The 144,179-nt window shown below is 40.8% G+C and overlaps 1 protein-coding gene across 2 annotated transcripts; it reads left to right on the top strand.

Annotated features, from left to right (window-relative positions):
- The first annotated feature begins 1,339 nt into the window (after positions 1-1,339).
- On the top strand, positions 1,340-119,765 carry SATB2 (SATB homeobox 2). 2 transcript variants are annotated; one of them, XM_081167009.1, is made up of 11 exons: positions 1,340-1,465; positions 2,571-2,798; positions 27,944-28,120; positions 48,396-48,522; positions 49,214-49,337; positions 55,924-56,026; positions 62,521-62,993; positions 78,869-79,081; positions 84,263-84,418; positions 99,969-100,166; positions 118,120-119,765. In XM_081167009.1, the coding sequence occupies exons 2-11, from the start codon at positions 2,630-2,632 to the stop codon at positions 118,573-118,575; spliced, it is 2,196 nt and encodes a 731-aa protein (XP_081023135.1). In that variant the 5' UTR covers positions 1,340-1,465; positions 2,571-2,629; the 3' UTR covers positions 118,576-119,765. The 2 variants fall into 2 exon arrangements, with proteins under 2 accessions (XP_081023135.1, XP_081023136.1); XM_081167010.1 differs by lacking the exon at positions 78,869-79,081.
- The last annotated feature ends 24,414 nt before the right edge of the window (positions 119,766-144,179 follow it).

Consider the following 144,179-nt stretch of genomic DNA (forward strand, 5'->3'; position numbering starts at 1 on the left):
ACCCTCTCCCGCGTTTCCCTTCCGCCTCCTCGGGTGTCCCGGGCGGCGGCGGCGGCGGCCGCTGCTCTCCTCTCCTCGCTCCCTTCTGCCGGCCCAGCAGTCAACCCCCCCTCTCCCCCCCCCACTCCACCATTTCACACGCCTCTCCTCCCTCCAACCCGGCCCCCTTTCCCTCCGCGTTACTTCCCTCGCTCCTTCTTCTCTCCTCCCCACCATTCCCGCCTCTCCCCGCCCGCCTGTCCCTCCCCGCCCGGCGCCTTAAGTTTGCTCTTCTTCTGCCTCGCCCGTGTGCTTGCGCGAACCGCCGCGTGTCTCCCATTTATTATATATTTATTGGGCTTTAATTTCCTGCCAGGCGAGCCTCTCTCTCTCTCTCTCTCTGTCCTCCGCCTGCATGCATGCATGCAAAACGGCGGTGCTGGCGGCCGGAGCAGCAGCAGCAGCAGCAGCAGCAGCAGCAATCGCAATTTGCAACCCCCCCTTTTTTTTGCCAAGAGGAAGGGCTCTATCCTGCCCCTAAGTTAACGTGGGGAGACTATTTTTAGGGAAGAGAGGAGGAGGAAGGAGAGGAGGGGGGGGGGAGAAAAGAAAAGTAGGAGGGGAAGAAGAAGAAGGGAGGAAGCTGAGCTGTTATTTTGGATTCCAAGAGGAGGGAAGGAGGAAGGAGGGAGGGGAAGGCATCGCCATCAGAACCACACCAACCCTAAAGTGGGGCGGGTGGGGGGGGGACAAAAAAACAAACAAACCCCAAAGCGAGGAAGGACAACCCCAGAAAAGGACTCACTTTGCTTGATGACTCAACGCAACTAATAATCATTTGTCTCCTCTCTGGCGAATCCCTCGTGTTGTTGCTGTTGCTGCTGCTGCTGCTGCTCTCCCTGCCTGGCGGAGGGAGAGATTGAAAGTGACACATCGGGCGCTGCTTGCCTGCTCGGCGGCCACCAGAGCACCGGCTCCTGCTGCCTCTTCTTCTCCTGCTCGTTCGGGATAGCGTCTCTCTCTCTCTCCCCTCTTTAGAGGCAGCCTCTCCACCCCTTTTTTTCTCCCCCTCCCCTCTTTGATTTCTCTCCCCCCACCACCTTTTTTTTTTTTTTTTTTTTGCTGAAGGTGAGAGAAATTAGTGTTTCCCTCCCTCTACTTCCTCGTCGATCCCAGGGCTCTCTCTCGCGTCTTCTTTCGCATTCACAACCACCTCGGGTGCCCTTTCGGGAAGAGCTCTTTCCTCCAAGCACCCAAAGCCCACTCTGGCGCAAGACGGCGAGGCATCCTGACCTGGGAGCGCAAGCCTCTCCCCCCCCAAAAAACCATCGGGACTGGAGGTGGCGGTGGGTTGGGGGAGACGAAATAGACGAGGAGAGAATAATAACGTGCAGAGAAGAACCCAGAAAACTTTCCACCCTGGATTCTCTACTTTTGATCCATGGACAGAGCCCAACTCAGCCAAGTTACGGACAGACTATAAGCAGTAAGTACTCCAGGAAAGCTCTCCGATGTTCACGGCGGTGGTCCTGAAAGGTTTCTCTTAAGCAGCTAGATCGAAGCAAACAAAATAATTTACGGATGTCTCTCGCTGTGACGGAGGTGCTTTTGGCTGAAATGTTGCTATTCTATATTACGCTCCCATTTGTTTGTTTCTGCGTGACCCCGCAAACTGCTCTAGCCGTGGCTTTTCTCTCTCTTTTTTTGGTTTTTGCTGCGCTACGTTGTGTAATCAAGCTTGAAAACTCAATCTGCTTGAGATAGCAGTTCGGCACAAAATATCGAACCGACCTGCCAATGCACATTCTAGCAAAGGGGAAATCCCGGAGGATGCAGGGATTTTTCCACCCTCCCTGCCGATCAAATTTGTACTTTAATGTTCCTTTGCCTAAGAATAAACAAAACAAAGCGGGAAAGAAGCGGCAAAGAATAGACTTAAGGCATCGATTTCTAAGTGTGTTTAAAAGCAGAGAGGAAGATGCCTGGCACGCAGTATTTTTTAAAAAAATGCTTTTTAAAAATTAAGTTTGGAAGTGGGGTTACATTTTTAAGTGTCCTTAGGTGCCTGCCATTCCTTCCTAGTTCTCCCGGTACAGGACCCATTTTTAAATGTATTACTAGGTACCTAATTGAACCTCTTTACTGGTTCACTTACCATCTGAAATGCATTAGTCTATTGGATACAGTGTACTGCATACTCGCTTCTAAATACATTTGTTTGCCCAAGTCCCTTGCTTTTCTAAATTGCACTCGACCCCAAAGACGAAAACCGTAGCCTGTAAATAGCTTCGGTACTAGCAATAGCTTGGTTTATAAAGCTGAAGTTGAATGAATGATCAACTTCCGTGACCCTTCCTTGTTAGCTGCCGGCTCGCGAGCAGCAGCAGCATCGGAAGCGCGTTCACAAGTCAGGTGCAAAAGCGAAGCCTTCTGGCTAAGGTCCTCCATGCTTATGCAGATCGTTTTAATTCTGGCTTGAAGTGCTCTTCCTTTTTTAATGTATATGTGATTAATTGATACATTCAGTTTGGATGCTTCTGAAGTGGTACTGCTCATTTCTTTTCTCCCTCTTCTCCTCTCTTTCTTTCTAGGTCCTTGCTCATTTTATTGTGATCTGCCTGTGGGAACATTGTCTCCAACTCAAAGTAGTATGGACCGGAGAAGTGAGAGTCCCTGTCTAAGGGATAGCCCAGACAGAGGGAGCGGCAGCCCTGATGTCAAAGGTCCTCCCCCTGTGAAGGTGGCCAGACTTGAACAGAATGGCAGCCCTATGGGAGCCCGAGGGAGGCCCAATGGCTCTGTCACCAAATCAGTGGGAGGTAACAAACCTAGTTGAACTAATGTATACATAACAGGCTGACGGCTGTGTTACAATGGCACAGGGTGTCAGGGTTCAGGTTGGTGAAGCTTGAGTGTCTCTTGGTGTAGGGTTACAGGAAGAAAGTCAGTGGCAGACTGCTAATGTCCCTCTTGCTTCTTTCATCAGTAACCAACAGCCTCATTATGGTTAAACAGGAAAGTGGTTTATACAGAAGGTGGCATATTTTGGGCATGCTGCCACTGTGTATGAGGTGTTAGCTGGTTATGTCACTGTTAGAGTTCTTAGCTTTTCCTGGAAAGCTTAAAGGTGTTCCGTTCTCTGCCCCTGTGTTAGAAGGACATATAAAATGTTTTGGGGTTTTTTGTTTGGCTTTTGTTCTGGGTTGCTTTCTAAATTGTGGCTTTTTTGCACTGTTACTGTATTTGGATCATGGGACAAAGATATTAGTTCTTTAACTCAATTAAAAAGGATCTTAATTATATCCCTAGTATTTTACAGTTTAACTGGAAGCTAATTTAGAATATTTTATAAAAGTTTTGGAATTGTAAAGTTAAGCTTATCTTGCTTGTATCTCAGAAAGCGGGTTGGGTTTTTTTTTAGTCTTGTAATGGGGAAAATCTAGTCATTTTCATAGCTAAGAATGCATGGAGAAAAAGAATTTGTTCTTCAAAATTTTATGAATGGCTTGTTTCTAAATAGGAGTACCGGTAAATTGCTATACTATACACCTTATGAGTCTAGTTTATTTGCCGTACTGTTACTGTACCTATTACTAGTCTAGCTTATTTGAGATTTATGGAATCTAGTAGAGTAGCTTAATGATGTTCTAGGGTTGTGATCCCAACACGCTTACTTGGAAGAAAACTTTCCATAGCAATCAGTAGAATATAATACCAAGTAAATGTACAAGATAATAACTTTAAAGAATACTCTCCGAAACAAAATGGGATATTTTTTTCCTTTTATGGACAGTTGCTAGAATTATTTTTTAAATGCACTGATAGAGTTGTTGGACAGTGTATATATCATTTTTTCTAGATACTCATTCTTCCATGTTCTGTGGTATGATTTCAGTGTCTCAAGTAGATGACTTAAAATCCCAAACATGCAGCTGCTTAAAGATCTTTAGTTCTGAATGTCATGATTTCTCACTTCTTTTACCTTATATTTGGACCCAGATATAAGTGCAGGATCTAATATTTCTGCACAGTTTCTAAAGAAGAAAAAATACATATAAAACAGGTTGTTCTGGAAAATATGTAACATATTATAATGCTTATGGTCAAAAATCTTATTGCATAGGAAGAAATGCAAGAAAATACAGCATAATACCACTGCACTGCTTTTAACAAAACATTTCTTGCTCAGCGGGATTAGTAATTGCCAAAGATTGTTAAGAAGCTGTAGGTTGAGGTTATCTTCTTCCCCTAAGTTAGTTATCTGTATATTCTAAGATAATCTTGTGTAAAGACAGCTAAGAGTTTAGACAGAGCTTAGAGAGTTGGTGAATGAACCTTTTTCTCACTGTTGCTCTTATTGATTTGTTCTTAGAGGCAAAAAAGAAAAGAAAAAGTGTTAAATTAAATATTATGCTAGAAAGAAAGTGTAAAAAGTAATAATGGAGTACTTGTGGATTTGCTGCTGACTAAATCTTTCTGTAAATATTTCGAGATATGCCCTGCAGTAGCTGGGGGCTATTTGAAGCATTATTGCTTTTTAAGAAAGGGTTTGCGGGTTTGCTTTAATGTCTTTTGGGTTTCTAATCTACACTGAGGTGTGTGTGGGAGGCTTATTTTTAAATTTTGGCCTATGTATGTTTCCAAATTGCTTCAGTGCTTTGCCACAAGAAGGTCACAACAGTTTGATATCACAAACTGTTCAAACTGCAGACATTCAGTCAAGTGTGATGGTGGATAGAGGATTTTATTCAGTTTTACATGAAGACTTTCATTCCTCAAGGCCAGCTCCTAAGGGGTCACCTTTTTATGAACTGCTGATACATTTTTTCCTGTTAACTTCTTGTTTCATAAAGTTTCTTTTTGTCCTTGCACTTGTTGGCTAGTGTTCCATTTTTAAGTAAGAATGAAAAAATGTTTGATTTCTCAACTCAGCAATACATATTTTTTTAAAGTAGTTTTAAGTCCTACTATCGTGATAGGGCAATGTTTGTTTTAAATTGATCATCATTTTATATTAAAATATTTTAGGATAACTAGCACAACTGTCTCATGAATGGCTTTTTGCTACAGCCGTTTCTAAAACTGTTTTAGAAAAAAGTGACCACAATTTTCAGTACAAATCACAATGTGGCTTTAAAAGCTGTATTGCAGTGGTATGAAAGTTGTACCTTTACTGTAACTGTAACACTCAAATATGATTTTTATAGAGGTGAAAATAGTTATACCAGAAAGGAAAACTTAGGCCATATGTAAAAATCTCTGGCCTATGAAAGTTAGTTAACAAGATACTATCTAGTTACGTTAATATTCAACATCTATGGTGGGTTTGATATTTAATGAAAAGCTGAGGAAAGTTCCTGAATTTCACATCAGTTGCTTTAAAAATAGCATGACTATAGAACCTTAGTTCTCTTGTTTCTCTTTGCGGGGGGGGGGGAGTAGATAATACATGGATTATCACTATGTTCTATTTGATTAAATAATGAGTTAACAGATCTGAAGACATGGCCAAGTGATGAACTTATATTGGTAGACTTACTATTTTTAGATTTCCTTATTCTTTATAATGATATCTCTAAGTAAAGGCAAAAACTCGCAACGATACGCAATTGCACTTCACTGTTTTTTTGGGAGGGGAAGGCATGGTAAAAGAGATTTTACGGGAAGTTGTTCTGCAACTAGTGGCATAATAGCTGTTCTAGAGTGAAACATTTTTTGACATTGGGAAGAGAGATAAAAGTCTTGAAAAATCCTAAACAAATGTTAAGCAGGGCGTGGTAGAAGTAAGTTTCCCTGGGGACTTAAAAACCTTTTACTATTTACAGTGTTAATTTTAGTTGAAGTAGTCAGGGTTAACTTTTTTTGCCTTAGGTATTCTAGCACTTCCTGCAGTTACCTAAGTAGTCTGTTTTAAACATCTATGTAATAAAACAGAAGTGCTATGATACTCATGATTGGCAGTTTTTATAGTGAGACTGTGGGAGAAAAAGGCGAATATCTCTTTAAAACACATATGACGCCTGGGAGAGAGGTTAAAGCAAGCAAGAGCTCTGTGGTGTTGACAGCTTTATATCCCTGCTGGGTAACATTCACTTACTAGAATTGGCGTCCCCTCTCAGTTAGTAATTCGCTCCATAAGGATTTTGAAAAAGGATGATTAATGGCCAGGAAACTCAGATTTGTAAAAATCCTGATTAAAATGTACTGTATCTGTGTTCACGATTTTTCAATTCTCATGTGCATTTACATTTTATTACTCTTTAAGAGATGGAAAATCAGTCTGAAGAACTCAAGTAAAAACTGTGCTTAATAATTAAGGCTATGATCCTAATTTTACTGATTTAGAAGTGTTAAAATCAGTGGGGGTTGCTTTAAACAAATCTTCTATTTTGTCCTTTGATGAAATAAACTGAAATATAGAATCCACTAGCGCCACATGCTAAAATCTAGTATAATAGTAGGATATTTCACCTATACCAATTGATTCCTATAGTGGTGGTAGAAGCTTGAAGTGCATCTTTTTTACGATGTTAATACTGATTCAAAAACTATTAGAAATTTACCTAAATAGAAGTCGAGGGGCGGCAGCGGCGTGTTTAACAAAGTTATATTTTAATATTTTATTGGAAGATCAACCTTTTGTGCTATTTCTCAGTGGGCTATATAAAATAAATGATATCCTATACAGTTTAAATGTTAAGAGAAATACGCATATTTTGATACAGCTGTTTTGATTATAAAATATTCAGTTTCTGTCTTTTTGGAAGTTAAATATAGGTACACTTCTTAATCTGGTTCAGTGTTTATCAGATAAATGATAATTATGTTTTAAAAAGCTAGCAGAATATTATAGAGCTAGGCCTTAATTGGGGTTAACTCAGAATAAAAGGCCCATTGCATTCAGTGGGAGTTACTTCAAGAGAAGTTTGAACATGGTTGCAGTGTTAGATACTGTGTCATTGGATTCAGTGTTTCTTACATCCAAGCAGAATTACAGCCTTTGTTTTCAGGCCTAGCATACTACTGTTGACAGCAGTAACATATAAGTAATTACTACTACTAGTAGAACCAGGTGTAGGAGTATGTTGTGACCCTTTATTACTGTTGACAAATATAATGATGGGAAATCAAGGTTAATGTTTGAAGCATTCAGATAGGACACATTGATGAGAGCATTGATATAAGTTGTCATCTGAATATTGTGTGTGACAACTGTTAATGTGATTTACTGGTAGAGAATAATACTTTGTATTTCATTACTGTTCCTTCTATTCATTGTAACTGTGTGAGAGGTATATTGCATTTCCTTGATTACGAAAGCTAGTTCAAATGACAAAGACAGGTTTACTCTTGCACAAATTTGGATTACACAATTTTTATATAATATAACATGTTGGATAATACACATTTTTTTTAAAAAATAGTTCATGCTAACATTTTTAAAAGTATTGATTCATATATATATGTGTGTGTGTGTGTTACAAAACTAAACCCTCTAAAGTAAAATTTGAGGAACAGTATTGCTCTTTAGATAGTATAATGAGTTTTATACTTTTTTACATCCGTCTTTGTCTTTTAAACATGAACATTGCATACACTTGGAGTCACCTAGTATGCCATCTCCTTTCTCCCAGTGAGAGAATAGTCTTCTGTGATTTCTGTATTAAGAGCAAATCTGTAGTTGATTTGGTTTCAAAATATTTGCAGCTCAGCATCCACAAAAATATAAAATATCATCCAGTGAGGAGTCATCTAGGATCATTTTGGAACATTTTACTTGAAATGTTCTTCATAAAGTTGTAACCATAAGAGATTTGAAACATCAGTATTAGCTCTAAGTCTTTTATGCATGTTTGTTTATACTTTGGAAAAATTGGATCAGATGCTTACTTGGAAGTAAATCCCAGTGATTTCAACAGAATGCATGACTGTTAATGTTTTGAGAAACACAGTCATGTTTTGGATTTAGGTGCAAAGTAAATTGTCTAGTCAGGCTTTACATTGCCTGTATCTGCATGTGCATTAAATTCACTTGATTAGAAGTGTAGCTGAGTTGATTGGGAGAAGCATGCTTAGGATCAAGACCATTATAATATTTTTCCAAACTTCTCTGTTGATCAGGGCCCATTAGCTCCTTTATTTCTGTTAATATAGCATTAATATAGACCATATTTCCCTAGAAAGTGAGCAGACCTGTAGGCTTTTTTTTTTTTGATAGCTGTAGGATGAGGAGTAAGGAGTCCAAGTCTACTTATTTGAAATAACAAAACAGTATGATTCATTTCCAATTAAATGTGTTTTGGACGGGCCAATATTCTTATGTTTTATACATGCATTCTGATGCTAACATCTATTTACTAGAAACCAAGTTTAAATGATTTCTTAGTTAGTACATAGCACTGGGGCTCTAGTGTCAGCAGAAGTACATGGAGTAGACTAACTCTGTGCCTTCCACTCTTGTACTAAATGTTGATATATGATGTGGTGTTTTTTTTAAAAAAATTAATCTATTAGTAGCTTATCTGCTGAAAAGTGGTTATGGTCAATGTAGCCTATCTGTGTGTACAATATAGCATACAAAATGTAACATTTTCTACAATGCACATTAACTGGTGATAGTGGAATACATTGTATCACCTGTGCAAGAAATGTATTTCAACAATGCTTTATAAATCTTGATGTTAATTTTTTACACTGAAACTGTGCACTTAGAAGTTGGAGAAAAAAGTGGTGCTTTGTAAGAGGTATACTGTACAATATTTTGACAGACTTATATTCTGTAGGACTTCAGAGCTGGGCAAAGTGCGACAGTTAATGACAATCTAATGTAGAATGTATGCTGATATAATTCTGAGCTAATTTATTGTTACTAAAGCAAGCCACAGAAAAAACCCCTGACGGTAGTATAGTAAGCATGAAAGTGCAACAATGAAACAATGCATCATCATTATTGTTAATGAAATTCATTTTCTCTTTGGGAATAACGGAAAATTATGTGGAATAAGTGAAAATTAGGAAAGCATTAGGCCATTATAACCCAAGACATTAAGCAGACTAATCTAGTTCCATATCATATAACGTTGGGTAACTTATACGGGTTATTTACTGGGTTCTTTTCAGTAACGGTCAACAGCATTTTAAGATTAAAATACCATCTTTTAGGGTACTAGGGCTCAGCTCCTGCCTGTCTAATGGGGCTTCACAATCCAAGATAGTGCTCAGCTGACACAATGTGTGTATGTGACAGCACCCTCTGAAAGAGAAAGTGCTCATTTGGCAACACAGAATATTAACTTTGAACTATAGTGTGTGCTTAGCTGCCCCCCCAATAAATGATGAATCAATCCTATGTTAATTGATTCCTACTGTATAAACTCCTCAGAAACAGATGCACTTTCATATGAAGACATTCTATAAGTGAAACTGTTTTAAGAGCTAAAGCCACAACTGACAAACATTTGAGAAACTGAAGATTTCAGAGAAATGTACTTAATTATCTCTCCCGTGCTGCATTTTCCCACCATATTTAAGCTGAGCATTCATCAGGGAGTATTAAGCATTGATCTTGTGTTTGTGAAGAATAAGTTTCAGTTAATTTGGAGTGCAGAAAAAAAGGATCAGCATTGTGCAAGGCTTTCTCTATTATCGTATCTTTTTAAAGATTAGCACTAATATTTTCTTTTAGAGCCTTCATTATGTCCATTGTATTAACAATATCAATTCAAAAATTAGTATAGTTATGTCAATTTTACAACAGTATTGGGGAAATAAGTTCAGTAGGCTTTCTATTCTCTAAACTTACTTTGATTGCTTTGAACATATTGTCTCTGCTTGTTCATAGCAATGCATGAGTTGTCCAACAAATTGATTCCCCAAGTGATATAATATTTACCTTGTACCAAATAATTCCCCCCTCACTCTATAACTTTTAATTTTTAAAAGTGTTTGATGCAAAAATATTTAAGATTAAAAATTAATTTTGCTAATGAGACAAGTAGAGGATATTTCTAGAGGTGCTCTGCTCTTTGGGGATTTAACACAACTGTCTTACTGTAATGTCAATAATTTAATGAAAATCTGTGCAGTCTTAGACACAAAAGCCTTAGAATTTAAGGACTGTTTTACATGTAATGGGTTATGGAACTGAATGAGTTTACCACATGTTTTAGTGAGTAAAATGTAAAGTGCAAGACAGCTTTGTGTGTGTGTGTGTGTGTGTGTGTGTGTGTGTGTGTACACACACATGTGCATGTTCTGTGCAGAGCTACAATTAGCATTGCGTTTTAGTGGTAGTGAAACTAATGCAGGCATTTTTCAAGTTATGGCATTCACTGGAAAAATGCAGTAAACTGGTTTGTGTACTGCTGTGAGATGCAAACCATTTATTGGTGGATGTTTGATGCAGTTAGAATTGTTTACATGTCTCAAATAATAATAATAATAATAATAATAATAATAATAATAATAATAATAATAATAATAATAATAATAATATATTTATACCCTGCCCATCTGGCTGGGTTTCCCCAGCCACTCTGGGCGGCTTTCAGCAGAATATTAAAATACAATAGTCTATTAAACATTAAAAGCTTCCCTAAACAGGGCTGCCTTCAGATGTCTTCTAAAAGTCTGGTAGTTGTTTGTCTCTTTGACATCTGGTGGGAGGGCGTTCCACAGGGCGGGCATCACTACCGAGAAGGCCCTCTGCCTGGTTCCCTGTAACTTGGCTTCTCACAGCATGGGAACCGCCAGAAGGCCCTCGGCACTGGACCTCAGTGTCCGGGCAGAACGATGGGGGTGGAGACGCTCCTTCAGGTATACTGGACTGAGGCCTTTTAGGGCTTTAAAAAATATTATTATTAAAAAATGAATTGGACCGTTTCCCCAAGTTTTAGGTTGTTAACGATTGCTGTGCTGTTAGAAATTAATAATTCTATGTGTGTTCAGGAGGACTAGAAATATACTTGCTATCATATGACCTGCTTCTTTGCAGTTTATGAGCAGTCATTTGTGCCTTTCAGTGGTTATTACTGAAACTGTGGTCAAATGTTCCTATGTTGTATCTAGAGATAGCAGGATTATGCATACTATAATATCTGCAAATCTGTGCAAATCTGTGCAAAATAGAATTTCAGTTAAAGATGAAACATACAAAAGGAGTCTTAGGGTGGTATCCAATAATGCACTGCCGTTAGTACAATAATTCCCACTCATGCAACACAAATTCCCTTCCCTCTCCACTTCCCATGTACCCCTCCCAAATTTGGTACAAATTTAGGGAGTGCACACAGCGGGGGAGTTTTGTTGCATAGACGAAAGTCCTTTTGCTAACAGAAGCAAGTTGCTGCATTCTACTCCTTTAATAATGTCTGGTTGACACAATACATGATTGTATTGTGTATACATTGTATACATGATACAATGATGCCAGATGTGAATCAGGTAGTTATGGATATGGAAGACATTCAATTTTCCAGCAGTTTTTCTAACTGGTTTACTGCCCTGTTCCCATATTAGCCTGGTTTGCATATAATGCTAAACCATGGTTTAGAGTCATATCCATAAGCAGGAAGGAACCTTGCTCTTGCACAGTTCCTCGCTTCCTGCCTCCTGTTCAACTGCAAGAAGAACTTAACAGGTATTTAGTTCCAACTTTCAATTTATCCTGACTTGTGTCATATGTACCAGAGATTGTGGTTTAAAACAAACTCTTGTTAGTTAAACAAGCCAGCTTCAAACCTCATAGTTCCAAGTTGGTTTGTTTTGATGCTGACCAGAATTTGTTTTAAACCATGAACGTTGGTTCCTCTGATATGACAAGCTAGGATTAGTGGAAAGTGAAACTAAACTCTGTTAAAGTCTTCTCCCAACCACAAGGGAGAAAGAGGGAAGAAACCATTTGAGCCTGAGACTTTCCTTAAGTTCCTTCCTGATTATGCATGTGGTGCCAAGCTGTGGTCATTATGTTGATCCATGCGAATGTGCACCCATGGGCAGTCTGTGTACATGGAGAACAAATGTATTCTGCATAGTAAAATTGGAGATGTATGTAGACTTGAAAATAAACTTGAGTCCTAGGAAATAAGTTTAAGATCATAACCTAAAATCGTATAGGTGGAAGTTCCATTTAAAACAATGGAAATAGGTTCCCACATCACATTTTTAAAGATACAAGGTGTCATTGTTAACTGGCTAATCTTTACTTGTTACATGACACTGTTTCTTTGGTAAACAAAGAAACTTTATTTCAATAACTTGATTTGCAGTTTTTCATAACATGTAATAGTGTTGGGCCTAGAAGCTACTTAAGTTTATCTCTAAGATATGTGGTTTAGGCTGCAAACCTATTCACATTTACGTAGGTGTAAGACACATTGAAATTAGTGTGGCATTAGTTCTGAGTTTATGTGGGTAGGATTGCACTGTTAGTTGGACTAATATGAGCAACATAATAATAGTATTGTGAGAAAATTTTATTTTTTGTTTAGCGTATTTATCTGTCAGTAGGTTTCTGGGTTTTTCTTTCATTCCATGTAAAGGTGTTTAGGAGTATGTTTAGGATCTTCCTTTTAAAAGATAAATATTGCTGATGCAGTCATATTACAAATGAAGCATGCCCTTTGAATAACCTATATTTTAAAATGGAAAATAAAATCATATTTTTATGTGATGTGCCTTTTCATTATTTATATGTTACAACTGAATATGCATATCTCTTAGATTTGCTATTTTGTATTTTATTGGCTATTAAGGAATAAAAATCTCACTTATGAGTTATGCATTACTTTGCAGTAAAAGGTGCCTTTCATAATGTCTTTTCCCAACTTACAAATAACTTTTTTGCCATAATACTCACATGCTAGCAGAGCAACATGATAGATGTCTCCTTAAGTGTCGTAGTAAAAGAAAATGACTTGAATTTTGAGGCTGTGGATAGTTTATGTTGTTTTGGACCAATTTCCCAAGCAGTGATCGAAAACAGATTACAATAACAATTATACAGTCAGAAGATGCAATATCCATTTCTGTTTTAATTGGGTGAAAGAATAATAAAAACATCATTAAGAAAAATGAGATGGACCTGTCACATAGTCTACCAATTTTTAGACTTTGAGAAAATACAGAGTAACTGAACTGGTGTTTAGTTTACTTCATCTTGTTAGCTAAAATCTGTATTTATGGTGGAAAATATGCGACTTGTGCTCACAGACATGGACAAGTTTTTACTAACTGCTGTTATTAAGATTTTAAAGTAGAGGTGAAATAATTGGGCTTATGCCTTTTAAATTCAGTGAGAGGAAGCACTTCCTGTTGCCAGTAATTCCACCTCCCCTTTGTTCATTACAACTTGATTCGTTTGTCATCTGTCAGCTTTATGAAATGGAAGGAATATCTGAGTGGTGGAGACAGTGAAGTTTTCTTCCCAAAATGTGTCTTGGATCCTAACTTTTGTTCCATGAATGGAAAATAATTCACATTCATGGAACAGGGCTATTCTGCCTTACCCATCCCTCCGCAGGCCCCAGGTCCCTGAAAATATGCTCCTGGTTGTTGGATGGTGCAGGATTTGGTGTAGCAAGCTACAGATGGATGGAGAGTTCATAAAAACTTATCCTTATTACACAAACAGAGGAGCAACTAGGATGTAAACCATCGTACACTTTTCTCAGCTCTTTGTCCTAATTCATGCAGCTACTTTTTGTGCTCAATCTCCCCACCCCACCACTGCAACCTTTCTCTCCACGAATGTACAGTGTGAAAGCTGTTGTCTGAGTGGCCTCAGTTCCCAGTTTAGTGGCCTCAGTTCCCAGTTTAGTATGGTATTGCAAACTCTTGAAGTACTGAAGCTGGGCCTGCCTGTCGTGTAGCATTCAGCTGACCTCTTCACCAGTGGCCACCTGCATTTTTCCTCTGTGGGGATAGAAGAAAAGCTCTCAGAGTGGTGACTATAAACAAGTCCTGCATCTAGATCAACTGAATTAATAATTAGAGATAAAGTAAGGTCCCTGGCAAACTGTAAGCTTTGGTATGATGAAGTTATTTGCAAACTTCCCAGTACAGTGGGTGTGCTTGCTTATTTCAGAGCTTTCCAAATTTTTCATCTTGGTGAAACATTTTTTAGACACGCATCATTTCATAACATAGTAATTCAGTTTTACTAGCAAACCGGAGGTTAAACTAACCCTTTTCCAGCTCCAGAAGGAGCATGGGGAGCATTCGCGCAACACACCTACACAGTGCAGCCGACAGACAAACGTGTCTCGACAAACAGTTTGGAAAGCTTTGGCTTATTTGTTTGTTGAACTCTGTAAGCCCTTAAAACTGACATGATCCTCCCCAGTCTCTTAAAAATAGTATTTGCCAAACTGTACATCAGAAAATTGTAATACGTGCAATATTCAATTATGATACAATAATTTACCAATATCATACAGCGTAACAAAAGTGTTGTGGTGGAAATAAATGGTGATTATTTCTGATAAAATAGGGAAAATGAAAGATATTGGAGCTACCTTATTACTAACAGATTCTATTAATACCACATAAGGATGTAGTATATCGTCTACTTTATTGTACTTCGTTATTCTAATACAAAATAAAAAGGCTCAGTTTCTCTATAAATGTACAACTTGTTGCCTGCTTTCTCTGACTTTTGTTGTGCTTTACTTTGGACATGCATACTGTATCCCAAATTCTTATAAACTATTAATCAATATCAGATCAACAGTGTTTGCTTTTCTCCTAAGAGATTGCCATACATGTTGCTTTTGAGAGATGAGTCTTTTATATTCCAATTCTATCTCTTTTGAAATTGCAAGAGGATCATTTGGAATGTTATATCCAGTAGTATTTTGGATATCTGTTATTGCCAAATTTCAATGTATTAGTTAAAAAATGTAAAAAAATGCTCTCAAAGCCCTAGAGTGTCAACATTTATCACTGACATTTGGGGATATTGTGCTTAATTGTGTTGGTGTAAATGCTAACTAAATAACAATGTGTGGAAATTCCCCTGAAAGTTTATAAGCATTATCCCAGATCCATTTTCAGATTTCCTGTTGCATTTCTTTTGCAAGATCCATTTTGTTTGATCTGAATTTATTGTTGGTTCCAAATTAGCTTGAATTTTACCCATACAACCTAATGCATTGTTTGATTGCCCAGAATTATTATTTAAAGCTCCTTGCAGTCTCACAACTAACCATATATTACTAGTGATTGCGTAATTATGTATTTGACTTGGGAGATATTGAAAGGTGAGGTATATGCTGATTTCTTCCTGAATTGACTTTTAAGTGTTCCTGCCGCTTAGAAAAATGGTGCCATGAGAGGGCAAGATTAGGAAGAAAGGAGCCTTCCCATTTGGATGTTTAGACTGCAGAATATACGGTGGCTCAGAATATGATTTAGTGTAGCATTCCTTGGTTCCTAAGATGGCAGAGTATAGAACCATATTTTACTTGTGATGTAAAATGAGGCCTTTCAGACTACCAATTTCCTTGTACAGTAATCCAAGATCTTTATAGCACAGTTCAGGTGGAGACTAGGCAGAAATAAAAGCAGGTTGTATAGTAGGAAGGTGATCTCATGGAACATTTATCCTTACATTTCAGGCTAGGAGCTTCTGGAGTCTAGAAACAGAATTGTTAGTGTATTGTGCAGATGATTCAAATCATAATGCCAGTACTTTGTGAGCAAACTAGTCACAGTAAATTTGAGGTTATTTCTACAAGCAACAGCATTATGCACACAGCAGCAAATTGATTTTCTTAATATTCATGTACATATCATAGTTTGCAATATGTATGTTTCTGTTTATTCAGCTTGCATAGAACTGAAAGGTAATAATACTTCAAATTCTTTGATGAAAAGTTAACTAATAAACCTTTGTTTGCAAATTCAAGGACTCTCAAAAGTTAAATGAACATGGTGTGAAATGAATGTTATTAACATCTGTTACTGCAAGACCATTCTACCTATAGGGAAAATAGGGTAATAGTCTTGGAAATTGATTATAGTAGCTGCCATATAATGTTTGGCTGCTTTTTTGCATTTTGGGTAAGTAGACATAGAGTATAGTGAATGATAAGCAAATACAGAGATGTATGTTTGAAGTAAAAAGTTTTTAAATATAAATTCTTCAGGATCACCCTTGGCACCATCAACATGCGGGGCTAAGACTCACATTGTTAAAGTATGCAGATAGGTAGCCGTGTTGGTCTGCCATAGTTAAAATAAAAAAAAATTCCTTCCAGTAGCACCTTAAAGACCAACTAAGTTAGTTCTTGGTATGAGCTTTCGTGTGCATCTGTGTATCTGAAGAAGTGTGCATGCACACGAAAGCTCATACCAAGAACTAACTTAGTTGGTCTTTAAGGTGCTACTGGAAGGAATTTTTTTATTGTTAAAGTATACAAGAGTGCCCCTGAATGTGGATTTATTTTTTATATGCATTGGACTCGATAAACTTCTGTGCACCTGGAGGCTTCCTCCCTTCTTTTCCTGTTCTTGATGCCTTCCCATGTTTCCCTTTTTCTCTGTTAGGTAAATATAACCTAGTTTACATATGTATAACTGAATTGTGCCAACGCAGCCATAAGCTTGGGAGCAATGGTGAGAGGAGAGCAGGAAGAAATAAAACATTATTTTCCAACCTCGGGCCAGACCCTGGTAACCATACAGTTCAGATGGCTTAGAAGCAACTCAAGGGACAAAGCAAAATAATTAGTATTTGGAATATATTAATAGGGTCGGTTTATATGTAATAACAAAACCGCTTTGAGATTTTTTATTTAAAATATAAGGTGGTATAGAAATGAAATGGGGGGGGGGGAAATCGTAGTATGGCATTAAGTGATCAAGCTCTATGCTTGTGTGCTTCTTTCTTCCCTTGGATAGCTTGCCCAACTTTGGATGTAATGGCAGACTCTGGTTTGACACTAAATTGGAACTGAGGGAGAAAATTGGAGTATGTAAAGAGAGAAGGGGACACATGTGCTAAGGCCAATGATGTGGGTTTTCTGGGAATTTTTGGATAGAGAAAAATCCCAGAAAACCTTTCTTTTCAAATTAATATAATTAATGTAATTTGCACCATAAGTTTTTTAGTTTGCATCAGAATTTTTTCTGATGCCCTAGAGCATGAACTAATTTAGCATGTTTATTTTACTTCTATTCAGTAAACAAAGCTAAAAACTTTGAAACGGCCAAGCTTGCCTATGCTTTATTTGAAGTTGGCACCCATTGATTGTTACTAATGAATTTATAAAACAGAATAAAGCACTGGATAGTTGCCATATGTCCTCTTTTTCCTGGACACCTCCTCTTTTTCAGGATTAAAATTTCTGTCAGGGAGGATTTTTAAAATTTGGCAGAATGTCCAGGTTTTTTTATTTGTTTATTTGTTTTTTGTTTACAACAACCCAATAATTTTTTAAAATAGAAACAATTTTAAAAGCCCCGTGTGTCATGCTCCCACCCTTTGTTTTTCATGAATGGAATGGGAGCACTCTGCAGCATGTCTGCACCCTTCTTCCTAGGGCCAATGGGGAACAGCGGCTGTAGGCCAGTGTTGTGGTCACATGGGCGTTTGTAATTGCGGCACCCATGGCTCTACTCTGGCAGGCTCGTTAAAGTTAAGAACATTGCTACTAACAATATAGCACAGTTCCTATAGCCTACATATAGTAGGGGTATTTAAAATGAGAGTCATCATAGCAATCCGTTGTTAAATGTAGAAGTCTGTAAATATGTTCTCTTTCTTCAAAGTATAGCAACCCTAGCACTGGAAAATCTTCCACTCCACATTTCTGTCTATAGCCTAATGATCAAGCTCTGCAGCCATCAAGTTATGACTGTACCAACATGCTCCAAATCATGCTTTATTGTTGCATTTAAAATGGCCCACAGTGCTCTAAATTAAGAGTGCTTCCCTTCATCACTTCACTTACATTTCCTTCTCATGAGCTATATGCCTTCATTGGGTTCTATTTTACTGCTGGGTGCTCTGTCATCATTGGTCAAATACAATCAAGTATTTAAAGCAGGAGTGTTTTTAGAAGTCCTTAATTGTTTTTAAATATGTTTTTATTTTATTTTTACTTGTACTGTTACCACCATGTTTTGCCATTGTGTGCTCTTTTGGGAAGAAAGACAGGATAGAAGTTTAATGAAATACCCTTAGTTTTGGAGCCTGAACAATCCCCCTCAGTTAAATTTTCTGCCTCCCATCCCAATTTTGGTGGCAGTGAGAAAAAGTTATTTTAAAAAGTAGACATAGTGGTAGGGTGTGCTAATCTCAGGGCTCTAATACCGTTGTAAATCTCTCCCTCCCTCAGATTGATTGAGTAAATTGCCCCCTTAGCTGATTTGCACAGGATTGTGTCCCTGTGTGTATGTTTACCTGTGTGTGTGTGTGTGTTTGTGTGTGACCATTCCCACCCCTTGCATGTGGCACCCAGAGGGTTGGTCAAAAACTGATGTTGCTCTTAGACTAAAAAAGGTTAGCCACCCCTGATTGAAATCACCATTTAAAAATAATTATTATAAAGGATATGAGTTGCAAAACCAAATAAAGTTGATTGTTTTGGAACAACAATGAAATCAAATTTCTGTATTTTTGTAATCAACCATTATTTACATTTTTTGTAGCAAATAGATCTTGGTTTTTATTAGAATGGTAGGAGATACTTAAACAGCTGCAATTTTATTTCAACTGAAATTCAGCTAACAAAGCACACAACATCCATAAAAGGCTTCAGTTTTTAAATGTGATGGTGTCTTAAGGCATAGAGCAGAGGGTGCCTGCTCCTAAACAAAGTGTGTATACATGTATACATACCCAGATTCATGCGGTTATGGAAAGCAGGGGGCCCATAATCTTGCCTTTGCTGAAGTCATATGATGTTAAAAATAAATAATTAGGCACCAATGATATGAGAGCATTGTGACCTCATGGATTATTTACACAAGATAAAATACCACCAAACTACAGTATATCATGAGCAACACTCTTGGACTTGGGTTAGCAGGCCCCCATAGAAGACAAGGATGAAAAGAATGTGTGTGGGGTGTTGTGTGTGAATTGTGGGACCTGGGTTGGTGAAGAGGGGAATTTCCATTTCAGTTGCTTTGGAAGGAGGAGCAGGGATGCTGGCTCTCTCTCTGACCTTCCTGCGGAGTTGAGAGGGCTTTGATCAGCGGAGTGGGGAGGCTGTTGCAGTCCTGTTGCCTGGAACCAGGTGTCACCTTTGCAGATGGGAGCAGACACACCCACTCTGGTGGAGTGCGCCCTTGAAAACTCAACATTCCCACAAGGCAAGAGAGCCTGCAAACGTGTCATACCTTGTCTTTAAAACCTTGGCAGGAGGGATGGGGAAACTTGGTGGGCCATCTTTGTCATTTCCCTGCAGTTTTGAGCTTTCTGCCTTCCTCCTGAGTGCACTGTGTCTGCTGCTGAGCTTGTGCCATCACTTGCCTGAATAAAGATCTATTTGTTTTGATCTTTCAGGTAAAACACCTGTGTCTGGATTTGTTGGGTGGCAGCCACGACGTAGTATGTGGTGTGGTGTAGCCAGTGTGGTGTAGTGGTTAAGAGCGGTAGTCACATAATCTGGGGAACCGGGTTCGCGTCTCCGCTCCTCCACATGCAGCTGCTGGGTGATCTTGGGGTAGTCACACTTCTCTGAAGTCTCTCAGCCCCACTCACCTCACAGAGTGTTTGTTGTGGGGGAGGAAGGGAAAGGAGAATGTTAGCCGCTTTGAGACTCCTGAAGGGGAGTGAAAGGCGGGGTATCAAATCCAAACTCTTCTTCTTCTTCTCTTCTTCTTCTTCTATTTGCCTGAGCAGTTTGGTAGTTCAGTCCCCCAGATTGTCTACTTGTTGTTGGACTACAGCTCCTGTCCTCTCTGACCACTGGCCATGCTGGCTGGAGATGATGGGAATTTTAGTCCAACAATACCTGGAGTACCAAAGAAAAATCCGCTAATAATAATAATTCACTAAACTTGCTTTTTAAAATCAACAGGGTTTTCTAGTCTCTTAAGATGTGAATACAGTAGTTTCTTCACTTTTCTTCCTTTTGGAAAAAGCTTTTACTGTAAACTTACATATGATGACATCCTAATATTTCAGTACAAGGTCTATTTGTAGTTGCACTTTTAAGACATTGTAACGTGACCATTAAAATTAATTGTGGGTGGAATCTGGCATAGAAATTGGCATTTAAAAATTATAGCTGTGCAGGGAATTCTCTTTAATTCTCTCACCCTGAACCATTTTTTTAAAATGCCATGGGCATCAAAAGCACTAGTATGTATTAAATAGGTGGTTTTATAAAAACATCTAAGGTACTAGTTCTAAAATGGCGTCACTCTTTTGAAGTGAAATATTAGTATATTTTCCATTAGTTCATGTTATTATATATAGTAGTGTGGGATATTTGTAAAACAACAAATGAAATGGCTAAGTTGTATTAAGAAATAACTAAGTTATGTTATGTTTTGTTTTTTAATATGCATTTTTTTCAGAGCCATAGCCTGCCTTTAACATAAATGGAAAAGTTGGGTTTGACAGGGTCCCCCCCCCCTTCCTGGTAAGGAATTACATCTTCAGAGGAAAATAAAGATAGTAGCAATATGTATGCTATCTTTTCTTTAAAATGATGTATTTTATCCAAAGTTGTCGCTCAGCTGATTGTAAGGCTTCTGTTAGCAGATTGGGGTGGCATGCAATTTTTAGCAATTTCCTCTGCCCCCAGATTCTGTTTTAGAGCATCTTGCAACCCTCTGGAGTTGGTGAGGGAAGTATGGAGGGCTGCAGGTGGGAGACGTATTGCTGAATATTGCTTCCATCTCTGTTCCGCTGATGGAAGTCATACTATCAACTGAGTGGAACCATTGGATATACTGTACAGTATTTTCCTCTCTCTCTCTCTCTCTCTCTCTCTCTCTCTCTCTCTCTCTGTGTGTGTGTGTGTGTGTGAGAGAGAGAGAGAGAGAGAGAGAGAGAGGATGGGTGAGGGGAAGGAAGAGAGTGAGCTAGTAACTGTAACAAGATTTGTTGCACTAGTCATGTGGAAAAAATCATGAGTGTGTGTTTTCTCAGATACTGAAGTATGTGTTGGACAGTACAGTATCTGAAAGAGCAGCAACTTTTCAGTTTGTGAACCATTTGTCTATGAGCTTGCTTTTTTAAAAGAGCTATGGCTTGTCTGTGAGGCTGATTAGCTTGAATCAGCTGAACATTGCTGTTGCTTTTGATCAGGGATGAAATAATTAGGAAAACTGAGACTATCATTTACAGTGTTGTCATTTTCTTACTATGCAGTGCTATGCATCTGTCTACTTGTGGTGGACAATGCAACTGTGACCATGAGGCAATATCTCTTCTCCATTTGGCTCTTAGAGGTTCTTTGCTTTTATCTTGGTGGTAGAAAATACATGAATGTTAATAATAATAGAAGATAAGAATTAATCATTTTCACTGATTTTTTTTTCTTTATCCTAGGAAATAGTGTTTTTTCACTAACAAGTGCCATCATATTGTGTTACCTTTTATTGTCCATTTTGCTTTGGTACTTACTGAGTTGTTTTGTGTTTTTCTTTACTTTTACACTACAGAAAAAAAACCAAAGGGAGAAAAAGCAAATCCCGTTGGATAAATGAGCTTTACTCCCAGGTTTATAGGACTGCAATATCAGGCTACTGGACAAAATGAGTTATTACTTGCATTGGATTTTGGCTGCTTCTCATAACTACGCATACACTAAAGATACTAGAAAGAAAAATATTCCCCCCATTTCAGTTACCTTAAAGTTACAATTGTAGACTCACTTATTTGGGAATAAGTCCCACTAAATGAATTGTGGCTTAATTCTGAGTAAACATGTACAGAATTGCACTGAAAGTGTATTTTTTTTTTTAAAAAAGAGTAAAACCTGAATGTAGCCAACTACATTAATGTCTGTATTTCTCATCTCTTCCAACTAAAGCCAAGGCCTCTTCTGTCAAACCCATTGGACTCTGTGGATACAACACCTAGACACATAGGATTACATTGCTCAGTCATTTCTCCATCTTCACCTCTGGCCTATATGTATTCAGCAAGAATGACAGGCTCTAAGGGTGTATTGAGAAGTTTCTATATGCCCTCTATTGCCCCCTCCAGCCCTCTTATCTACTTAGTGCAGGTTATTCAGTTCTTTTACCCTCTCTGATTCTGGTTTAGACACCAGACGACTATATTTCCCCCCCAGAAACCAGGAATATCAGCATTTCCTGAGATGCGGAGCCTGTTGTATCCCCTTTATTCCTATGCTCTCCCAATCTACCTTTGGCTTGTGCTTATCTTTTTGTGTTGGCTTTTATAGACAGAAGAGTCTATAGCATTTGTTTCAACTTGAAACTTGTTCAAATAATATGACAACCATATTAATTTGCCAATTGATAAATAACTTGTTTCTATTACAGATTGTTGACCCAAATAATTTTGTAATATATGGTTGTTGTGTTGTGCAGTCCTATCCATGACTACTCAGAAGTATGCTGTGTTGAGTTCAGTGGGACTAATGTGGGATGGTACCCCTAATGTCATGTGTCAAAAGTGGACCAGCATTGCAGTGGACTGCCAGTACAATCTCTGGCTGTTTATTTCTAGAGCAAAGGGTAGCTGTGATTTAATGGAAAACACATGATTTTGACCTTCAGAATTCCTATGAGAAAAATGATAAGGAATGATAACTTAATCAATAGATCACAGGAGTGGGTGTCTGGCCCCTTCATGGGGAATTTTGTGGGTGCTCGGGCACTCAGAACTTCAGGGAGTTGGCACCTATGATAGATCAGGAAAGCTTTTGGGCAAGCATTTAAGGAAGCCACACTGGTGATGGTGGTGGTGGTGTTAGTTGAGGCATGTTCAGGTTCTGCTCCTATTCCAAACTGAGACCCTGTTACAAATTCTTGTTGTTAACATCTCTTCTCTTTAGGCAAACATTTGCACTGCTGTGTATTTGTCTTAAATTTATCATATATTGGTATTAAACATAATTTTAGAAATGGGTATGTGTGTGTGTCTGTGTGTGTGTGTGTGTGTGTGTGTGTGTGCGCAGTCAGGACCTCCAGTCAGGACCTCTTCAACCTTCTCCTGAAACCATACACTTGGGATTAGCATTCAAACTAGGTAGCAGCCCTTCCTGAGGTCTATTTCTCCCAACCTGATTTGAGAAGGCAAAGCAGTAGGGTAGCAGTCACCCCCAGATCAGTGAAAGACCCCTGCCAGACATTCAACCAACCCAGATCCTGCCTCAGGATCCTACCATTTCCTCCTCCATCCCTGAAGGACTGTGCCTCCTCCCTGCTAGGAGCCACAGAAAACAACGGACCTAAGTGTAACTTCTATAGTTATAAGCTTTTCTCTTGTGGTTCTGATAAATGTCCATACATTTAAATGTAAATGTGCAGAACTATAAAGGTAAAGTTAAAGGGAGCCCTGACCGTTAAGTCCAGTTGCGGACGACTCTGGGGTTGTGGTGCGCATCTCGCTTTACTGGCCGAGGGAGCCGGCATTTGTCCGCAGACAGTTTTTCCAGGTCATGTGGCCAGCATGACTAAGCCACTTCTGGTGAAACCAGAGCAGCACACAGAAATGCAGTTTACCTTCCCGCCGGTACCTATTTATCTACTTGCACTTTGACGCGCTTTCGAACTGCTAGGTTGGCAGGAGGTACAGAACTATAGGGTTCAACATAATAACAGCAAAATTTTCTGTTACAAAAATGTGAAATGGGCATCAGCTCCTGGGGATGGAGCCCTTTTGGCCCCCTGAATATTTTTGGTGTGGGGGCCACCCCTATGTCCAAAAACTGTGGAGGTGAAGTGTGGCGCCAGCCAAGCACAGTGTGGCCCCAGTGGCTGGCTCCTCCTCCTCCTCCTCCTCCTGAAGAGGAGAAGGAGAGTGGAAGTGGCCTTCTACTGGTAGTGCCAGGAGGAGGTGTAGGAGTCATGTGCCCCCCCCGTTCAGCTCCTCCCCAAGCTCCTCCCAATGTCCTGATGTCAGGTGTGCAACACTGACTCCCTCCCAATGGCCCTCACAAGGTGGTGCCTCTGATGTGAAAAGTTTGCTGGATCTGAAGTACTGTAGAGCTTGGACAATCCAGTTCATTTGAGTGGCCATTAGAGTACTGCTGAATTAGGAAGCTGGGACAGGCTTTGTACTGAGAACCAATTCTTTTTATCTAGTTTCTAGACTCTTTCCCAGATGTAACTGGGTACAAGGTAACATCCTGATGATGAGTCTGAGCAAATGTAGTCAGTGCTCATTTAATGTTTGGAATTCCATTTTTATGGTCTGGATATTCTGAATATAATTGTTAAACTGTGATTAAATAGCAATGGAAATGGAAGCTTTTGATCTTCTCACAACTGCACCAGAGGAGAGGGGGTAGATAGCACATGAGCCCAAGACTCATACTGCAGTAACCAGTAATTTTCACTTTTTGTGCAAAGGGGATGTAGACTAGAACATAGTAAATATATAACAAACTATATTTAATCAGGTACAGTAAAGTTTTGAGACACAAAAAGAAAAAGCAAGTGGAATTTAAAGTTTGTTCAGAAGCAAGTTTCACTGAGCTTAGTGAGATGTATTCTAAGTAAATCTGCAAAGCTTAATCATTTTTTTTTTTTTGTATGCATGATGAATGTCAATGTTCAGGCACTATGTTGATGACATGCTACTGATACCATGTTTCTTCTAATCTGCTTTGTTGAATTTATTATAAAGGGAAAGGGTTGATACTAGTAACACTTGGAGAGCACAACTACATAGAATTACTCAATAAGATCATGCCAATGTTAAGCATATTTAAGTTCTGTTGATTTTAGTGGGAGAGCTAGAGATAGGCTTAACTTTCTCTCCTGTTGTCCTCTGTTAAAAGCTAACTTTGGCTGGATTACATCCTCATATGTAAAATTTGGCCTTTTTTATAATAGGAAAAGGGACCACAGAGCCTCTAGGGCTTGCCGATCAGAAGGTCGGTGGTTCGAATCCTCACAATGGGGTGAGCTCCCATTGCTCGGTCGCTGCTCCTGCCAACCTAGCAGTTCGAAAGCACGTCAAAGTGCAAGTAGATAAATAGGTACCGCTCCGGCGGGAAAGTAAATGGCGTTTCTGTGCACTGCTCTGGTTCGCCAGAAGCGGCTTAGTTATGCAGACCACATGACCCCGAAGCTGTACACCGGCTCCCTTGGCCAATAAAGCGAGATGAGCGCCGCAACCGCAGAGTCGTCCCCGACTGGACCTAATGGTCAGGGGTCCCTTTACCTTTACTATAATAGGAAAATATTTGTTTTCTAGATAAATTACTTTTCCTTCCCCTGTTTTTTAAACTTTTTTCCTGGATGTGGGAGGGCTAACAAAAAATATTTACTACATCATTATATGATCCCAATTTTTAATAATCTTGATGGGCTTCACTTGCTGTAATACTGCACTATTAGAATGAACCAAGCTTTTGTATGGGAGTAAGTGACACTTGTTAGAGTGCAAAACGTATTTATTTTGAAATAGATTTTAATCTGGCAAGAAATAATTATGTTGTTGCCTACTTTCATCTGCTGATTTTCATACTGAATTAGGACAGCAGGCAACCTCTCATGCCATAGGGCTAAAGCTGGGAGTACAAATATGATATATTGCAATGACCGAACAAAGGAGCGTTGCCTAATTAATTGCTCTTCTTGTGAGGTTCTCGAATCAGCATTGTGAGCATCTCCATTCCAAATGAAGGTAGCATCTCATGGATCAATATTTTTCACTGGCCATTTTACTAGCATGAAGCTACAGTATATCTTCATGCAACAGAAGTAAGGGAACAATTGACCAAGCTTTATAATGCATGGCAGGAAATTTCTTGTTTAGAAACTGACCAGTGTTTGTGATAAACCACCGCAAGCTCAGATGGGGGGAAAGTGGAATGAAACACTGACCCAGTCTTTCCCAGATCTGTGGGGGGATGAGAAGAGCGGGGAAAGTGTGTAAGCCCGAGGCTTTACTTCATTTTGTTCCAGCACATGTAAGTTGTGCTGCCATTGTGTTATGTGTTCAGCCCATTCTCTGTTTACCTCCTTTTTTCTGCCTATCCCCCCTTCATTTGCTCTGTTATCCAACTCTCTTTACATGCTAGAGTGCTTTCTTTCTTTCCCCATCCCTTTTTTCAGTACACCTTTTCTAGTCATCTTGTTCTGTGTGTTCTCCACTATTTCTGCTTCTTCTCTCTAAGTTTGGTGGCAGCACTACACAAGACTTGCTCTCTCAGATGTACCTCAGTGCCTGAGATACATGTGGGTTGTGCAGCATAGTTGACTGCAACAAACTGGAAAAAACTGGTGCCAACTTCAGGAGGAGCCATTGAATGCAGTGAGAGGAGAAGCAATGCAAATATAGTGATGCAGACATTCTTATATTTCCAGGTTTTTATGGGCTTGGGAGAGCTTATATATTTCTAGAAAGAGGTGGGAAAGAACAGCAAACCATGGGTAGTTGGAATTCCTTAGGAGGCAGCAAATGTCAAAGAGGAGACTGCAGTTGGCCGTGCACCTTATGCTGTGCAGGCCTGTGCTCAAGGCTGGGAGATCGCTTAACAAAATAACCTCTGGTGGGTTCCTTCTGATCCTGGCGAGCTCCTGGCTGTGTAGTTACTTGGTGACAGCAAGAATAGACAACCATTTAAATTCCCTACAAGTGCTTTATTGGGGTTAATGTGGGAAATTTTAAAATATCTGTTTGCTGTAGCTGCTGCCAGACACAGATGCCCTGGGGTGACACAAGTTCTGACTGGCCCTGGGTACCAGTTGCTAATTCCTGTGTTAAGGCATTGGAAAGCCTGAGCTCATGTCCTGTTTCAGGAATATATTTTGTGGGTATTTTTAGCTAACTCAGTTTTAATTCCCTATATGTAAAATAGGAAAATTAGTGGTGTATATAATTGGATTGTTCTGAAGATGAGTTTTTCAGGATTGAAAAGCACTTTTACACAATTAAAAACTATAGACATGATGAATAATATACTTGATTTATGGTAAACTGGACCTAGGAAGTTAGTGGTTAGAGCAAAGTGATAATGATTACAGTATAATGTGCTTGATGATTTATTTGAAACAACTCAATGACATAATCTCCTTCTGAAGACCTTTTCATAATCTATTTATTAATCTTTAATAAATGTTGAAGGATTTTTGTGTGTGCTTTGTTAGCAAAGAGAGAAAAAGAACTATTTCAAGTAGTTCACAGTTATTCTGTGGTGGTGACTCCTATAAGCTTGGCCTTGTGTACTTGAAAAACCACCTGGTTCCCTATAAGCCTACTTGACTGTTCAGACCCTCTTGGAAGGTGCTCCTCAGAGTGTCTCTGTCTTTTTGAAGGTGGCAATGTAGTCTTCTCAGTTGTTGTACCTTTGTATCTTTGGAGCTTCCCGCCCCTATTGGTTTGTCAAGTGCCCATCCTAGCTGCTTCTAACCAACACTTTAAAACATTTCTATTCTTTCTAGATTTTAATGAAATTTGATCTTACGGCTGTTTGAACTGATTTCTTGTTTATTGTTCTGCTTTTGTATAATTTTAATAGATATGTATAAAAATGTTTTTAGCTGCCTTGGGAGTCCTTGACTGAGAGGTGGAATAAGACTATTTCAATTTGGTGATGAACACTAGCTTAGATTGCTTTTTTAAATGGTTAGACAAATCCATAGATATTAGGTCTGCTAGCTAAGTGGAAATTCCACTGTTAAGAGGCAGTGCACTTCTGAAACCTCGGTGCTTCTGGGTGTACAGCAAGGGAGGGCTGTTCCTTTAGGACTTGCTTGTAGGCCTCCCAAAGGCATCTAGGATTCTGGATTACCTGGAGTTTTGGTCTGATCCAATAGCTATGATCTTTAATTGTGGATTCAACCATCTTTTCCCCTCCAGGTTTGATGATTCCTGTCTTTTGTGTGGTGGAGCAGCTGGACACTTCTCTCGAATATGATAATCGAGAAGAACATGCAGAGTTTGTTCTGGTTCGCAAAGATGTGCTTTTTAGTCAGCTGGTGGAGACAGCACTCCTGGCTCTCGGATATTCTCACAGCTCTGCTGCTCAGGCACAAGGTACTGCATAAAAGTATTTGATTGTTTAGTCACTAGCATGCAGTAAGTTCTTCCATAGTCTCGGGATGTATTCTAAAGGCAAATAAGGAAGCTAATAGTAAACCTTAAACCTGCTTACATTACATGGAGGAAATCCCATTGAACAAAAGCCACTTTGCCCCTTTTTGCTGCTGTGCCAAGCTCAGCTATGCCAGCATTTGGCTTAGTTTGTCATCCTAACCCAGGCTCATGGTTAAGCTCCCTGCAATCTAACCATGAGCTGTTAACCAACGTTTGTTCTTGGGTACAACATGTGGTTAGTTTGGAGAGGGCATCACCATGGGTCCAGGCTAAGCCAAATCTTGGCTTAGCTGGGGGTGGCAGCAAAAAGGACTGGAATGAGTAAAGTCACTGTGAGTGGCTCTTCAGGAGCCCACACATGCACGCTAAGCCAAAGTTTGGCTTTATATGATATGCAGACCAAGCCATTAGCAGATGTTCCTGATAAATATAAAGACTTTATAACAACAATAATTTCTTCCTCCAATAGAAATTTTATAGCTAATTGTTTCCTAACAATTAGTGAGACAAATTAAGGTAATTTGCTTCAGTTGTCTGGTTAGATTTTGATTATAAAAATGCTAGATTTGAGAGACCTTTCTATGAAGGAAAAAATGATTAAAAAACAAAGCCTAACTTTTAAACTTACAGTACAGAACTGAATATATTAATTGTTGTAACAGATAAATGTTTTGAACCTTATGTGTTATGCAGCTTGACGTGCCTTTTGTTTTCAGCATATGGGTTTACCTGGAGAGAAGCTGAACATTCTCTTACAGTTTTAGATGTCTTCTCTCTCTCTCTCTCTCTCTCTCTCTCTCTCTCTCTCTCTCTCTCTGTCTCTCTCTCTCTGATCTGTCACCCAGTTAAAGAAATCTTGGTTGTTCACATGAGCTTTAGTTGATTACTCATTAAATTTACATAAATTGAATGAGTGAAAACAATGACAAGAAGCATACTTAGTTTTTAGACGATGTATAGATGTATATGTGTATTATAGCCGGCATTGCCTTCTATGAGTGAGAAAAGAGAAAATGTTTATTTTAATCTGTAGCTTTAGAAGTACTTTAATATATATTTTAAAAGTCTGCTACCCAATTTATTCACAGTACCTTTTTTGTAGACCATAGGTACTGTTTATTCAGTTAATCTAAATGATTAATCATTTAACAGTACAATCCTTTACATGTATATTTAGCGGTAAGTCCCATTTTGTCCAACGGGACTTACTCTACTTTTTAGGATTGCAGCTGAAATGTTGAAGCCCTAACCAGCATCACCCCACCCTAAAAAGAGGAAGTTGCTGAAATTATTTATCTCTGCATTTTAGTAGATTCTTTATAAAGGAGTGGAATGATACTTCTTGAGTCAAGAAAAACCATTGGTCTTTGCTTTTTTTTGATAAATAATTTGGATGGTTTGCACAGTTATACTAATTTAAGGCTGTGATTCTAAGCATGTTTACTTGCAAATTAATTTCACTTAATTCAGTAGGCATTCTTGCTTAGCAAAGCTGGTTAGAATTGGACCACAAGTGGTTTTTAAATACTTTTGGGGCACAAACTAGTATTTTCATTATTTACTTTAAAAATGCCCCTGACAAATTTGGATATATTCTGTAAGAGTTTCAGTTGTCAATAAAATCTAGGTATCCTAGAACATGGACTACTAATAAAACAGAATTTTGAATGATTTTAAAAAATCAAAGCAGTGTGATAAAGAATATGAATCATCACCAGCTTTATGAGCGAGCTTAAGGGTCTAACTGGAAATAAAGCGTATGTGTAGTAATAGTCTAGCAATGTTGCACTCAGTTACCAAACATAAAAAAGCAAGAAAAGTGTTTTAAAATAACCACTTCATGCCATTTTAAGGACATTTCTTTTTGAATATAAAGGTCACTATATCCCACTGCTTCTGTCATGCTGAACCAGCTTCCTCTTTGACAGCACTATCCATCTTGGTTAACACAGTTGCTTAACATGTTGTGAGCTAACATGTGGAACATTCTGAATTAAGCAGCCAAGGCATCATTCTTGGCATCTACAAAGGGAAGGAGATCCCAGGAAAGGGTGCTTTATGGAGGCATGCAGCTTCATTCACTGACCCACACACTTGCTGAGCATTTCACTAGGGGAAGTATATGGGAACTCATGTGGAGGAAGAGAGATTGACTCAAATAGGCTACTGCCTGTTTCATCCTTAGGAAACAGTAGCTAGGCTAACAGGTTAAACATTTATTTTCTTGGCTTGCATATTTTGTATCTGTCATGGTCCAGAGATTGCTCTGTGTTAATCCAGATGCTTCTACGCACATTGGAGTAACTTAGAAAAAAATACTTGGAGGTAAGGCTAAGTGCTGCATTTTATTCTGGGGCCTACCACATCACACTTTTAAACACATTTTACTTCTAGGCATCCTCTGTGAAGCATCTGTGCAGTCAACTGCTGTGAGTTTCTGCAGAATTTGCTTACCATATAAGCTGACTTTCCAACCCACCATCTATCTGCAAATTGACTGTATGCTATTTTTTCCATGGACAAATGCCTTTCGAAATTTCAGTACCTTTTTTTGAATGAGGTGTGGAGTTGAGAGAATAGAAACTCAGGTGATATGACTGAGCTGCTGGGTTAAGAAGGGAAGATATTTCAGTTTTGATACTTGGTTTGTGGTCATAGGCAAACTGCTTGTCTCAGTCTTTCCCAGAAGGCAGTTTCTGGTAGGCTGGTGCCAAACATCTCTCTGGGAAGTTTACAAGCAGAAGATGAGGTCAACAATATTCCCATGTTGATTTTCACCAATATCTGGTATTTATGAGTGTATTGGGGAAAGGTTCTCAATAACTGAGTTTATGTTTGTGTCCGTCCTTGGCGTCTCTAGATGGGGGTGGGCAAGACTTTAGTCTGAAATTCTGGAGTGCCCCTGCCAGTCAAGATAGACAGTACTGAATGAGATGGACCAATGGTATGACACAGTATAAGGCTTTTCCTATATTCCTACATTGCCTCTGAGCTATCACCACTGACAGGAAATGTCTCCATTGACAGTTTAGATGTCTCAATAGACAGAATTTGAATGGTGCAGGGGAGAGGATCCAATAGTTAGGTGGGAAGTCGTGGTGGACTTGGCAGTGTGAGTGAGACTGGCACCTTCACCTCTTGGAGGGGTGTCCTTATTTTTGTTCTACTTGCCTGCAGGTAAAGGATAATATAGCTATTCAGACAGTACTAATGGGAATGTTTAAGGTCAAGTGTCTGATGTTTCTATCTAGGCAGAAATTAAATGTGGATTTAAGTGACTCAGTGAAGAGTTTTTGCTATCCCAAGCAATTGTGTCTATCTCTGTAGGAAAGTCTGCTTCACATATTATGAAATTCCTGGATAGAAGACACATCTGAATAGGAATTATCATTATCTACTTTGCTGCAGGCTGTCACATACAAAGGTTATACAGGGAGAGTCCTTTAAAAGAGGCCCCGTGGATACAGAATACACATGTTCCACAGGGCCTCTTTTAAAAGACTCACCCTGTATATGCAAGTAGTACATACAGCTGTTGAGAACGTCTTGCAGGCTACACACTGAATACATGATAAACCCCCTGCTTCTCCCCTGAGAAGAGGGACCGCAGTGGTTGTCCATGGAGCTGTGTACTCTGGTCCATGAAGCTGGTCCATGCATGTAGAATCAGGCTTTCAAGGACATGGGTGGGTCAGAAGTGAGAGGGCATAAACTGGATACACACTCCAATGTGCATTTGAGTGCAGATGCTCTCTAATCACATTACAGTATTTTCAATGGATAAACATCTCTGCTTGGATGCATATTTAGATATGCATCCCGTTTTAGCCCGTTCCTGATCCAGCTAAAGAGATCAGCACTTGGATGTCCATTTCCAATGCAGATCTCCTTCGTTGGACTGGAGTGAGGTGTGGGGTAAAGAAGAAAGCTGAAAGGGGATTAATGCATCTTCTTTATGCCCTGGCTCACTTTCCCCTGACTGTGTGGGGTTTTTTATGCATTCATATTTATAAATAGAAAGGCAATATTTTAAAATTAAAATTAAGAAACAGAAGGAAACATTGTATTTTGATATACCAGGTTTTTCATCCGTTTACCCCATTTTAATAGGGAGGGGGAAGAGAGATAGGCTGTAATGTAATAATATAAGAAGAAAGGAGCAAAATAAACCATGAAATGTTTTCATGGGGCTACATTTGTATATTTTATTTCTTAGATTATTTTGTATGTCTTTATGTTATATTCTCCTTCCTCCCAGTGTTAGGGTGAAGGGTTAAACTTCACACCATTTTCCTTTTCATCCTGTTATAGCTGCTTAGAAAAAATGCCCTGAACTGGCATTGGAACCACAGTTTCTTACAATCCAGCCCAGGAATGGGGAGCCTGTGTCCCTCCAGATGTTCTTGGACTACAGCTTCTATATACAGTACCTGATAATTGACCATGCTGTCTGGGGCCATTGGAGTTCGACAACAGCTGGAGAGCCACAGCTACCCCCACCCCGCCCCAATTTTGCGATAGCAAAGAGCTCAATGTCTTTGGGTAATTGTTCATGTACAGTAAAGAGAATCTGAGAGATGGAGGATGAGTCTGGGGAAAAATGTGTGAGTGCTTCAGCATACTGCAGTCATTTTTATTTACACAATAACACTACGACCGGAGCCTGGATAAAGAAATTGTATCTCAAGTGGCATCTGAAAGACTAATCCATGAAAGCCTATGACATTATAACTTTGTTAGAATTCACTTCATCAGATGCAAATGAAGTCTAGTCTATGAAAGCTCTTGCCATAATAAACTTTGCTCTCTGGAAATTATATCTCAAGTGTTAACCATATAATGCAAGCAGTTGATAGAGCAGGGATCCCTCCCCCCCAGATCAACAAGGGTACTGTTGTTAAATCCCTTTATTTTTGTTTACACTGTTTTCATTTTAGTCTCAAATGAACACTGATTGAAGAGTCACCTTTATTAACATCCTGTCTAGTCAAGTAATGGTTTAAAAACACTCAGTCACTCTTCAGTAGCACATACACCCACTTCTGTTTTCCAGCACAACCAGAGTTGTTGATGGTCAAACAAAGATAGAAAATCATTTCAGGAAAAATCATAGAGCCATTTATAAACAATCTCATAAGTTCCCATTCAGCCTCATGGAATGTTTCAGGTGTCCTTGTATCTATTTTACCGCAAGATTATACTTGACATCTATGTATTTGTTGGTGCAGAAGAGAAAATTTTAAGTTGTGACTTTTTCTTTATCATAAAATCAGTTTGTAATGTTAAAATAAATTCTTGATTATTCATGTGCTGTTTACAAGATCTTTGTTATAGCCCCAACCATTGGCCAGCAAAGGAGCAGCTTCTTCAGTGCTTGTGTCCCTCTTCCTTCCCCACAGTGGCGTAGCGTGGGGGGTGCAGGGGGGGCCGGCCGCACCGGGCGCAACATCTGGGGGTTAGGGTTAGGGGGCGCAAATCCACGGGTTAGGGGGCGCAAATTACTTGCCTTGCCCCGGGTGCTGACAACCCACGCTACGCCACTGCTTCCCCATTCCCTTTTCCTTTTGGATTTTCTGTTTATTAGACTGTGACCCTGCTGGCAGGAACTATCTTATCTTCTAATATATGTACACTGCTTAGACAATTTTGGGCCTTTTTTATAAATTTAGTAAAAGACAATATTTAAGTTGAATTTATTATTTAATAATTATAAAGTTTTCTCAACTAAGAAAAAATATTTTTTCCTATCCTGCATACACCTGAGTAGTATAAGTAATTCACACTGCAATCCTATTTAGAAGTCAGCTGCATTGACTTCAGTGGGACTTGATCCCAGCCAGATAAGTGTGTATAGGATTAGAGACTCACAATAAACCGGCAGTTTATGTGTGATTGACTTACATGATTGTAGCTTTGTACGGGTGGTGGAAAAATACATACCGTATTTTTCCGTCTATAAGACGCCCCCGTGTATAAGATGCCTCCTATTTTTGGAGGCTCCGATTTAAGAAAATAAGGGGAGATAGCCCCCATGTATAAGATGCCCCCAACTTCTAGACATTATTTTTTAGGAAAAAAAACATACACGGAAAAATACGGTAAATAAATAAATGGAGAGCTGAGGGAAACAGTTGGAGGGGGCTGTCAAAAATCTTGTGTGACCTTCCCAGAGTTCAGTAAGGAAGGTGGAGGGCTTAAAAAGCTCTTTATGCACTGTGTTTCCCTACCGCAGAGTTTTAAAACTCTCCTCCACCTTGCTTACTGGGCACTGGGAAGGTCGCATAAGCTTCTTGAAGGCTGTGGGATGCTCCTGTGAGCCTTCCAGAGGCCTTCTGCAACCTTCCCAGAGCTCAGCAAAAAAAGGGATAGTCATGTGGGGGCTGGTTCCAGGGGTCCTTCTGACTCCAATTTTGCCTTTGCACATGGCCCCCCCCCCCCCCCGCAAATATAACCCCTGTGTAGCTTGCGGGCCTCCTGTATTTGTGTTTGAGCAGCTTAAAGCCGAGCAACTGACAGGCATTTAACCTACGCTTTTCTTTTCCACTTGGCTTCTCTGCTGTAGCAAAACAGTATATAGTTCACTCACTATATATTTATAACATATACTCATCTGTATGTTGGTAGGTTCTTACTATAAACTTAAACACAATTTTTGTGAAGTCTGCCCAACTGACTTCTATGAAATTTATTCACAAGCATGTTTAAAAAAACACTGACCACTACCCCTGCAAACTGATGCATTAATTGACATTTGTAATAATGCACCCTGGATGGTAGGGTAGGTGTCAAGTGGGTAATCCATTTAAAATTACAATACTAATACTAACAAATTTCTGTTATAATCCATGAAATACCTTGTGTATTTGATCTTAACAATAGGTACTACAGGGTTTTTTTTGTGTGTGTGTGTTTTTTGGAAATTGAGAGATTTATGATGCTGATCTTGTGCCGAACACCAGATTAGTATATTAAATACATGCATATTTAAAATGCATTTCTCTGACAGATTGCTTCAAAATAGTTGGATGGCTTAGAATTTTAAGATAAACTTAAGGCTTACTACTTTAAAAATCTTTATACAATTGATAGTATGGAAAAAGGTTGGTCTCGCACTGGGGAAATTAATGTCTTAATACTGTTCAGCTACCATATTTCCTGCTCATTATGTTTTCATGTTAATTGTACATTATTCTTACTCAAATGAGTTCAGAGAAGTTTTAACATAGTATTTTGGCCAGGGCCAGCATGTTGCTATATAATTTTTACGACAACTACTATTCACTCTATCACAATACTTTTGGTCAGTTATCTCTAACCATTTTTTTTTGGTACGCATGAGGTTGAAAGAGAATGTGTGTGCCATTCATGACTCTTAGCTTTGTCTCCCCCCTCCCTTTGCATATTTTGTTTTTGTAATATATTTACTGCATAAGCATGGTTGGCGGAGTTCTCCTTCAGCTCCAGACAAAAATCGTTAGTGGACTAAGTAGTAGATGCTTCCTACTTACACTCCCAATGGAAACCCATGCTAAATATGTTGTTCATCCCAACAGCCGTTAACAGGGTGTTGTCTTTCCAAGTCTGTAGCTTTTCAGCACCCTGTGTAAATTGTGTGAAATACTTGTGAGAGAAATGGTGAGGGGAATTTTTTATTTTTAACACTATCTGGCAGAGATCAACTTCTGGGCAAAGAGGGCTTGCCAAGTCGCAAACGGAGTAATAGAGACAATCTTACATTTTTACTATTACTTAATTTATTTAAGGCTTGAAATAAATTATTAATCTATACACTGTTTAGTGAAAGTAAAATTGTTGTTTTAGCAATCAATTCAACCCCTTCCTCGCATGCAAGTTACATACATTTAGTGTTTCATCCTTATAAATAAATAAATAGGTAATTTGACAGTAACGTGTAATGTTGTTACAATAAGAGTGGCATTGAAAAACATTATTTGTGAAGCATTTTGAGATTCTGGTTAAAAAAAGCATGCATCTGGTAAAGTGGGCTCTAGTCCACAAAAGTTTATGCCATAATAAATTTTGTTTTACTTTAGAGCTAAAGAGCAAGTTTTCCCTGGGAACGGAGCAAGGCAGGGGGGAAATCACCTGGACTGTCCCTAGAAAGCACAGGTCAAGTGGAAAACCACTCATACCAGCACTTTCTAGGCATGGGATAAATAATAATAATAATTAATAATATTAACAATAACAACAACAACAACAACAACAACAACAACAATAATAATAATATAAAAATAAATAATAATAATAATAATAATAATAATAATAATAATAATAATAATAATAATAATAATAATTTTTATTTATACCCCACCCTCCCCAGCCAAGGCCAGGCTCAGGGCGCTAACAAGCAATAATAAAAATAAGTTGAATGAATACAACTTAAAAACAAAATTAAAATACATTAAAATATTGAAACATTAAAATATTAAAATGTAGCCTCATCGCAGGAGGAGAAAGGAAAAGAAAAAAGAAGTAGAAGTGTGGGTGAGCCCCAACTCTGCAGTCCAAACCCCTTTGCTCCAGGATGGGTATGTGTTGGATTGGGTGGCAATTAGGCTGTGGAAAACCCCTAAATGGGGTGTTCTGGGGGAGAGTCTGAGCCAGTCCAGGGTCCACTGGATGCTCAGCAGGCCCCACTGCCATCACAAGATAGCACTAGGCTTGAAATAGGAGCATGCTCCACCCATGCCTTTTGCCCTGTTCTGTATTAGTGATGGGATTATGGATGTGGTGGTTTGGTTGATGGGGCTACAAATGTGATTATTTGGCTCCTGATTTACTGACATGTATCTATAGAACACAGCTTATTAAAACATGCTTTCTGTTTTCAGCTTTGTATTCTTTAGGTGTACACTTATAAGTGTGGTGTGTAAAGTAGACTCTCCACCCCTCTCAGTCCCCAGAAAACTGAATCATTGTGTGGGTCTAAAGGCCCATGTTCAGCAAAACAAGTAGAGTAGTATCTTGGATGTTTAAAAAATGCAAGTATTTAGCAGAAGACTTTCAAATGGTTCATAAATAGGCAGCTTGATTCACTTTGTTTAATTTCTTAACAAGATGATTATAGAAGGAAAAGTCACTATGCACTTTAAAAGTCATGTGACTTTGTGATGCCATATGATGTCAGTACACTGCAATGCCTGGCTTTCTAAAATTTGAGGGAGACCACCTCTGTAACTCTCATATGAAGAATGGAGTATTTATTCATGCATTCTAAACAGCAGCATAAAATATTCCACAAACCTTAAAATGGGACCACATGACTGCTTCTGGATAAGCAGTGCAAAGCGTCACCAAGGCAGGTATAGTGGTTTATAGAATCACATTTATTTTGCTTATGATACATTCTTAGGATACAAGTTTTAGGGTGGTCTTTTTGTTGTTTTTTGCTAATTCTTTCTGTAGGGAGTGACTGAATGTAAGTGTGAAGAACTTGTTGCAACAACAAAAGCAATATGTAACTTCTTTCACCCTGAAACTCCATTGTAGATAAGGAGCAATTGGGTTTGCAGGATTTCTGTGAATGACTGAAGAGAAGCCAAACAGTGCTTTGTTTATAAAGCTCAAATAGTTGACTTCGTCAATACTGGGCTATTTGAATGATGGGAGGGAGGAGGATAAAGCAAACTGAGACACTAGTTCTTAAATGTAGGTCTTTTAAGGACCAGCTGGAATGAAAAGAGTTCAAGGAGAAGAGGAGCAAAAAGGTCCTGGTCTCTCAGCACAGCTGATGGAGAGGCTCTGCAGTCCCATCTCTCCATCTGTTATAGCCAGATAGAATGGCTGCTCATTCATATCTCCAGAATTCTTCTCCCCCCCCCCTTTTGTTATCACTCCAAGTACAGTGGTACCTCAGGTTACATACGCTTCAGGTTACATACGCTTCAGGTTACATACTCCGCCAACCCAGAAATAGTGCTTCAGCTTAAGAACTTTGCTTCAGGATGAGAACAGAAATCAGGCTCCGGCGGCGCAGCAGCAGGAGGACCCATTAGCTAAAGTGGTGCTTCAGGTTAAGAACAGTTTCAGGTTAAGTACGGACCTCTGGAACGAATTAAGTACTTAACCTGAGGTACCACTGTATGTTGTTGATGGATGCATTGCCCATCTCATCCCTTCTCCATTGCATGGGGACATTTCTCATCAACTAAATGGTCATGATTTCAAATAAAATGCCCTGGATTGATTGTATTAACATCTGAGTTCAGATGCATACGAGCAAAAGGGGGGGGGGGGGAGTCCTTCGGGATTTTGGAGCAATGAAGTCTCCTCCTTTAGTATTTTTCTTCAACATATGCCTTACTGTTAGAAGTGATTACCTTGGCTCCTTGGAGGGTACGGTCGGTGTGTGTATGTATGTTTAATTTATATGTCATGAAGTTGTAGTTTGCAGAGGAGAAATGCATTTTAAAGAAGTACTTTTTTTGAATGGCAGCCAATTCAATTTGGAATATTGCTTATTACAATTAACCAGACAGATTCTGCTTGTTTCTCTGTCACTGAATCTTGCCCCTCCCAGAGTTGGAATTTTGGTGTTCTCTGTTTAAGCTAGATGCAGACCAGATCCATATGTGAGTTAGAGCAAAGATCTCCCTCTTTATACCAGAGCTTAACATTTTCCTTTCCACGGTCCATCCCCCAGGGGCATCCATATCCATCTCTTACTTTACGAGCAATTTTCAACCATTATTTAGAAAAAAGATTGATTTCAATGATACATTTTAATGAAATTTACCATTTGTACTTCAAATGCTTGCGCGCTTCCCACAGGCATCTGGTGGACTATTGTGAGAATTGGATGCTTCAGTAGATGGGTCATTGACATGATCTAGCAGGCCCCTTCTTATGTTCTTACATAGGTCCTGACCAAAAGTGCATATCAATTGCTACATGGAACCATTAAAATGTTTTTAGTTTAAAATTAAATGCACATTTTAACAATAGTTTTTGTTTCATTCATTAATTAAATATATATATTTTACCCTGCCATTTTGAAAAAAAAGAATGTTTTTGAGGTGGCTTAAAAATAGTAAAAGTAAATAGTAACAGAGTAATCCTAACTGGGGCCAGTGACAATCATAGCAGTGGAGTCATCACTGCATCCGAATCCCTGTCCTCCTCCTGCCAGTAGAGCAGAACTTAGAGGGGATGGTTTTATGCCAATTTTTGTGGTGCCAGCTCCAGGATGGGCACAGCTGAAGCCCTTGTGGGGATCCACAAGGCTTCAGAGCTGACAGATCCAAAGCCTCTGGCACCCTGTCCCCAAATAACCAATTATGGGGCTTTGCGTAGGTTATTGTTGGTGGGAGGACTACCAACAGTAGCTTGCCACCCACTTGTGTAGAGGTTAGACTTTCACCTCAGTGGACTGCACCCCCCCCCCCACCAGTGGAGGCTGGTAAGGAGGCAACTGTGCAGCTTTCTACCCTTCCTCCACTATCTCTGAGAGCCAGTGTGGTGTAGTGGTTAGGAGCGGTAGACTTGTAATCTGGGGAACCGGGTTCGCGTCTCCGCTCCTCCACATGCAGCTGCTGGGTGACCTTGGGCTAGTCATACTTCTCTGAAGTCTCTCAGCCCCACTCACCTCACAGAGTGTTTGTTGTGGGAGAGGAAGGGAAAGGAGAATGTTAGCCGCTTTGAGACTCCTTCGGGTAGTGATAAAGCGGGATATCAAATCCAAACTCTTCTTCTTCTTCTTCTTCTTCTTCTTCTTCTTCTTCTTCTTCTTCTTCTTCTTCTTCTTCTTCTTCTTCTTCTCTAGCATCAATATTAGCGGATTAGGATTTCAGTCGAAAGCATCCAATAAACTACAGCAAAACCAAAACACCAGGAAGGCATTAAAAAGTGCAACAAGGCATTTAAACTTGGAGCATACAATTTAAAAGAGATAAAATCAATCAGCTAAACCTCAGATTCTAAAATGGCAACCAATAAAAGAAAGATGCATTACGAATTTTCAAAACCAGGTTGAATAATATAATCTATATTTGCATGAACTCAGGAGTAGGAAATGGGTGTATGGAACAATATGGAGACTTCCAAAGATGGGGTGCCACTATGGAGAAGGCTTGCTTTACTGTCATTGCCTGGCTAACCTCCCCACAGGTAGTGGTGCCTTGTATAATGGGTGGGGTCATATTGGAAAAGGGGATCCTTGAGGTGTCCTGGTTTCAAACTGTGTACAGCTTTATAGCCAAATACCAACATGCCCAGAAATGCATGGGAAACCTGTGTGATTCTTTTAAAAGTGGTGAGATTGTTCCATGTAACCCAAGTCTCAAAATAGAGTCTGAAATATCAATTGTGTTGCCTCTATATCTGGGCCAATATTTTGACTGTTCTTTGGGAAAAAACCTTTAAAATTAAATAACTGCTCCTAAAATAATCAGCTTCAGAAAGCTTTATTTAATTCTTGGACTAATTGTGTTCTCTTCATAGAGTTTTTATTAATTCAGTCTAGTTACTTAGATTAGATTAATTTAATATAATCTCTGAGTTAGGGCTCTGTCATAATATTTCCCAAATGTGAAGCGGCATCTATTACATGAGACTAATCTTCATGCAACAAAACGCAAAACTTCTATATAAAGTTACACGGCACTGAACTGAGACTGATACTTTATATTATTATACATTGGTTGAAGGGGATGGAGGAAAATAATGCAATCTTATATACATGCCTACTCAGGAGTAAGCACCATTGAGTTTACTATTAGCTAAATGCATATTTGATTGCAACCTATGTCATATATCAGATAAAAGCAGCAATGTTAAGCACTTCACATTCCCATTCCTATGTGGAGATTACAAGAATTGAGTGCAAGACCTTCTGTATGATCTGTGGTCCTAGGTGTTATATATGTTCACAGAATATTAACATGAGCAGGCTACAGTACTCTGTTCTCTTCAGCTTTGTGTTACTGTCAAATGAGCATTTTCTTTAAATAAAGGAAATAGAGCTATGTGGGAACCACATGCAAACCAGAACTCAGCTTTCTTACTGCTTCAGAACTAGTTTTACCACAGCAGAACTGTGTTGGTTTCTCGGTGGGCTGTTCATTCAGCTCATGGGTCAATTTGTGTGGGATTGTGGGAATAGTTCACTCTGTTAATGACATGGAGATGTTGCAGCCCGCATAGCTAAGCCAATTTTTCTGTAGCTTTCTTCTTGGTACCTAGGGGTAACAGCTATATTAGGAGATTTATTTGAAGTGGAAAGTCAATGAGACCACAATCGGACTATAACTCAGAACTTACAACAGGACCTCTCTTGCATGGACTGACAAAGTTGTCTAGGAGAAGAAGGCTTTGGTTCTGCTCAAGTCTCATTGTTTACAATAGGAAGGGAGGAGGTGTCAAAAGAGAATCACATGCCTATGCATGCACACAGCCCTCCGCACTATTACAATCATGATAAACATCATCTTAAAATTTGCTGCTTTGATTATGACCCACAAATGTGTCTGTAATACGCCCCTTTAGCACATGAGCTGCCTGCTGGCCTGTATCTATGTGTGTCATTATTTAAATTGTGATCCATTAATAAAAGAGAAAATACAGAGAAGGAAACTATTTTGTAGTAGCACTGATCAGTTTGAGCAATATGGCAAGCCCTTTGCTTATTGTTTGTATTTAAATCTCTTCTGAAGTTTATAACATGATAACTAGACATGCCGACATATCTTGTCACAAGCAATCTTTAGCCAATTTGGCAGCAATTCTATCTTTTATTGAAATTTTGATCAGAAATGAACTCCGATAGAATTCTTTTAGAAGACAAAAAACAAATGTTAAGTTTGGGATACTTAACCAAGTGAAGGGCCTAGTGTAGGCCTATTAATTCATAATAAAACTGATGGTTCTAGCTGGAGAATTACCTGTTTTTAATTCTTAGAATTTAAGTTCTACTCAATAACATTGAGCCTATATATATAAGTGTATACTTTAGAACAGCGATTTAGTGATTGGAAGAGAACCAAAGTTCCCAGTCCAGCAAAGCTAAAAGTATCCAGGAAATGAATGCTAAATACTGATCCTGCAACTGAAGGTCACCCTTCTGTTCCGTTCATAAATGGAAGCCTCCGAGTCAAGCACATTGGTTAAAGTGTAATTCACTATGTGTGGTTTTCCAGGTGATTTGTAGGTGCATATGTCACTGTTATCACATTGTTTATTCCTGTTTGTCCACTGAACTATTTATTACAGTAGACCTGAGGCTTATGTGGTGAATGTGGGGTGGGGATGGCTCCTTTTGTATTGACATTAACATAGTAATTTGCAGCACACAATAAACATAATCATAAATCAATGCGCTGGTGAGCATAATGCTTTCCTTGGAGAGATATTATGAGGTTTAATTAATTAATGTTGGTGAAGTGTTTCGAGATCCTCTGTTCCAAAGCAGTTTGGAACAGCGAAGCAGTGTTGAAGTAAAACCTTGCCATCTATTCTTACCTTATCATCAGGGCCGGCCCTATGATAAGGCAGAGTGAGGCAGCTGCCTCTGGTGGCAGATGCTGAGGTGCAGAGAGGGGACAGAGCAATGAGTGCCATATAGCCTGCCTGGTACCTCCTATGGTAGCCTGCTGCCTTAAAGTACAGTAGAAGATACTGCCCTACTTTCACCAGTATTGCAATAAGATTCAACTACCAGTGAAATTGGCTTCTGTACTTGCTGGGGGAGGCTGCCATCTTGTCCTTTGTCTCAGGCAGCAAAATATATTGAGCTGGCCCTGCTTATCATGCAGACAGTGCCATATGCAGAATTATACAAGTGCAGATGCTTTGTAGCATTCATTCAGTTGCTACACAAGTGCTAAACTGTATCGGGTGCCTTGCTGGGAACTAATGGCACTTTAAGTGCAGCAAGAACCTTTGTGGCAGTTCATGAGTGTAGGTGAAGGGAGTTGATACTAACCCTTGCTTTCCTGATCGGCAACACCTGAGCCAGGCAGTATAGATTTATTATTTGCTATGCATTTTATCGTATGTAATCAACCTGCTAGAACTGTGAGCGCTTTAACTGATATAATGAACATTAGTTAGTTTTTGTACCATTTGGTGTAGTATTGCCATGTAGTGGCTGCTGGTTATGTTGACATGTGATTCTATAAGAATCAGAGGTGCCATCTTGCACCTAAGATTGGGGGGCCCTGGCATGTGACGTTGCATCATTGGGAGAAGGCCGAACACGGAGCTCAGCATGGAGTGGCTTCCTCTCGCATGCTTAGGAGAAGCTGGCATAGGAGTATTATCTTAAAAGGTAAAGGTAAAGGGGCCCCTGACCATTAGGTCCAGTCGTGGCCGACTCTGGGGTTGCAGCGCTCATCTTGCTTTATTGGCCGAGGGAGCCAGCATACAGCTTCCGGGTCATGTGGCCAGCATGACTAAGCCGCTTCTGGCGAACCAGAGCAGTGCACGGAAACGCCGTTTACCTTCTTGCTGGAGTGGTACCTATTTATCTACTTGCACTTTGACATGCTTTCGAACTGCTAGGTTGGCAGGATATCTTAAAAGATGTCAAAATAAAACCTTACAAAGGAAATCAACTACAGAGTATCCTTTCTACATTATTTATAGAAGCAACAACACCTTTTGGGGTGTTCAGGTTATTCCAGAAAGCATAATCTTCTTTTATAGCATATCTAGAGCCATGTAATTGAATGCTGCACTTACTGAACCACATTTATGTTATTTATTTATTTATGAATTCCATTTTACAGCAAACACATTCAAAAGTTAGTTCCCCAAAGAGAATTTAATATTAATCTTAAGAACTTTCACAGGTATGGTACTTTTGCAAGGGAAACACAACAACATAATCAGTGGGAACACTTAAAATGAAGTGTACTACTATGACTTAAGCAAAAGTTTAAAACAGAGAAGACTAGCCTAAACCTGTACAACAGCAGGATACAATCTGCTTATCTTTCAAATTTGAAATGGCAAGATACCCTAAAATATCACTTGTATATTCTTCTGCTAAGATAAAGTCTTAGACTGAGGACATGCGATCGTCTGCTAGAGAGCATGGATTTGTACTTTCCTTAGCCTTCCAGGGCCAAGTAAACTATTGTCCCATGATACAGGAAACCTATGATGAGTGGTTTTAGAAGCATCACTTCTAGGAAAGAAGACTAGCAAGTCCTTTTCTGACTTGAGCAGGTGATGCCTCCTGTTGATGACTGCCTCTTTCATTTCAAAAGCAAGGTTTTTGTGTGTGCCTGAAAAGGTTATAGGGTGGGGGGGGGGGAAACATTCCTAACCCTCATATTTTTTCTCGCTCTTCTTGTGAGCCCTTGAAAGGTCTGTCAAATACTTTAAAAGATATGCAAGTAAAGCCTGTAAACCAGAACTGAAAATCAGTGAGCTAATCACTAATCACATAGCACTGGCTGAAGGAACAGTATGCATTTTCAGTACTGTAACAAAGAGAGAGGACTTGGAGCAGGTGTTAATGCGCAAAAAGCACTGAGCGTTATGGTAACACCTGTGTTTCTGTACTGTTAGCCAATACAATTTCTTCTTCATTTGTAAGGAAGAAAAGGAAAAGCACTGGTAGCAACAGAAACTAGCATTATGTTTTCTGCATTGCTTTTGTGCTAATTTCATAAAACAGCTCTTAGTTCTGAAACTTTCACTGCTTGTTTCCCCCCCAGTGTTGTTGCTTTAAACTTTATGGATAATATTGCCACAGAAATTCCTTTTATTGACTTACGAGAAAAGCCTATTGAGTCATATAACCACAGGGGCTCTACGTATTATTATCCTAATAATAATAATAATAATAATAATAATAATAATAATAATAATAATAATAATACACTATGTATTTTAAATATAGGAAGTCAGGTGTGTTCCAGCACTATACAGTTTTATGATTCTTTGTAGAACTTTTTAAAGGATTGTGTTGCTTACTCTAGCAAACTAGCAAACATAAAAAGTAAAATAGCTCGAATAATTAGGAAGTCAATTAGAAGACATATATAATGTAACAAGTGCATAGATATGTCTCTCACTTGGTTCTATCTCATTTTAAATGTAGTACACACTTTTATTACAGAATATGTTATTGTTTCTTCTGTCCTGTTAAAAGTCAAGATCAAACCTATATTTTACCCAGTGAAGTATATGGATTTATTTCAAGATGAACTTTATAATTCCAATAAGAAATTGAAACCTTCGATTTATCAATGCACTTGTCCTATCCTATTTATTAATTTGGTTGTATAGGCTATGTCCCATATCCTTTTTTAAAAATAATTTTAATGAAAAGTTTTCAAAATAAAGTACAATAAAAGACAAACTAATCTGGAGAAAATAAATAAGAAGCAAGAATAAGAAAAAAGAAGAAAATAAAATAAATACAAGGTCCTCTATCACAATTATATCTTAACCCTTATTCCACACACAGAAGAGCGAACCCTCCCAGCTCTTACTTGGGAGCTTCCCCCTCTTCCCCCAGCATCCCATTCTGGAGATCCTCTACCCTGCTCCTTACGCAGGGCCCTTAATCTACTATGCTTCATATTCTTGTTGGCCATGCACCAGTTGAGGGTGGGTACATCTTTAAAATATCTCTACTAGGTAATATTCCCTTCAGATATCCAAGTGTGTTGCTAAGGGATCGTTAGATAGGTGGCAGACAATACCATAATTTCTTGATCTTTGGTCAGGTCCATTCCCCCCCCCCCAAACATTCATCTTTATTAAAATATATTCATCTTGCTTGATTATTACCTACTAGAATAAGAAAGTACTCTGTAATTTACGCTTAGGATAATATTTTATTCTTTTGCTAATTATCCTATTTTAAATGTGCATTTTATATTTGGCTTTCTTTAGTAATGTTTTCTTTTGAAATCTTTAAGATGATTTTTTTTGGTTAACTTTGCTGCACTAAATGTGCACTCCGTAGCTGACCTCTTTAGTTATGCTTTATTTTCAAATCTTTAAGATAATAGTTTAGCTCCCTGCTAATTATGTTGCTTTGAACATACACTTCGTATTTTACTTTCTTCAGTAATGTTTTATTCTGGGTTGTTTTATTTGATGTTTCAGTGTAGGTTGTGAACCACATTGAGATGTTTTTCTTAAAAATTTAAAGCAGTATAGAAATGAAATGAATGATGATGATAATAATAATAATAATAATAATAATAATAATAATAATAATAATAATATACACCCTTAGCAGTCATAAATGAAGCATATACACATATTACATTATTACAGTTGTGTTTTCTGTATTTCTTACTGCCCTAACAAGATACAGAGGCCTTTCTTCCATAGTCATGTTGAGTTATGAAAATTCTATAGTTGTCTGTAGTCCAGACCTTTAACATGTACAGAGCAGACCACATGCCCATACTCACCAAGATGGCTTTCTGATTTACTTGGCAGATCTTCCTCAGTCTCATAGTGTAAACAATGTATTTGGGAAAATTAGGTATGAAAACACTGGAGGGTTCGCAGTGACAAGTGTTTCATATAAGTAGAAAGGGCTCTTGTATCACTATTTTTTGGCCCTCAAAGTAGGTCAATTTGGAGCATTTGCAAGTGGCACTGTGCTGGCTGTTTTTTGGGTGGTGGGTAGGAAGAGAAGCTAAAAGCCAGTTTGAGGATTCATTCACCTGTATGTGAATAAGTTCTGTGCTAGGAAATGATGCCCTTTAAGAAAAGCAGGCTTTATGTTGGCAAATGGAATATGGTATAAAGAGCCAGCTCAGAAGACATACGGTATTGTGAATGAGTTTTGTGTGTTATTGTGCAGGATCAGAGTCTAGGCACTATTTATACTATAGCATATTCAGCACCAGATTGTGAAACCTTAGTACTGGAACAGTGGCATGATTTTAATGTTTTGTTCTCTTTATGCCTGTTTTAAACACTTTATGTCAAGCAAGAGATACTTATTTTCTTCTCCTTGGCAGTCCTTCCAGGAGTGTTTTGACCCTCAAATACCAAGGAGTTTATTCCAAAGCATTCTGTTATGAGGTGTCTGTTAATTTAGCCTTCTATGTCAATGGAATGTGCTGAACTATATCCCAGTTTTGTTCTTCTTAATTTTGTTGTTTCTGAAATGTCATAATTAGCAACCTTTTGTTCCAGTTTTATACAGGAGCGAGTAAAAACATTCCTGAACTATTAACATTTTACTGATCTCTCCCCAGAATCTTAGTGCTGGCCATCACAACTGGGATGCTTTCAGTTTTTTTTCTGGTTGTGAGGCAGATTGACTGCTATTGAGTTGACTAAGGAGGGCTACTGCTCCCTGCTTGCACTGGTCTGTCTTTGATTAACAGAGGCATGAAGCAGAATTGGTACAGGAGCAGCAGGGACCAGTACTCGAGTTTGTGGCTGTTTCTGATGGCATTGTTATACACACATTTTTCTTTTTTTCTTTTACCCACTTAAGTCTAGAGAGTCTAACATGTCTAAAGTGATATCCCGATTTCTTGAAGAGGAAAAATCAGGATATCACTTTAGACACGTTCGACTCTCCAGACCTAAGTGGGTAAGCGAGATGTGTGGAGTAAGGTCTGTAACTAATTGGAAGAAGGAAACGTCTATGGACAGGCTCACAGATAACAACATACTGTTATGTGTAGGAGCTAGAACTAGCGTAATCAAAATCTTGGGCTCATGTGTTTTCCCTTCCCTCTTTGTCCCACGTGGCTGGGGAAGAAAGATGTCTGCAGCATTTACTTTCAGTTTCGAAGTATCCTGACTTAGCATTGCATGCAAACTAGAGACTGTGGTTTAACATAAACTTTGGCCAGTTTCTAAACAAGCAATCTACAAACAATGGCTTTTGAAATTTGCTTGTTTAACTAGCCAGATTTTGTTTGAAACTTTAATCTTTGGTTTGTTTGTAATGACAGGCCAGGATACTTTGAAAATGGAAGTGAACATTGCAAGGTTCTATGGATCTACACATGAAGAGCGGTATACAGATTAACTATCTATCTGTCTAACTAACTAACTAAATTTCTCCTGACCAGGCACGAGAGAGGGAAGCTGGTGCATGAGCCCAGGGCTTCACTCTGGCTTGTTCTAGCTCATTCATAGTTAGCATTATATACAAACTAGACCAATATAGTAGTAAGCCTCAACTCCCTAAAAAAATAATTGGATGACTTGGTAAACTGCAAATATACATTCATTTGTGTGTTCCATTCTTTCATTTCAGGTATAATCAAACTTGGGAAGTGGAATCCTCTTCCGCTCAGTTATGTAACAGATACACCTGATGCTACAGTTGCTGACATGTTACAAGATGTCTATCATGTTGTGACATTGAAAATTCAATTACAAAGGTGGGTATTTCTGAGCATCTGCCCTCCTCTGAGCTGCTCTGCCGATCACAGCATTACTACTGAGATTAGCACATCCTGTCTTCATTAATTTCTGGGCTTTTGTTGAAATGCAAAACAAAATGCAGGAAGAGTGGCTCACCTGGCAGCTCTTCCTGGCCAATAGTCTAACTGTTTTGATATGATATTGGAGTACAGACAAGCTCAGTCAATCATTTAAAGAGCTTTTCCTCTAAGCAGTTCCCAGTTTAGTAGTTCCTCCAGGCCTGATCAAATACTTAGCACATTATATCAGTCAAATAAATCCTTTTTTATGTTTCTTAGACTTATTCAGAAATTCAGAGCTAGAATTTGGACTGTAAGACTTGAGTCGTGTTGCCTTTTGCTGAAAGCACAATGGCAGAGAGCTAGTTTCAATCAGAGGTAGGGAATGTGATAAGTAATTGTTCCAAGTTCAGGCTACAGTCCTGCATTCAGTTATCTTTGCTCAATCCTATTCGGTTCAGAATGTAGCTGGAGGAAATAGTTACACCATGGGAGGGAATGCTCACATTAAAAACCTGAAAGACACAAGCATGGGATTCTAACTTGTGTCTTGCGTCACAGAGCTTTATAGCTCTTGCATGTAAAGAGCAGCGATCCTTGCAGGTGATGTTTTCCATCTGTTTTAGTCTTCTGTTCTCTGTTTTCACAGTTGTTCAAAGTTGGAAGACTTGCCAGCAGAGCAGTGGAACCATGCCACAGTCCGCAATGCCTTAAAGGAGTTGCTCAAAGAGATGAATCAGAGCACGTTAGCCAAAGAATGCCCTCTCTCTCAGGTCAGTGCTTCTATCAGTGGCAGAGGTACTCATCTTTATGAAATCCTAAATTTGTATCACAACACACACAGATACATTTCGGGGGGGGGGGATATTGCATCCTAAAAAAAAGTTGCAGGGATTGTAAGGACAGGACCATAGGCAGGTGGGGTGGTAGAGTGAAAAGAGTATAAGACGGAAGATAATTGCTCTCATCACTGTTATTTGGACTCCATCCCATGTTTGGATTTGAAGCATGTGTTGCCTGTTTTGCCTTTAACCTTTCTTCCTGCTTGTTGTGTTCTTAACCTCATCCCATGCAGCCAGCATGTGCCTAGCTATCTTTGGTATCGACATTATGATCGAAGATATAGGATGTAAAATTTCAAACAGGGAGGTATTTCCTCTAAACATTAAAAAACACAAATAAAAGGTGTAAGTTAGCATTGTCAGTGTTTATAAATTAAAATCAAATCACAAATATATTGTCACTCATACACTATGCACTGATTCACCAATATTAAAAACATTCCAGTTTGCATTGTAAACAATGTATATGTGGCAATAGTTGTAGACAGGATTAGTAAAATAGAGGCTTTTGTGATTTTGTGGCTAACGAAAGGGGGAGGGAAAGGGAAAGGCAGTAGGGTACAAATGCACTGGAAGGAGCACCAGATTGGCTTCCCCAGCTCATTTGCCTTGTCCTACTAGGACTAATTTCAGATCTTGGAAACAAAGTTGGGTCAAGCAAAAGCTACATTCTAACAGGCAAATTCGAAGGTCAAAGTTCGCAAGGCATACAAGCAAGGTGGGTAGCACACTAGATAACTGAGTAGAGCCCAGGCTGGAAGTTAGACAAAGCAGGGTTGAATGTGGCTTCTGTGTATAGCAAACTCCGACTGAACCTCAGTGGAACCATTGTTCCACTGAGCAGCTAAGCTCCACTCCTGATAAGCAGATCTAGTCTATTTTAGAAATGGTGGGCTCTGTGGCATAGAGGAGGTCATGTTTCTACTATGATCTCCAACCTGGAGTCCCTGCATTCCGAAGATAGCAGTGTGGCAGCCTTAGAAAGGCACTGGTATCATAGGGTCCTCTAATGTTGTAACCCCATATCAGGTGGAGATGTCAAAGGCTGGTTCTGAGGACAAATTACTTCCTGGTCCAACATGTCCTCAGTATCCATGAGGATTAAGGGTCAGGGCCCTGAGTCATGATACAAGGTATGACACGATCCACTTAGCCTCTGAAGTGGAATTCAGTGTTCACTGTTTTTGTTCACTTTTTGTTCACTGTTGAATCTGAATTCTTTAACAATGCAGAATGAAACACAGTTCCCAGATGTTTTCTCCACAGACATGGTAGATCAGCTGCATATTGTATCAGTCAGTTCAGCACAAAACAGAGTAAACAAGTAAAGCAGTGTAGATTGGCCCTGTCCCATCCTGTGGAACTAAGCATATCCTGTGAAGGATTAATATATGTAACAATGGCACTGATGAAGGCACTCTTCTTGTTTTACAATGTTAGTTTCCCCTTCCCACTTCTTTGTTGTGACCCATGTAGTGCAAAAATTGGGATGTTTTAGATAAGCTGTCTGTTGCCATCATCTGACTCTGCCTCTAACACAATCCCTTCTCCCAAATCAGTTTTAAGAAAATATTGTGCCAAATGTGAAATGTCATTACAACCCTCTTGTGATTAATATATTATTGACAGCAGCAAATTACAGAGCTGTCTCCTAGGAGAGAAACTGCAGAGTAAATGCTGCTGTTTATTAATGTGCTCACAATGCATCAAGTATTCCTCTGTAGAGAAGTGAAAGGAGGCAGCACAGGGAGTCCCTTTCCCACTGGTGACAGTTTTCTATCTCTTGTTCTAGTGCATGAGCTTTACTTCCAGTTCAGATGGGGATTCAGATTACCATCAAAGGAAAAAAATGTGAACTCTTGATTTGCGTTTTTAAGAAACCCTCTCCATTAGATGTATTTTGTATCTGTAGCTTGGTTGCTCTTAGTATTAGGCTGTTAATAGAACCACAGGAAATCACCTTAACCAAGGATGGAATTGTATTATCCAGCCATGTCCTGCTTACTAAAAACTGTGTAAATTACTTCAAACTTGTTCACGTGGTTTGCTTTCCTCCAAAGAGTTAATTCTTTTGAAGAGCAGGGTATAAATACCTAACTACATTTTAAACAATTAAAAAATAAATAAAGCTTGCACCTTTTGTTCTAAGGAACTCTGGCTGAGGATTCAGCTAGATGTAATGGCTGATTTTTAGCTCCAGTGACTGCCTTGTTCATGTATAAAGGGGAAGGTGTGTATGTACAGTAGATATAGTTTTAACAGCAATAGGGGTGTGTGCCTTAATTTCTTATGGTTCATCAGCCAAAATCATATTTTGCCCATCCTGGTAAATGACCGAGATTGTGATGCCTATGGTGATTGACCAGAAGGAAGTGGGGATGGAAAACATTCAGCTGCCACCACCCACATGTGCATTTGCATGATAAAATCATACATATGTAGATATGTATACAAAGTCAGCTTCATGTCTTGTTGACACTAAGATCAGGCTATATATTACAAATTTACCACTATTATAGTATGTAGTGGCTTGGAAATTATGTAATGTGTGGGACTGGCTAAGAGCTTTGAAGCAGCTTACTGATAAAAACTGAGTTAATTAATAGTCAGATGCCATATCTGTGATCTCTGGAACCTAGGGCAAGCCTTACCACAAGATAATGTGAAACAAAGCAATTATTGAGATGAGACATCATTTTTCTCCCTCCAATTTTCATTTTAATATCACCAAAGTAGCATGCCTAAAGGGAGTAGGGTGTTCTTTTTCTAACTCTTCCTTCAGGTGTGAACATTTATTAGATGATAATGGCAGAACCCCAACTTTCATCACTCAGAGAAATCATTTTTCAAAACAAAGATATTCCACTTTGTGAGGGGGATAAAACACCCACAGCCTTGATTCAGATGATATAACCATGATTTAGAATGACTGTGAAAAAGCCACAGTGAGTTTTTCCAGTCCTACTTATCTCTACGTTATGTGTGAGAGGATGGGGGATAAAGCTTCTGCTTTCACTTTAGAACAAGCTACAGTTTTATGTTACATTCATAACTTGTAGAAGCATGGTTTTCTTTAGCTAAAGGTAACTCATTACAATTTCAGACCACAGTATGACACGATGTCTTTTAACTAACTGGTTGAAACAAATCACAGTTCCCTGAGTTTTCACTTAATGGAGAATTGTGATTTGTCAGTGTAGCTACAGGCTTCATCTAGTTCATATGTGATCAGCTCAACTGAGCCACAGTATCCACAAGTTACTATCTGAACTCCTGAGCTTAGACCTGCTACTTCTCTGGCATTTCAGTTCCAGTGTAGAGTTCTTCTAAAAGCCTCTAACAGAAGAAGCTTGAACCTGTCTCCAGCTTTGTATCTACATGGCTTTGTGGTAAAACAGGCCACTGAGTGGCATCTCTTCTCCCTTGTCTAATCTTATTTCTTTTAAAATATCAAGCTAAATTCACTAGTCTTAATATATTGTGCTTTTGTGTGCATGTTTTTCAAGTTCTGCTATCGCAGCAACTGCACACGTTGGCTCTCCTTATTACTTGTCCTAGAAGCTTATCAAGGCTTCTCTGTAAATAATAACAATAACTATTGCCCTCTAAATACTGTTGGAAACAAGTTACAGCTATTTAATTTCAGCTCTGCTAAGTATATACAAATGATACAAAGATTCTCTCCTGAAATGGTACTAGAGTGGTTTAACCCTCTGGCCAGGGAACTCTGGGAACTGTAGCTCTCTGAGGTGAATAGGGGTTTCCAAAAACTCTCAGCACCCTTACAAGCTACACTTTGCAGCAGTCTCTGGGGGAAGCTATGATGCTGCTTTAAATGTATAGCACAGATGTGGCCTTAGATTACCCCATCTCCATCCTGAGGTTTGTAGTCACAGCAAGTGCAAAAACAGGTTTATCATGTTCCTGGTGGGCTGCCATGTGTAGCTGGTGGCCTGTATTTCCCTTAGTCAGGGCAATCATTGTGCTGGCCTGTTGTGCAGAATATTTAACTTAATAAAAACTATGTTTTTCATAAAAAAGTTAAATGTTTTCTCTAGAGCCTCTTTTCCTTGGTTTTCCAACCATATAGAAGGATTATCTGGGGGGGGGGGGGAGAGATTATACCTGCTGTCCTAATCCTTGCCTTCCTTGTGGAAACCTATGCACAGCACATTGATTGTAAGGACAGCAGACATAAGGCTACTTCCCCTCGTCATTCATTGTATATGCCTTTTTAGTTCCTCACTCCCATACACAGAAGCACCACCTGTCTTTGGGTTTGCGTTACACTAGATGACCTGCTAGATAAACCTAAGGGTGTGCCTATGACTAACCATGTTGTCTGAATGTTGGGAATATGCCCATGCTAAGAATGGTTTCATTTTAAGAGCTGGAGAAGAGATGAGCAGGGCTGGTCCCTGTTCTGTGGCTGTGGAAGTGCTACCTGGGAGGTGGAGTTGGTGGTGGCAGTGCTAAAGATGCCTTTATGAAGATTAGAGGGTAAGCAGGGGAAAGTGTTTGCAGCTGAGCTGAATCAAAAATTTCAGAGATAACTGCGACATTTAAAGTAGTGAATTAACATCTGCTCACATACGACACTCTCTGAGAGGCCAAAAACTTCCTGAGGGTGCTGTTGTGGCTAGTCTGAAAATTTCAAACTGGATATTTTACTGGAACATCCTCCCTGGGGTGAGGATGATCTGGATTGGAACCTTGAGTTTAAATATCCTAGTTTCCCAAGCTGTTTTCCCCAAATCTATTTATCTTCAATGGTGAAAAAAACTACAGATCCATAGGACTGAGAATCCCCATATAGTATAATGTTGAATATATTGGATTTCTTGCTTTGATAATCCTTTTGAATATGGTTCTTACTTTTGTACTGTAGATCACAATTATGCCAGAATCTTGACTTTGGAATTTAGGGACAGTTAATAGGGACGCGGGTGGCTATAGGGACGCGGGTGGCTATAGGGACGCGGGTGGCTATAGGGATGCGGGTGGCTATAGGGACGCGGGTGGCGCTGTGGGCTAAAGCCTCAGCGCCTAGGGCTTGCCGAGCGAAAGGTCGGCGGTTCGAATCCCCGTGGCGGGGTGCGCTCCCGCTGCTCGGTCCCAGCGCCTGCCAACCTAGCAGTTCGAAAGCACCCCCGGGTGCAAGTAGATAAATAGGTACCGCTTACCAGCTGGAAGGTAAACGGCGTTCCGTGTGCTGCGCTGGCTCGCCAGATGCAGCTTTGTCACGCTGGCCACGTGACCCGGAAGTGTCTCCGGACAGCGCTGGCCCCCGGCCAATAGATGTGAGATGGGCGCACAAACCCCAGAGTCTGTCAAGACTGGCCCGTTCGGGCAGGGGTACCTTTACCTTTACCTTTAATAAGGAGTGAGGTAGGTCCATGGTAGATATATGAAGAACCCATTGTGTTGTGTTGTGGAAGTGAAATCAATTATGTTGAAAAGACACAAAAGAACACAAGCAAATCAAATTTTTCCAAAACTACCCCTCGTGGATTTCCTGATCACTCAGAATATATAGACAGCTACGACATTATCATTTAAGGGATTGTGACATAGCGTTTGAATACATTTTCTATATTTAGGCGGAATGGTAATAAATTGTGCTTTTCATGTGAGCTAGAGAGAATTTTGAAGATTGGAAGATATAATAAGTTCTGAAATAAATAAAATGAATAAAAATATACTCCATAAAAGCAGAAGAGCAGCAGAAGAGCAGAGCCTTTTATCACCCTCTGTTCTGTGCGGCCAGACTCAAAACTAGTGGTGTGTGCTGAAATGGTAAAAAGATCTAGCACCTAATGTCAGTTACCAGTGGTCCAAAAGTACCCTTTGTTTCAAATCCATATGCTTATTTGATATTCTAGTATTTTTAGTTTCATCTATTCACAGTAGCACTGTAATTTGTCTCCTGTGTGGATTTTCACACAAGGATTAATGGCACGTTTCTATAAATTATATTAATTTAACTTATTTGCCTAACTGTTTTTCTGCAGCAAGTAGCACGAATGTTCCCAGATTCTTGGCTGTGTGGTCTTTGTTGCAGTTGGAAGCAGAAGAGAAACATCTGAAAAGCATTATTTGGATTATGCATGCTGGAGCACTAATCTTACCTTTAGGATCCGGTTCCTAAATCACAACTCTTCTTACCCTTTGTATTCCCTATTGTGACAGTGCTTCTAGTTATGCTTTTAGTAAGAGGATTCTTTTTATAATACCCAGTATAAATTAAAGTGACAAGTGGATCTAAACTGGAGACATAAGTCTTAAGTCATACGGGATCTTTCTCCCGTAATTAATAATGAAGGTAATTACATCTAGTGATACAAAATAGAAGATAAAGCCAATTTTGAGAGCTATGAAGTAGGTTTTATGGAGTGCCGTTCAGTTTAAGAATTAAGATTCGATGAGTTGAGTCTGCACTTATATATCATTTTCTTTTGAAAGGATTTTGATTGTTTTCTTTGTGGAAACACTTTTTTTTCTCTCTCTCTGCTTCCAGAGTATGATATCATCCATTGTAAATAGCACATACTATGCCAATGTGTCAGCAACCAAGTGCCAGGAATTTGGGAGATGGTATAAAAAGTACAAGAAGATTAAAGGTAAATAAATTATAGCTACCATTCATTGCCATACCTCTGAACAGGTTTCAAATGCTTGAAATTTAATGTGAAATGATGAAGTGACCCAAAGGTGGGTTTGTATACAATATTATCAATATTTTTAAGATTCAAAGACTTTCTTTGGTTTAAGCAGACAGTGTATGAACTTGAACAAATTCTTTAAATGTTTTGTCTCAAGGTAAAAAAAGAATACTTGAAAATGTTTTTGTATATATGCACTTAACTTAAAACGAATCAAAGGAACTGCAAAGCTTCAAGGCCGTTTAGTGGATCCCTTTCTCTTATAAAAGAAAAGGGGATGGTTCTCCCATTCCATTGGACTGTTGTGTAAGAGCATCTTCAATCATGCTGGAAGGCCTTCCCATATGGAATTCTCAGACTTTCCACTACAACCACTAAGTGGGCTTCCACTTTCTTAGCATTCAGTTTTTTAAAGCTCTCTCTCTCTTTCTTTCTTTCACTCTCTCTCTTTCTTTTTAGTTAGTAAGTGTACAGTTAAATTGTTGAGTGCAGTGAAAGCAGAATGAGACCTTGATTTCATTCAAAAGGTCAAGGATCTAAGCCCGAATAATTTTCTGGATAATTGTGTGTGTGTTCAAGAGATTCGGCCTGTTTGTAGCTGCTCAGAGGCGTGTGTGTGTGTCTGTGTATGCTTGAGGAGGAAGGGAAGGTGAAGGTATGTGTGAAATAAACAAAAGCTGCTCTAAAATGGCTCAAGTGGTGTTGATGCATCAGCTAAACGTGGGAGGTAAAACAACAATGAAAAAAATCACAGGTATAGTGTGCATGAAAAATAAACAGATATAGAACTTTATTATGGTCATCTAAAACCATCTCAAAGGATGATTTTGGCATTTTTTAAATTTCACATCTTCTCAATTTCTTATGATTTTAATTTCCCCTTCATAACAAAATGTTTAATTTCCCCTTCATAACAAAATGTTTAGAAATAAGAATTTATTTCATGTGTGAGATCAGTGATTGTTTGTAAACTTCAATCTCAATGCATTCCTTGAAATTTAAAGAAAAGGGGCCTAGGGATTTTGAATTTGGTCAGCAAGATTACCAAGTTTTCAGGGTCAATCCAGTTGAGGCAGCAAAAAAGCAGTTCTAATTTACTATTGTAAATGGGAAGTAGAAGAGGGTTTCAAAATTATTTTATTGGCATTGCAGTTGAACATGATCTGCTGTGTGAAATGTGTTTCTTATTTATGTACTAATGTCTCTTTTAATAAAGCAGTGGGAACTAACTGGTTCCTTCTTAATCAAAACCATGATTTCCTAAACATAAGCTATGTGATTCTGTTACAAGTTGCCACATATAGATCTCTTTGGTCAACCTTTTTCCCCTCCCACTCCATCGAAATAAACAAACAGTAAAATAATTATACATACTGGAGGATCAAAGTAAATATGACTAATGCACAGCAAAAATTTAAAAAACTCTCTGGAAGAAGAAAAGCATTAGGTTGCAGAACATATACTTAACATTTAAACAAATATAAGAAACCGAACAATCAATAATTTGATATCATTAGCAACAGATGGAAAAGCTTTATGCAAAGAGAACTTGAAATAAACATGCTCGCTGTATAGTTTGTGAAACCCATTACCAATGCAGCAGAACTATTTAGGCTTGAAATATTTTAAGGTTTTCACGCAGCTCATGGCTATGTGTCTTTACACCATGTATATTTGATTTTTGGAGTTTGATTAGCTGCATCTGCATCTTCATGCAAAGTTCTAAAAAGAAGTTTGGGTACAGTTGTCTATGAAAAAGCCATGGGCTTTTGAGGGTTTGGAATTACTTGCTGAGCGAGATACACAGGAGAAATTGAATGTACACAATCTTGCCAATTTCAGTTGTAAGCCTCTTGTCCTTTTTTACTTTTCTTCCTTTCCTCTCTGTCTTATTTTTACCTTTTAGGTTGTGAGTTTGCAAGATGAGCTTGTGGTTGTTAGTGTTGTTCTTATTGTTACTATTATTGTACCTATAATAGTATTATGCTAACAACAGCCATTGAATCCCTCTTGGGCTATGTGTGCCATGTAATTATGAGAATTTGTATAACTTTCCTCATGTATGCTTTTCTGTTCAGATGAAAAAAACAAGCCAATCAAAGCCTCACTTGTAAATAAATCTTTAGTCAACAGTCAGCATAAACAACAGCTTTGGAAATAGTGTGATAGATACCCTTGTTCTTTTCCTGCCTTCTAATGTAATTCACCATTTACGACTGATCTCCATGACAAAATAGGATGGGTGCAGTTCAGAAAGAGTACTATTTCTTTTATTTAGCTGTATGCTGCTCAATTTCGGTATACAGTTGACGACCATTCTTACGGAGGTTCCGTTCCCAGTCCCTGTGTGTGTCTTTGGAGTGCATATAAGCGATCCCCACCCAGTTATGCCCGACTATGCCCCTGTCGCACCCTTTTAATGACATGTTGAGTGACGTTTTTGGGTCACTTCCAGGTTTGGTGCAGGCTTGTGTGTGCACGATCACTTTTTAGACACGCATTAATTGGTCTTTTCCTGTGTAAATAACGAGACGGCATTCCCCCCCACACACAGTGCCTTGGACAGTTTTGATAGGCAGTTAAATGGCTAAATATGTAAAGTGCAATTGTGAAACCAGCCTGAACAAGTTAATATTAATATGAATATTTTCTGTACCTCTCCAGTATAGGGGAGATACTTTAGCATGCCTCAAAGTTTGCATATCTTTATTTCACACTAATAACTTCCACACCCATTTCATTAGTGCAGGGAAGAATAAGGTATCCAAGGCAGTTTGTTTCCTTGTAAAATTTGGGAAACATTACAAAGACGTATCTTAAGTGTATAAATCAGAAGTCTGTGGTCAGTTTTGGAGTAAGCATATAATAAAGGAGATTCCAACCCAAGTTGTTTCAGATGTGTGGAGAAAGTGAAGATTCTCTCTCTCTCTCTCTCTCTCTCTCTCTCTCTCTCTCTCTCTCTCTCTCATATCACTAAAACCTCTGGGCACCCAAGGAAGCTGAATGTTGGAAGATTCGGGACTGACAAAAGAAAGTACCGTATTTTTTGCTCTGTAAGACTCACCTTTTCCCTCCTAAAAAGTAAAGGGAAATGTGTGTGCGTCTTCTGGAGCGAATGCAGGCTGCGCAGCTATCCCAGAAGCCAGAACAGTAATAGGGGTCGCAGTGATCCCTCTTGCTGTTCTGGCTTCTGAGATTCAGAATATTTTTTTTCTTGTTTTCCTCCTCCAAAAACTAGGTGCGTCTTATGGTCTGGTGCGTCTTATAGAGCGAAAAATACGGTACTTCTTCACACTGCGCATAGCTCTCTAAATATGTTAAAGGAAATATAATCTGTCTCTCTGACTCAGTCTCTCTGCTGATCTTTGGCTGTTCAACTGTCCTCAACTTTTCAGTAGTTTTGCACATGTATCTGAATGTATTATTCAACTTTGAAAATGTATTTCCTAAAAGTAATGGGAGTTTTCCAGAGCAAATTCATACTGCTCTCCAATGTGCCCAAGTATTGCCTGCAGAATAGGGCATAGGTTCCTTGATATATCTGCTAACATTTTTGCAGCTGCAAAATATCAGAAATTATTTTCAAATGTTATATTTTTTATTGATCTTGAACTTTGATACTCATCCCTGCTCACCAACTTAGCTCAGTATTATAACATGCCTTGTGTTGTGCTCACCTTCTTTTTTCAAATAGTATACTTTGAGGGAAAATCTGTGTCTTTAAGCTGTAGAAAGTTATTTAAATCCCAAATACTTTGGTGATCAGCAGTTTCTCTGGCCATCATCTTGCAGACGCAGGAAGGCTTCTAGATTAATTCATGTTCCATGTGCTACTGGAGTAGTCCATCAATGGAACTTGCCTGTAGAAGCTCCTGTGAACTACAGCTTGGCTCTGGATAATAAGGTTTCTTGGATCATTAGCATGCATAGTGTTGTGATGACCTATTTTGCGTCAAATTTTTCACTTGTGTGTAGTAGTCACAGGAGATCACTCCAGAAGTCACCCCGTGGCTGCCAAATGCTATGGTGGAACTAACCCTTTGGCCTTATCCGTCACAGATGTGCAAATACAGTTCTGTTGGCCCAAGAGAGTAAATAGCAATAATGGAAGGTTGGGGTAAACATAAAGATAAATGTTGACTGGAAATGAGATTTTGAAATTACCCCCTTGCTCATAATTGGGTTAAGTGGGTTGTGATGAAAAGAAATAAGTAATTAAGATAATCACAGTTTTTAAATAAGTTACCACATGAAAAGCACCTCCCAGGCTATAGAGTGGTTCAGAGCCTAGTAATTATGTAGTCTGTGTAGCAGCATACCCCAGACTGCAGCAAAACTGCCTCCTTGAGGCTGGTAGTGGTATTGTGACCTCATAAACCCATTACAGTGGTACCTCAGGTTAAGTATTTAATTCGTTCTGTTTCTGGGTTAGCGGAGTCTGTAACCTGAAGCGTATGTAACCTGAAGCATATATAACCCGAGGTACCACTGTATACCAGTGGCCAAACACATATGGGTTCAAAACCTATAACCTGGACAGAACCTAAGGTATTGCCTTTTTCTATAACTATGTTATGTGGAACTTACAGCTTTATAAATGGTGCTCTATAACCACATTTTCATGTGGTTGATCCGTGGATAAGTATTTCTTGGATAAAACATTCAATTGCAGATGTGGCAATCTCACTTCCTGTCTAATATGGCTCTGTTAAACCTTGCCACCATTGGTGAGTTGACTGTCCAAAGTCTGCAGGTTTAAATATATGCCATGGTAACAATGCAGAATATGATCTGGGCTATTAGAAAGTGACATAGTCTGCCAACAGGTTGGAAAACCTATTGGTAATGACATTTTCCATGCATTGGGGAAAGCTTTAAAAGGCTGGAAGTATGTTTCTGGTGCGGTGGTGCAAAAAAGGGCCCTGATAATGAGGGAAATGTATAGTACTGAATACTAGCTGGATAGTGTGTGTACTATTGCTTTAAAAGTTGGCTATGAAAAGGTTAATGGCCTAGCAACATTTCCATTTCAAAACGTTATTTTTATAGGGGTATATAACTTGGCTCAAAAACTGGGTCTGTGTGGAAACTTGGCAAGAATAGCATCAACCAAGAAATGTATTTTCAGTTTTGCAAACTTTGAAATATATTTGGCTGCATTAATTAACAGATTTAGGTCTCTATTTTTAAAATTCTTAAACACTAATTAGTAAAGAAGGCCAATCTTTACATTGGGGCAAACTTTTCTTGATTTTTCAGCTGTATCAATGCAGGCATCATTTTGCTCTCTATATACTTTGTTGAAATAAAACAAAATATCAGGTGTTTAATTTTATAGTAGTTTTGATAGAACTAAAAAAAAAATGAAACAAAATAGCCCTCTAAAGAAAATACCTCACTGTTCACAAGTACCCTGTCAAATCTGGCTGTAATTCGGTAGAGGGCTTGAAAGTTTCTTAGAGCTGATTCGGATGTTACACATTAGCAGGGATTAAGATGCGAGAACTACTTTCACTTTTGAATTCTTACTAAAAATGTTTTATCTAAAGTACTGAGAGGACAGGGTGTACGTTCCACATTTTACTTTGAATTGCCTAACTCTGTGCTGTGTAGTTGGAATCTTGTGTGTATAGAATCCTGAACTACTCATATATTTCTGCATGGGAGATAGAATGATCTAGCTAAAAAAGCCTTTTCCCCGTGAAGAAGATACTATTGAATATTTGGTGAAGTGGTCTACGTTATTGGTTTAGTGATTTTTATTGGTGTATCGATTTTATTCATATTTTGTGTTTCAAATTGTTTTAATACTATGAACTCAAGGGTACACTGAGGAGTGTTAGGCTAGTTGAAGAAATAATAAAGCAATAGCAAGAAGTGAGGAAGATAGGAGAGCAGAAGTTTGCCATACTTTTCATTCCCATGTGATGCTGCTATGCATAGCTAACCTAACAGACATGCATGGGGATGACTGTATGTGACCGGATGTATATGCCCATGCAAATATGCATGGAAGTTATTTTGTGTGATTCTGATTGTTTCTGCACCATGCAGCTAGAGATGTGTATTCCGCCCCCCCCCCCCTTCTGAAAACAGGGCTTGAGGGTGCACATTGCACACTGGGGCACTGCATGTGATTTTTCCTGGTGTGTGTGTCATTCCTAGCTGTGTTCCAGTCTTGCAGGAATATAGCACAAACAGACTGAAGCAGGCAGTGACTCTAGTTATGGAATTCAATATTTTTTTGCTTGTATCCTTTTCCTATAGTGTTTACTGCATGTAAAAGTTATGGATTACTAATTATATCTCGGTGTAGAATACTGTGGCATTACCTGATTTGGCATTAAACTGGTTGGAATTGCTGGTTGTATCAGGTTGTTGTTGTTTTTTTAAAATCCTATGTGTTCCACTCAAATTATGATATAATTATGTTATTTTATTTTTTTGAACAGTGGAACGAGTTGAAAGAGACAACCTCTCAGAATATTGTGTTCTTGGCCAGCGTCCCATGCACTTACCAAATATCAACCAGCTGGCAACCTTGGGCAAAACAAATGAACAGTCTCCTCACGGTCAAATTCACCACAGCACTCCGATCAGAAACCAAGTGCCAACTTTGCAGCCAATCATGAGCCCTGGTCTTCTTACGCCTCAACTCAGTCCACAACTTGTCAGGCAACAGATAGCAATGGCCCACTTGATAAACCAGCAGATTGCAGTAAGCCGGCTATTGGCTCATCAACACCCGCAGGCTATTAACCAACAGTTTCTAAACCATCCGCCCATCCCTAGAACAGTCAAACCAGAGCCAACAAATTCATCAGTGGAAGTCTCTCCAGATATCTACCAGCAAGTCAGGGATGAGTTGAAGAGGGCCAGTGTATCCCAAGCTGTCTTTGCAAGAGTGGCTTTCAATCGCACCCAGGTATCACATTTTTATTTCAATTTCTTATTCCAGTCCAAAATTGGAACATAGTTACATTTTAACAAAGATTGGTTGCATGTCATTATAGGAAGCTCATCTGGGAAATAATGTGTTCCCTTACAACAGTTGTTACACATAGGCTTTCAAAATGATCATTTTTTTATTGAAAGGTTTTAATGGAATACAAGGGTACATTTAACATCTCTAATTTCAATTCATAGAGTCCTTTCTACAGGTCAGTTACATTTGGGGTGAGACACTGGTGACATTGGCCTTGTGAGGTTGCGGGGGGAGGGGGCGGGAAAAGAAGGGGGGATAATGATCTTTCATTCTTTTGCATAGTATATTTGCGGAGCGTTTGTATCACGAGGCTAGGCTCTTGAATGCTTACTTAAAGCCTGATCTAGATTTTGGGAGTGTAGGAAGAGAACCTCCAGATTTCCTACATCCTTTCTCTCCAGCTAGGAGGAAAGGCATGGCAGTTATCCAAAAAGAATCTATCTGTGTACTTCTGTCCTTGTCTCTTTGGTTCTTAGTACAGACAACAAGAACTCAAGGACAGTCCTGATCTTCAACCAATACCTCCTCAGGCTGAAAAAGTTTGCTTGCCTGCTTGCTGTTTTAAATTGTTAGATGTTTTGAGATACGTTAATTTTTCAGTACAGTACTTCATTTCCAAATAAACATGCTGTTATAAAATATTATGGCCAGGGTATGAGTAAATAAAGGGTGGACAAAGAGAAACCACTTGATCCTTTCCCCTCTGGCCCATTTCAGCTGAAAAATGTCCTTCCCAAACTGCTTTTTAAAGATGCATCGTTCCCATATCTTTCCACTTGGCAATTTGAGGGAGGTGATTTGGAGCTCGGAGTGGGGAGCAGGGAAAACAATTAAAGAGCCTGTCTTCATGTGCCTTTCTCCTGCTCATACCCAATCTACCTAGTCAGCTAAAGAAAACAAAAGGTTTAAAAAAAAATCATAGAGGAAATAATCACAGAATTTTAGGGTCGAACTATATGTGACATGCATATGTGTGTTTAAAAAAAGTGACAGTTTTGTGAGGTGGCAATTTGCAATAGAGAACTGAAGAGGAAGGGAGGCACAACTCTTTCTGCTGCCTACTATTTCTCCATTCCAAATCATTATGTTCCTCCTTACCATGGGCTTCTTTGTACGTTTGTGAGAGCTGAAATGTGTCCGGAGCTATTTGTTTATTTGGAGATCTTTGGGTCAGTCCAGAATAAAGGTGGCAGACAGGAAAGTGTAAGCATGTATATTAGGGATGGCTAACCTATGGACCAGATCTGTGCCCTCCATGCCCACCTACACAAAGTCTTTTCTAACCTCCCAAGGTTGCCCTGCCAACAATGTGCTGCTCATAGTTTTCTTTTCATTGACTGATCCATGGTTCTGTGCCAGTGTGTTCACACATTGCCCAAAGGTGGCAAAAAGTTGTTGTCAGTGGTAGTAGCACCACATCATGTAAGTTGCCTGCCACTTTCTTAAACATGAATGCTTCCGTAGTGTAGTGCTTGAAAATCTTCATTTTCAGCACTTCCTGTTGCTTTGTTTATGAGATCAATATTTGTTGCCTCTTCTCTGTGGGTGTCCAAACTTTTTTCAAAGAAGGCCAGATTTGATGAAGTGAAGGACTGTGAGGGCTGACCAAAGGGCCAACCTAAGTTGCTGAGGTTTTTTTAGGATTTTACCCCAGGAAATAAACTGCTACAGGGGCCGGATTAGGCCCCCGAAACAGACTTTGGACATGCCTGGCCTCACCTTGGCCAGTAAAGTAAATGTGGCTGGGGAGGGTGCAGCACTGAGATGGGAAGAAGCCTATCTAGAGAGGCCGTTGCTGTTTGCCAGTACTTCTGAGTGAAAAATAGACAGTGGTGGTCCAGCACCATGAAAATCAGTGAGTTAAAAGTGGGGTGTGGGAATGGCAGGTGACAGTGGAGACAGACAACATGGTGTCCTCCAGATGATGTTGAAACCACCGAGCCTAGGGCTTGCCGATCAGAAGGTCGGTGGTTCGAATCCCCATGACGGGGTGAGCTCCCGTTGCTTAGTCCCTGCTCCTGCCAACCTAGCAGTTCGAAAGCACGTCAAAGTGCAAGTAGATAAATAGGTACCACTCCGGCGGGAAGGTAAACGGCGTTTCCGCTTGCTGCTCTGGTTCGCCAGAAGCGGATTAGTCATGCTGGCCCCATGACCCAGAAGCTGTACGCCGGCTCCCTTGGCCAATAAAGCGAGATGAGCGCGCAATCCCAGAGTCGGCCATGACTAGACCTAATGGTCAGGGGTACCTTTACCTTTACCTAGCATGAACAGTGGTCAGGGATGATATGATTTGGTTACTTCTGATGTAATAATATATACTTCTATTCTAAGGCAATGTACATGAAACACGTCCCAGCCTTTCAGTGCACTATATAAATGCTGTTATTTCATGGTGAAATAGCAATCTTATTTCAAAATACTTTATCCCTGAATAAATTGTGTGTCCATCCAACATTTATGTCTATATTTGTGTGCATGCATAAAAATGGCTGCAGTTCCAAGCAGTCATATAGAACAGCATATCTCAGCTCCATCCTTGCACCTTGCAACATAGTAAGTGTAGGCCAGGAGTAGTAGCAAAGATGGCAATACTGTCTACTTTTTAAAAATCTCCTGGAGGTCTGCTCCACACACAGCACAGGCCAGTTGTCTGTTCTAGTGGATTAATGATTTTTTTTGGCACTACCATGCTGAAAATGCCATGTTATGTGGGAACTAATTAACGTCCGCAGCATACTTTTATTACTTCCTTTCTGCTATTAAATTTATAAGATGGCTACAGCCAGCAAAAACATTCACTTTGAATCAAAATGACTGAATTTTTCAGGTTAGCCTTGAGGATATCAAATAAAAATTATAGTGGAATGCATGAGTATTTCCTTTTTAAAATGCTGCTTTTAATTTGGAAAAGGATTTCATCCCTCTGGAACTCTAACCTGTTTTGTTTGTATATGTATGCTCAATATAATAAACATAGACATTATTGACACAGTAACATACTTTGAACTTGAGGAAGAGGTCAGCCGTAATATTGGCTTTGTAGTTTTTCTACTACTGTTAATGAATAAAACACTATATTTTAGCAAATTTGTAAAATTTGTAATGATAGTACCCAAGCCTACAGTGAAACAAACAAAAACTATTCCCAGGGTCAAAAGCTTCTGGGTGAAATTTATTTATTTATTCACTTTATATCCCATCCTGCCTCCCAAAGGACCCCAGGCAAATTTCACTAGATAGTATGTGGAGTGCAGAACTGGGATTAGTGAAACAGTGAAATGTCAAATATTCATAAGAGTGGTAAAACAAGCATTGCTACAATTTCCCCAAGAAAGTATGCATGCACTGTGCTGATCTATAATATTTAAAGTGGGTATCACCCTTCTTCTTGCTATGTGACTGAACTCTGTTACAATTAAACACTCCACCACCACATTGACATTAAGTGTTCAGTGACAGCTCAACATTTTTGGGTCCTGTTTCAGGTGTAACTTTGGTCAACTTACTTCAGTGCTGTTTCTCTCCCTTATTGTTTGGGTTCTTATTCCCTCTGTATTTATCTCATGAAATAATCTGAGGTGCAGGGGTTGACCTTTATTTGAGAGTTTACATGAGCTGGAAGGGCAATAACTTTCTAAATTGAGTTAATGAACATGTGTATTATATATGCAAGGCCCCAGTTTCAATCATCGTTACTTCCAGATAAAAGCTTTCAGATGGCTGCCACAAACAAATTTGCTCACAGTGGGCTCGGTTCAGATGATCATTTCTCATCAGCCACTTTGATCCTCCCTTTGTGAAAATGAACAAATCGGGAAATCTTCCCATTAACTATGGTGAATGGCTTCAGAACAAGCCAGAATATGAAGCCATGCTTTGAAACTGGCTTCATATCTTGGCTTGTTCTGAAGCTATTCAATATAATTTTAAAAAGCAAGGAACTATAGTTAATGCAGTCTTCCTAGTTTGTTCACTTGCTCAGAGGTGCGTTGTGTGCAGCCAAAAGCTTGTTCAGAGCTCTACTTATTAAGCCAGTTTATTTATTTCATAAAATTTATACACCACTTGGCTGAGGGGGTGGAGAGAGCCCCTCAAAGTGGTTTACAAAGAGAAGGAAAAAAAAAGAGCCAAAAGAATGATAACCTAAACAGCTGATAGAATGATAACCTAAACAGCGTGCCTAGAAGATGGGAACTTGAGGTAACACTATACCTGTGGCAGAGTTGCAGAGAACTCCATATATGCCATATTCAGTTTGAGACCTTGATAGGTTGTTAGAATATGATGTTTGCAGATGCAGTATTAAATAGGAGGAGAGGAATTGTGATAGAAATATGGGTTGGGGAATAAATATGGCCGCTGGAGCCATGGGAATTAACAATCATATCTAGAGAGAAGGATGAAAAGTAAGGAGCAAAGGCTAATTTGCAAACTCACCCTACTTATATCTCTGACAAGTAAATTAAATTAAATTAAATACTCTGACAAGTATTAAATTTTAACTTCAAAATACATATTTATTTATTTAAAAAAAACCTTTCAGTAAACTAGCTAATAGAATTTATTAATCCCTAAATGATGGACTAGTATTTAATCCTTATATAGTGAGTGGTGTGTTGTACATTAACCTGCAATTAAGTCCAGCTTCATAAAATATGTACTGTGGGGCTTGTTTAATAGATAAACTATTCTCTAATTTATTTTAAAGTCCAATGACCTACATACTTGGAGGCTGAAAAACCCCTTTTACTAACATTATTTCTCCCTTGAGATCTTCCATCCAAGTAAATCTGTTAAATGAAGTAGAGGAAGCTTTGATCCAAACTAGGCTAAATCCATTGGAACAAATTGCTGACACACATGTGTATTGGGGAAAGGGAGAAATCTCAAAATGAATCTTGAAATGTGGTTAGATCTCACCCTAGATGTAGTGCAGGGACCAGTTATGTACCCTTTTGTCTGTAGTGTTTCCCCTTCCCCTTGTTCACAGACAATGTAAGGAGGGATGTAGCCAGTTTCTGGATACTTTGGTATTGTAACTATATCAGAAGGACCTGCCCACTTCCTCACGAATCTGCCCAAATACTAGGTGACTGGAGAAAAGGTCATCGCAGTTGTAGTACTCTACAATTCTTTGTTGAATGCAAAATCGTCTCCTTTTTTTGGCATCTGGGGATGGGATTAAAAACAACAATGGCTCTGTTATACTTTAGATCTGTTTTTATAGTTGCTGTACTTTTATCTTGCCCTGCTGCTTTTAGTAATATTCTCTACTGTTGGTATGCATTTATTCTTGTTCGTAAACTGCTCAGGGAGTTGTACAATGGGATATATATATATTTTCTAAATAAGTCCACTGAGCTTACAAACTAAATAGTTCTTTGTATTAATCTAATTCAAGTTGCCTTGGAAGATCATTTGAAGGCAGAGTTTTAATTTTGCAAATAAATAAATAAATAAATAAAAATTTTGGGGGAGCTTTGCTCTCGTTACTTATTAATGGAATTTCAGAGAACTGATAAAATTACTACTACTCAAAATTGCTTTCTGTTGCTTCCCCATTTCAGCTTTCTACTGAACTCACTATGTTGTTCAACAGTGGTTGGATTTCTCAGCTCCTCTTCTGGCACTTAACATTTCCCACCTCCAAAGGCTGTACTAATGATGTCATCCAGGAACTGGGCTCACATTGCATCCAGAACAAAATGTTCCCTTAGTTTAATGAGCAGGGAAACCCCACATACTTTAAGTGATAAATATCCTGAAATGCCCACACAATTAAGAAAGGTTTGTGTACAAGATAAGCTTTCCCCTTCATGGCCAATGGCAGCACCCAGTACTGCTGCTGACAGCCCAGTATTGGGGGTGGGGGAGCAGGACTGACACTTGCTCCCCAGCTTGGATTTATCATGTGGCGGCAGCAGGCAATATTCTGTTGTGAGGAAATGGTACCCTGGACAGCTCCATAGAAGGTTGAGGCTGAAGACTTCATGAGAGTGGAGCTCAAGTGTTGCTTCAGCAAGAGTCAGCCTCAGGCTGAGCCTTACATAGGACCTGCAGCTTTGTCTCAGTAGCTAGATCTACCATCAATGAGAGGAGCCTCTTCACTTAAAGGAAGTGGCAGCTTGTACTAGCAGTTGTTTACTCAGTGTCAGAGGAGGACAGCATCACGTACTTGGGCTGGAGGGGTACTGGCACCACAGGGTTTTCTTGCAGACATGAGTGTGTGTTTTAGTTGTATCTGTTTAACCCCAAGCTGTGAGCTGTCTTGGATCCTGCACTGGGAGAAACACAGGATATAAACAAAGAAGTGATTCTGGTTGGCTAGGTGCCCTATGGGCACGTTCCTCTCCCGGTCTGAATCCCCAGCCTTATCCCCTGAAGAAAGGGAGTGTGAACCTAAGGTCATGATAGGCAGAAAGCTGCAATGTTGATGTTCCCTGGAGTGACATTATGTCGGTTCTTTGTGGGAGTGTGTAAATGACATGTGGATTGCAAATCATGACAATGCTGCTGTCACCGCTGCAGTCTTGAGAAATAAGCCTAGCTATTCACTTGCCAGTTTATTGCACTTGAACCCTGAGATCCACCAACCAGAGCAAAAGACATACATTTTGTATTATTCTTTGTCCAAGGATTGGCTCTACATTACAGAACAAAACCAAGTCTTTACACAAAACTCCACTCATAATTATCCTCACTCCTACTTCCTTTATTTCACTACTATAACATCTTGTTGTTACATTGTGAAATAATTGGGAGCCAGGAATCCTAGATGTCCTGGGTGATCTACCCAGAGATCTACCAGTAGATCACAATTGGAGTGTGCCAGAAATTGCTATATCAGGTTAAAAAATGCTTGTTTAGAAAAGCATCATACCACAAGTAAAATTTATGTGTGAACGAATCCTTATAATGGAAATACTTCCTTTTTTGCAACAGCATAATATTTTTGCTGAATAATTCCCCCAAATTTCTATTGTAGCAACAAGGAATGGTTTGGCTTTTCTAATACACAATAAAACCCAGAGAGTGGAATATTTATTGAAATCTTTGGATGCATAAGCACTGCTTTCTGTGATGTCAGGAAACGGAGCATATTTCTCCTTCCAAACTTTTTAGTGAAAGTATTTGTGCTCCCACTTGAGGCTTCAGCTATAAACTGAGGACTAGCCCATTTTGTGGGCACCAGCAGGGTGATGTGTTCTTGCTCCAGGGACACAATTTATCAAGCCACTCTATATATTTTTGTGTTTTTGTTTTTTTTAAAGGACTTCCCTTTTTGTGAAATTGGGCCCGGTAGCCAGATTTGCTTAACTAGTTGGATGATTAGCAATACTTGTTTTATAGAACAAACACAGAAAATGGGAATATTTATGGAGCTAAAGATTTTTCTTATTGATAAAACTTGTCTTTTGCTTATATAGATGGAACAGATATTGGCCATCAGAATGGATACCGGTAATTGTTGAAAGCATTATCTTTTAAGGTCCTCACTTTATTTCCAGTTGCTTTGTGACATGCAAGAATTTTAATTAGCAGCTGTCACCCACTTATTGTTTGTTACAGTATATCTTTCCTCCCCATTGAAATTTGAATGGAAACACATTATAAAATTTGACAATGAGAAAGATACATTTTTTCTGGATCTGTAGGCTGGTTTCTGTTTGTGGGCTCTAAATCACTTGTGAGGTGCTCTTGTATGCCTGTCATCTCTTTTCAAAAGAATGACAACAATGGCAGCATCCATGTAACAAAATGTAAGTCTGTAGCCTTGATAGTTGCAAAGAGAAGATTAGAAATATGAGGGCAAAGTATAAAATAACTGGACACAAGAAATATTGCAAAAAGAGGTTTTTTAAAATATTGTGAATATAAATATATATTTTTTCAAAGTAAAGGTCACTTTCTATGCATTTCAGAATAAGAATGTATTAATATGTTGTGTCAGGAAGAAACTGCCATCTTGATGAAAGCTGGTTAGTTTTTGCATTGCATGCTAAAGTTGAAGTGATATAGTGGATTCATATTGTATACAAAGGGAAGGTGCCATTGGGCAAAAAGGGCAAAAAGGGCTAGTGATTTGATTAGAAATGTCTTTTTTTCCTAGCTCATTGGAAGCCAAATATTATCTGACCTTTGTCTTGTCTGCTTGAAGAAGGGCAAGATAACATTTTCTTTTTTCTGTATTTATTAGGGGTATGAATCTGCTCTGTATGAACCCTGACTCATGAGCAGAGGGGCAGGGGATCTGTGCCTTGTCAGAGTGAAGTAGAGCTCCTATGAGGTCTGACAGGGCAGATCGGAGACCACACAGCACACTTCATTGCACTTTGTGACTCAGGCATAAAACAACAAGACTGCATAAAGTATGCCTTACCACAGAAAAACTATGTCTCATTCTCTAACTGTAAGGAAAATGCAAGGATGGAGTGGATGAAGGGTATAGCTTTGCAGAAGCAAAACTCAGAGTGCATAAAGGAAACATCGGAGTGGGGGAAAAAACCTCCTAAGTGAGGTCCACGGACTTTTTGCTATGCACCTTTAAAACTCCCACCTGCTCAAAATCAGTTTTAAAGGTGCATAGCAAAAAGTCCGTGGACCCATTTGTGTGCAGTTTGTGTTTGCTACACAGGGGCACCATTCTCTTGTCTGAAATTTTCAGACCAATTTCCCACAAAATACTAAGTGAGCTTAAGTGATTCCTTTTTTATATCCCCCCAACTGCAACAGCTGTCTTTGTAGGGAAACTACTGTGGCCACCCTTCTGAAATTTGGTAGGGTTCAAGCCTTCAGAAAAGGTGATTATTACTGAATCCTCCCCCCAAATCTCTTTCCTCAAGGTAAAATTAAAAATACACATTTTTCTAAAATATTCAAGGAATTCAACATTACTGAATCCTCCCCACAAATCTCTTTCCTCAAGGTAAAATTAAAAATACACATTTTTCTAAAATATTCAAGGAATTCAACATTGTGCTGTAGTGAATGTCCCATCAGCTCAAGCTCTTCAGCTTGCCAGGTCGAATGAGCCTCCTTTCTTCCCTGTCACACACTGTTCTGGGGGTTCTCCCTACCTGCTGAGCCAATTTAGAGGGTGTGTAGGGGGAGGAGCGGGGGAGAAGCCCCATTGCACAACCCAAAGCTCTCATGCAGGACATGGGCTGATGGGACTCATTAGGTGAACCTTGCGAAAGGTGTCAGGTCCACTACCCTCTGGCTGTAAGGTAAAGGTAAAGGTACCCCTGCCCGTACGGGCCAGTCTTGCCAGACTCTAGGGTTGTGCGCTCATCTCGCTTAAGAGGCCGGGGGGCAGCGCTGTCCGCAGACACTTCCGGGTCACGTGGCTAGTGTGACGAAGCTGCTCTGGCGAGCCAGCACCAGCGCAGCACATGGAAAAGCCATTTACCTTCCCGCTACAAAGCGGTACCTATTTATCTACTTGCACTTAAGGGTGCTTTCGAACTGCTAGGTGGGCAGGAGCAGGGACCGAGCAACGGGAGCTCACCCCGTCGCGGGGATTCGAACCGCCAACCATGCGATCGGCAAGTCCTAGGCGCTGAGGTTTAACCCACAGCGCCACCCGCGTCCCTCCCTCTGGCTGTATTTGCCTGTAATTTGGTGGGCTTAATCCAATTTGGAGAGACTGCCATGCCTGCAAAATCCATCCATTTCTAAATTTGCAGCCATTATTTTTATTCCCTGCAACAGTGATTGTTAGGAAACAGAGCTTTGTTTTTAACAAATCGGCTTCAGACTCAAAACATGAATTGAATCAAACAGACCACAGAGTGACTCGGAACAGATTGGACTGCTTCCTATGTGACACCTCTAGTATTTTTTAAAATAAAAATGTACACCATAGTTATTGTTCATATGTCTCTTATCGTTAGTTACAAAAGCCATTTTCTGAAGCTAATTTTGTGCAATTTTCTGATTGCCTGAAACTTTTTTCATGCTGAGTGGCACAAGGCGGGTGGGTGGGAAGGGTGTATGAATTCAATAGGACTTATTCTCAGGAAATTGGAGATAGGATAGCAGCCTTTTAAGTTGTTAGAATTAAAAGACTTAAATTAAGTCTTAAATTAAAAGGACCCCTGGACAGTTAGGCCTTCTGAACATGGCCTTCTGCTTTCCTCCCAGCTCATAAATGTCTTCTGGTTCTTGGAAGCAAATGTGTTGCAAGAATTTTGGATATCAAAATATGTTGCTTCCTTTGTGACGTCGTTCAAAACGGTCTACTTTATTAAATACAATACTTAGCAGTTGCATGTCGTTTATTTTGCTCTTTCCTCACAATTCCCCTGAGCTCCACAAGCACACACTGCCCTTCCTAAAAAGAGATACTGTAATAAAAAGAGACTTTATTAAGCTAATGTAATAGCAGCATTTTCTTTGAGGAGTAAAACATTTCATTTTTAATAATAAAAATTGAATTCCCATCATTGCACACTGTATACATTTTATTCAAATCAGCCTGAATGCGGCCGTTCCAAGGCTAAGGAGAGATCTCCTGAGATATATATACGTTAAGCATTAGTTAAATTAGTTTTAAGATTCAGACTCAAACCAATATGTGATAATGAATTAAAGTTTAAAGTAATACCAGTATTGAAAATGAGGACATGTTGCGAGACATAATGGTCATAATAGTAACTCCATAGCAATTACAGAATTATCTCTTTTATTAAGATCAGAGACTAGTCCTTTAAATATGGGTGTTGTGAAAATGTCAGTGAGCTAGACATGAGTGTTTTCTATAGCTAAATGCTAACATCCTAATTGCGTTGAATTTATTGAAATAGCTGAAATCCAGCATTTTTGTCACATATCCAAAACATAGACCTGAAAACATAGAAATTCAAAATGGAAAATAAGAGAAATGATCTTGCTGAATCCCCCCCTCCATGCACACTGAAATTTCAAATGGTGTTTCTTTATTTGATTCTAAATGATGAGATTTTTCAGTAAATCATCTTTGCATTTCCTGTTCACAAGACTAGGAGTGCCTTATTTTTGAATGTAATTGAAGTTCTTATCCCTATTTTGATATTAGCCCTGGGACAGTACTGGGGGACTGCAGTTAGCTCTTCACATGTTACAGCAACACCATGAAAGTAGTGGTCAAAGGCCAGCATCCTAAATTATTTGGTGTCGTCAGTAAACTTGGCCACCTTGTTGCTTGCTCCCCACTCTAGATAATTTATGAACAACTTGAAAATTACTGGTCCTAAATCAGATTTGTTTGAAACCCCACTGATTACATCACCCAGTTGCAAGAACTGTCAGTTTATTCCTACTCTCTTCATATTGTTCTTTAACCAGCTACCAATCTATGAGGGGACTTCTAAGTTCCCATGACTTCTAAGTTTGCTCCTGTGTTTTGGGTGAGGGTCTGTGTCATAAGCTTTTTGAAATGTCCAGTATACAATGTCTACCAGATCAATCCACATGACACTGTCAAAGAACACTAAACAATTAGTGAGACAGGACTTTTTTTGCTTTATAAGACTCACTTTTTCCCTCCTAAAAAGTAAGGGGAAATGTGTGTGCATCTTATGGAGCGAATGCAGGCTGCACAGCTATCCCAGAAGCCAGAACAGCAAGATGGATTGCTGCTTTCACTGCGCAGCGATCCCTCTTGCTGTTCTGGCTTCTGAGATTCAGAATATTTTTTTTCTTGTTTTCCTCCTCCAAAAACTAGGTGCGTCTAGTGGTCTGGTGCGTCTTATAGAGTGAAAAATACGGTACTCTTGCAGAAGCCATGTTGATTCTTTTTCAGCAAGCCTTATCCTTCTGTATGCATGACAATTTTATCGTTGTTACTTTCCACCAATTTCCCTGGAACAGACAGTTTTCTGTCTCCCTTCTTGATCCCTTTAAAAATTTATGGTATTTTGGCTGCTTTTCAGTCTTCAGGTACAGACTGATTTTAGGGACAAGTTGCATATTTTTATTCCAAAGGCCATCAATTTCAAGTTCCAAGTGCTTCAAGAACTGTTGAGGGGATACCAGTTGGATCTCATGATTTGTTCATTTTTAATTTGTCAGTAAGACTTAAATTGTTATCTCCTGTCACAGCTATTTGCCTCAATTCTTCACGTTCCCTTCTTGAAAATGTTGGTCTCCATGTGGTTGTGAGCAGCTGTTGCAACAGTGATGTGGGATGAGCCCATGGAAAATCAGCTCCCACAATTCTGCTGTAATGTGTAAATTTATGCCATTAATGGTTCGATTGTGAGAACATTCTCTGTAACAACCGAAAGTGATAATATAAACTTATTACCACTTTTGGTTGTTACCGAGAATGTTCTCACAATTGAACCATTAATGATTATTTTGAGGTTTCGTTAGCAGGAGCAACTAAATCATTTGTTGCGAATATGTTACATATTGTAAAATGTAAAACCCCAAATACCTGGCATTTTGAAGACTCGTTGTAAAAGTTTAGAATTCCAGATTTGCAAATCCTATACACAGCACATTTTTAAAAAAAAATTCCCTCGCCCTCATTTTTAAAACACTTTTTTAAAAAAACAGTCATGTTGAAGTTGGAAGGCAATTCCTGTCCACATAGCCATTTAATGAGTTGTCTCCCTGAGACTAGATAAATATTTGAGAAAAAAGGTATGGTTACAGGTTTAGGTCTATACAGTAGAATTTTGGGCAGTGATCCTTTGCCCAGTTTTTTTATGCCTGATGATCTTAAACTTGCCTAACTATATGCGGAATTGGACATCTAGAGTTGTATGGCTGTTACTGTATAATTTGTCCCTCCCCCCTTTAAGAAAATGCTCTGTTGGTATGAGCTAATTTAGCCAATGGAATTTTATAGCAAATTACAAATGTTGTGGGTTTTCGCCTCCTGCTTGTCCTCTGTAGCAGAAACATGCTTTGCAGAAATGAAAACAATCTCCAGCTATCTTCAGGCATTTCTCAAAAATAGCATCACTACAGTTTGTCTGGCTGGGCCAGTTCCCTTACCACACACCTGGTGTATATCACTTTAAAAATAAATTATGCCTCATTAAATTACAATTAAATGAAATCATGATCGTTTGTTTTTCTTGAAGGAAGATGCTTTGCATATTGAAAGCCTAATTTGTTGCAGGTGAGAAAGAGCTGAACAGATTATTTAGCATCACTTTATTCTTTTTTTTGTAATCCCGATTATTGGTTAGTATTTGTATATACCATTTCAGAACTATATGAATATAAATGATAAGTGCTCTCATGATATTTTGTTTTACTGACTTCATTATCTATTTGCCATCGGTTATCAGCATAGTCTGTCAGTACAATCTATTTTCAACCTTGCAATGAAATAGATTTCACTTTTAAGACATTAATTTTGCATGGACAAAATAGTCACATTCAACTACATCCTAGTCTGAATCACTTTGGGGTTCTTCTGCACATCTCTCTTACTCTTGAAAATGTAACATGGGAAAGAGTTGAAAATAATAATAATAATAATAATAATAATAATAATAATAATAATAATAGGGAAATGCTTTGACAATGCTGAACTTCTTCTATAGTCTGGTTCCACTGGATCCTTTAGGGAAAGCGGGCCAGCATAGGATCCAGCAGATCATTTATAGTTCTGAGCAGCCCTGACCTTTCCTCCAAACACCCCATTTCAGGTGCTTATGCTGGCTAGCTCTGGAAGTAGCTCCCACTTGATTGAAGTGTATGATAAGCCTCTACTGCCACAGAGCCTTCCTCCATCAACAGTTCCTCTCCACTGGCATAGCCGATGGAGAGGGACTCACTGTTCATCCTATCACACACGAACAAGGTGACCACTCATATAGCTCTGCCTCCCGAGACTAATAAAAATTGAGGGATTTCTGTTCTGACTCATTACCAGGACTGTTAACTAGGATACCACTCTTCATACTTGTGTCCTGGCCTCCAAAATGCTGTAGGCTACTTAGCCCTGTAAGTCCAGAAAAGATGGGTGGTGGTATCGTGTGCCATAACGCTGTAGGATGCTGTCCTAGCTTGAGAAACATAGAAAAGCATAGTAAAGAAGAGGCTGCACATATATTTTCTCTTTCCCTATTGGCTTTAAAATACAAAAAAGCATACATAAGCAGTCATTGTTGAAAATATTGCCAGAAGGGAAGGTGTTGAGGATGGGAGTAGATTGCCCATGGAAGGGAGGATGAAGAACATTAGGAAAGCAGTGATTGGGTGTCTCTTGTCTATTTGCAAAGCGACTGTAGTTATTAACTAGGTATAGTGTGACTTTTTAGGAAGAAACTTTTCATAATTTTGTAGTAAGCTGGTAATCATCTGTTCTCCTAGGCATAGACATGAAGCGTATGGTAGCACAAGTTTCAAAGCAATATTTGAAATTACTTAGTAATCAGTAATATTTATATCCCAATTATTGTCAGGATGCTGTCAGTGGCTTTGAGCTGGTTGCCCAGGAAAGTATAAAGACATGGAAAAGTTTCTTACCGTCCTTTTTTATTTCGATCTTTACAGAGAGAGGCTATAGAACTCAGCCTCTTGGATAATGGCATTGTCCCGAGTGAATCCCCACCCCCCATCTCTCCCATTTCCTCATTCGTCATTCTCACTGTCTCCTCTACGGGTGCTGCTACATGCCCTCTGCCTTTGAGCTCTTTGCTCTCCTACTTTTAGGGCTCGCCAGGTTCTGGGAGATGGAGGGTCTGGGGTGCTTTCTAATGACAATGTGTCAGCTGGGTGTTGTCCCGGCTCTCCCATGATTTCCCAGCTTTTCTTCTCATCTGCCTCTGAGATGCTACCTCCCTCAAACCCCTGTTGTAAATCTATACAGTGGTACCTCTGGTTTCGAACTTAATTCATTCTGGAGGTCCGTTCTTAACCTGAAACCATTCTTAACCTGAGGTACCACTTTAACTAATGGAGCCTCCTGCTGCCGACGTGCCACTGGTGCACAATTTCTGTTCTCATTCTGGGGCAAAGTTCTTAACCTGAGGTACTGCTTCCAGGTTAGTGGAGTATGTAACCCAAAGTGTTACCACTGTACTATCTTCTTCTTCCTCTTGCCTGGAAGGGTCAGGATGGGGAGGGGGGTCTCCACCATTCCTCCTCTGCCCAGTCCCTGACAATTTCTTAGGAACATCTTATGTCCTATGCCCTTGCTAGCTTTCTGCGGGCCTAACTACATGCTATACAAATAACTGAACCTCTGGCTTCTTTCATGTAAAAAAAAAAGCTTGATGTATTTGATGAATATGGACATTGCCATATCTTGGCTTTCTAAATGAGGCAGCAAGCAATTTTCAAATTATTAATTTCTAAGATGAAGTATCTTGAGAATTTCTCATATTTGCAGCATTTTCTCCCATTAGAAAGAATTGACAGGTTTGCAGTGAATGAACTGTAACATCCAAACTCTGCCAAACATTTTTCTTCATAAGTCTCCTGTGCTGTTTAAATGTCTGAACTAAATTTACCAAACTTGGCAGATTCCTGAAGATGAACAGGGCTGCCAAGTGTTTCCAGCCTGAAGCAGTAAGAGTGAGAGCACTAATAGTTCTTAAAATAGTTTCAGGAGGCACCTGGCTATAATGGTAGCTTTACACTGACCCACCTGCCTCTTTGGCACCTCTTTGTTCAGGTTGATCTTAAATATATGATAGAATCTGAACAGAAATGCTCCTAAATAAACCACAGTCCCAAGAAAACAAGGTTTGTTTCTACAAAACATTCCCTGTGCTTTAACATCTTATGAAGGGTCTCAGCATTGCAACCTGGCTGGTTACAATAAACACATTTTTAAAAAGACTTGGCCTTTTTTTAATTTTTTGAACCAGGGATTGCTATCAGAGATTCTGCGTAAAGAAGAAGACCCTAGAACAGCTTCCCAGTCCCTCCTGGTAAATCTGAGGGCAATGCAGAATTTCCTCAACCTGCCTGAGACAGAACGAGATCGTATATATCAGGATGAGAGAGAGAGGAGTATGAACCCCAATGTGAGCATGGTGTCTTCAGCTGCCAGCAGTCCAAGTTCCTCCAGAACCCCCCAGGTAAGGTGCAACCCTATTATAATTGCTTTCACAATTGTCCCGTTATCCAGAAACAGACGGGCGGGCATCATTTGAGATGACCTGTTAGGATTTTCCCATCTGGTATTCAGTCCACTTGAGTGCTTCTTGGAACCTTGATTTTTTAGGGTTTGGAGTTGAGCTAACAGGATCATGTTATCTTCTGGCAATACTTTGTAGATGAAACTAGTTAGTATTTAATGCTGCAAATATAAAGAATGAGAATTCAATGAACTACATGAAAGAATTCAAATGCGGGGCAGGTTGCACACATCAACTGTGATTGAAAGCATCACAACACTGATGTGCATGTGGAGGCCCATGGAAATGAGGGTAACTCCAGTCTCTTCAGCGATAGAAAATGCTCCTCATACACATCTCCCCTGTATGCTTGAAGAGAACTAGGCAGTCACTGCATCCTCTGAACCGTGCTGTAGCCTGTGAGCATCATAGCTTTTCCATTAAGTGTCTATGATTTTACTCCATGATTGCCATACTGATTGGAATGTCATCCAGTTCTTCTTCTAACTAATGACAAGCCAGGATTTAAGCAGCCAGCAGAGGCCCTTTTTGAGATATAATGAAGGATTTGTTGAGGTGACTGCAACCAGCTGGTAGCAAAATGCATTTAGAAAATACAGCTCATCCAGAACACAACAGTTAGATCGTTTACTGTGATCGTTTACACAGCATTTGAGAGCTTTCACTGGGCTTTAGTTGTTTTCTGGGCATAATTCAAAGTGAAGATGGTTTAATATCCTAAATGACTAAAGGACTCTGTACACTTACATGAACCTGACAATGTGCTGAGATCATCACCAGAGCTTAGGTCGAACAACTAGGTCTTAATGCAGTAGTGTAGCTGGAGTGGGGGGGGGCACCCCTGGTGGCTCTTAACTTTGGGGGCCGCATGCTAGAGCCCAAAGTGGTGCGCTAGTCTAGGTACCCCAGAGCCTGGTGCACTGCTCCCCAAAGCAGAGGCTGGCTGAGAAGGACACAACTGGCATGTGCTGGCCCTGGTTCCAGTGAATTTTATCTGCATTAGGGAAATAGATTCCATCAATACGCTTGTTGAAGGCAGCCCTTTTCCTGTGGCCTTGTTGGCCTAATCTCCATGCCACATTGTGATCTACCTCTCTGCCGGCTTCACAGCAAGAGTGGAAGCATTTGGTTTCCAACAGTCCCTCTGCCAGAGAAAAATCGCCCCCTCCTCATTTCACTGATGCCTTGAGATCCTCATAGTATCTAACAGGAACAAGTTTCACAACTTTCAGGATGGTTTATAATTAAAAGAATATATATATGATCTCAGCGCCTCCCTGCCTCCCACAATCCATGCCGGAGCGAGAGCCAGGTACTGAGACAAAATGTGAGTGAAGCCCATTCGCCCTTGTCCCTGGGGGGAATTTGCAAGGATAATTACCCTCAATCATCATTGTTTTTCCTTTGCCAACGATCTCCCGCTGTTGTGGGTGCTGCTTTCCATTAAGGCAGAGCGGAACTGGAAGCCTAACTTCTGAGACCCTTCAATTGGTATTGTTATAATGAGGCTATTATTGGATTGTAATTGAAAACTAATAAAATTTATTATATGTGTGTGTATACACACACACACACAAAAAAAACTAGTATAATTGCTAAAAAAGCAGAGTGATTCTTTTTTAAAACAATCAGTTGTGTGTGTGTGTAATTGTAACTGTGAAAGGCCTGTGGCAATAAACAAAAAACATTTGCTTGTAGCTGGAAAGCTCTAGGATTAGTTCCCAGGCTGCCCTCCTTGGCAGAGCATACCACAGAGAAGGTGCCACACCTGTATTAGCTCTTTCACCTTAACACTGAAAAAGGGGGCACCCTTGAAGGGTCTCAGAAGTTGATCTTAACATCTAAGAATGTTCTTGTGCGAGTAAAGAGTCGATTGCATCCAAAGTAGCCAAGTGAAGGAGCTCCTTCTGCATTATCTGGAGGAGTGTACTGTATATAGAAGATGGCTCACCCAGGAAAAACATAATTTGTCAGCACTAGTAGTATACCTTAACTGAAACAGGGGGAAGTTATAAAGTGCTATAAAATACATATGTGATTTCTACCCAAGACTTGTCACTTAGAAGGGACATATTGATGCTAGGAGACTGCCTTCAAAAACAGCCAAAATGGGTAGACAAGAGAAAATGTATTACAAATTAACGGCAAATTTGTTCTGTGCCAAAGTTAATCCTATATACAAAATGTTGTTTCCATAGATACCAATCTGTGATATGATTTTGCAGTGTGGTGGGTAATCTGAGAATGTATCAAGAAATACAGTAAATACCCCCATTGTATTCCCTGTTGTTTTAGTTGTTATCCTTAGTTTGTAGCTTTACATTGATAAACTATTATTTTGAGATGTGTCCTTAATATTATGTGGCCTGTGCCAAACTAATCCAGTAAAAGAGTCCAGGGGTATTGAACATGAAAAGGTTTAGATGCTGCTTTCTTTATTCTGTGGTAAATTTATTTAGTTAATTTCTATATTCCACACATTCATTTAATTCTGTCATTTTTCTGTTTGAAGAAATGGCAACAAAACTTCCTGAAAACAGCATTTAAAAATTAACAATTATAAAAATACAAATCAAAAACTCATAAAGAAACAAAAGAAATAAAAAAGTTAAGTAGCAGCCCCAGCACACTCTTGTTTGCATATTGTGTGCCAGAATTTTTTCAAACACTAAGCTAAACTATGGCTTAGCACACACAAACTAATGTGCAGATTCTCTCAGAGTGAAGATCGTGGCCACTGTGCTCTTTGCCCAGTCCTGCTGCTGCTATCCTGCCCAGCACTAAGCCATGTTTGCTATCGTGTTGCAGCTGAATCTGTCCCCCAGACAAACCACATGCAACAAATGAAGAAGACTAGGTTTACAGCTCATGTAATGTACGGTAATCCCAAACCAAATCATGGCATAGCCCTGGGTAGCTGCAGTATTCACTCTGGGAACTCATTCAGGGCATGTGGAAACTGGGTCGCAGTCTCTGTCAGAAAGAGAAATAAATAAAACATATTTGTATTGTCTGTTGAAAACTGAGCAGAGACCGGAAACCAGGCAGTCCTCTTTCAGGAGTTCATTCTATAATCTTAGTGTCACAACAAAGAAGATTTGATCCCACCCACTTTACTGCTGATGGTGGAATTACAATTATACTTCCAAAATTGCATGCAACTCTAAACTGAAGGAACACATCTTGCATTTTTGTAGGCAATATAGGTCTACCTCTGTTGAGACCTTTCCCCTCTGCTTTGATCTTGCTGAGGAAGGAACTGCAGTTGCATACTTCACAAAAAGTCAGAACATTTCCCCCTCTCAGCTGCTCACTGCTGAGCAACTGATAGGTGGAAGAAGACCCAGGTAAAGGTAAAGGTAAAGGTACCCCTGCCCGAACGGGCCAGTCTTGACAGACTCTGGGGTTTGTGCGCCCATCTCACATCTATTGGCCGGGGGCCAGCGCTGTCCGGAGACACTTCCGGGTCACGTGGCCAGCGTGACAAAGCTGCATCTGGCGAGCCAGCGCAGCACACGGAACGCCGTTTACCTTCCCGCTGGTAAGCGGTACCTATTTATCTACTTGCACCCGGGGGTGCTTTCGAACTGCTAGGTTGGCAGGCGCTGGGACCGAGCAGCGGGAGCGCACCCCGCCGCGGGGATTCGAACCGCCGACCTTTCGATCGGCAAGCCCTAGGCGCTGAGGGCTGGATAAAATCTGGCTGTGTTCTGCATGTGGGCTGAGGGGAACATCTCTGGGTTAAACGTACTATTTATATTCAGTACCTCCCTGTATCAGGCTGTTTTAAGGTGCCAGCATGGGAGAAATGACATGACAGTCTTTTTCTATATACACGTTAGCTTAATTTAATGTTTCAGTTCCATAAAAAGCTTGCTAGATCAGTGTCCTAGATTGCTGCTGTGTGCAGATAACTGCTGTTAGATAGAATAGCCTGTACAATACAGTCATACCTCAGGTTGCGAACGCTGCGGGTTGCGTGTTTTCGAGTTATGGACGCACCGAACCCGGAAGTACTGGAACGGGTTATTTCTGGGTTCCAGCGCTTGCACATGCGCAGAAGACCAAATCGCGTCACGCGCATGCGCAGACGCGGCACTGGGGGTTGCGAACGTGCCTCCTGCACGGATCACGTTCTCAACCCAAGGTTCCACTATATAATCATTACTAGATACATAGGTTACTGGGCAGTTTCAGTGATGTATCTGACTTGTACTGTTGAAACTAGCAGCCATTCTGAACAGGTTTTCAGCTGGTTTCTGGTTTTAGGGTAATGACCTTTCCCCCTCCATTCCTAACTTCTAGTTCTCTCTCTGATGGCTTAGTAAGTGGAAGTGCCAATATTCTCTGTTTATTGTCCTTCATTTGTCCCAGAAGTTGATTGGAAGTCATTCAATTAAAAGGAGTGCACTGGAATATGCAGAACTGCAATATGAGTTTAGGAGACCAAGGGCAGCACACCACACATACTGTGAAGCCTGGTGTTATGAATTTTTGTTCATTCTCACTGATTTCCTAGGTGAAATTAGGTAACTATCTGGGCAGCATAATGATGGGAAACCATACATACTCAAATGACATACATATAGCTTTAATAAAGGATGAGAGAGACTTGAGGGAGTGCATTAAATTGAGTAATAATTTATTATTTAGAGACCTCTATGCATTTACTCATTTTTTCTGGAAGAATTGGCTCTTCCTCCAAGGTATGCAGTTTTATGGGGAGAAAAAGCAAAAGTCCAAATACTCATGTATGTATTATATTGTATTTTCTGGCTAGCCCCATCAAGTGACTGCCTGGGATTTAATTCTTCTGCTATATAACCTTTCAGTTTTTTGGTATATGTGCTTCTATGTGTGTTGAGAGCGAGCGAGCGAGCTCTGTGTGTGAAGAGAGGGGGGGAGGGAGGGAGAGGGAGAGAGGACTGTGAACGTCCTATAGGAATGCACTGCAATTATTTCCAATCACAATTAACCTGATTAGAATAATGGACAGGAAGTGTCCCTCTGTAGCTAATGCAGTTTGGCATCAGCTGACTGAAATCCTTTGATAATTTCTGCACAGATGGCTGGGCTGAAAGCAGCACTTTTTTAATTATTATTTTCATGGTCTCTCGGTAGGCCAAAACCTCGACACCGACAACAGACCTCCCCATTAAGGTGGACGGAGCCAACATCAACATCACAGCTGCCATTTATGACGAGATCCAACAGGAGATGAAAAGGGCCAAGGTGTCTCAGGCTCTGTTTGCCAAAGTGGCTGCCAATAAAAGTCAGGTGAGTAGAGGGTTCTTTTTGAAAGAGCAGAGAAAGCTTCAAGGTTGAAATTGGACCCACCCCTCCCTCCATCATTAAAGTATATCAGTTGCAGCATTAGTAACAACATCAATGATCCCTGGAGAATCCATTGCACTTTGTCTTTTTGCTCCTAAATAATTTCTTTCTGCCTCTTTAAAGTGAATGGATAGCAAAGACAAATCAGATTATCTTCCTTTAACTGAAAAGTAAAAAAAAAAAAAGAAACAGGGCTATAAACTGCTTCCCTGTCCTCCACCTGGTTCAGTAAATCAAGAACCCCTGAAATGATAGTGTTGTACACATTTAACAGATTTGATTCTTTAACAGTTGTTTGATTCCTTAAACAATTGTCTTATGGGAAGCCAACAAATACCACAGATTGATTGATCACTGTATTCCTTGTAGTTTAAAAAAATATGAAATGGAAGCATTATAAAATGCTGAAAGTAATTCTGTTATCATCATTCACAGAAATACTGAATATATTCTAATGTGTTACATGGATTTGTATATGAGGAGGATCCAAATCTTTCTCACACTCATTTTCTTCCTCCTCTTCTAAATCATCATGTCTCCTGTTGCACCACTTGTTTTCAGTGCAGCCTGTGGGCTAATGCTCACAGAAAAGGCAAGAGCCCAGGCACAATATGAAATATATAAAAGGAAAATGCCATGGAGCCCTCTTACACTGTTAAATGAATAAAAATCTCATGTACCACATGGCAAAATATAATGAGACTGGAGCTGTTAAACGAATAAAGCTGTTAAAAGCATAATGCCACTTGGCACAACTACTGTGCATTTAACGGTTTTCCACTGTGTAATAAATGACATATGTGGTAAAAGTGCAGTAAATATAAAAACTGCACACAATTGATTTTGCAAACGTGCCCTTCATCCTTGCCGGCATACAAATACCAAATACCAAAGATGTGTGTGCAGTGCGGCCAAGGCTGGATATTCCTTAATCAGGACCCTTTTAGGACAAACTGAATTACCAGGCTCTTTCTGAGGTTTGGCTCCAAAATGCCTGAAAGCTTCCTGTCATTTTACACAGAAGAGTCTTGAAATAGAAAGACTGTGAGCCACCCAAAATAATTTGGGTGGCTCACTAGCTTCCGTCTGTGCCAATTCGAATGTAGAAATTCCAAAGGAGCCGGCCACCATCTACTCTCTAGAGCTAGAATGCATTAAACGTTCTTGCTGTGAGCATATAGAAACTCCAGATAGAGGGGAAAAAAGCAGGAAGGGTTTAAAATGTGTGAAAGTGACATTTGCTGTGGCTGTGCCCAGTAATACTTCATGCATAAGCATTTTTGAGCATGTGCTCCTTTTGTTTCACAAGTCTAGTAGGTAGCACTGATTACTCTGTGATGCCTTAATATTAACTGTTATACTGAAGGCACTTGGACTTTCTGTTTACAGTAGGTATAGGAAATTTGGTCAGCGCTGGTGACCACATCAAAAAAATATACTATGAGCTTGAAGTTGCTATTTAGTATAATTTGCATATCATGTGTAGATTTTCATGAACATTTTCAAACCATAGCTGGTTGCCATGGTGCCTTTATTGTACAACTTGAGTTCTGGGGAGGCTAAGACAGAGTTTGAGAACCAGTGGCACTTCCACTTTCTTACAGGGTCATCATCAGCATTCATCTGTTAGTATAAAGTTTGTAACAACCATATATGGGTGAGAGAAATATTAATCTCTGGAAAATTGATAAGATCCAACTTAACACAGAAGCATGTCTAAAAGTACCTAGTAAGCCTCTAAATAAATTCCTACTGAGAGCCAGAATTCATAAGTACATAAGAACAGTCCTGGTGGATCAGAATGTGGTCTATCACGTCCAATATCCTATTTTCAAACATGAGCAGCTGGATGCCCTAAGGGCACCAATAGGACCAGTGACTAGTAGCAACTGCCATGGTAACACACTAACTATATGGCCAGTCACTCTACCCAATTTTCTCACCAAACCAATTCTTGAGCAAAGCAGTTTTAAAACAATAGCTCCATATGGTGCTTCCACAGAGGGCCTGTAAGCACTCAATCCAGACCATCTGATTTTGAGGGCTACACATGTCCTGTTCCTTCCAGATTCCATAGAAGATAGGAACCAAAGCAAGTGTTCTTCACTGCATCACATTTTGATTTTTTTTCAGAGCCAAAGTTAGTATTTGTTCTGGTACTTATCCCAAGATAATTACATAAAAGAAAAAGAATCACATAGAGCAGCAGTGGGGAACTGGTTCCGGAATGCAGGCTAGGCGCTGTGGTCTAAACCACTGAGCTTCTTGGGCTTGCTGATCAGAAGGTTGGCGGTTCAAATCTGTGTGATGGGGTGAGCTGCTGTTGCTTTGTCCCAGCTCCTGCCAACCTAGCAGTTTGAAAGCATACCAGTCCGAGCAGATAAATAGGTACCACTGCGGCAGGAAGGTAAATGGCGTTTCTGTGTGCTCTGGCACGGTGTCCCGTTGCGCCAGAAGCAGTTTAGTCATGCTGGCCACATGACCCGGAAAGCTGTCTGTGGACAAACGCCAGCTCCCTCGGCCTGAAGCAAGATAAGTGCTGTACCCCATAGATGCCTTTGACTGGACTTAACTTTCCAGGGGTCCTTTACCATACCTAGGTATCTATCTTTCCCACCATCTGTAGGCATGGCTGCCCATCTGTCTATCACATTATATCACATGACTTGTTCCTTCCCACATGTTTTGAAATTAAACCGTGTAGGATGTATGGTACTTTGAAGCCCAGATAATAAGCTGATGGTTTGGGCTTCACAGCACCACACAGGGTTCTATGAAAGCACTGGTGATGTCTACATGTATTCAACTCTTTCTCATTTTTGCCAGACATGCAGGGGCATGTGCAAATGGGAGGCCATGAGATAGGACTGAAATGCACGTTCTGCTTCCCCTCTGGGTTATAACAGGACAACAATAAAGGTCTACCACCAGCTTGCGTGTGGCCACCATATGTTGCCTGGTGCAGAGCACATTGGGGGCTGATGCAAGGGGAGGAGGGGTCCAAGTGCGTGGCCGGAGGTGGGTGCATAGCCTTCTCTTCTGGCCACACATTTCCTGGCAGGAAGCCAGGCACTCTCCCGGCCAATCAGGAGGTAAGACTTGGGCAGGTACTGGGACTGTCGCTTTCCTTTGAAGGGGTGCGGCGCCTGATGCCCAGCCTTCTGTCCTGCATGGATCTGATTGTCACTGGATCACCTGCCTTCTTGCCCCTTTTATATTTGTATGTGTGCTTCAGCCTGATGGTGAGCAAGCTGAACTGTGTATGGGCATTGCTATGGATTACTCAGTTGCTGTATTTGGGGCCAAGGGGGAGTTTTGCCTGCAGACAGATTGACCCATCTACAGGTTTTTGCCTGCCTCATAGCAAACACCACAACTTGGGCATTTAAGGCATTGGGTAGTATCCTTTTAACACCCGGGTACCCTGTTAAAGTGGCAGAGCTGTCTGGGAGCCCAAACAGCGGGCCATAGCATCCCTTCCGTGAAGAGGCACTGGCAGGAAAGTCACATTTGACCCATGTCCAGGGGCAGCCTTCATACCAGGGTCCACCCATCCCGGGTTCAACCTGCAGGTAGTTTGGTTGAAGGTGGATGCTTATCCAGTGCCTTTTGCCACTGGCTTACATATGAAATCAATAAATTTGTGGCCTATTTTAACCCAGCCAATGGTCTCCTGTGCCTTGTTTCTACTGTCACTCCCCATTGGTACACAGTGTTCCATATGTGCCTGGGTCATGCAAATGGTTTGTTCCTTTCTAATTCAGGACATGGCTGGATTTTAGCTGCACTGTATGCATATTTCATGTACAGAAGATATGAGGATAAAGCAGGGAGGGGGAGCCACAGCTGACTTTCAAAAATTGTGCTATAGCTTCAGAGGATTCTCATAACTTGCCATATTTCAAAAATCTGGACACAACGGTTGTTGAGTTTTTTTTGCAAAATCTCAAAAAATAAAGGATAGGAAAAAGAGAGTTTTTGAGCTATTTTTAATGAAATTTGCCCAAATCTACACTTCCGACATGGACTGCTGTGCATCTGGATTTTCCTGGACATTTCAAGCAATTTTTGCCTGGAAGCTTTTTAAGAGGGCCAAATACCAGCTATGTCTGGGAAATTCTAGATGTATGGCAACCCTACTCATTTACATGTTGATAGACTCATCAAGTGTGCAGTTCCTTCTCAATGTCAGCTACTGCTCTTGCCCTCAAAGAGTCTATCCACTAAATCACAGTGTGATGAAAACTTAAAATGGCCAGTCTCTTATGATGATTCATATCATGTGGCTATGGCTGTCATCTACATCCTTAACTAGAACAAGAAGATAAAGCAAAGAATTCAAGGAATAGTTCGGCAAAACTGGTGATTAAACTCCCACAAACATTACGGTAGAGAATGTTGCAGTTCAAAGGTAATAGGAATAATAGAGCAAAGCCAGCTTGTCAAGGTTTCATTAAGCTTCATGGCAGAACTTGCCATTATAGCCAGTTTTCTAGCCATTCAGGTTTCTTCACTGGCTTATTTTAAATAATAATCAGCTTTATTTTAATCAAGATTATTTTAATCAAGAAAAGAACAAGTTCAGAAACCTGGCTCATTTTCTACTGCTGTAGATTCCCAATCGCATGAAGAGAGTTAATCACTACTGAACATTTGTTTTAAAGACCTTTGCATGGGTACAATTAGAAAGTAATCTTTATGTGGTTAATAGCATGATTCTAGTCTCTTTAAAAACATACATCACACATTGCCTTTTTTGTCACAGATGCTGACATTTTCTGCACTGAAGATGTGGGTGAGGAAATATCCTTTTACATATATTTGAGTAGAGATTTTTTTGAATCATTTTCACTAAAATCTCTTCATTTGCCTACTCACGTATTTGCTGGTATCCCTGCAAAATGTCAGTGCAGATACATTCAACTCCTTAAAAAAATAAGAATATGAAATGAACCAAGCTGCTGCTCAAGGCCAGTTAATTGACTTAGGTTGCAATCCTAACTCCACTTATTTCTTTTTAAAATTATACCCTGTTTTTCACCAAAGTGCCTTGTAACAATAAAATATAAAATATGCAAAATTTAAAACATTAATTAAATCTCTAAAATTTAACATCTCAATAATGTAAAATCTCATTTTTCTTTTTCTTTTTAAATGTAGAACCATCTGAAAAGCTTTCAGGGGGCAAAAGCCTCCTGACCAGGCCATTGAAACTCAGTAGGAATGTTGGCTAACTTTCTGTGAGAGGGAGTTCTATAGCAGGGGTTGGCAAGGTTTACCTTGCCTGGGCCGGTTCACTCCAGTGGAGATCCCTCTGTGGGCCGGATCGTGCGCGCGCCTGCAATTTCCGGCATCTGCGCAGACGCGATTTTCGGCACCACGGAAGCGAGTCCCCATGCCGTGCTGGTTTAGCGCATCGCGCGGGGGACTCGTCAAGCAGGTGGCTCAGTTCAGGGGCGGCTCGGGGGCCGCTTAAACAATCCCTGTTGGCCCCTTGTGGCTCATGGGCCTTAGGTTGCCGACCCCTGTTCTATAGCACAACTCCTTGCTGACATGAGTTGTGATTCTGGCCCATAGGGAACCACTATTATTGCTCCCCTGACAATCTCATTGATTGAATTGGGGTGTACAGGATGAATTGGTTGTTAAGGTATCCTGGGCCCAAGTGATTTGTGGCTCTGTACACTAGTATAAGAACCTTAAACCTGGCTTGGTAGCAGACAGGAAACCATTGCAGGCCTTCCGACACTACTGTCATGTGTTGGTGTTTGGTTCTCTGGAAGTAAGTGCCATTAAATTTATTAGGAGTTATTTTTGAGTAGACATGGTTAGGGTTAAGACACTTTCTTCCATGTAGATGTCAGTGCTTGAGCGGTGGTAAGTATAATTTCAATATAAATTACCCTGGGCAGCTTATTCCCTGCTTCCATTATGAACATTAATACATGGATAGAACATTGTCAGTGGTCTTAAAATCAATGCCCTTCAGCTTTCTAATAACACAGCAGTTACTGTAATAAAATCTAGCTTTCTTCCAATAATTCTAGTCTCAATGTGTTTGAACATACAAACTTCAAATCATTTCTGTATCTCTCTTGTGCTACTTACATTAATATGTGAAATATATATTTTATCTAGAGGCATTTGTGATTCATATGAGCATCCTGATCAATGCAGGTTTTACACCTGTCTTTCAAACACCTCCTCTGCTGTCTGCTCCACTTGGTCAAAATTTGGTGTGAAAAAGCGGTCAACCTAGCAGAGCACTTTTAGGATTCATGTGCTGAACAGTGTCCTTGAACCACCCGTCCTTTTTGTCTCAGTCTTTTTGGTGTCACTGGCAAAGTTTTGTGTGTTTTCTCTTTGATGCCTCCACAAATGCAGGAAGAGATACCTTTTATCGCTCCTCTTGCCTGAGTTCAGCAGAAAGACTTGGGTGGGGAGGTCTGTGTTAATGCTCACTGCATTACCTTTCCCAGCCCTGGATACTGGATCAAAGCAGGCATGACTTGTAGTCCTCAGCAGCATTTGAAGCAATGCCCTCACCTCACCAGATTTTTGGCAACCCCTGTTTTGTGTTGTTGAAGAGCCTTCTGGCTCACTACACTTTAGCTGAAAGCAACGCACTGAGTTTCATCTACACCCACCCACAAAAATTTACCTTGCTTGGCTGATGCTTCAGGGCATAGCAGTGTATCCTCACAACCAAACAAGCTTAAGTAAAAAAAATATGGTACTTCTCACAAAGAAGTACCCACACAAGAAGAAGCAAAAGGAAACTTTTGCACCATGCGTTTAATTCAAAAAGCAGGAAATCCCCATAAGCTAATATTGGGACTGTGAACTATCGAGAGTTGATGAGAGCTGTGTGGGTTTGCCTGGATAACAATGGCATTTCCAGGACACAGAAAATGAATGTCTGGATATGCCCTAATACATAATGAATAAGCCTACAAGGCAAGTGTACCTGATCCTATTCTGTTCACATGGAATATTTTGTGGAGCTTCTGGATGTATGAATCCTTTTAACAACCGCTTTGATAGCTTTTTTTGGTGGGCCGCTACTGCTGACCTAAATACGACAGAAGTAAAAAGGTCAGCTGGCTAAACAGGATCAATGATAAATATGGGAATGAGCTGCATTTCTTTCTTCATCTACCTCCCTTTTCCTCTAGGGGGTTCCTTGTACATCATGCCTGAAATGCTTTTGTTTATTGAGCAGCCAAAAGTTTAGTTACCCTGCAGATTCTTTTGCTTTTTGCCCTGGGAAATACATTTGATTGGAGTTAGAGAAGTTTTAAAGTAGGACATCTATATGATACTTCCAAATTGCTAATGCTAATGCATCCACATTATTTAATACAGTTTAAGAGACTTGGTAGCATTCTTTATACAAATCTGCAGGATTGCATGCAAAACAGAATTACAAACTGAATTCCTTGCTACCATCACTACAGCCTTTCTTTACTGTACAGTCATACCTTGGGATAAATACGCTTCAGGATAAGTGTTTTCAGGTTGCGCTCTGTGGCGACCCGGAAGTAACGGAGTGTGTTACTTCCGGGTTTTGCCGCATGTGCAGACGGTCAAAATGACGTCACACGCATGCGCGGAAGCTGTGAAACACGACCCACGCAGACGCGTCTTACGGTCTGTTCAGGATGCGAACGGGGCTCCGGAACGGATCCCGATTGCATCCCGAGGTACCACTGTACAAGAGTCATAGCTCTTTATTTGTGACAATTGTCTTTTTCTTTCCTTAGAATATTTGAATGAGATCATGGAGTCAGATTTTGCTATCCGCTGTTTTATTGTGTTTACATTAGTGAACCCTGTTACACAATGTCATTGTAATAAAAAACATATATATATTGTAAACATTAAAACAGATTTCATATGACATGCTAGAACCCACACCCAACCTGTCATGATGGTTGATTATCCTTGCATCCCACTCTTTCTTAGGAAGGCTCAGAGAACCTTCAGTGGGTTTCTCAATGGTCTCCCACCCAGACACTGATTACAACTGCCCCTGCTTTCGCTCCGGCATCAGATGTTTTGTAATTTGATTCTACCCACTAAAAACCAGCCTGAATTAGGATGATTTAAAAATAGTGCTTCAGTATGTAGTAGATTAATCTGTCAATCATCTAATTAAATAATTCAATAAATTATTTGATTAGAAAGGGGTAAGCCTATTTTAAAAAATCATGCAGCCTATTTAATTTTTTTTCAAGACTATTTTTAAAAAATAAATATAAAAATTGTGAGTTCTAGGCACTATCTTAGAAAAGAAATAGGGCAATCCTAAAGGGGGTCAGAGAGCAGGGGATCCACTGCTGCACCTGAAGGGGTGCCAATTTGCACTGGCCAGGGTGGAAGGGATCAGATTTTCCTTTCCTTTTTCACTACACCAGATCCAGTATGACATAGCAGAGAGGTCTCAGGTTTGAGCCACTTGGTTTTTGGGCGGGAGGTGTCTGTGGGGCTAGTATCCTGCAGATCCTGCCCCAACCTTGACCCCAAACTCCCCATTTCAAGGCTTGACACTTCTTATAGGAGAACCACTAGCAGGACAAGCAGCTGCTGCAACTCCTTTCCATTAGGCCAGGGAAGATGACATAATGCGTCTAGGGGTAGAGGAATTAGGGGTTAGGCGTACACTCAAATCCTCCATTTTCTCATATGCAGGAGTGCCTATTCTAACGTGAAACATGTGAAGCATCTAAAAAAATGTTTTCTCCTGTTCAAAACTTGTTTTTACTTGTGGGCAAATTTTATACAGATTTGATGGATGAATGGTTCATATGAGTTTTAATCAGTTAGGGTGGCGATACGATGCACACTTGGGAATAAATCCCATTGAATGTAGTAGGTCTTCTGCACAGGCCTGGACTGTAAGATTTCTTTAATCAGATGACCGTCCTTTAATCAGGTGACAATGCCTCCAAAAGAAGCTTAGGTTTATACGTGGTGAGCGTTCAGAAGAAAAATATTGTTAGGAACGTGCTTTGTGTTTGTTTTGGAGGTCATAGTAGGTCCTTGGAAAGGAAGCCGTTTCAGGGATGTTGTTTCAAGAAGTTGTAAGCCAAAGGAAGCAGAAAGCCTGTCTGGATACTGGAAGGCTATCCCAACCTAGGAACATTGATAGCTGGCGAACCAGCCTAAGCTGGGACTAAGAACAGCTAGCTACAGAAGCCACTTGAGACTCCAGTAACTAGTTGGAATCCAGGAGTATACCCAGACTACAAACCTGTTCCTTCACAGAGAGGCAACCTATCCCAGGACGGGCTGTGAGCCTAATTCCTGGACCCAGGAACCATCAGTCTACAGCACTTCTTTCTTATCAGGATACAGCTCAGTTTATTAGCCCCACATGACAGACACATGGCAATAGAGCACACCCTTTACAGCAATCTTGAAGTTTGTTACTGGACTTATTTGCATAGGAGAGATGGTGAGTGACGCAACTGGGCCACTAAGGGATCAAGAATGTTTAAGAGTGGGATGTCTAATAAAGCCTCTCCTCCTCCCAGGAGGGGAGGAGTTGTGAGCGGGAGACGATTCCCGTGTCATGCAGGGGGCGCTCCACGCCCCTCCCCGGTTGGGCACCCAATAGGGAAGCTCGGCGGGGGCGTGGCTTGCTGCTCAAACACAGCCGCGCCAGCCATCCCCACCATTGCACACACATTTTCTTCGAGTCACCCACCCTCCACTCCCTTTAGATTAGCTGTTCCTGAGACTTTGCTATGGACCTCTGGTTGGTCGCCCTGTTTAACCAGGGGGCCTGGTAGGAGTTTTTTCCAATTGGCTAAATTGGCCCGGCATCTTGGTTTTTTTCGCCTATCTCGTAGCAACCATCACAACTTTCGTGGCATTTGGCGGTTAGGCATTGGAATGTGTTGTTGCTGTTTCAGGGGGCAAGGTGTGGCTATCGCCTTCCCCGACAATTTTGGGTATTCCGCTAAAGGAATCCGGCGGTCGTGGATCCTGTCCGATGCCCGTGTGGCGGGGGGCCATGGCACGACCCTCGGTGACATCAGGAGAGAGCCTATAGTTGGATTAGCACCAACAGGCTCCCCCTTCTGGTGGCTAACCCCTCCTCAGACTCACCCCTCTTCGAGTGGGTGGAGTCTAATGTTCCGTGGTCCAATGCCTAAGCCAATACCTTCTCACATGCTGTAATCAATAAAGTTGTGGCCTTTACCTTACCCATTAACCTTACATTCTGTGTCCACGTGTCTTTATTCCCCAAGCAGGGATCGGGTCCTCGAATCACAACAACCTAATTCTATATACAGTAACCTGTCTTCCCTAAAACAATGTCACCAGGAACATTAGCCAAAAGTCTGAAATCAACATGAATTGCCTCCATTCCAGAGAAATTCTGTACTGTATCAGCATTTCTTGCATGGAAGCAATTCTCTTGGAATGCTCAATAAAACACACATGGACTCCCTCTGCTATCACCTCCCTGAATAACCCCCCCCCCCAACTTGAGGGTTTAAACAAAAAGAAAAAAAAAAGAAAAGGGAGATTTATTTATTAATAATTCATGAGTTCTCATCGAACATGCACGAAGCAACGGTGCTATTCAATAGAGAATACTGTCATCTGTCACTGTTTTATTTGACATTTACACTTTTTTTTTTGCTTGGTACTGCAAAACTTTCTTGGATGGCACGCTAAGATTATTTAAATAGAAAACAACAACAGCAGCAGCAGAGTGTGCACACTTTCTTACCTGGTGGTTTCTGTTTCTTTGGGCATTGTGTATGTTGATTCGATGGGACTTGTGGTAGCATAGGGTTCTCTCAAATATTAGCCACGTTGAAAGCTAAAATCTGTTGTTCAGTGGAGCTGTATATATAGTCCTGAATGGATGAGTGAAAGACAGTTTGGGTAAATAGATGGAGGGCGAGGACAACAGTGACTAAAAGATTTGTTGTAGATAAGTGTACAAGTAGGCTGTGAAACAGAGAGAAAACAAGTAATAGCTGTTGTGAAAGAAACTGACACAAATGAATTGCCAGTGCTGATGCCAAATAAATATTTATAAATGGCATCAGAGGGAGGCCCAGTAGTATAAAATTGCAAGCATGAAGAGGGCATTTAGCACAATGACATTACGGAGTTAGGAAGGCTTAGCAATTTCTTGCTAATATTAGACTCATGAAAATCTTTCTGCTCTGTAGGTTAGTTATTATTTATAAAAATCGCAGAACCAGCTGATACATTCATAAGCTAATTATTGTAGCAGCTGGGTATACATGGTGCAATATGTCTGAGGCTGTGAAGTATCACAGATTTCTTGGGACCTGCTGTGGTGTGTGTGCCATAGGAGGCTAGATCCCTTAATCTGATCAGCCAAGCAAAGAGTTTCTGGGGAAACTGGATTAATATTTCCCTAAATAACAGGAATGTGATTCACCTTCAGAACTGAGCTCTGCTAAACATGCCATTAGCTTACGTCCACTGGGGAATTGAGACGTTCTCAGGTGTCCTAAGGGTGGGATCTTTGCCTGGTAGCTTCCCTTGCCAGAAATTAATTTGGTTTGCTCATATCTGCACACATGGTCACACTGCAGTCTAGTTTTCTCCTTAATAGCTCTACGGTCAAGACCTTGCAAGTTGGTTGGCAAATTGAGCACTATGCTTCCTAAAGACTAATGGCAGAGAGCACATAGACCATAATGAGGCCTATAGTGTCAGGCTAAGTGACTGTAATGAGTGCAGATTATAGCAGTGCTTATCAATCAAATGCAGCTGACTGTTGTGTGAGACATTCCAAGATCACAAGCAAAAATGGTAGCAGTAAGTTGTCACGGGTCTCTTTTCAAATGGAGCCTTCTCTTAATATAACTGCCTGCTCTGACAGATCAGTAGGTCTTTGGGTTTAGATCACTCAGAACGTTGACTTTGAACAGGTGTGGGATTTTACTTACCCTTTAAAAAGTTTCTTTAAGGATGTAAGTCTCTCTTACAGTTTCCCTTGGGAAGTTTTAACCATACCTGCTTTAAACATTTGAAAGTGTGCAGTTGGAGACTTACTCTGATCAGTAAAATGGATGGAGAAATAGCAGCTTCTCCCCCCACCACAGATGGTTTATTTTACATTTCAAAAATTATTTCCTTCGTACTGCGGAACCCCTGAGAAAACACTTTAGAGCCGAGGATTTTGTTCTTGTTTGTTTGTTTTAAATTGTTATTAAAGAGGTACACAGGATTTGGGGGTGTGGGCAAGAGAATATTGGTGGAAAATCAGCCATCACCTGATTCTACGGTTAGCAACATACCAACTAAAAGACCAAATGCAGATATTTATTCCAAGCAAATAATTAGATATCTCCTTTTCATACCCCCCCCCCCGGGCAGCTTATTGCAAGAAAAGATCGGGTCTGCACAAATGTGGCCTCTCACTTGTAAAAACAAGGCAGTGTTGTGTTACAGATTAGTTTATAAATCCCCAGTGGCTTCACAGTTCAGTGCCTACAGCTGCTGCAGATGGGTCTAGGTTTTTGTCTCTTCGCTGTGCTGCAGCCGGCAGTTGAAGGAGAAAATGGAATGATCAGGTTATTAACATGTAGGCCGTGAGGAAGAGGCTGCACAATGAGAACAGCTGGTGTTGCTGTCTTGGCTGATGCAGCGGAGATAATCAAATCTTGCCTCCCCCCCTTTCCTTTTCCTTTTCCTTTTTTTTTTTTTTTGGTAAAGGCAGAAGACACAGTGGAGAGTTAGACAAACAACAATGTGATATCATATGAGGTCTCTTTAATAGCACCTTGCATCAGGTTGTTACACCAAATCTTTCAATTCCTTTTTTGGCTTGTGAAAAGCCTTTCTAGTCAGGTCCCTTCATACACAGTTTTGAAGAAAGACATATTTAACCTTAAGAAAACAAGATCCAGCTCGAAATATTAAATTGACACAACCCCACTGAAATTGCTCAGGCCCCATGGATTTTAACAGGATGGAGATATGGTGAGTTCAGTGCTTAGACAATCCAGACAATCACTTGAGATGATGGGCTGTAGAACTGTCAAAATATTTTACTTAGTGAAAGTTAGGAAATGCATGTTTTGTATGTTGCTTCATTATTATGTTGAATTTACTCTCATAAAGCCACAAGAAAGGGATGATTCAGTATTGCTATGCAAGGTTGCCTACAGGTGTTAACAAAGATTTTTTTGCATCAAAGTTTACAGATGTTCTGTGTATTTAAAAACCATTCAATATAATTGCACTTTCTCTATACACGTAAGTGGATAAAGGTGAGAAAGTTTGTCACCTATTAACAAGTAGTGTCTTTCTGCCCTATGGGTTACATTAATCATTTCTTATAATGGTATTGGTATTTTGTCTATCTTGAGAGACAATGGGGTCAAACCGTTGCAATTAGCAGCACCGAAGTGACCTCGATGGGGTACATGTCTAGGCAGTGTGTATGAAAGTCCTGGGCAGAAAACAATATCCTCCAACCTCACTGAAGTGGTCGAAAGGAAAACAGAGCAATACATTTGGCACCAAATTGGCTGAAGGAGTTGCCGGAAGGAGGCATACAAGGTGCCACCCAACCATCTTAGGGACTCTACTCCTCAGCCTTTTCTTCTCTTGAAGATATCCCACAAGACAGCGGAGGTTTAGGATCAAAGTTTTCCTTCTCCTAGATGGGCTACCTTCCCAGATTGATGAACCCCACCTGCCCCTCACTTCCCTCTACAGCAGGCATAGGCAAACTTGGCCCTCCAGATGTTTTGGGACTACAACTCCCATCACCCCTAGCTAACAGGACCAGTGGTCAGGGATGATGGGAATTGTAGTCTCAAAACATCTGGAGGGCTGAATTTGCCTATGCCTGCTCTATAGCATATTCAGGAATGGCCTTCTTGACTGTTAGACCTTTCGTTAGTCTTGTCCTCTCAATCCACCAGAGCCTGTCTTCGTATGCAGAGGAAGTCTCTAACTCACTGAGGCTTTATGACCCATCAGGTACTCTCACATGCTTTAGCCTGCCAGTCGAAGCCATTCCCAGGGTGTGGCCGCTGTCTCATGCTGACAGTTTCTAGGAGCCACAGGTGAAAGCTGAGTGCTGAGTAGGGACCAAAGGTGGACAAACTACCCCAAAAGGAGCCAGAGGTGTCCTCCACCAGAGGTACTACCCCTCCCTTACACCTCATATAAGGGCATAGGCAGTAATCAAACTGTTGGTTATTATAGCGAGGTTCTGTTCATGATTTCCCAATAAAATACATGTAAATCCATCAAATATTACAGTAGGTGAATCTGAGGTAGAGGTGGGAGAAGATTGCCTGGTTCAGTGTCTTCTAAGCTTTTTCTTCACTTAGCTATGTAGGGGTTCCCAAGGAACTCTACAAAATATCCTGGCAATCATAGTTCCAGGCAACTTCCTAGATTCTTTAAAGAATCTGAATGCAGGGTCCACTGCTTTCCAGGTCTACTTCTTTTTTTCTAGTTATTGACCGTAACGCAGGCATACTCTCCCTGTGTCTCTCCTTTGTGTTTTTCCAAACTGTTTGCAGGGCAGTGGGAGAAATTAGTTTGGTTCACTTTTGAATGCAGATTCATCAGATTTGCCCTTCCTGAATCAATATGCAAGCAAAACGCACCTCTCCTTGGAAATATGTACATTAATGAAATTTGAAATGCAGTTATCCGACAATAGAGTGCATATTGCAGGCAGTAATACATTCAGAGATGTTTATTAGGATAAATGCATATCATTTAAAAATAAAGAATACGAATTCACAAACTGATACAGAAATGGAGTGAACTTTAGATTGGAAAATGATAACATGAGAAACCAAAATTGACAGAGTTGTTCATCCTTAGCTGTCTGTCTGGTAATGATCAGTACTGCATAGAATTCAGGTTTTCCCTCTGATTGTTTTAGGACTTTCTCTCAATGAGTCTCCCTTCTTGGATTCTGCCTGGGTGCCAAGTTCCCTCATATCAGTCCATGAAACCACAGATGCATGCAGACACACTCATAACTGGTGTAGTAAATATACATCATGTTTTTTTCTCCCTCATCTAGCACAAGGAAGATTTGTGTGAATGAGATTTCACACTGGGTGATTCAGTATCAGACATGCATGGAAGTGCCACAAGCTGCCTCTATTGTCCAGTAGATCAAGAATAAGGGCTCCCATCTGGGTCAAAACTGAAGCGTCCTGAACTATTAGAAAAAGGTCAAAATTTGCCATTAGCGAACATATCACAAGTGGACTATATGTATGTACTAGGTAACTTGGAAGATTTTATGCAGCAGGATTATAATTACCAAACTGGTGAATCAGTTTGTAATGATTTTGAGCACTATAATGTAAGCTATGCTAAATAGGTAGCAAGTATTGGAAGTGGCACGTGTGATAAATCATAGCAGCACAATAAAATAAAAAGTCCCTTCAACCATTATGTCGTTCACCGGTTTACTAGTACTTAAAACATCAGTTATTTTAACTTTCCACTGCAGGGTTGGCTGTGTGAGCTGCTCCGTTGGAAGGAAAATCCGAGTCCAGAGAACCGTACACTTTGGGAAAATCTGTGCACCATCCGGCGCTTCCTGAATCTTCCGCAGCATGAGAGGGATGTGATCTATGAAGAGGAATCCAGGCATCATCACAGTGAACGTATGCAGCATGTAGTCCAACTTACCCCTGAGCCTGTGCAGGTCAGTGCTCTAACTGTCCGTTTTAAAATGATTCTTTGCCCCACGTCAACTAGTAAAAGAATGAAAACACAAATGGTTCCAGCATCTTCCAGATCTAGAAGCACAAAACGTCCAGTGTCTTTTTCAGTGAAAAGGTTCCTAGATTGGCTTAGGGATCAAGATAGTGATGTTAGAAGCAGGTGTGTTTGTGTATTCACGAGCCTGTGTTCTATTTCAAAGAGAGCTAGCTTGAGACTACAATATTTTAGAGTTACGTCTTTGCATTGGTACCTGGGTCGCTGTCCAGTGTCTTTTTTATGTATTCTTCTGGCACAATTCATTAGACTAATGATTAGAAAGTGGCACTGCTCCCTTTTATATTTTCAAATTCAGTTTGCAAGTTTCGAAATCACCATGCAGTAGGAGCAGGGTACGTGATGGGACGTGAAGAAGTTTGTCTTCCTCCTCCTTTTTCCTCTTTAAAGAAATATTTTTTTAAATGAAATTCTACGTTTTTCAGACGTGTATAGGAAGGGTTGGTAAGGTGTCTGTTCCTTTAACCCATATTTAATCACAGATGGCTACTAAATAGAAATTTGATTTCAAATAAAAATTGCCAGCCTTGAAAGTAGGCTCCAGTAACCAATGTAGGTGGTCTTTTGGCGCTAGTGTTTTTTTAATGGTTGACCTTGATAATTTAGCCTACTTTTGAAACTCTTCAAGCACATTACTTTTCTGCATAGTATGTGTAGTTTCTAGTGACACGTTACACTGCATTGCAATGTGATGCATTTGTATTTGTCAGCAAGTTACAAAGCCTTGAATTAATTATTTATTACAATCAAAATATGAAAAATGAAGAAAAATAACTGGAACCAGCTGGCAGCTATAAATAGCAAAACTCTGGAGACTCTCCAACACAGTTGAAACATTCGATCTGTGTTTTGGGGGTGCTGCACTTAAGGTATTGTTGTGCCTATCTGATAAGCCTCCTGTGTTCTGTTAACCTGATGCTAAATCGTGATATTGGTTTGGCGGTGACGATCTCTATTACACAATTAACCAGAAATAATCAGTGACAACCAGTATCAAATGCACAAAATTGATGCCATCACACTCATACTCATTGGGGTTTGTACGTGACAGTAAATGCATTTAATCCAACTATTTTCTTTGTTCAAGCTAATATTAATTCTTCCCAAATGTTGCTGTGCTTAGATTGTTCTGTCACTGGGATGCATGGGTTTTCAGTAACTGCTGTACTGTTAAAGGAATCCATTCAGCAACATGTCTTATTAATATGCAGAGATGTTTTGTCTTCTCCCTTCTTTTCTTCATGTACTTGGAGTAATCAAAATTTTAGAAACTATGTGGAGCTGTTTTATTTTAATTGATATCACAATGCAAGTTGAATAATGAATGCCAAAGATGAGTTTGAAATCCATTTTGATCCCTTACCTGGTAAGGAGGAAGACAGCTACTATAAATGATAAAGTTAGTATAACAGCAACAATTGCAATCAATGTATGTTTTGTGTCTTTCATTCTGTGTAATAACATTTGTGTTTCCTGGTTTCAAGCATCTTAAAGGTAAAGGAAAAGGTACCCCTGACCGTTAGGTCCAGACGCGGACGACTCTGGGTTGCGCGCTCATCTCGCTCTATAGGCTGAGGGAGCTGGTGTTTGTCTGTAAACAGCTTCCGGGTCATGTGGTCAGCATGACTAAACCGCTTCTGGTGAACCAGAGCAGTGCACGGAAGCGCCGTTTACCGTCCCACCAGAGCAATACCTATTTATCTACTTGCACTTTGACGTGCTTTCGAACTGCTAGGTCGGCAAGAGCTGGGACTGAAAAACGGGAGCTCACCCTGTCGCGGGGATTCGAACCACCAATCTTCCAATCGGCAAGTCCTAGGCTCAGTGGTTTAGACCACAGCGCCACCCGCATCCCTCCTTCAGGCTTCTTAGAACTTTCTTGATTGAGATCATCTATCTAAAGGGATGAATAATATTACTGAGAAGGAACAACACACCCTTTCCTCTATCATGATTAACAGCTCTAATCCCCACTCAGTTGAATACTAAGACAATGGAGAGAGGGCATTAACTTTACCAGTTCCAGCACTGAGACTGGTGAAGTTGCTTTAACCTGTTGCTGACTCTTAGTCTTAGTGCCAGTCTTAGTGCTGAGGCTGCAGAAGCAAAAATTTGCCACTAAAAATTCTGTGATCCCTAACTCTGTTAATGCTGATATAAGGTAAAAATAATTCTCAAAACGAACTACTTTAAAATGTTATTTAATGTGACGATATTAAGAACACCTGAACATTGCCTTTACGGTTCTCATTTCCTGGTATGGTAGCTCTTGGTGGTAGGCATTTTTATACAGTGTGCATATCAAGAGCGCTTCTCAGCCAAAGGAGAGTATTTAAGTATTTATTGTGAAAGGTAACACTTACAGCCACTTCTACAGCTCTGGATATCTATGCACACCAAAGTAATGGCTAGGCAGCTATTCCCAGGTCCACACACTGTGGAGCACTTACAGCAGCTGGACCACTTCGCCTCCACCAGTTTATGTACCTTCCCCTGGTGGGCTGCATGCAAAAAAACATATGCAGAAGTTGTGCCTAAAATCAGGATTATTCATCTAAGTTTCATAGACTTTCTGTAATTTCTTCATGGCATTAAAGGGATAGAGAAAAATGCTTAAATAATCCTCAGTCCTTATTTTCAGTCAAATTACAATTTTAAAGCAGTGTGTAAGATGTCCAATCTACAAAGCACATAAGGCAGGTGGGCAAAACGTAGTTATGGTGAAAATATTATTTTACTTGGTAATAACCAACATTAGTCATAATCAGAACTGACTCACTTAAGAAAATGGACTTAAGTAACTTAAATCCATTTATTTCAGTGTGCCTAAGTATGACTTAGTTTATTTGTTTTAAAAAACTTTTATCCTGCCATTCATCCAAAGACACGAGCAGGTTGCAACAATAAAACAGACAAAAATAATAACGTTTGCTCTTTAGACCTGGAAAGCTACAGAAGTCTCAGCATGTGTTCATTTGTATTAGAATTATAAAATACTTTTTAAAAGTACAATGCAGGAAACTATTATATAGTTAAAACTTAGAGGAAAAGCCTAGGCAACAGATTAAGTTCTAATTAAAGGCAGAGTACATTCAGTTTAATGTTGTCTAATATTTTCCAGTATGTATGACTCATTCTTGAGGGTTATGGAGATATAAATATCCTTTTCCCCAAAGGATCGGCCTGTTGTAAGTTCCAACTTGCCCAGCATGACCCCTACCTTTAAAAAGTTATTCATTTGCCTCCCCAAATTTTTGTTTGATTAGTAATATGCAACCAAAGTACATTGTCAATATTGGTTACAGTATTCATGCCACTTAATTGAATGGTCCATCTTAAAGCTTTTGAGAGAGGGCATTTGAGGCCTCAAAAAATAAAGCTATTTTAATGAAAGTGTGTAATATTAAGTCAAATGCTTGAAGTGAAATAGTTGCCTTCTGAGTTGTCATCTTTTTGAAAACTGATGCCTCACCCCTTGGAGAAATGTGTGGCTATGCACTGTGGTTTTAGTTTTAATGAATGTTTGACCACTTTTCTTTTTAATAAGCTCTATTTGGATGTTTCATGACAGCTTATAGAAGCTTAGAACCCTAGTTCCTAAAAGCTTTGCACGCATTTTGATAAAACCAATAAGCTACACACAACAGGCAATGAGGCCTTTTATATTTGAATCTAAAATATCCAGTAGAGTTTCTTATGATAGATAGTTATTACAATTGCAGTGGAAAGCCACTGAAATTTTACTGTTGAAGCCAAACCTACCTATCACGCCATTTCAGCTGTTTCTGTTTAACATTCATGCCTAATGTGCCTAGAACTTGCTTCAGATTTTTATTAAGACTTACGTTTGCAACTTCCGTTATAAAGACTCTCCTCCCTGAAAGAGAGGGGAGGGGTTGTGGTCGGGAGCCTGAGCCCCGCCTAGCAGGGGGCGTAGCCCCCTGCCTTCAGCTCACCTGGCTGGCGCTCACGCCCCCTCGGAGGGCCACCCAACCAGGTGCCACTGAGGGGGCGTGTTCAGCAGCTTTTGCTGCAGCGACAGCCTTTCCCCGGCCTCATTCTCCGTCAAAACTCACAGAGAATTCTTTAAGATCCCTCTTTAACGTTCTGATCCCAAGCTATTTAAGACTTTAAAGGACAAACCCAGCACCTTAATTTTATGCTTGAGAAATGTACTGGTAACGAGTTCAAACTTTCCAGTGCTGTAATAATATGCTATTTGCAGCTTACTTGGGCAACTGCATTTTCAGCAGTTTCAATTTCCAAACAACATAGTAACTAATTTCTAGAGGAAAAAATGCCAGAGCTGAAGCCGTCCAGGTCAGATCATATACTCTAATAACTGGATATTAATTGAGCAGAATCTTCCATATGATAGAAACAAGATCAGTAAGTCAGAAAACCAACACCAAAAATTGTGCATGATTTTTGTTATGCTCCTTAGCACAATGCAAAAATACAGATTGAGCTGCTGTCTTTGAGTTGCATGGATCTGCTCTTACAACAAAAAGGAGTATACATCTGTTGGACACAGTTTCTGGGATGAGGGCAGAAAGTATTGAGCACAGTGGAAGGAACAAAGTAGTAAGTTTTCTGGGCCAGATCAACCATTTGGTTGAAAGACACTGTAAATTGATGATGATGATGATGATTTTATTATTTATTCCCCGCCCATCTGGCTGGATTTCCCCAGCCACTCTGGGCAGCTTACAGCATATCTAAAAACATAAAACATGTTGAATCTATTCTATATAGAATCTGTGTTCCTTGTTAGCAGAATGGGTTGACTGAAGTATAGTAGCTGCTCGGTTATTAATAATCTGATAAGCATGTTGGAAAGGCTTATTTATATTTGTGGAAGTTTATTACTGTCAGTTCTAGGCCCAGTTCAAAGTGCTAGTTTCAATGTAAAAAACCCTAAAGGGCCTATGGCCAACATATCTCAAGAATCGCTTCTCCCTGTATCCGACTGCACACAAATAATATCCATAGTAGAGTGTGTCATCAGGTGTTCCCTTCCAGGTAGAGCTGGGAGAGTTCCCTACCTGCAGCATGGAGAGCAGCTTGCCAGTCAGTGTAGACAATACCAGTGTTCCAACCAGTGTAAGGCAGCTTCCTATGTTCCTGTGGAGGGAAATGACTATGCGAACCTCAGCTGAAAGAGTCTTTTTGGGAGTATATTGGGGAAACAAGGGGGCTTAGATCCCTGAGAAGGTGATCCACCCCTTCAGTGGCAGAAACCATCCACAGCTGCTGAACTTTCAGTGGACATACCAGATGAAACCTTCTTATGACTTTAGGATTGCTCTATAATGCTGACGCATTATTGGGACGCGGGTGGTGCTGTGGGTTAAACCACAGAGCCTAGGACTTCCCAATCAGAAGATCGGCGGTTCGAATCCCTGCGACGGGGTGAGCTCCCGTTGCTCAGTCCCTGCTCCTGCCAACCTAGCAGTTCGAAAGCATGTCAAAGTGCAAGTAGATAAATAGGTACCACTCCTGCGGGAAGGTAAACGCCGTTTCCATGCGCTGCTCTGGTTCGCCAGAAGCGGCTTAGTTATGCTGGCCACATGACCCGGAAGCTGGATGCTGGCTCCCTCAGCCAACAAAGTGAGATGAGCGCCACAACCCCAGAGACGGTCACGACAGAACCTAATGGTCAGGGGTCCCTTTACCTTTTTATAATGCTACAGTCCTGTACACATTGGGCATAAGTCACACTGAAATCAGTGGGGTGTACTTCTGAGAAGAAATGCATTGGATTGGATTGCATTGCACTACAAAGAGACGTGGAGAAATTTCCACATCGCCTTTCAGATATGTGTATAGACAGCCCACCAGCAGTTAAGTGCTAAGTAATTATTACTATTTATTATTTATTTTCCCTCCTACAAGCGGAAATAATTTTGTTCCATTTTGAAAGTGAAAAATGTTTTCCCTGTCACATTTGAAATTTTAATAGTCCTCAATAAATAAAATCATATCTAATAACATAACTGGTTTCACTTGGCACCGTGATCTAGATGCATTGCAGTTCTGGAAGCATAAATAGTTACAGCCTTCTAAAGCCCAGTTCCTATTTGCTAAATATACTTGGCTTGCTTTAAATTCCTCTGTGTGCAGTCATTAATACAATCCTCTTTGACAGCATTTAATTAAAGTGCTTTTCTCTATTCAATTCATTAAAAGTTTTCTTTATATAATACTTTTTTTAGACACTTGAATGCTAAGGACTTGAAGTCCTCTCTAAATAATTTCTCACTGTTTGTTGTAAATCGTTAATTAAATTTAACTTAGTGTCTGCTTGATGTTGGTAGGGGAAATGAAAAATCAGACAAACTTTTTATTTGTGAAAGTGATAAAGAGTATGCTCCTGGCGTTGGGCAAACGGGACAGATTAGGGATTCTGCCTTGCTGCCCAGCAGTCTCCCTGCCTGATCTGACAGCTGGTCTTGGAGGCAGTATTGAGGACTCCTAGCCTGCTGGTTTTGAGGGACTTCAGCATCCATGCCGAGGCGACTTGCTCCAGGGTGGCTCAGGACTTCATGGCTGCTGTGATGACCATGGGGCTGTCCCAACATGTCACCAGCCCAATTCAAGTGGCAGGCCACACTCTGGACCTTGTTTTCTCTACTGGGCAGGAAGAGTGATCTGAAAGTGAGGGATATTGACATCCGTTCCTTGTCACGGTCAGATCACTTCCTGCTGAGATTTTGGCTTTCAGCGCCTTTTCCCCACTTCAGAGGCGGAGAACCTATTGGAACGGTCCGCCCTTGGAGGCTATTTGATTCAAAGGGTCTACTGATGGCTTTGGGTGATTTTCTGGCCTGACTGCACTAGCTGTCCGTTAGTTTCCGGACCCAATTCAAAGTGCTGCTTTTGACCTATAAAGCTTCAAATGGTTCAGGACTGCAATACCTCAAGGACGGCCTCTCCCCACATGCACTGACCCAAACTCTGCAGGCATCATCTGAGGCCCATCTCTGTGATCTTTGGATAAAGGGTGGTATACAAATTTAGATGATGATGATGATGTATGCAAGTGTTTGACTTAAACAAACCTTTGTCACACTAAAAGAGCTAACACAGAAAGGGAGGTTTATTAATTTATTCATGGGTATATTGATAGCCTGAATTTAAAGAGAATTTTCATTGTAGTGGTAGAAATGGAAGCAGGTGTAGCAAGTATGGCAGAGTTATTCAGGTTAACTTGAAGTGGCGCTATCTATGTAGCTTCACCTCACTTGTCATTAAAAAAATCTCAGCCTCCCCTAACTGTTCAAAAAGCTTTGAACTAAAGTGGTGGAGCCAGGAGCAGTTTGATGGCAATCAGGATCCAAGCATGTCTCTTCAGTGAAGAATCTGCAGCACAGGACAGTGGCAATTTATGTGGCAGCACTAGTTTACTAACTGACGCATCAACTCACTAAACACACAGTTATGACATAAGAAGTGTTTGCACAACCTGTTGTTCTCTGCTTTGGGGGAAAAACTATTATGAGTTCAAATTCCCCATGAACATCTTAAACATATGATTGCTCTTCGTGCACCCAATACACCAGAAGGGAAACTGTCAGGTAGACAGAAATTATTATAAGTGAAACCTACTTGTTTGTGAATTAAAAATGTCCATGTGCAATGATTTGTGATCTTGAGGACTGCTGGCAGCATTCATATACCAGCAGTTATGACATTTTATGTGGTATGTTGGGTATATTGCACACAATGTTCAGTATGTTCAGTTTAGGTGTATTCTGAATAAGTTATCAAAGGTGCTGAATATCATTTTTGGAAATCTACAACATATTTTAAAGGAAAACAATCACAATACCATACATCGTATGTTGAGCAAGGTGAATTATTAATCTGCATACTAAATTAGGACAGATATCTAAAGTAAATGTATGCTTTATGTAAATTATACAAAGATTTTAGGAAATAGTCCTAATCAGGTCATTTGGTCTGTGTACTTCAATTTCTGAAGTGTTTCACATTGTTCATTACTTTTTCCACGTTTTAATAACTCAAAGAACTAATTTACATTAATTGTGAGGATTTTCGTCATTTCATCATGGGCCTTAATATGTGAGGATTTGTTGGGCAAATGGGGGGAGGGGGATAGTTCACTATTAATACATTATTGACAGCTTAATGTCTTGGCACCTAGTCAGCCCATAAGGTATAATAAACAGGAAGCTGCTTGATGTGAGAGCAGTCAATAGTATATTCAATCAGAACCTTTCAGTTAATTGCTAGTTGACCTCGGAGATTTCCTTTAGTAAAATACTTTCCTTAGTTTAGACCTAGAAGAATCAGCAGGGAATTTAATACTTTGCTGAGATGTGAGAGAGTAGAGTTTAGTGCTTTGATTCATAGTCATGAAATACATATAGAACAGTAATTTCACAAGCTTTGAAAATATTGCACACCTATAGCCTTTTTCAGTGCCTGCTGTTATGTGTCAGGTATTGAGACTTGCTAAAAAGGTAGATGGGAAAAGCCACAAATGACCTAAAACTGGAGAGGATTTATGCTGGAAAGGGGAGCTGAAACAGGACTACTGGGCAGGCAAGGGGACTAGACAGAGTCAGCATCATTCAAGGGAGTAAGACAAAGCAGGCAAGCAACCTAATTTGATCCATGGTAGCATCGCAAGCAGAATTTTAGATACAAAATAGGGAGACTCTCAAGGTAAAGTCTGTGTGAATATGTGTACGTTCTTATTTTCTGTCAAATTGTTGGCATCAATAGAAACGAGGCAGGCAAATAACTACATTGAAAGGATGGTGGTTGATTCATGTGCATTTTGTGTAGTGGCTCATTTGGCCCAGAAAAGGAGAAGGAATGGGGAAATGATTAAGTACAGGAGGCAGAAAGTGGCTGCATGTAGACAAAGAAGTGCTTGATAACATAAATATGTTGTCCAAGAGCCAGTATTTTTATGTTTAGTTCAGATCTAACTATTCATAAGTTATGAGTTCAGCATGCCCAAGAAACAAAGTCTGTGGCTGCCTAGTGTTTTAAGTACTCTACTTAGCTTCTCTAATTTTGGGGGCTGCATATCTTAATATGATCTAGATAATCTACAAAGGCAGGCAGGCAGGAAGCCACAAGGGCAATTCCTGACCCTGACTAACATTAAACCATCTGCTCACTTGGGACAGGGAGGCTGCATGGGGAAATTTGTAAGAAATAAATCTACAATCAGTCTTCTCCTTCCCTTCCTTCCCTAACCCCCTTCCCCCAAACGTACGTGTGTGTGTGTGTGTGTGTGTGTGTGTGTGTGTGTGTGAGAGAGAGAGAGAGAGAGAGAGAGAGATTTCAATCACCAGTACTAGTTCCAAAGTGGGTTTCTTTATGAGACTGAGTGATTCAACAACTAGGCCAGCCTCATTTATTGCTCACTCACCTAGGAAACTTCTAACATGGACGAATATGTTTTTGTGATACATGAGGAACACCCATTTTTTTCTTAGGGCTTGTTCAGAGAACAGATTTTTTTTGGATGGATGTTAGATGCAACACATTCATTATGCTTGACACCTGTAAACCACCCAAGATCTATGCTAATCCCTTTGCTTGTTCAAACCACATTTGAGGATTAACACCATGGTTTAACAGGGATTCCTATAAACATCTGAGCCTCTTTGTATCCTTTTTCTGGTTCCTGTTCTAGGTTTATGTGAAATAGTGCAGCAAGTCATGCATGAAGATGGTGCCATCGTACCGTCTATATAATCTGGAATAGTGTTAATGAAATATTAGTGCTCTTTTTCTAAGCATCATTTCTTCTTATAAAGAACAAGTCATAGCGAAATTACTCAGAACCATAACTCAGAACTCAGCTTATATAAACGCAAGCGAAGAGAACATGTGCTCAAGTCATGGCCTTCCACTTTATTGAGGAACAAATGCATAGTTGTTACTCAGCTGTTGAGGAGATCAGCTCACTCATCTGCTGCAAAGAAATGGCATATTCCTAGCATTTAGACTGCAATGTACGTGTCGGCTGAGAATATAGGGTAATTTTACCAGCAAGCCTGGCCATGGAGCATTAAAATGTTATACCCTATTTTTCGCTCTATAAGACGCACCAGACCACAAGACGCACCTAGTTTTTGGAGGAGAAAAACACACAAAAATATTCTGAATCTCAGAAGCCAGAACAGCAAGAGGGATCGCTGCGCAGTGAAAGCCGCAATCCCTCTTGTTGTTCTGGTTTCTGTGATAGCTGCGCAGCCTGCATTCGCTTCATAAGACACACACACATTTCCCCTTGCTTTTTAGGAGGGGAAAAGTGAGTCTTATAGAGCAAAAAATACGGTATACCCGGAAGTGTATTGAGCAGCTTGGGGGAGCCCATGACCAGGACCCCCTGCACAATTTTGACATTTATTTATTTTAAAAGAATGTTCTATAGTTTTACAAAAATGATGGGAGGAAAACGCAAGGTTCAGAAAAGGGCAACCAAAATGATCAAGGGAATGGAGCGATACCCTGTGAAGAAAGGTTGCAGTGCTTGGGACGAGAGAAAAGGGCAAGTAAGAGGTGACGCGATAGAAGTTTATAAAATTATACATGGCATGGAGAAATGGATAGGGAAACATTTTTCTCCCTCTCTGGAGGCAGCCATGCTTCCAAATGCCTGTTGCTGGAAGCCACAGGAAAGTAGGGTGCTCTTGGGTTCAGATCCTGTTTTCAAGTAGGTTGCCTACTGTGAGAACATTGGCTGGATTCAGCAGGCTCTTCTTATGTTCTTCAGCATACTGCTTAATTGTAACAACGAGGCAGATAGATAGAGACAAGACAGAACTTTGATCTTGCAGACATTTTAATGCCGTGTAATGAAATCAATCAAGCAGATAAACTGAAGGTAATCTTTGCTCATCATGTGTTTTGTTTATGCATTTGAAAAATGAAGTGATGAAAGTGATACCTTCATTAGAAAATGGCAGAAATTAGTCACGTTTAGTCTGAATATACTGGAATCGAAAATCAGTAGTTTCCTGTGGTAGTATCTTAACTGATTCCCTTTTTATTTTCTTTCTGGACATATGAAGCCGCCTTATACCAAGTCAAACCATGTATTCATTGGACCAGTGTTGTCTACTCTATTACCCTTTTCAATACATATTTCAATGTGTGTGTGTGTGTGTGTGTGTGTGTGTGTGTATGATATAAATACATTGGAACAGATCTCAAGAGGTTTTTTGAAAGAGGACAACAGAGATAGCACCTGTCTAACATTGAGTGGACAGGAATTCCAGCAAGTTACATGATTTGACTGACAGTGGCTCTCCGAAATCTCAACCTGTCTATCATTATCTGCTACGTGGCCATTGAATTGGAAATGCTGGGGACTTGGAACCATCTCCATGCAAAGGATGTGCTCTGCCAGTGAGCTAAGTAAGACCTTTCGCCTTCAGCCTCCCATTCTTTGCAATGCTTTTTAATTCATTTATTATGGTCATTTAGCTAGTGCCCTTAGAAAAATCAATTTAGTGCCTAAAAGTCATGCAGATACATTTAATACTGTTCCTTATTAAAATTCTCAGGAAAAAATATTCCTGTTCCTTGCTAAAATCCAAAGAAAAATAGGAACATTTTCAGATAAATGTCATTTTTTAAAAAAAAAGACTCAAAAGAGATATTTCAGCCTTGATGAAATTAAGTTCAATGTATATCACACCTTGGTAGTTCAATTATCTGTGATACCAGTGTTTACTTCATGAAGCAATTATTAAACCCTTTTAAAAAAGGCAATACATGAAAAATGCCAGTAGCATTTTGGTTACAATATTAAAGGAAGCTAGATGAAAGTGAACATATATATATCCATGTCAGACTTCCTACCATTTTGCACGCTCATATTGATTTCTTTTGACATGGTCTTCATTTATTGAGTACTATTTTTTTTTAACTCCCCTGTCCATAACTGTACATGCTGTGAGCAATTGTAAAAGGAAGCCAAGGTATATTAAACCTGCCTGAAGTCAAAATGTAATCTAACACCTGTAGTCTGTAATTTGTCATCGCTTCATAGACAGTTTTTTGGGGGTGTGTATGTGTGGTTGTTTTTTTTTTAATAACAGTTTGAATTTTCCTCAGCTTGTAACCTTAGGATACTCTGCAGTCCAAGAAAAGTGATGGAACTAAATCACAGTATTTAATGGAGTTTTATTGCATCAAGGTGCTAAATCACGGCTCCAAACAAACTCAAAGAAAATACTTTTGTTGGAGCTTTGTAATGTAGTGCTGCCCTGTTTAGCTAAAGGACACAAATACCTTTCACAGCAAAATAAAATAAAGTCTTAACCACTGCTTTGAAAGGAAAAACATGCACAGGTGCAAATTGTAACTTCTGCTACAGTTTCTCATGTAGACATTCCTAGCAGCTAGTAAAGGTTCTTGGCAGAAAATTCTATCTAATTAACACTCTTGCCAACAGGACGCCCAGACTAAGATTGTGTTGAAAGGTGCCGTTTATTTACCCAAGCTTTGTTGTTATTGTTGTGCTCTTCTCTATATAAATTGGAGGCTGCAGAATGGTATGATACTGTTCTCTATGGGTACGTTTATTGCATCTGCAAACATCTGTTTCAAAAATGTAAATACACAGTGCACCCTTCAGCATAAACATACACTTTCAAAGTGCAGCATTTAAAATGAGGTTCTAGAGATTTAATACACTCTACATCTGAGACACCTGAATGAGACATTGAAAAGTAGTGAATATATAAGCAGTTGATGGGTATTTGACATTGGGAGATGTCATTTTGTCCAGTGCTTTTTAAAGAAACTCAGAGCTTTTAAACCAGTGACAGCTTTAGGCTGAATATTTTCTGCTGTAAGCAAAGTTACTAGTATTGTACATTTCAGTAGTCAAAAAATGGAAGCAGGTTTGGCTTGTCATGAATTTCACATGCATTTGGAATCAGCTTACAAACTCTATGAAGCTGTCCTAGTTCACTGTAGCCACATCTGTCTCTCCTACCAGATAATTCTTTCCTCCGCACATTATTTTATTTACCGTTGTTTCTGTTATTTGACTCCGCTAACCCAGAAATAGTACCTCGGGTTAGGAACTTTGCTTCAGGATGAGAACAGAAATCGTGCTCCGGCGGCGCGGCGGCAGCAGGAGGCCCCATTAGCGAAAGTGGTGCTTCAGGTTAAGAACAGTTTCAGGTTAAGAACGGACCTCCAGAACGAATTAAGTACTTAACCCGAAGTACCACTGTAAAGGCCTCCCAGAGCAACTGGGCCATTTTACGTACAGTGGCAGAGTCAAACATCTCGGGCCATCCCTGGTTCAAACTCATTACAAGAATTCCATGAATTGTTAAATCATGGGGGCAACTTCACATGAGACTCTTTCCCTATATCCTGTTTCATGCCCAACACACTCTCTCTCTCTCTCTCTCTCTCTCTCTCTCTCTCTCTCTCTCACACACACACACACACACAGGCTCTTACATGTTAGTAAAAAACAGGACTTTACTGAGGCAGACAAAACATTCAGGAGTCATGATTCAGGAGTTCAGGAATCCTGCAAGACATTCAGAACTGGATGGAAGCAACAAAGTTCTCCAAATAGTTACCATACCCTGTCTACCAGCTTAAAGGGAAGCTGTGATGTACTCACTCACAAGACCTGCTTGCTCTGTGAGAATGATAGAGTTGCAAATGTGTGCTCCTCTGGGATGGGTCTGCTCCCACCTGTGGAAATGGAGCCTGGTTCTAGAAATTTCTGGATTTCAGTAATTTAAGCCTATTGATTTCTATGAGTTTACGCTGAGTATTGCTAATGTTGGCTGTCACTCTGTGAATAGCTGAATATAGCACCCAGGGCCAAATCCACTGGGGGTGGGGAGCCACCAATTGGTTCTTCTTCACCTAGTGTGGCTTAAACCCTTTTAATTGACCTTCATGGAGTTTCCAGTTCCTGCAGCATTTCCCACTATTCCTTATATAATTATTTGCTTATAGTTCTATGAGGACTTTTTTTTGAAAGCTCAGTGGTCTTCAACTTATCTTCATCCATCCATATCTTTTAATGCAGAAATGTAGCAGAGGCTTTTACCATCAAAGAGTGATGAGAAAAGGTTTCACCGTTCCTCATATCAGGCAGCTTTTAAAGACACTTGGACAGTATAATTAAAACAAAAATAAAAATACCAGCCTTACACCAAAAACTCTCGCTTGGCTACTGCAAGCAGTGGAAAATCAATAGTGGAAGGAACACGGATGTTCAGAGACGCTGGTCCACTATTAACTGATATTTTGACTGAGGAGGCTTTGATCAGTTTTCTAGCAACTCCAGAGTTCTCTGGAATACAGTTTGAAACCTCTGCCGTAGCTTATTACAAGTAATACAGATCATTCCCTTAATGATATACTACATTATATATTTTCCTAAACTTAATCATTCCATATCATACTTCCTTCCCTGCAGGCGTGTACTATTATTTTTTACACATGGTTCCCAGCTGGATTTCATTGTGGCCTTCAAAACATATTGCAATGTTGTGTGATTTAATAGGAGTCACTTATCTTTTCAAAGTCAACTTTCATCATATTAGATATCTGTATGTTTTCTATCTGAATAGACTAATACCTCAGAAAAGTGAAAATGTAATACCTATGAAAAGTAGTCCCCCCCTCAAAAAAACAAAACAGTCTTGTGCTTTAGCTTTCTTATACAAATGTAGATCCCTTTTCAACATTAAAGTGAATATGCATTAGAGAAAGCAGAAACATTTGAGACCTGTGGCTAGAGAACAAAACATGTTTCAGTTCTGATTTGCAAGGAGATGGGAACTGATTTGGGGAAGCAATAGGAAGTCAGTTCCAGATGGCCAAAATTGAAGTGAAGACTTGCTTGTGCTAATGGCGAAGTGAAGGGAGGAGTGAAAGCAGAGAACTGAACCACTCCAAGTCAAATTTGTGCTATGATCCTGAGCACAGTTACTTGGAAGTTAAGACATTTGACTTATTTCTTAGGAACAATGTTTATGACAAGAGACTCTTCCCAGAACGCTGCCATTTTCAGTTAAGATGTTGCTTCTACAAACTGCATGAGATATGGCTTATTTGTTAACTGACATTAAGCCACAGTACCCTGACTTGGACATCCCAAGGATCTTTGTCTTAATAGAAGCTGGTGAGCATGAGAAGATTGCCTAGTTCTGAGGCTCATGGTTTATGGAGACTGGAGTACTTGTCTGACTTGGGTGTAATCTTCTTATATGCAGTTGGATTAGGGCCTGTACCAATTGGCCACCTGTTCTTCAGATAAAGTTAACAAAGAACTGGGTGCATTTTCCTGTTTAAAATGTTTTATACCCTCTAGTTGCAACACTGAATATGGTGCCATATAAAAGCAGAATGAACACCTCTTCAACAAACCAGCACAGTGGTACCTCAGGTTAAGTACTTAATTCGTTCCGGAGGTCCGTTCTTAACCTGAAACTATTCTTAACCTGAAGCACCACTTTAGCTAATGGGGCCTCCTGCTGCCGCTGTGCAGCCGGAGCACGATTTCTGGTCTCATCCTGAAGCAAAGTTCTTAACCTGAGGTAATATTTCTGGGTTAGCAGAGTCTGTAACCTGAAGCGTATGTAACCTGAAGTGTATGTAACCCGAGGTACCACTGTATGTCGTTTTGAAACCAATTTCATCTCAAATTAAACATTTTAACGTCTTAGGTGTATTGTTTTACAGATCCCAGGTATTTAATACTTGTCAGGTTGGCTTGATTCTGGTTTTCTTAGTTCCGCTTAACTGAAATTAAACAGATAGCCTTTCTTCTCTTCTGTGATGTATGGTGGTTGCTGTAATTCTTTCAACCCCTCTGACAAATGCTGCTTCAAGAAGCTTTGTACATGCACCTTTTTAAAGTGCCCGTGCTTTCAGGATGGTTTCTCACATGAAATTTCCCCTCCTGAGAGTTAAATGCAACACCAGAGATTTATCTGGCTGTGAGTACATAAGCCAATGAAGCTATCACTCAAGAGAACACACAAGACAGATATCAGTAGAGCTTTGCCTATTGCCACCTGCAGAGGAGCTGCAACTCTGTTGATAGGGAACCACTGTATGATTGCATTCTTTCCCCTCTAGTACATATAGTCAGCCATGGGGTTACTAAACTGACACGGCAGAGAACCAATGCCAGCTCCTCCTCATCATGCAAATAGACTCCAGACCTCTCGTATTTTTCGCTCTATAAGACGCACCAGACCACAAGAGGCACTTAGTTTTTGGAGGAGGAAAACAAGGAAAAAAATATTCTGAATCTCAGAAGCCAGAACAGCAACAGGGATCGCTGCACAGTGAAAGCAGCAATCCCTCTTGCTGTTCTGGCTTCTGTGATGGCTGCGCAGCCTGCATTCACTCCATAAGACGCACACACATTTTCCCTTACTTTTTAGAATGGAAAAAGTGAGTCTTATAGAGCAAAAAATACAGTAATTTACACTGGATGCTGCTCTCTGTTGGGTTGGTGGGAGTGGGGTTCATACTGCTCCTCTCACTTGCTGTGTTGCAGTACCCCTAGGGCTAAATGTACAAGCATTTAGATTAAGCTGAGAAACTAGTCTTAAAGCAAAGCAAAAACAAAAGAAATATTGGAAAGAATCATCTTGTGGAGGCCTGGAACAATGCTCCTTTTGATAAGAGAAAGAAGTTGATATTTCTCATTTTGACTCGTTGCTCTTGCATTGTATTGTTGTTTTTCCTGAGCCAATTTATTTATAGCAAATAATTGCAGCGTTCCTTTCTGCAGAAGGGCTAGAGTATGTTTGTTTAAGACACGCAGATCACCAGAGCAAACGTTGGCCTTCAAGATGAGCAATTCAGGACCTACCGTGTAGCTGCTTAATGAAGTTAGGGAATTGAATGGCTGGACTTCTCACTTCGATGGCAGCATGCTGCTTTGGGCCACACATCCGTGTCATCATTGAAAAGTTATGCAGCAAGAGTGCCAGTAACATTTATTTCAACTCATTACATTTTCTAGGCCCCACAAGCTTTTTATTGCTTAGGACGTATGCCACCTTCCATCATAACAGGAGAAGAAATATATTTCTTGACTCTTCCAAGGCTTGTAATTGAGGATAAGACTTTCACTTCATCTACCCATAGTTTCTCATGGTTCATGCACACACATGTGTACTCTGCCTTACAAATGGTTCCATGTTTCTCCTCTTTAACAGTTCTGGTCTTCTCAGATCTAAAATCCTCATCTAATTTGCTCTGTGAGTTTAAGTTTAAAGAGAATTGTGGACGCTTTAGTAAACCATTATTTGGAACTATTTGCAATGTTTGCGTAGAAGTTGATTAAACACACTCTAAGTATGTCACTTCTGTCACATACTTAGAGATGCAGAAATAAAGAACAAATATTTTAGTGAAATAACTACCGGTAGGTTCTTCAAATAATGGGATTTTAGGAACTTTAGATATGCCATCTTTTAAGTTGGTAATAAATTACACGTTCCTAATAAAAATTTCACCCCATCATCCAAAAATGTATTTCTCTTTTTAGTGTTTTTTTAGGAAATAGTTTTGAACTATTTTTGAACAGTTTTTAGTACAGTATTGCTACACAGGTACTGCTATAGAATCTTCATGCAGCATGTTGCAAACTTGCATTATACAGAAGAGATTGCTTGAGAATAAAAAGAAAAGAAAAGCTGAAGCACACATTTTGGGTAGTGTTATATTTTTTCTATGTCTTTGGTTTTAAATTATTGACAAGCTGCTTTGTATTTTATATATTTGAATAAATGTAATAATCATAATTAGTAACGTATTAATTCTATTACATTTGGTGTCATGGCAGACTTACTTTAAACAGGTATCCTTTTTTCATTTTCCAGGTGCTTCATAGACAACAATCCCAACCAGCAAAGGAAAACTCACCTCCGAGAGAAGAGGCCCCACCTCCACCTACAGAGGACACGTGTACCAAAAAAACAAGATCTCGCACTAAAATTTCTTTAGAGGCTTTGGGCATCCTTCAAAGTTTCATCCATGATGTTGGCCTCTATCCGGATCAGGAGGCCATCCACACTTTATCGGCTCAGTTGGATCTGCCTAAACACACCATCATAAAATTCTTCCAGAACCAGCGTTACCATGTGAAGCATCATGGGAAACTAAAAGAGCACATGGGCACCGTGGTAGATGTGGCAGAATACAAAGACGAGGAGCTACTGACTGAGTCAGAGGAGAATGACAGTGAGGAGGGCTCTGAGGAAATGTACAAAGTGGAAACCGAGGAAGAGAATCCTGAAAAAAACAAGGCAACTGCTTCAGAAACTGACCAGAGATAATGTGAAAACATCACAGGAAAAGCAATACATTGATCCAATTTTTTATTTTATTTTTTGGCTTCTTCTTTTTAAAAAGTTTTTTTTTTAAAGTGCGCATAATGTTGGGTTTCCCCCCCCAGTGCGCATAGAGTATGTGCAAACCGAACTATTATTTTGCATAGCCCAATCAGACATTCCCTTGTAAAAGGCACTTGAGTGTTACACTTTTATGTTTGACTGAGACAATGTTAATTGTAATTCACGTATGATTACATCAGCGTTAACCTTGCACTTATGAAAGGATCTTCTAGCAAGTTACAGGAAGAAATAGACCTATGAAATCAATGAAGGAAATGATAACGGCATATATATATATATATATATATATATATATATATATATATATATATATATCTCCCCACATACATGAAATTTGCATGGGACATAACAATCTGAAAGTATAGACTGTGAAATGAGCTCGTTAAAATATGAGTCTTGTTTATGTATTAAAGAAACCACTTCACAATGAGTTGCTTTGGCTTTTAGATAAACTGCTGCCTGCTCTCAGGGTGTGGTTACTATTTTGAAATACCTATTTATTTTCTATGTTTATCCCTGTTATATATTTTTTAAATTCTTATTACGGCTTCCACTTTGGCAGCTTGATGGGGAATTTTTGAGGTATGCATTTAAAAAACCTAGAGCAGCACTGCCAAAAAAATTAAAGTGAAGGAGAGGGAGAGAGAAAATAGGGGGACAAAATCAGGGCACCTTAACAAATGAAATCCCAAACCAAGTAGTAACTTTAAAAAAACTTTAGTATATGATGCACATTTGAAGTCACAGAGCATGTTTTGTTCTTTATCATTTCTGTAGCAACCAGGTGGATTTTCATGGACTTTTCAGTGGGTGGGTGGGGGAATCAGTGCACAGTAGACTTTGTCTACTAAAGCAGTCTTCATGAAAAGTTGCTTTTATGAGATTTAATGTGTGGAATTTTACATTGAGCCACATTTTATAGTGGTGTTATGTGTTTTGGAGGCGCAAACCATCTACACTGTTGCTGTGCAACTTCTGTCAATTTCAGTGGGGCTTGTGCAGCTGTAGTTCTTGTTTCTTTGCTCCTCTAGTGTTTGTCTGATATTAATGTTTGGAAATTTACTCATTATATATGCTCAAATTGCTTTTCAACAAAGCTTTCACAAATGAAATCGTACGACTATATCACATCAATCACTCTGGGCAAGTCTGGCTGGTTCTTAAATCAGTCATAGGGTCTGATGGTTCTCTGGTGCTGAATTTCCTTCTGTATCTCCTTTATTCCCTACATCTAGAGTCTTAAAGCTCATTATCTCAACGAGACTAAACACTTTCAGCAAACACTCTTCCAAGGTATGGGCTTCATGAGGTGCATGGCAGACTTGGTGGGAACACATTTTCTGAACTTGCTGCAGTAAGAGTAAACCAAGCAATTTCCGTGTAGTCACTTAACTTGTCATAAACTGAAACCTTTTCCCAGTGACCTAGCATAGCAATTCCATTACATAAAGCAGAACTAATGCTGACTGACTCTTCAATAGTACAAGCATTAAAGCTGCAATTTACTATAGTTTCCAACAGGTTTTTGAAGTCGTGGTTTGGTAGTGACACCAGCAGTGTTGCTGTTCCTTCATTCTCATATATATATATATATATATATATGCTTTCGTAGATTTTCACGGGTACAGGAATGCAGGTTTTGGTGTCTTCGGGTGTCTTCCCGTGTAAGAGTTGGGGTGTCTAGGCGACGTTTCGACGAGGTCTCACTCGTCATCTTCAGGCTGGTGCTTTCGGCTTCTTGTTACTGGAACAGAGCAGGATCTCAGTGTTTGAGTTCCTATAAATACTGTTGAGGGGGTGTGGTGTATAGCCTCCAACGTTCTGGGCAGAGAGGAAGTTCCCAGGTTAGTGTGCCTTTTCTTCTTTTGTTCATTAATTACTTGAGGGATATCTTGAGTGATTTCTTGAGCACAGAGCACAACTATTTGCAGTACAGCCATCTTCTCAGAAAAACTCTTCACAAGCTCAAGAGGTCAAGACACGAAAGCTTTAGCAACTAATCCACACCTAATGACCCTCCTAAGTGGTACTCAGAATATCACTCAAGAAATCACTCAAGATATCCCTCAAGTAATTAATGAACAAAAGAAGAAAAGGCACACTAACCTGGGAACTTCCTCTCTGCCCAGAACGTTGGAGGCTATACACCACACCCCCTCAACAGTATTTATAGGAACTCAAACACTGAGATCCTGCTCTGTTCCAGTAACAAGAAGCCGAAAGCACCAGCCTGAAGATGACGAGTGAGACCTCGTCGAAACGTCGCCTAGACACCCCAACTCTTACACGGGAAGACACCCGAAGACACCAAAACCTACATTCCTGTACCCGTGAAAATCTACGAAAGCAAATATATATATATATATATATATATATATATATATATATATATATATATATATATATATATATGATATTTTGACTTTCTTCTGTGTCTGGGTTGCTATTTGGACTCTTAAACCCATTGGTAGGCTTTCTTTTGACATGTGCTTTGTAACTCTTAACAAAGACCTCATGCGATATCACTTGGAAAGCTATTTTATGTTTCTTGCACAGACCTTGTAATATATAACTGTTAATACTATTTATATATTTGAAAGGTATAAAAGGCAGGCATTAAAAGAATTCTCTGTATAGGTAGTTACCAAGAACGTAACAACATACAGGGAGAAGACATGTTGCAATACAAGCTAATTCTAGCTACTCAGTAACCTCCAGAGTTTTTAAAGGGACTTTTCCAAAATCAATATTTGACACCCACAACATATCTGTATCCATTTCATATATCATTGAAAAACAATGTTGGCTTGCTAACTTAAACTTTTCCTCCTTTATTTCTGTAGTACGCTGCAGCTTTAATCAGAAATTCAGTAGGCGCTGCTTTATGTTCTCTTTCGAGTTACTCTTTTTAAACTGTTATCAGAAACTCTTGCTGAAATCACTATGTATATGTAATACTGGTCAATCTCTCATAAGGTTATTCATCTCTTTGATGGCATCAGCATTGGTTTCTTTTTTTAAAAAACTTCAACCTAAACAAATAAATAGTAGGTATTCCCCCCCCCCCCAATGCTGAGTGTTGCCTTCCCTGCCCCCAACGCTGCCAATTTTTGCAGTGGTTCTTCTAAGTGAATCTGTGGGCATTTTCGCCTGTGGTCTTGCCAGATCTTTGCGAATTACAATGCATATATGTCTATTTATTCAATATTCATCATATAATATCTATTTGGAAAAAGATTTTTTTTTTCTCGTAGTGCCTCTTAACAAAGCACAATTTTCCGCCTTTTTTGTGAAATAAGAGAAAAGGAAAAAAAAGTGTTATTGCGGTATCAACAATGTGAATGAGGATTAACATATTGTAAATGTTCTTTTTCCATGTAAATCAACTTGATCTTTGTTATCACTAAGTGATAATTAAATTTTAACTTATGTGCATTGTTAGTCTGTTAGAATTTTTTGGTTGTTGAAATAAAACACATTCAGTAAATGGCATACCCATTTGCAATGTCATTCTTTGGGGCCCTCTGTTTTCCCTTCCCCTCTCCCTGAATTGATATGAAACATAAATCCCTTTCTTGTATTAGAAATGCGATCCAGGCAAGTACAGTTTTACCCTGCCTGCGTTATCTTGCAAACTGCTTTTCAAGTTTCACATGTTTAAAAAACGGGTTTGAATTTGCAGAGGTGGGCTGGGGGAGTAAGCCTTCTTCTGGACATGCAGAGGCCAGATCCTTTAGCAATTCAAAGTCGAACTCAATAGAAATGAACAGCTTATACAGATGGGAATGTTTTGTTGTGCTCAAATGGCAAATATTTTATTCCCTACCTGAAATGCATGCAATGCAAATGGATATATATGCTCAGACAAACGTGGGTGAAGGTGGAGAGTAAATTTAGCTATCTCTTAGCAAATCAGATTGCAGAAAATGAAAAATTTCTGTTTATAGTTTAAAACACACATTCCCCGGACAGAAAAAAACACACCCCATTTCCAGCAGAAATATCTCACTGAAATATACCCTCTATGGAATGCTAGAAAGAATGAGGTAACTATAATTTGGAGAGAAGGTTCCTTTTGCCTCAAAGTCTTAAACACAGACTACTTTTTTAGTTTGAGTCCAGTCCTTGGAAGACAAATTATTAATACTCTCAGCCTAGCTGATGTGGTCCAAAGGAAAGCAGCCCATATTCAGGGAAGTTTTTAATGTGTGACATTTTAGTGTATTTTGGTCTTTGTTGGAAGCCGCCCAGAGTGGCTGGGGAAACCCAGCCAGGTGGCTGGGGTACAATTATTATTATTATTATTATTATTATTATTATTATTATTATTAGTCGGGTACCATCTTGGCTGCAGGAGTGGCCGAAAGGAGACATACAAGGCGCTATCCAACCATCTTAAAGATTTATGTAGCCTTTTCTTCTACCAAAGATATCCTGCAAGGCAGCAGAAGTTTAGGGTGAGAGTTTTCCTTCTTCTAGATGGGCTACCTTCCCAGGTTGACGATCCCCATCTGCCCTTCACTTCCCTCTACAGAACATGCAGAAAACTCCCTCTTGACCATTGGAGCCACTGTTGATCTCATCTGCTCAATCCCCCAGAGTCTGTCCAAAATGTTTTGAGAGAAGCCATGACAGTTATACTCTTATATTACTGCTCTACATGAATAGCGTTGATGGGGGTCTTGCTGTCTGGGCAGGTCCTGACATCACCAAATATCCTAATATCCATAAAGGCAGTTCCTTGTATTCCTTTTCTCTGTTGCACAAAGGCTCCCAGGGCTAAAATTACAGTCATTCATTTATTTGAAAAAAAAGCATTTCTAAGCGGCTTTTCCTCCATCTGGATTCTGGGTCGATATGCAATAGGCATGAATAAAATTAAACATGCCGCAAACACAGTAAAATATAAATAAAAAATAATGATAAATACAGTGAAAGGCAATAACAACAACAATCTTAGAACTGGCTAATAGAAGTCTTTTCTGTTCATTCTTGCCTTCTACTACTCCTGCAAGAAAATCCAAGCCTTCCTCCCCTCTCCCTAACTGAGTTCATACCCTCCAATGTTTCTCTGATGAAAATAGGGATGTCCTATTCAATAACAAGAGCAATAATTTTACTATTTATACCCCACCCATCTGACTGGGTTGCCCCAGCCACACTGGGCAGCTTCCAACTTATATAAAAGCATAATAAAATACAGTGGTGCCCCGCAAGACGAATGCCTCGCAAGATGGAAAACCTGCTAGACGAAAGGGTTTTCTGTTTTTGAGCTGCTTCGCAAGACGATTTTCCCTATGGGCTTGCTTTGCAAGACGAAAACGTCTTGCAAGTGGTCCAATTTTTTTTCACTCCCCCCCTTTTTCAAAGCCGCTAAGCCGCTAATAGCCTTTTAGCCGCTAAGCCGCTAATCCTTTAATAGCCACTAAGCCTTTAATAGCCGCTAAACCGCTAATAGCGCTAATCCGCTAATAGGGTTGCTTCGCAAGACGAAAAAACCGCTAGATGAAGTGACTCGCGGAAAGGATTAATTTCATCTTGCGAGGCACCACTGTATTAAACATTTTACAACTTCCCTATACAGGGCTGCCTTCAGATGTCTTCTAAAGATTATATAGTTACAGTAGTTGCTTGGGGCTCACATAACTCCATAACCTTCAACATTTCTCCCATGAAAATAGGGCCGTCCTAAGGTCCTGTGGGTTAAATCACAGAGCCTAGGACTTGCTGATCAGAAGGTCGGCGGTTCGAATCCCCGCAACAGAATGAGCGCCCGTTACTCAGTCCCTGATCCTGCCAACCTAGCAGTTCAAAAGCACATCAAAGTGCAAGCAGATAAATTGTCTGGCGGGAAGGTAAACGGCGTTTCCATCTGCTGCTCTGGTTCACCAGAAACGGCTTAGTCATGCTGGCCACATGACCCGGAAGCTGAACGCCGGCTCCCTAGGCCAGTAAAGTGAGATGAGTGCCGCAACCCCAGAGTCGGTCACGGCTGGACCTAATGGTCAGGGGTCCCTTTACTTTTAAGGAAAAGTGGGACATTCTGGGGTCAAATCAGAAACCGTGATGGCTTCTGTAAATCCAGGACTGTCCCCGGAAAATAGGGGCACTTGGAGGGTCTGTGAGTTCCTTAACAGGGGCAAGTGTTGACCTGTCACAAAAGCATTTTCCCTTAGGGTTGAACTGACATTTCCCTCCTCCCACATGGGGATTCAACCCCAAATGGCTGATGATGCACATCTTTCCTGCATCAGAACAGGCAAATTTGAATTTAAAATGTGGCTCCCAAGGCCTTTTTATGTTTTGCATGTCTCAGGGTTATGTCTGTCTGTCCCCTCATTACATGGATACAGGTTCTTCGGTAATCCACTTGACACAGCTCAAATTTGATTGACGTTTGGCCTCCCCCCAGATGCTGTTGGACTCTCATCAGTCCCAGTCAGCATAGCCCAATGCTCAGGGATGATGGGAGTTGTAGTCCATCCACATCTGAAGGGCCACAGATTCCCCACCCTGGTTCTAAGGAACTTTTTAGTAGTGTAACAAAGGTCCGTATAGTTAAAGCTATCGTTTTCCCAGTAGTGATGTGTGGAAGTGAGAGCTGGACCATAAAGAAGGCTGATCGCCGAAGAATTGATGCTTTTGAATTGTGATGCTGGAGGAGACTCTTGAGAGTCCCATGGACTGCAAGAAGATCAAACCTCTCCATTCTTAAGGAAATCAGCCCTGAGTGCTCACTGGAAGGACAGATCCTGAAGCTGAGACTCCAATACTTTGGCCACCTCATGAGAAGAGAAGACTCCCTGGAAAAGACCCTGATGTTGGGAAAGATGGAGGGCACAAGGAGAAGGGGATGACAGAGGACAAGATGGTTGGACAGTGTTCTCGAAGCTACCAGCATGAGTTTGACCAAGCTGCGGGAGGCAGTGGAAGACAGGAGTGCCTGCAGTGCTCTGATCCATGGGGTCACAAAGAGTCGGACATGACTAAACGACTAAACAACAACAATTGAATCATGTCTCGGAGTAGCAGGAACAATTTCTAGGAATCTCCACCATTTCCAATTTTACGGGGGGGGGGGGAGATGCGGTATCACGAAGAGGAATAGACGCAAGGCAAAGTTATCCAATTCTCTGCATAGCAAGAAGATGTAGCTACATTTATTTATACCCTGCCTTTTTCCTTGACAAGGCAACTTACAGATAAAAACAGCAACTGCTAAAAACGTAGAAAAATCAACCATTAAAGTACAATAAAACATTGCTAGAATGGAGACTATATGCATATATATAGTACACACACAAACACACATTTATACATATATAAATTCTGTTTAAAACATACCAGTAGTTGCAATTAAAACAGCACAGCACCAGCCCTTTAATTAGAAGCAGTCAGTTCTCAGAAGCCTTTTGGAACAGGAAAGTTTTCACCTGCCTGATGGAAGAATAGGAAAGAAGGAGTCAGTCTGGCTTCTTGAGGGAAGGAGTTTCAAAGTCTGGGAGAAGTTCCAGGTACAACACTAGAAAGTTTACTTTCCTTTAAATCAAAGAACAATGAAGACTTAGGCTGCGATCCTAAACACACTTTCCTGGGAGGAAGCACCGCTGAATTCAGTGGGACTTACTTCTAAGTGAACACACCTAGGATTGACTGGTCTGCAAAGTTTAGGAAAAGAGAATAGTGGAAGGAAACAAGCACTCTTGCAGCAGAGTCCCCTAACTCTGCATGAGTTCCCTAGAGAGCGATTTGCATCGCACCCAAGTTTCAGCAAATTGTAGGCTTCCTGTTTCCGGTGCACCAGGAATGTAGTCTCTCCCAACACCACTGGAGAGAGACGGCGATAATCAGATAATGATGGGGGGATTTTATTATATGCATTCCTCTTCTCACCTGCAGTTTACCTGGTGGTCTGCCACTCACTTCCCCATGGAATGTGAGGGCAGGCAAAGGCATTGGGTACATGGAGCACTGACTGTCGCCCAGCCACCCCTCCCCCCCCCCCGTTCCTGGAACCACAGGTTATCCTGCTATTTTATTTTATTTTTAAATTGGAGTAAACTACAGGTGCGTGCAGGGGACGTGGGTGGCGCTGTGGTCTAAACCACTGAGCCTAGGGCTTGCTGATCGGAAGGTTGGCAGTTTTGAATCCCCACAATAGGGTGAGCTCCCATTGCTCAGTCCCTGCTCCTGCCAACCTAGCAGTTCGAAAGCATACCAGTGCAAGTAGATAAATAGGCACCACTCCGGCAGGAAGTTAAACGGCGTTTCTGTGCGCTTTTTAAATCCTTGTAGCTGGGCACAAGGGGTCATGAAGAGTCGGACACGACTAAATGACTAAACAACAACAGTGGGGTTTCAAGGAGATCCTTCCCTTTTGCAAAACAGGAATGTCAACACATCAACATCTCAGTTTGAGGAAGAACTGAGAACTGCACTTAGTTGAGAATAAATACAGTGCTTTTTTCTGGGGGTACGCAGGGGTACGCATACCCCTAAATATTTTGTTAATCTAATGGGAGAAGAAACTTTTTTTTAAAAAAAGTAGTTTCTTCTCTAGCACGGTGAATCATCAGTTCCATTGCTACCCTGGATGGTGGCTTCATTTGGATTATAAAATGGTGATTTTCTTGAGTCAAAATGAGAGTACCCATAAACATTTTTTAAAGAAAAAATGCACTGAATAAATACATAAGAAAAGAGGTGTTGAGAGTATTATCACCACAGTTTTCTGGTAAGGTAAAGGTAAAGGGACCCCTGATCATTAGGTCCAGTCGTGACCGACTCTGGGGTTGCGGCGCTCATCTCGCTTTATTGGCCGAGGGAGCCGGCGTTTGTCCACAGACAGCTTCCGGGTTATGTGGCCAGCATGACTAAGCCGCTTCTGGCGAACCAGAGCAGCGCACGGAAACGCCGTTTACCTTCCCGCCTATTTATGTACTTCCACTTTGACGTGCTTTCGAACTGCTAGGTTGGCAGGAGCAGGGACCGAGCAACGGGAGCTCACCCCGTCGCGGGGATTCGAACCACCGACCTGATTGGCAAGTCCTAGGCTCTGTGGTTTAACCCACAGCGCCACCCACGTCCCTACAGTTTTCTGGTACCATAGAGTTTTAACGGGCCAGGCAAGATCTGCCAAGCCGTCAACACTGAACCTCTTTATAAATTTCAAGCAATCCAGAGGAATAGCTGCTTTGAATTTATTGCATTTCAGATTTCACTGAAGAGGAGCAGGTTTGTACAGGAAAGCGCTCTGGGGAAAAAAAACATATGGGTACTTCTTACAAATCTTCAAAAAATGATAATTTGGTAGCTACTATGGCAGAAATATTTTTATTAATCATGCTTCTATTTCACCATACTTTACCTGCTGCTGTTGCGTCTTGTCAAACATATTTAAGTCTCGGAGACATATGTATTTCCATTTTAAATTGAACGTGAGTGGAAAAAATAAACAGAGAACTGTTTTGTTAATTATGGTCGTGAACATACTGTCTTTTTTTTTTTTTTTTACCTACAATTCATTATTAGTTTTGTGCTACTTTTGCAAACATGAAGAGGAAGAGACCAAAACTCTCTGGCTTGATCAGGTTGGGATATCTGATGCAGACTTGTTAAACGCTGAAATTTTATTGCGTTTCAAAGTGGCTTTAAAAATAATATCAACCATCTTACAGAAAACCTCCCATCTCCATTTCGAATAGTGCACAACAATGTTGGCAATGTAGGAAAAGACCCAAGTCTGTTATAACACAAGTCAAAGAAGAAACAGGTGATAGAATTTTAGGAGAAGGCAGGAGTTTTGAAAGCTTGTTGATGCGGCTTCGGGCAGATATCCACAAGCCTTGGGAGCCCGGCAGGAGTTCCCGCCGGGCTCAGAAGGCTTGCGGATGGCAGCAAGCTCCGGGAGCAAAGGCGAGGTTGTGCGCAACCTTGCCCCTGCTCCCGGACCCGTTCTCGGGGCTGGGGTCGGGGGAAGCTCGAGCTTCCCCTGCCCCAGCCCCGTGGCTAAAAAGGAACCAAGACAGCAAGTGGGATCCATCCTGCTAGCTGTCTTGGCTTCTGCGAAAGCCACGCGTAGCCTCTCCCGGCTGGAGAGGTTGTGCGTGGCTAAAGAGGAAGCCAAGACAGCCAGCGGGATGGATTCCGCTGGCTGTCTTGGCTTCTTTGCTCTTTGGGCTGGGGGGAATAATTTTTTTTCTTTATCCCCCCCCCAAAAAAACCCTAGGTGCGCCCTATGGTCCGGTGCACCCTATAGAGCGAAAAATACGGTAACTTTAACATAATAAAGAAAAAGCAATAGTAAAAAAAGAAGAAGAAAGAAAATGAAGAAAATAAAATGTTACAAACCCCACATATACCACCACATACATAAATAAGACTTAATTAATTGGTTAAACTCCAACTTCATAAACATATTACTTGACTTCCTCTAACCTCTTCCAACTGAATTTCCTTGTAACAGGATGTAGCAATTTCCAGTATCATTATTTCACATAACAATATTCCAGTTATAATCAAATTTCCTAACTTTTCTTATCCTACTATTTCTTATTTATTTATTTAATCCTGATTTAATCCTAGGCCTAATTAGTTCTTTGAAGTAATGACAAATCTTTAATATTACAATATTTATTCAAATAGTCTTTAAATTTCTTCCATTCTTCTTCTTTCTGGTTGCGGATTCTCCTGGTGAGATCAGCCAGCTCCATAAAGTCCATCATCTTCATCTGCCATTCTTCTACTGCTGGTAATTCTTGTGTTTTCCATTTGTTGGCTATTAAAATCCGTGCAGCAGTTGTGGCATACAAAAATACTTTTACATCTTTTTGGGGCCTGAAGCAAAGTTCTTAACCCGAGGTACTATTTCTGGCTTAGCGGAGTCTGTAACCTGAGAGCCAGTGTGGTGTAGTGGTTAAGAGCGGTAGACTCGTAATCTGGGGAACCGGGTTCGCGTCTCCGCTCCTCCACATGCAGCTGCTGGGTGACCTTGGGCCAGTCACACTTCTCTGAAGTCTCTCAGCCCCACTCACCTCACAGAGTGTTTGTTGTGGGAGAGGAAGGGAAAGGAGAATGTTAGCCGCTTTGAGACTCCTTCGGGTAGTGATAAAGCGGGATATCAAATCCAAACTCTTCTTCTTCTTCTTCTTCTTCAAGCATCTGTAACCTGAAGCATCTGTAACCCGAGGTAGCACTGTCTTTGGCCTACAAAGCCCCAGGCTGACAGTGCCTCCTTCCAACAGATGTGTCCCCGGCTGAGGTTGGGTTTCCTCTGTATGTGGCCATGAATGGACCTTCCAGGCTCAGCAGCCTGCGAGTGGGTGATTGACAGAGAGCACTCTGTGTCCCTGCTTCCCTTCTGCCGCCTGATGCTGCTGCTGCCTGCATCTCAAAGAGTGGGTCGCTCTGCCACAGAAAAGGCAGCGAGAGCTTTCAGAGCGAAAAAGCTGGCATTTGCCTGCCAGCTAGCCTAAGCACAGGAAGCAATTCACTGGGGGCAAAAGACGGAAGCATCCTTAGGTGTGAAATCCTACAATGAATTAGGATGCTGTTCAACTGCTGTCGTCGGGACTGCAGTTGCCGTTCTTCCTTAGACCACTTGCCTCTGACGCTGGCATTTCAAGGCACTGCCAGAAGGTATGTCTGAGTTACAGTGAGTCTGCAACATGCCATGTGACCTCTGAGCCAAGGAGATAAGTAACTACAGGGGTACCTTGGTTCTCGAACTTAATCCGTTCTGGAAGTCTGTTCCAAAACCAAAGCGTTCCAAAACCAAGGCGCGCTTTCCCATAGAAAGTAATGCAAAACAGATTAATCCGTTCCCGACTTTTAAAAACAACCCCTAAAACAGCAACTTAACATGTATTTTAGTATCTAAAATTGATCCATAAAATGAAAGCAATAATCAATGTACTGTACTATAAAATAAATAAAACAGTATTGTAGATGATATAAATTAAAAAAAATTCTTACCTGCACTGATGATACTTATTGTTTGGATGGGTTGATGTCAATCAATCAATCAATCAATCAATCAGTCAATCAGTAGCTGAACTGGGATCCACACAGTCACAAAAACAAATTAACGGAAAAAGCCTCAAAACAAAAAAACGCAAAATAAATAGCGAAAACAAAAGCACCAAATATAAGCTCCAAATATCACTTCAGAACACTGCAATTGGAAATGGAAGGCTTGAATTACAATGGGGAAGCACAAATTAGCAGTGTAACAGGAAACACAGGGGGGCTCAAAACCGAGCACGTTCGGCTTCTGAAAAAAAGTTCGAAAACCGGAACACCTACTTCTGATTTTGCAACGTTTGGGTTCCAAGTTGTTTGTGAACTAAGCTGTTCGAAAACCGAGGTGCCACTGTATACCACCTTTAGAAGACAGCTGAAGGCAGCCCTGTTTAGGGACATTTTTAATGTTTGATGTTTTATTCTGTTTTTATACGTGTTGGAAGCCACCCAGAGTGGCAGGCTATTATTATTCTTATTATTGAATAGGACGTCCCTATTTTCATCAGAGAAATCGCGGAGGGAATGTTGGCAACGTTGTGTGTGAACTTGACTCAGAAGGGCCAAGCAGACTTGTAGCGATTTGAGTGGAAGCTGTTTCCCATTTCCCTCCTTTTGATCACTGGTGCTCGTTCCTCTTTCCCCACACACCAGACACCTCTTTACATTTCTGGCAAACAACGGGGATGGCATTATATGAACAGTGGCGCTCCTCGTCCAGAAACATGTGAAAGCAATCTCCTTTGCCTTTCGCACCACGCCAGTGGCAAACAGGAGACGAAGTTAGCGAATGCCACCAAATTGACCTGGGAAGCTGGAAGTAGGCACAGAAAGCCAGAAAGGAATCCCTTTAGGCTGAAGTTGGTGGTGGCACTCTGCCAGGCTGCAGAGAACGTCTCTTCTCGTTTTACAATTGCCTGAGAGGTGGTTGGAAGGGGAGCGATGTGAGCTGTGCACCAAAGGGCCTTATCTGAAATCAGAATACCTTATGCAGATGAAGGCTATTTGCATATTTGGGGTTGTTTTGCTAATTCTACTTCCCACCAAAGAATGCTGACTTATGTATGGACTGGGGGGGGGAGGGATTGGACGAGGGCAACTTTGGGTCAAAGCCATGCTAAAAAATATAGCCTCCAGTGGCAGCTAGAGAGCAGAGGCTGAAGGGTGAAGCAGAACATTATGGCACTGAAACGCGGGTAGCAGACCCTCCAACATTTCTCCGATGGAAATGGAGACATCCTAGTCAATAATAATAATAATAATAATAATAATAATAATAATAATAATAATATTTCTACACCACCCATGTGACTAGGTTGCCCCATCCACTCTGGGAGGCTTCCAATATATATAAAAACATAAATAAACATTAAAATACAGGACTGCCTTCAGATGGCTCAGGGGTTGGATAAATCCATACCCTCCAACATTTCTGTTGTGATCCATGCGACGGTCACCTCCAGGCTTGACTACTGTAATTCGCTCTATGTGGGGCTGCCCTTGAAGCTGTCCCAGAAACTCCAGCGGGTGCAGAATGCTGCAGTGAAGCTCCTCACAGGGTCTCTGCCATGGGAGCATATTCACCCAGTGCTTTACCAGCTGCATTGGCTCCCGGTGTTTCCACACTGCGGCTGGATCCCAGTGTTGGGCTGCTGTGCACGGGAGATCCTTTGCGTGGTAGATCCCAGCATCGAAGAGGGGCATCACTGCTGCCTCTCTGAAACTACCACCCCTGGGTTACCTGGGGCGCAGGGGTTGCCTTGTGAGGAAGATGCCTCTGGGGTTGCGGCACTCATTTTGCTTTCAGGCCGAGGGAGCCAGCGTTTGTCCACAGACAGTTTTCTGGGTCATGTGGCCAGCATGACTAAACCGCTACTGTTGCATGGAGGACCGTGACAGACGTCAGAGTGCACGGAAACGTTGTTTACCTTCCTGCCACAGCGGTACCTATTTATCTACTTGCACTCGTGTGCTTGCTTACTGCTAGGTTGGCAGGAGATGGGACAGCAACGGTAGCTCACTCCGTCGTGGGGATTTGAACCGCTGACCTTCCGATCAGCAAGCCCAACAGGCTCAGTGGTTTAGACCACAGTGCCACCCACGTCCCCTACTGGCCCTAAGGAGAAGGAGCTCCTGCCACTGCTGCCCCAGCCCTGAAGGCTAGCCCTGGGTGTCGCTTCCCTTGATGAGGGAACCTGTTGTGGGGGCGCCCCTCAAAAAAATTGCCCAGGGCAATGGTGTGACCCTCTCACACTATGCCACTTGGAGGGACACTTGGAGGGTCTAGAACAGCCTTTCTCAACCTGTGGGTCACCAGATGTTGTTGAACTACAACTCCCATCACCCCTAGCTAGCAAGGCCAGAACTCAGGGATGATGGGAGTTGTAGTCCAACAACATCTGGGGATCCACAGGTTGAGAACCGCTGGTCTAGAAAGAGGTGGGAGAAGAATGTATTACCCTACCTAACCGTCCCTTCCTCCCTCCCTCCCTCCCTCCCTCCCTCCCTCCCTCCCTCCCTTCCTTCCTCTCTCTGATTTGGGGGAGATCCGTGCCACATCAAAATGCCAGTGATGTCGCTAAGAATGTGAATCTATTTAAGGATAACTATGAAAAATGTTGGACGGAAGTGAAAAAGGATTTAGAAATATGGTCAAATTTGAAGCTATCATTGCTAGGTCGAATTGCTGTGATTAAAATTAATGTATTGCCAAGAATATTATTTTTGTTTCAAACATTGCAAATTTTGGACAAGATGGACTGTTTCAAGAAGTGGCAGAGAGATATCTCTAGATTTGTCTGGCAGGGCAAGAAGCCTCACATAAAATTTAAAATATTAACAGATGTTAAAGAAAGAGGTGGATTTGCCCTGCCAGACCTTAAACTTTACTATGAATCAGCCGCATTTTGTTGGCTGAGAGAATGGATGCTTCATGAAAATACGGATGTGTTGGATTTGGAAGGTTTCAATAATGTATTTGGTTGGCATGCATATTTGTGGTATGACAAGGTTAAAGCACATAAAGCGTTTAAAAACCATATTGTTAGAAAAGCACTGTTTAATGTTTGGGTAAGATATAAGGATTTGCTAAAAAGCAAAACCCCAAGATGGCTGTCACCAATGGAAGCAAAGGCTCAGAAAAAACTCAATATGGAGGCCAAATGGCCGAAGTACTGGGAAATCTTGGAAAAAGAGGGAGACAGATTAAAATTGCAGAGCTTTGAAAAATTAAAAAACAGAGTACGAGATTGGCTCCATTACTATCAAATAATGGAGGCATATAATTTGGACAAAAAATTAGGCTTCCAGGTGGAAAAATCAAAATTGGAAACAGAATTGTTAGACCCTAAAGTTAAGAATTTGTCAAGAATGTATAACTTGCTGCTGAAATGGAATACTCAAGATGAAATGGTGAAATCTGCTATGATGAAATGGGCACAAGATGTTGGACATAATATTATGATGGCTGACTGGGAACAGTTATGGACCACTGGTATGAAGTTTACGGCATGTAATGCCTTAAAAGAGAATTTAATGAAAATGATTTACAGGTGGTACATAACACCAGTCAAGCTCGCAAAAATTTACCATTTGCCCGATAATAAATGTTGGAAATGTAATGAAACTGAAGGTACATTCTTTCACCTTTGGTGGACATGCCCAAAGATTAAGGCATTCTGGGAGATGATCTATAATGAAATGAAAAAGGTATTTAAATATACCTTTCTGAAGAAACCAGAGACCTTTCTCTTGGGCATGGTAGGCCAATTGGTGCCAAAGAAGGATAGAATTTTTTTCATGTACGCCACAACAGCAGCAAGAATACTTATCGCAAAGCACTGGAAGACACAAGATCTACCTACCAGGGAAGAATGGCAGATGAAGCTGATGGACTACATGGAACTGGCGGAAATGACTGGCAGAATCCGAGACCAGGGAGAAGAGTCGGTGGAAGAAGATTGGAAAAAAATTAAAGTATATTTACAGAAATATTGTAAAATTAATGAAGGTTAGAAGGATGCTGGAAAGAAGTTATATGACTTTAGCAGAAATGTTATAAAGAATTAAGTATGAATAGATTGACAACGGGTAAAGGTGCAAAACTTAAGGTTAAATTGCGTTAAGATAAATTATGGAACTAAATTTGAGAAAGAGGGAAAGGACTTGCTGGAACAATTATTTGAACTAGAATACAAAAAATGAGGTGTGAGGAAGTCGAGGAAATAAGCAAATGAAAGATAAGGATATGAAAATACGGGGTCTTTTTTGTTTTTGTTTTTTTCTATTTTCCCTTCTATTTTTTTAAAGGTTTGTGCTTTTTAAATGTTTCTGCTTCTTCTTCTTTAATGTTTTGGTGTACTGTTGATGTTTTGTTTTATTGTATTTTCTTTTGTTTTTGAGGTTTTGTAACTGTTCATTACTTGTATTTCTTTTTTTTGGTCTTTTTTGTAATTCTTAAACTCTAATAAATATCTTTTTAAAAAACAACAAAATGCCAATGATGTCTTCTGTCCTGCCTCTTCCTTGATTACAGAAAAAGAAATTGCCTTTGGAAGAGGCCAGCCTTTCTTCAGGTCTACGATCTTCCCCACTCCTGTAGGAACCGTGCAGAACTGTCGCAGCTCATTAAAACAATAAAGGAAAGTGATGGAATATAGGGCAAAGGAGGCGTTGTGTTAGATCCCTTAGGAAACCTCCTTGAAACACAACAAAGGGAAAACAAAATGCCCCATGGAAACAACGCTAGGAAAGGCCATAATAAAAAAAGAACAGCAAGGAAGCTGCAGGCGTCCTTATTAATCCCTGGCTGCCTTGGAGAGCCACTTTGAAACTTTCCTCTAAATACAGATTGCAGACCAAAGAGGGCCTGTCAGAGCCATCAATAAAAGAGGATATAAACCATAGGACAATTATGCCATATGGCAGGCTGCTTGCTCCATCCAATGAGCCTCGTTGTAAGATGGATGCATTAAGAACATTCCCCAGTCCTGCTTAACCACTGGCACCAGCTATTTCTACGGGAAGGCTGGAGGGCAGCTTCCGTTGCCAACCCCTATTTGTGGTGCACAACCAAAGAGCCTGCAATGTAGCTCCTACGATGCAATCAAGGAGAGCCGAGACACCCGCGATATTACTCATGCGGCGGTTTGCCTCAGAGAGTCACAATTTGCAATTCAGGACCTGTTCTGAATCGTGGCAGCTTGGAAGGGGTGGGCCATTGCATTACGCAAGGACAGCCTTGCTGGGGAACGAACCACAGCTCAAAGGTAGAGTGGGTGTGATGGCCTTGGAATCTGATTCAGAGGCTGAACCTGAGGAATCCCAGCCTGCACAGGATTCCCCGCCTCCAGGGCCGGCTGAGCCGGGGTAGGGGCTTGAACCTGAAGGGTCCTCACCTGTGCTGAATCCTCAGGTGCAGGCACCAGCTGAGCCTGCTCTGGCTCCTGAGGTGATGGAGGACCCATTGCCTGCAGGTGCTCCACTCTCAGCCCCGTCAGGGGAAGCTGAGGTTGCCTCTGGGTCCAGTAACCCTCCAGCCTCTCCTGAGCTGCAGAGGCTCAGGGCAGAGAGGCGGAGGGACTAAGTTCCCGCAGGAGGAGGGCTCGCCTCCAGGCCAGGAGAGGCGAGTCACCTGTGGACCGGGGCCGCCTATGCCTCAGAGGAGATAAAGGCCAGCCCGCCCAGTCCCAGGTTGTGGGAGCAACATCATTGGTTACCTGTTGCTGCCGGCAGCCTGTCCTGCTTTCTGCCAGAGTTCGTGACCACGCCCGATTCCCTGCCTTGGACCCTGCTTCAGCCTCGGACTGGACATGGACCACACCGCACGGTAACCTCCCCTGGGACCAGCATAGCAGATGCTGTTCAAAAGGTTCAGTTTGAGGCACCCCAGGCAGAGCTGGGACCCTGAACCTCATTTCCTGACCTTCGGACTCAGAGCCGTCTTTCCCATAGGGCTTAGTGGCACATCGTGCCAGGGCGCCGGCCTCTCCCCTTTCCCTGCATGCCAGCCAGCTGCACCCCACCAACCATATGGCTGGCGGGCCCGCAGCTTCCCTCCCAAGCCTCTGTGGGTATCGCTCTCCTCCTGAGGAGGCTTGGGAGGGAAGCTGCGTTCTCCTCCTGCGGAGGCTTGTGAGGGGCTCAACTTCACTCCCAAGCCTCTGTGGGGATCGGTCTCCCACAGCGGCATGGGGGAGAGTTGCCCCCCTGATGGCTGGCAGTGCGCAGCTACGGCCCCCCAACACTATCCGTGGTAATTTGGGGGTGCTGGGCGGATATTTGCACCCTGGCGCCGCAGCTGCTAAAGACCGCCCTGTTCGGACTTTGGGTCTTGGCATACTGACTTGCTGCCAGGTAGGCTAGGGGTTCAGGATACATGTTCTGGTCCCGGGGGGGGGGGGTGTTACCGTGCAGCGTGGTCTAAGTCCGGTCCTAGGTCGAGGGTAAGGAGGCTGTCCATCAGGGGCGAAGTGAGGTCCAAAGAGAGGAGTCGGGTGTGGTTAGGAACTCAGGAGAGCAGGTCAGGGTGCCGGCAGGAACAGGTAACCAATGATGTTGCTCCCGCAACCTGGAACTGGGCTGACTGGCCTAGGGGCCTAGGGCAGTCCTCTGGGGCCTAGGGCGGTCCCGGCCCACAGGTGACTCGCTTCTCCTGGCCTTAAGGCGAGCACTCCTCCTGAGAGAACTTAGTTCCCTCCGCCTCTCTGCCCTGAGCCTCAGCAGCTCAGGAGAGGCTGGAGGGTTACTGGACCCAGAGGCAACCTCAGCTTCCTCTGACAGGGCTGGGAGAGGAGCACCTGCAGGCAATGGGTCCTCGATCACCTCCAGAGCCAGAGCAGATTTAGCTGGTGTCTGCTCTTGAGGATCCGGCACAGGTGAGGGCCCTTCAGGTTCAAGCCCCTGCCCCGGCTCAGCCGGCCCTAGAATCATAGAATCATAGAGTTGGAAGAGACCACAAGGGCCATCGAGTCCAACCCCCTGCCAAGCAGGAAACTCCATCAGAGCACTCCTGACATATGGTTGTCAAGCCTCTGCTTAAAGACCTCCAAAGAAGGAGACTCCACCACACTCCTTGGCAGCAAATTCCACTGTCAAACAGCTCTTACTGTCAGGAAGTTCTTCCTAATGTTTAGGTGGAATCTTCTTTCTTGTAGTTTGGATCCATTGCTCCGTGTCTGCTTCTCTGGAGCAGCGGAAAACAACCTTTCTCCCTCCTCTATGTGACATCCTTTTATATATTTGAACATGGCTATCATATCACCCCTTAACCTCCTCTTCTCCAGGCTAAACATGCCCAGCTCCCTTAGCCGTTCCTCATAAGGCATCGTTTCCGGGCCTTTGACCATTTTGGTTGCCCTCCTCTGGACACGTTCCAGTTTGTCAGTGTCCTTCTTGAACTGTGGTGCCCAGAACTGGACACAGTACTCCAGGTGAGGTCTGACCAGAGCAGAATACAGTGGCACTACTACTTCCCTTGATCTAGATGCTATACTCCTATTGATGCAGCCCAGAATTGCATTGGCTTTTTTAGCTGCCGCATCACACTGTTGGCTCATGTCAAGTTTGTGGTCAACCAAGACTCCTAGATCCTTTTCACATGTACTGCTCTCAAGCCAGGTGTCCCCCATCTTGTATTTGTGCCTCTCATTTTTTGCCCAAGTGCAATACTTTACATTTCTCCCTGTTAAAGTTCATCTTGTTTGTTTTTGCCCAGTTCTCTAATCTGTCAAGGTCGTTTTGAAGTGTGATCCTGTCCTCTGGGGTGTTAGCCACCCCTCCCAGTTTGGTGTCATCTGCAAATTTGATCAGGATGCCCTTGAGTCCATCATCCAAGTCATTGATAAAGATGTTGAATAAGACTGGGCCCAAGACAGAACCCTGTGGCACCCCACTAGTCACTCTTCTCCAGGATGGAGAGGAACCATTGATGAGCACCCTTTGGGTTCGGTCAGGCCCTGGAGGCGGGGACTCCTGTGCAGGCTGGGATTCCTCAGGTTCAACCTCTGAATCAGATTCCCAGGCCATCACAATATTCTTGTTAAATACTATAGGTCTCTGTGGGGTCTGAGTGTCCCTGGATCCATCTTTCGCCATTACTTTTCATAAGAGGGTAGAACTGATAGAAAAATAACAAGATCTTTAAGGATATACTTCAAGTTAACCTTTATCCACATGAAAACAATAGGAAGTGTAGGATGGAGGACTGTTGCCCCAGGACTCTGGTAAAAAGTGGGGACATCTGGGAACCTTTTCAGATAACCTTTTCAGTGGTTGAAAGACATCGACTGCCTTATCATTGGCAGTGACAGTCCCTCCCTTCCCTCTTACTTTTAATTTAATATTTGCCACTGTCTGAGGTGGCTTCTCTGGCTCAGGCAATGGAGTTCCTCTTGGCAGCTGATGGACCATTTCTTCACCCCAGAGTGCCCCTATTGGGTTGTGTGGTTTTTTTGCATTGTATTTTTATGTTGTGATTTTATCCTGTGAACTGCCCTGAGACCTGCGGGTATAGGGAAGTATACAGATTAAAGAAATAAAGTCTAATTCCCCCACAGGTTGCTTACAGTTTTGGGAGCTACTTTTAATTTCTTCCCAGAAAAGTTTGAGCTGAAAGTTTTCTAGGGGAAAACTATCAGCTCAGCTGCAGAAGCAATTAAATTGAATAATAATAATAATAATAATAATAATAATAATAATAATAATAATAACAACAACAACAAAAATAAATAAATAAATAAATAAATAAATAAATAAATAAATAAATAAATAAATTACTACTACTACAGTGGTACCTCGGGTTACATACGCTTCAGGTTACAGACTCCACTAACCCAGAAATAGTACCTCGGGTTAAGAACTTTGCTTCAGGATGAGAACAGAAATCGCGAGGTGACGTGGCGGCAGCAGGAGGCCCCATTAGCTGAAGTGGTGCTTCAGGTTAAGAACACTTTCAGGTTAAGAACGGACCTCTGGAACGAATTAAGAACATAACCAGAGCTACCACTGTACTATTATTATTATTATTAACAACATATAACCCCAGCTGTCATCATTGTGACTTGGGGACCTGGGAATGTGTGGAGGCTTATCTGCATGCGCCTTGTGGCAGAGGGAACCGGGGTCGCTAAGTGATTGCAATTAGTTTTTACCATGTCACAAAACATGTTGATGCTGGTTGACTTTATGGAGAACTAAACCAAACCGTTTTATTTCCAGTCTACCCCTCATGCATTGATCTAAACCCTCATCTCAGATGGATCAATGCCCATTTGAAAAATCAACATTCCAGTGTGGCTGAGAATGGTAAATGTTTTGTTGCAGGTTAAAATCAATTAGATACACCCCACCCTCGCCCCCGATATGAAATGTCATCCTTCTCCATTGAGGGTCGAAACTTTTGAGTTCTTAAAGAAGTCCCTCTCCCTCTCTGTGTATAATATATCTATATATCTATCTGTGGAAGACTGGCAAAACATTTTTCTGCTTTGACACTAATTGATGGAATGAACAAAATCATAACACTGCTATAACGGAAGGTGCGTTTGAGGTCTGTTCTGAATCATATTTCCAAGAGGAAAGCCGCTGTACTCAAACGCCGGGCTTCCCTGATGGAACGTGACAGTGTCCATGTCAGAAAACGCAGATGAAAAATGCAGATTGCACACACTTTCCTTCTTCCAGGGTGAGGTGGTTATTTTGACGTGGAGCCTGTTCCTTTTCGGTGAACTCTCCTGATTATGCTGCAGCCCTCCTGATCTAAAATGGAAATGCGGGCGATCTCCACTATAGAATGATATGTTAAGCATCACCCTCCTCTTTTTCATTACTAAAATGCTTTCACGAGCGATGCCAAGAATACATTTTTAAAACTTGCGAGTACAAATAATGAGGCACGTAACACATATATTATTATTTTTTGTAATCCCTGGACATGTGAGGATCCAGTGTTGTGTCTGTTAGCATCTTGGTGGAGAAAAATCTGCTTTGCTGGACATAGAGGAGTTGTGGGGCACATCAGCTGGAGAACCCCAAGGGAATGAAGGCTCAGAGCCTGGGGAATGGTGGTGGGTCAGACGTAATAGGGTTCAGTGAACAAAGAGAGTCTGTGGCAAGGAGGAGGAGGAGTTTGGATTTTGAAATACATTCAGAGTCGAGTGTGAATTTCATGCTCTTTATTCAGCTCATAGTAGCAATGAATGAAACTTTCCCCAAAACGTCTAGCTATATACACTTTATTTACACAATGGGCCCCACATGATTGGCTAATTCCAGGCTGCTCCTGTAGGCCAATCAGGTTGTGGATTCACCTTCTCCAGAAGCCTGATTGGCTGCTCCTGCAGGCCAATCAGGTTGTGGATTCACTTCACCCAGGAGCCTGACTGGCTGCTCCTGCAGGCCAATCAGGTTGCTGATTCACTTCCACCTGGAGCTGGATGGGTGGCTCCTGCGGACCAATCAGACTGCTGCATTCTGGATTCTATTGTTCTAGGATTCAGCTCAGATTTGATATCCCGCTTTACCCTAAGGAGTCTCAAAGCGGCTAACATTCTCCTTTCGCTTCCTCCCCCACAACAAACACTCTATGAGGTGAGTGGGGCTGAGAGACTTCAGAGAAGTGTGACTAGCCCAAGGTCACCCAGCAGCTGCATGTGGAGGAGCAGAGACGCGAACCCAGTTCCCCAGATTCCAAGTCCACCGCTCTTAACCACTACACCACACTGGCTTTGAAGTTCAGAAGCAGAGGTGGAAGCAGGAGAGGTCAAGAGGCAAAGATGAATCTGACTGGTGAAGAACCCAGGGGGTCTCCTCCTCCTGCTGCGACTAGCTCCCCTGTCCCCTGGTCTCCCATAACCAGAAGAGGTATGAAGAGGGAGGAGCAGAGACAGGGACATTGGCGGAGTCTCAGATTGCTTGGAAAGGAACCAGGGGAGGAGGAGACTTAGACAACTGTGGGAAGGCAGGGACTTTCAGTCTCCATGACTGCCTCCTAGGGGGAAGACCCGCTGAGAAGAGTTGCTGTGCTTTTTAGGCCTAGCGCTTCTGAATAGACCTTGTTTCTCCAAATAAAGAGGGAACGTCACTTCATGTGATTTGTTCCTGACACCGGCTCCTGACACAACTGATGCCACTGTGCCAGGAACACGGGACCTGTGGCCGTTGTTGGATGGCGGCTCCCTCAGAATCCGAGGGAGCAATCCTTAGAATCATAGAGTTGGAAGGGACCCCCAGGGATCATCTAGTCCAAATCCCTGCTGGCCCTCACAGGGATTGAACCTGCAGTCTGGCGGCATTCATTGAGGTTGAATCCTGACAAGAAAGAAGTACTGTTTTGGGGGGAGAGGAGGCGGGCAGGTGTGGAGGACTCCCTGGTCCTGAATGGGGTAACTGTGCCCCTGAAGGACCAGGTGCGCAGCCTGGGAGTCATTTTGGACTCACAGCTGTCCATGGAGGCACAGGTCAATTCTGTGTCCAGGGCAGCTGTCTATCAGCTCCATCTGGTACGCAGGCTGAGACCCTATCTGTCCGCAGACTGTCTCGCCAGAGTGGTGCATGCTCTAGTTATCTCCCGCTTGGACTACTGCAATGTGCTCTGCATGGGGCTACCTTTGAAGGTGACCCGGAAACTACAACTAATTCAGAACGCGGCAGCTAGACTGGTGACTGGGAGCAGCCGCCAAGACAACATAACACCAGTCCTGAAAAACCTACATTGGCTCCCAGTATGTTTCCGAGCACAATTCAAAGTGTTGGTGCTGACCTTTAAAGCCCTAAACGGTCTTGGCCCAGTAGACCTGAAGGAGCGTCTCCACCCCCATCGTTCTGCCTGGACACTGAGGTCCAGTGCTGAGGGCCTTCTGGCGGTTCCCTTGCTGCGAGAAGCCAAGTTGCAGGGAACCAGGCAGAGGGCCTTCTCGGTAGTGGCACCCACCCTGTGGTGGAATACCCTCCCACCAGATGTCAAAGAGAAAAACAACTACCAGGCTTTTAGAAGACATTTGAAGGCAGCCCTGTTTAGGGAAGCTTTTAATGTTTGATGCATTACTGTATTTTGATATTCTATTGGAAGCCGCCCAGAGTGGCTGGAGAAGCCCAGCCAGATAGGCAGGGTATAAAAATTATTATTATTATTATTATAACCTTGGCATTATCAGCACCACCCTCTAACCAACTGAGCTAACCAGGTTTGACACTCATCTCTGATCACTGGCCATGCTGGCTACGACTTCTAGGAGCTAAAGTCTCTCAACATTAGGAGGGAGCATGGATTCCCCATCCCTTTTCAGAGCAGCACACTGTCCTGGCTGCCTTACCAGTGGTACTCTGTCCTCTTAACACACATGCAATTCACATGCACAAAAGTATCAGCCATGCACAATGCGATTTCATATGACATTGAATCCACACAGACAACCATTTTGCCAGACATCGCCTCTCGCATTTGATCACACAGCTGCAGTTAATGCATATGGTAAAGGCCTTCTTATTGCTCAGCAGAACGATGCTGATAACAATAACCAAGCGCTCGTGAGGTGACAGAGCTCGCCCCCAGGTAGTTCAGTCATCTGTATGGGCAACCAACCAATAATTTAAGCATCTCTTGTTAAGCGAAGTGAGGCCTATAATGATCGCAGCTGTACTGGCCTGTGTTCTTTCAGATCTTCCGGAAAGCGACTGTTTCTTTTCAAAGTGCTGCTGATTCTTATAAACATGAACAAATGTCCAGATTGCTATAAGAGACAAGTCACGGAGGGACAAATGAGACCCCTGTCTTAGAACTGGGTTGCAAATGAATTCCTATAAAGCTGAGGATGGGAAAAACCCCTTCCCTGCCAGCACTTCACCTGCCAACAGCAATTTTTCCCCAACCCATTGGGGGTTTGGGTTGGGGGAAGAATTCACCAACCAACATCCTGCTTTTCCCGTCTGTACTTTAAGAGGACTGCACTCTAACAGACAAGCTTTGCTGCTGCCTGCATATCATGAGAGCTGTTATGTGTAAGTAAGGTAAAAAGGTAAAGGACCCCTGGACAGTTAAGTCCAGTCAAAGGCGACTATGGGGTTGTGGAGGTCATCTCGCTTTCAGGCTGAGGGAGCTGGCGTTTGTCCACAGACAGCTTTCTGGGTCATGTGGCCAGCATGATTAAACTGCTTCTGGCACAATGGGACACCGTGACGGAAGCTAGAATGCATGGAAATGCCATTTACCTTCCCGCCGCAGTGGTACCTATTTATCTACTTGCATTGGTGTGCTTTCGAACTGCTAGGTTGGCAGGAGCTGGGACAGAGCAATGGGAGCTCACCCCATCACGGGGATTCAAACCGCCAACCTTCTAATCAGCAAGCCCAAGAGGCTCAGTGGTTTAGACCACCGTGCCACCCACGTCCCTTATATGTGCAAGTAGAAGTGTGCTCAGTCTGTGGGGTGATGTCTGTGGTAGGGATGGGCAAATTGGCCCCTTTACTTTTCTCCCTGTTTCTCATTTCTCTTCCGTTTGCCACATTTCTGC

This window comes from Podarcis bocagei (genome assembly GCF_964188305.1).
Source record: "Podarcis bocagei genome assembly, chromosome: 1".
Lineage (NCBI taxonomy): Eukaryota > Metazoa > Chordata > Lepidosauria > Squamata > Lacertidae > Podarcis > Podarcis bocagei.

Excerpts from the sequence above, each read along its gene's own strand:
- SATB2 (XM_081167009.1), top strand. The coding sequence starts at position 2,630 with ATGGACCGGAGAAGTGAGAGTCCCTGTCTAAGGGATAGCCCAGACAGA. Across the intron at positions 56,027-62,520 it reads AAAGTACAAGAAGATTAAAG|TGGAACGAGTTGAAAGAGAC; the intron begins GTAAATAAATTA and ends TTTTTTGAACAG. Across the intron at positions 84,419-99,968 it reads TGGCTGCCAATAAAAGTCAG|GGTTGGCTGTGTGAGCTGCT; the intron begins GTGAGTAGAGGG and ends TTTCCACTGCAG.